A 144,179-nucleotide genomic window follows, 5' to 3' on the forward strand; every position below is an offset into this window, starting at 1 on the left:
CAGGAGCTTGTCATCCGCAAAAAGCAGGGTTGGGATACGGACACCTTCGAAACAGGGGGCGTCGGCTGGTTCTTGTTGAAGATGTTTTACCACCCCGTTCACATATAGTGAGAATAGGGTGGCTGCCAAGACGCAGCCCTGTCTTACGCCCATGGACACTAGTATCTTCTCGGTGAGCTCTCCGTTTTTACCCCAACGGACCTGTGAAAAGGTATGGGCATGAAGGCTTATGAGAAGGGACAAGATGTAAGGGGGTAATCCCAACTCATAAAGCACCCTCCAAAGCTCTTCCCGGGGGACCAGGTCAAAGGCAGTCTTCAGGTCTATAAAGGCCAAGTAAAGACTACCCTTGCCTAGTTCCACCACCTTCCACCCCAATAGTGCCAGCCTAAACACCTGCTCTATTGTCCCCATACCAGCCCGGAAACCTGCCTGAAAGTCTGATAGGATTTTATTCTCCTCCACCCAATGGAGAATCCTTCCAAGGATAGCTTTACCAGCTATCTTTTGGGTGGAGTCTATCAGACTTATGGGGCGATAGTTCCCCGGAGTTTCCCTGCACCCTTTTTTATAAATAGGGGCAACCACCGCCCCTTTCCAGTATTCTGGCACTACCCCTCCCATCATGATATCGTTTAGGAGAGCTGCTATGATCCTTCCCCATTCCGCTGGGTATGCCCTCATGAGGTCCCCCGGAAGGCCGTCTGGGCCTGCTGCCTTGCGAGGCGCTACGCAGCCTATAACCCCCTCAATCTCTAAGGGAGTGAAGAGATCATAGGCATGTGGTTCAATTGCTCGTGTGAGGTCCATCCCCACGATCAGTTCCCCATCTGAGGGGAGGTATAGGGACCCAAAGTGTTTTACCCAGCTTTGAGGCGGGATGTTGCAGGGTCTCATAGATGCGTCGGGTTTATTCCGTGTGCTTATGAGATTCCAAAAGGCCCTTGAATCCCTGATTTTACTAGCCTGGAGCAGGTCTTCCCAGAATTTATCTTCCCACTCCCTCCTAGCAGATTTAAGGGACTTTTTATAGGCCTTCCTTGCTTCCTGTATCACACTTTGGGATTTAAATTTAACCGCCTCAACTAACTTTGCCTTGTGAACCCTACATGTTTGGGTATACCAACCATCAACTGATTTTTTAATTTCTTTATTGCCCGACTTTTTAGGGTACAAGGTAAACACGTTAGTTAAGGCTTCTATCAGGGAGACAAAAAGCCCACTCACTTTACCCACCCCTTCTAGGGAGGTTCCGAGGGTTGTTACCACATGGTTTAAATGGGATTGAATTTCCCCTACCTTTGCCTCGGATAAAACCAGTTTCGCCCATTATATTCGTCTACCACAAGGGGAGACTTCAGACTCATCTGGGGGTGCGGCTGCCAGGTTAATATTGTCCTTCCTTAAGGGCTGCCACCACTGGTCCATACTTAGGGAGAGTGAGTTGTGGTCACTTTCAGTCGAGGGGACCACCTGCATGTCCCTTACATAAGACCATAAGTATACATCTATTAGGATATAATCTAGCCTAGAGGTGTGCCCTGGTCTATTGTAAGTGTGGGCACCCCCCCTATCCAAGGATGTCCTCCCATTGACTGCCCTTAAGTTGAATTCGAGGCTCAGGGAGTATATCTGGAGCGCCACTTCTGTCCACCTTCTAATCGGTGGGATGTCCAGTGCCGGGATCCCCCGCCTAGCATCCTCCTCATCTTGGTCGAGGGAAACGTCCGAGCCCAAAGGCTCGAACGTGCAGTTCATATCACCTGCAACCAAAGTACGTGTCTCATATGGGGTGTTATTTAGCAAGGTCTCGCGGAGAGATATTACAGGAGACTTTTGCCCACCCTTTGTTCCCCGGGCATTCTCATTATAAACATTTAAAACAATTCTTCCCCTTTGGTCTATAAGGGTGATGTTTTGTATGTCCGGGGAACCTGTGGGATACTCCACTACTCTGCAGTCTAAAGAAGCCGCGACCCAGATGAGAAGGCCGCCCGAAGGTCGCCCTCTCCCTGATTCCGAGACTTGCGCAGGGGAGGAATAGGAGGAAAATCCCACCCTATGGACCGGCACCAAGCTCCATGTCTCCTGGAAAAGGCACAAGGAGTGCTCATCAACCCAAGCAGTAAAATCCGGAAGAGCCAGTTTTCTTGCAATCCCTGCGACATTCCAGCTGAAAACCTTAAAGACCAGGTCCGTCACAGCTGGAGTGTCGCTGGGCGCCAGAATACCCCTGTCTATAGAACTCCTCGGAAGTATCTGAGGGGAGCAGGGATCTTGTGGGATGGCTATAGAATCTCCTATCCCGCTTGCAAAGCTTGTTTGGGTGGGTGATACTCCTGCTGGCTCTACCCTGCTCCCTGTTTCCAGTCAGTAGGGGCCTGGTGCCCACAATTGGTTCTCCCTAATGCCCTCCACAACCCCAGCCCAGTTTTGACCAAAATTAGGGGAACTTAAACTTCCTCCAATTGGACTTACAATTTGCCTAGGGTAAAAATAAGATAGATCTACCACTTTAACCCCCGGAGCCCCCATACTTTTGATAGGAGTACAAATCGATGGTACTACTCTTGGATCTTGAAAATTTATGATTACACAATCCCCCTCCTGCGTTTTTTTCCCCTGCCCTACCCAACCCACTCTGCGGACACTTAGAATGATACCATCCACACCCAGCGGGATTGGTTTATTTGCCTTCAGCCAGTGGATACACTTGTTCTTGAGTGATTGATGGTTTTCCAACTGGCCTTCCTTTAAAGGGGGCACATTAACCATGACAGCAACAAAAGGTTGACAGTCTGGTGAGAGGTTAACTGGGGGGATCCGTCGTGCTGGATTACTGGGGACCGGTGGGGAGGTAGATGGGGCAGTAGATTGGGTTACAGGCCTAGAGGCTTTCCCTGTCGTTGACCCGTTGGATTTGCTACTCGCCCCTGGTTTTTGAAAGTCTTCCTTTTTGCCACTAGCTATCTGTGGCTGCTTTTGTGGAAGAGGCCTAGGCTTATTTTTGTCAGGCTCTAAATGTGTTGATGGTCCCTTGTGACTTGGGCCTGCTTTGGGACGGGGAGGAGATTTAGCAGTTGGGTTTGATGGACTATTAGGAACAACTTTGTTTAGAGATGTTGGGGGCTTAGGGTCTCTCTGAGCTGGTTGTTCATTCTCCTTTGCACCCAAGTCCTGATTTTCAGTCACTCTGGTTATTTGTTTAATTGTTGTTTTGAGTGAGTGGATCCCGTCAAGGGTTGATTGCTCTAATTTGTCAATCCTCTCCCCTAGACCCTTGACTTGTGATAGTAACGGTTTCAAGAGGGTATATACCTTCTCCAAAATATTTTCAACTGTTACTAAGTCAAAGGGCTTAGAGGCCTTGGCTGTGTTAGTGTCTGGGTGTAGCCCCTTGGGAGAGATCAGAACATCCCCTTCTATGTCAGTTTCATTCAGCATAGGCGCACCCCTTATAGTTCTCATACTAGATCCAGGAGACTTTCTTACTCTTTGGTAAAGGGCGGCCTGTCTCACTAGCCTACCCTTTTTGCGTTTACGTGGCCTTTTACCTAAGGGCATATACTCCTGCCTAGTATCAGGAGTTTCGGTGTTAGGTGAAGCCCCAACTAACTCCCCTTCTGATATAACTATGGAGGGAGCGAGCGGTTTTGGGGACTCAGGATCACTGATGACTTCGCTTGGGGGAATAAGTGGTATTGATGTGGACAGCTTACTAGGGCCACCGTCTTCCACTGTAACTATAGGGAGAAGAGCGGCCAGATTTTCCAGCCTATCTATATTTTGTTCTATACCAGCCAACTGGGGGGGGGTCTGTGGAAACACCAAGCACACTAGGAGGGGTACCAGATTGAACCCGGACACTGGCTGGTGTAAGCGACTGGGCGGCAGCCCCCAAGGATGAACGTCTTGAGGGGAGGTAAACTTCAGATAGACGCCGCTCAGACATAGCAATCTCCTTTTCAATCACCGCCGCCACCCTGGTGATAAAGCGGTCCATAGTTCCTATGACAGGGCTCGCAGCATTTGACCCCCTTTCTCCTTCGCTCCTAAGAAGCTTTCCAGAACGGGTAGACATGGTTTGGGCAACAGAACGGGGACAGACAACGGGCGTATGTACTCACAGCTGGTAGTGTTGCGTGCTTATCTAGGTTCCTGATCGATACTGTGACCTTATGCCCCTATTCGGCTATAAAGCCATTTATTCCCTATATTGGCATAACCGTTCAAGTGCGATTTTCTGTAAAGTCATCTCTGGCCTCACACGAACAGAGCCACATTCCAGCATGACTCTCTGCTACTTCCTTTGCGACCAATTAGTGCAATGACAGAGCAGCAGTCACTATCTGATATTCCTAGATAACACTCCGAGTTCTTCAACAAGATAAAAACTCAGCAAACCTGGAAATCCCCGCTTGCTATGTTTTGATTAGTAATGGAACTCTAATGAGCAACTGATAACTGCCACTTCCTAGTGACATCTTTAATTGACGTCTTATGTCCAGCAAACTTGCGGCAAACCCGGCACCTGTCAGGTATAAATATTACCAACGTTGCCTTAAGCAAGGAGCGAACCTGTTGCTGATGCCAGCTGCCTGCATGACCCCGTGTTGGTAAAAACTAGCACTCTGTCGCTGCAGCCTGCTATCCTGTGGTGGTGAAGCTGCTGATTACCATTATCGCCGCTACAGCGCGAACTATGGTGCAGTACGCTTAAGGAGCTGAAACAGCCGTCCTCTGCGAAGACATCCAGCCCAGCAGCCCGCGGACGCTGTCACCCCTCCTTCCTCGACGCGCTGAGAGAAGCCGCTGCCTTTCTCGTGCAGAGAAATCCAGTCCCGGCGCTTCCAGTTTACCCTCGCGGGTGACTGGGATATCGAGAGAGACCCCTGAAGGAGATACCAATCCTCCATCATTCTATTCAGAGGTATGGTGTTGACTAAACCCTTAGACGAGAATTCTTGAAACAAACCTTGGCAAAACCAACTTAACTTAAGCTACTTACTTACTCCCCTTCTCACGTGTTAGGCTTAGGTCAGGCACACTGGGGTAGGCTTAGTTAGAAGCACCAGTTGAGTATGTTAGCCTAATGTAGATATGACTATATATATGTTTTATTACTTTTAAACCATTGTATGGCTAAGAAACCATATCAATGCTTTTACAGTTCTATTTCGCTATTCTTATCTTACTGTACGTACTTTTTATAATAACAGTTATTGCAATTGTGGCAATACATTTCTCTTGTACGAGAAGAAAGACTGTTCAATAAATGTTACCCTTTATTGATACACGCCCGTCTCTCTATTCTCTACATCTCGTGAAAGTAAACTGCACTAGACTGACTGAGTGAAATCTGTGTCTATTGTTTCACACGACCCTAGAGATCGACTCTTGATCTGAGGAGCAAAGTTGTCATGTTGCACGGTTGTTGGAAAACTGAATCCCTTCTTGTCTGTGCCAAGGAAGCTGATCACTTCCTATGCAGAGAAGAAAGTTTCCAGTGACCTCTGAGCTAGTTGGTAACACAACCTAATTAAGTTTAGCATAGTCAGTGGAGACCTGGAATATAAGCAGTTCCACGTCGATACTACTGTTTATGTTATTCCAATGCGCAGGGCCTAGTGGGAAACTAGGAACTACACTACATGGCGCCCTAACGTTTGGTAAGGCGATAAACTAACGCAAGACTTGTAGAGTAACTCAGTCGTGCATATTTCACACCCCTTTCTCCCGTAAACACTCCAATAGACGTCTGGAGTGGGTGAAAGGTTAAAATCCGCCCGACCTTAGTAGGAAGAGATTCCTATGTAAAGCTCTGGTTTATTCAAAGTTGAAGGATACAGTGTTCCAAAATATTGTGCACCTAATCTTTGTCTCCTTGGAGACCTACTCTGCAAAAACTGCATTTATAAAATGTCAGACAATGAAGGAGCAGCTAGGCTGGCTTCCATACTAATAGAGGAAGACACGAGTCTCCTACAGGCAGACCCGGATGCTATTATCATCCTGGTCCAGTTAAGAAGATCTATAACTTTAAAACTTATAGAACACGGACTGACACCTCAAGGTGGTACAGTAATTTTCGTGATAGAGGCTCACGAGTATCGGCAGACAGAGGTATTCTATTCATGGATAAACTTTCCAGCGGTAAACGCTAGAACAAAAGAGTTTCACTATTACAAAATAGAGAAACCTCCGGGAGAGTACGCTCCTTTCGAGGAGATTGAAATCCCACTTAAATTTCAAGAGCATCTGCTCTGGTTTAATGGCGCCCTAAAACATAATGATCACATAACCAGGCTCGGTCCACTAGGTAGACCAGGAGCCACGTGGCCGGTTCTAGCCAGCTACACACCACACCCTGACATTGCAAGAATGTCTAAGGAAGAGCTGTTAGAACAGCTAAACACATTAATAAAAATATATAGGCAATTAGTCCAATATGTAATACGGACTGCAAAAGTCCAGCCAGCTGTTAATACACCACAGCTGACCCCTCCTCAGGGGAACACTAATAAAATTACACCACAGAACATACAGTCATGTCTTGGTAAAACACCCGTAAAACGGGAACAAATTCCTTTCTGGTTAGCCCAGAAAATCACTCAAATAGAGGCAGTATTTCCTGATACTACCCCTATTGAGAAACACAGAATCTTGACCATCTGCCTTCCTATGGGAATCGCACCACACGTGGAGGACTGCGACACTTGGGGTACAGTCTTTGCTTCCATTTACACAAAAACACACGGTGTTCCGTCTATGGCGGTAATACCAGAAGTGCTAAAACAGATTCAAAATGAATTCGGTCCAGAGCCCGCTTTAAATCTAGGTATGAAATTACTGAAAGACTTCAAGCAGGTCACGGCTATATTATTAGCCAACATTAAAGGAGAAGCAGCATCTGTGGCGATCCGCCAGAAGTTGAGGGAAACAGATATAAAAGATCCTGTTGAGCTAGCAAAAATCATAGAAAAATGCTATGAAGAATTAGGTAGAGACAGCTTGGGTGGAAAACCAGTAAAGCCCCAACTGCTCGAAAATCCTGAAAAATTATTTATTAAAAATAATTTAAACACTCCTAAAAAGAGCTGGGATGGAAATAAACAATCCACTCCCAAGGAAAAAGTATTCCAGTCCAGAGGAAGGTCTCCTCGACGGAGGGAAAGAACTCCGACTCGAGAACGCCAGTCTCCCCAACGGGAGCCCTCTGAGAAAAAGATATAACCTTAGAAATAGGGATAATCTAAAAAAACCTGATAGATATCAAAGTATTGATACACGTCCCTCTCGATCTTTTCCACAGAATTCGGAAAGAAGAGGACGGTCAGACCCAGGAGAGCACACCAAGTCCAAAGACAAGGAACCTGCTCAAAATAAAAAATCTCAATTTCAGAAAAAGAAGGTAGCCAGTATTAGAGTAATCAACCATGCCGAGAATACTGAGGACACAGTTGAAAAACGGGGAGTGGGCATTGACAATGTTGGACAGTGCAGCAGAGATCAGTATAGCGCGCAAGACCTTGATGAGTCATCTGGAGACAGTGGACACGAATGAATACATTCAAGTTGAAACTGCCGACGCCAGACTTAGCGAGCCCCATAAAATATACGAAATAACATTGCGTATAGAGGGTGATAAGACTAGGAAAATTAAGGGTCTATTTTGGGATAAGCTCTCAAAAGGCTATGATATTCTGTTAGCTGAAAAAGATTGGCCCCCGGAGTTTGTCAGGGAGTGCCCTCGTGGCGAAGAAGTGATTATGCCAGCCTTCTCGAATCACATACCGATTCACAAAAAATATACATATGCAAGGAAATGGGCAGTAGCCCAGGCACCTGCATTGTATAAAAATCACGTAGGATGGGATGAGGATTCACCGCCTCACAAAATCCAATTAAAAAGTGAACCAACTGCCCAACGGCAGTATCCCATAAAGCAAGAAGCTAAAAAACAGGTCAGGGAGATCTTAGATCAACTTGAGTACCAGGGGGTGATTGAAACATGCACCTCTCAAATGAACAATCCTTTGTTTCCTGTCTCCAAGCCAGACAATTCATATCGTCTAGTTTTGGACTACAGACATCTTAATACATGTTGCAAAACTTTTGCAGTACAAAACTCGCATAGTGCAGCCCTAATGAATAATATAGTTAGGATAAAATATAAAACGACATTAGACATTTCTAATGGTTTCTTTTGTCAAAACATTGCACCAGAAAGCAGATATTTGACCGCTTTCTCCGCATTTGGGTCGCAGAAAAAATTCTGTCGACTCCCACAGGGGTTCAAGAACAGCCCAGGACTATTCTCAGCTAGGGTAACAGAGTTACTACAAATCTATGATGATGAAGCATTGTCTTACGTAGATGATATTTATCTCACAGACGACGACTTGGATACTCACTTGAAAAGAGTGAACACCATTATACTTGGGTTCGCAGCATAGGGTTACAAATTCAACTTTAAAAAGTCTCGAATTGCCCATCTGACAGTACTGTTTTTAGGGTACGAATTATCAAGTGAAGGGAAAAGCCTAGCGGACAACTTCTTAGAGAAGTGCGCTGTACTCCAAGCTCCAAAAACGCTGAAGAATTTACAATCAATACTAGGTTTTCTGAATTTCGGAAGAACTTACATCCTAAATTACGCGGAGAGGGTTAAACCTCTCTACGAACTAATTAAACCTGATTTAAAACAAATCAATTGGACTCAAAAACACACAGAAATTTTGAGATCACTGCAAACAGACATGTTAGCAAAAACAAAATTAGATACACGTGACAACACGATCGATCTTGTAATCCGAGTCATCCCAGGAAGATGCGGATTCACGTACCTAACCTCTAATGAGGGAGAAAAGGTACCAATTTCAATTAAATCTCACTTGTACACACAAGCAGAAAAAACATTCAGTCACACAGAAAGAACTGTGAACGCAGTGCAAATCGCATTAGCCAATGAACGAGAACTAGCACACGGCAAAAGGATTAATATCCTCACAGCGGAATCCGCCTTCGAGGCGCTATTCAGCCCAGTAAACCTGCCTACAGTGTCACTGGATCCGAAATGGATACAGTGCATAGATTCTCTAGGAGCGGAAGATGTGAAATACTATTTCGCCCCGCAATACTAAGAACTGAATGACTTAGAATATGAAGAAGAATATCCTCTGCCAATCGAAATCCTGCCTCTCCCACAATACGCATGTATAATCTATACAGATAGCTTTGTACAGCATTTTAATGTAGAGAGTAAATCCTACAATGCAGCATGTGCGATTATTAAAGGTCGTTGGCTGTGCGGTAAATTCAGACCGAAAGTAACAAAAACTGAATCTGTAAGAAACTGTTCGGTTCAGAGAACTGAAATCAGATCTTTAAAGATGGCGCTCGAAAATGCAGAACGCGAATTCCCCACACTTATCGTGTGCGATTCTCATTCTTGCGTCAACTCTTACAACAATAAACTGCAGAGTTGGATCAAAAACGACTACAAAGATGACACAGGTGCCACAATAAAGCATAAAAAGCTCTGGAACGAGGTAGCTCTTTTACACAAAGAACTACAAAAGACTCACGTGATTCACGCACAGAGTCTTCAACGTGATGGCGTTCACGTTGCAGGGAATTCATTGGCTAATACAGCCACCGCGGAAGCAACTAACCCGGCTTCCGTAGCCACAAAAAAGCGTACAGATAAGTATATAGACGGGGAAACCATGCTGGCAGTATAAACGACCGTAAAAGGCGACTGTGCAGCATTACCCGTAAACTATCCACTCAATTATGCATACATAATCGATGCAAACTCCGTTCCTTTTGCTCGAATCCCTGGAGTGGGGGATAGAGTGATTCCAAACATGAACAGGAGAATGTTTTTAATAGCAGACGCACACATGGGTTTGGGTCTTAGGCACAGAAAGATCAAGGAATCACTGACTGAATTACAATCAGTATTCTGGTGGCCGGGAATGAATGTGGAACACCAAATATATGCAAACAACTGTGAAAACTGCAATAGGGATCGCAGTAGCGAACCTTGCTACCGGCTACCAATCAGAAAGAGCGTAACGCTGCCTACACCCCATCCTGCGTCCTATTAATAGTTTAGACGAAATGCACTTAAATAATGAGGCCACCAGCGCTCGGCTGACGCTAGAACGGTTATAAAAGATTATTTTATTTTATTTGGCAATTTTTAAAGCGCGCAAATACCCTTGGGTGTCTCGGCGCTGTAGATGCAGAACTCTCATGGGGGGGGAGGGGTATGGAGGTTTAGGCAGGGAACAACCAGGTCTTTAGTTTCTTTCTGAAATTCAGAAGGGTCGGAGCACACTTGATGTGTAGAGGGAGTGTGTTCCACAAAATGGCTGTTGCCACTGAGAAGCGTTTGTCGCCCCAGTTGGCCCTTCTTGTACGGGGGACCATGAGTAAATGTGCTGAGGATGACCGCAAGGTTCTTGTGTGTTCAAGCGGTCGGAAGGCTCTTCTTAAAAATAGGGGTCCGTGATCATGGATAGCCTTGTATGCTATGCATAGTGCTTTAAATTTGATACGGCTCCTCACCGGTAGCCAGTGCAGCTGTCGGATGTAGGGGGAGACCGATGCAAACCTAGGGATGGATAGCAGTGTCCTGGCTGCTGCATTCTGCACTGTTTGCAGTTTGTTGAGGACCTTTTGTTGTGCATTGAGAAACAGTGCGTTGCAGTAGTCAGTTTTGGAGAATACCAAAGTACTGACCAGGGTTTTGCCTGCATGAGGAGGAAGGTATGGGATTAGTTTTTTATCCTTTTTAGTGTGTGGAAGGAAGAGGAAACCACTGCATTAGCATGTTGCTGAAATGACAGCTTGTTATCGAAGATAACGCCCAGGTTGCGTACCTTCGTTACAGGTTCTGGGGGTTGTCCCATCGGGTGGGGCCACCATTGTGGGGACCAGGTAGGTTGAAGCCTCCCGAATGTCATCACTTCTGTCTTATCAGAATTGAGTTTAAGACAGTTGGATGACATCCAGGAGCTTATTGCCATCATTCCCATTTGGAAGTTGGCTGCCACCGAGATTCCATCATTGTGTATTGACAGCACCAATTGGGTGTCGTCAGCATAAGTAGTCAGGGAGATTCCGCAGGATTTTATGACCCTCGCCAGGTCCGACACATAGATGTTGAATAGTGTCGGACTTAGCGAGGATCCCTATCGGCATATACGCAATTACCACGTTCCATTCTGACCAGGGTCCTGCTTTCAGCTCTCGAGCCTATAAGGAGGCCATGGCCTGCATGGGAATTGGGTTGCGGTATTCTTGTCCGTCATACCCCGGAAGGGAATAGTGTGATAGAAAGAAAAAACCGGGACATAAAGCAATCTATAACAGCGAAGGTATTAGGTTCAGGCGCTGGGTGGGTCAAACATTTAATAAGTGTCCAGACTAGTCTTAACAACATGCCAAGAAATTCTCTAAAAGGTTGCAGCCCATACGAACTATTGTTCCGAATTAGAATGCCCGTTCAGGACCTCGATAGTCAGATGTCAGTGGTACAAGAAGAAACAACACAGTTTGATGTAAAGGATCGTTTGGCTGTTTTACAGGAACTGAATGAAACAAGAAAATCATTAAGCAACATAAAGTTAAAGCAACAGCCAAGTACCACTGACGAGGCACCACCCGCAACAGCCCCAGCAAGGCCTGTCTGGATTCCAAAGATTGGGGATCTAGTCAGAGAAAAGATCGCGGTGAAGAAGGAATTTGGGCCTTCTTACAGAAAAGCAGTACCTGTCTTAGCAGTCACCGGAACAAGATCAGTTGTGCTACCGCCCCTTGCTGGTAAAAAGGAGAACAGAATTGTGTCCATCGATCTGGTTAAACCACAAGCATGTGGCCTATAATCAACAGTAGGCCCAGTGGACTCCCAAGAAACAACAGAATACCCAAACTTGCAACAATCCAAGAGGTTCAAACTGAAAGACTAATCACATTCGATCAGCCTGCAGTGCACAATGAAGGACTATGCAATAATGCCATGGAACTCGTGCCTCTTGAAACACAGATTGAAACAGTTCGTCATGAAACAACACCAGTCTACAATGATGTGGCATCAGAAAGTGCTACCGAGAGACAGATTGAAAGAACAATCCCATCAATTGACAGAACTGCCTCTGGTTATTTCATCAACTTCGACAACTTCTCTGAAGATTTAAACGACCCCGAAGTGATGCCAGAAACAAAAAAGTCTTTTAAAAAAAAAAGCAACGGAACTCTTTCATCAACTGAAGGAAATCTACCTTATTTCCCCTTGGCTAGAGTTCTGGTTCGGTCTAGGTGTATTTTTCCTCCTGCTTTGGCTCATCATGGTACTATGTTTGGGAAAATTCATTGAAGGAAAATATATTACAATGGACACAGCAAGTCAGAACATCAACCTAGTCCTGAAACCACACAGATCATCCAACGTGAAGAAAAGAGAACTGTCAGCAGTAAATGTCACAGCAATTCCAATACCTGGTGGGGTAGTATGGGAGAAAACAGACTATGAGATCTATGGTCCGGTCAAAATCCTGAAGTATCCTCATCAACTAAAGGTTTCCTTAAGTGACTTTGTTACACCTAGTACATTCTCTGATGATTGGGACTTTAACAGTATTAATGACATGATGTCTGATTTAGTAAAGTCAGCTAGATTCACAGATCATGATTATTTACAAGGTTCATCTAGTTATGAGCAGTTATTCTGTTACACCCACTATGGGGATCATTACTTGCATAAATCTGCACAGCCTAGAAATGTTTTTATGTGGGAACATTGTTCTACACCACCTAAAAGCAGTTCTAAAGCATTTTTTGAGAAATTCAAATATTTTTCAGGGTTTAACACCAGTGATGCAGAAACGTTTTATTATAAACTGTTAGATAAAACAGGAATGAAAACGATGCTGACAAATTCTAAATTGATATATTCAGAAGCATTTTATGACAAAATGATGACATTTGGTTTTGATTATTGGAAAAATAATATTGAAACGAAAACAATTTGGGGTACAAAAGATTGGCAGGTGCAAGGCATTGAAGCACTATTCAGAACCTGCATGATACCAGAACAAATGTTATTTTTAAATGACACAGTACACCAAACATCTTGTCTTGGCCTAGCTAAGAACAAAGACCTTAGAACACCGTCTATACCAAAGCCAATACCTGAGAATACAACCACAGATATTGAGTTAGACGTGTCACAAATTTTACATTTCAACAGAACACATCCTGATTGGAAAAAGTGGTTAATCTGGCCTACAGACACAAATAGCTGTCAAGATAGATTCCTGAATAAAACACAGGGTTTAAAAATGACCAGATTAGACCCAAGATACTCCCAGAGACAACATCCAGGGATTATAACAACATACAGTGTAGGGAAACTCTGCCTAGAATGGCTAAAAACATCCACACTGGCTGAAATTAAGCAACACTTGTCTTTACTAAAAGATGGTGCTGATTTGCGCGATTTCATTCTTGGACCACGCAAACAGCGTCAGAAGCGTTTCATAGCGACCAGCATCTATGCTGCTTACAATGAGGCAATGAGGCTTGGAAAGTAAAGCAAATTGAAACTGCTGAAAAAATACGAGAAATTGATCGTATTAATTTGGAGAAATCACTTTCTGTAGTAGACAATGGGTTAATGACTCTGTCTTCCAGAATATATTCGTTGGACAATATTGTATCCTCTGCCTTTGATGTGATAGACAGAGATTTGCTATGTTACAACAGGGCCAGTCTCAATTACGCTCTATTATAGAATTAGGCTGGACGCTGCAAAATCTTCGTTCAGGCTATGTGCCTTGGCGTTTGATAAACACAACGTCATTGTTTTCCAGTTTTAACCTTACTGATAAACAGATCAGTTTGGCACAGAGAGGAGCAGACTATACAATCCTGAGCATCGAAAAACTCGAGCGATTACCATTGACAATGTCAGAGAGTCCTGTCATTGAATGGATAATACACGGAATTATCACAATTCCGATAACAACTTTCCGATTTAAAAAGTGCCTTGAATACATACCTGCTGGCCAGTATGAACAATTGGGTAAAGGATATGTAAAATCTATATGGAAATTACCATACACTCATTCTTGCTATAGTGACAGCGACAAAAATGTATTTCTTAGTGGTGATAACTGTAAACACTCACTAAGCGGTATACCTTTGTGTCAGGGTATTAATTTACACGGAGCATGTGATGGAAATTCAAACAACCTTTCATGCCACCAGCTAGTCACACCTGCAACTCAGATAGAGCCCTTCTTTATGCAACTCGCAAACGGGAGTTACATTCTAAGAACGGATCACAGGTGTTGTGGCCTCGCGCCAGGGACGAGTTATCTAGTACAAGTAACGGCCATGGTCAAATGTTGTATGCAAGCATTGTTCCCGAGCGGGCCTCCAGACATAGTGACTCCCATCTGGCCTCGTCTGAATCTCTATTCTATACGAATTGATACATTAAGCAAAATGAAATCTGTACTTTTACAGACAACCGTGCCTATAACGTCATCTAAAGAGACGTATGATCTTCTAGTCGCAAGGACGGCTACTGAGGTCCATGACCTTTTATCAACAAATTGCCCCGTGGATTTCGTAGAAATGTTCAGCCAACTCCTTAACATGTCTAGTGCAACAAGCATCCCAGGCATATTTAAGACAGTCTTTACGGGACTGCTAACACCCTTCCAGGCAATTTTGGGAATCTTTCCTAATTTTGTGCACTCCATTTTTGGTGGTATACCACCATTTTTGTGACTCATCGCAGGGATTCTATTTTTGATCCTCCTGCTTCGTTATGGCAAGCCTCGCCTCAGACATAGCTCCCATGGGAATGGAAGAGACAATCCTAGCAATGCGCTACAGGGACAGGATAACTAACGTCCTCGGATTGGCCAGGCTGAGAGATCTAAACATGACCTGGTTCCTTTCATTCAGACCGATATGGCAAAATTGCATTTTACCTGTGCTACGATGTATGCTTTGCGGCGATGAATGCGTGTTGGACATCTGTCTTTCACTTCCATCAGCTGTACCAATGGACGTCGATACTTTGCTCAGTCCAATAACGGCTCACGCATTGTGTTGTCCCCAGCGGCGACCAATCCTGATGACGGCATTCGTGGAGACTCCTGTACTACAGCCAAGTGGTAACAGTGGAGCGAGTGACAAAAGCAACATCATCCAGGTACAACGTTCTGTGAGCATTGCTGGTCCTGCCTTCGATGACAGCAATCATTCTCACACCTGCCAAGTTACAGCGCTATCTAATTTGGTTGAACTATCACCTGATTTTGTAGACCAATTCTTTGCGAGCCTGTCTGATACGATGTTCTCACCCACAGAGAAACAATAACTTTTTGAGAAGCTTTCCGACACACAGCGTTCCCATGAACTCTGAATTCGGCCTTCAGTTTTGATCAACAAAAACTGCCAGGAGCTTTGGAAATATATTTTCTTTGAATTGGACAATTTTTTCTAAATATTGACCCTTTTTGGCACGAACAATTCTTTGCTTAACGTAGAAACTATTCTTAGAGAACAGAAGCTTCACACTTCTTTTTCTAAACTCATCTAGAGACATAACAACATAACACCAGCCTCTAGCACACATGTTATTACAATGCATTTTTATGTGATGATTTATCTCGCATTTCTTCTGTCAGAGATACTTCATGTGTAATTCCTTTTGCATAATCGTTCATTGATTTCATATAATAATTTTTTTGAATGATTACTATGCTTTAAAAAACGTACAGTACCTAAATTCCATGTATTACAAGTACGCCTATTTCGAATGCATTTATGTATTTTGGGGTGGGCAATGTTACACATGCATCTAATTGCTTAGTTTTAGTAATTTTGATGGACATTAACCCGTGGAGTGGGTGTTGCGTGCTTATCTAGGTTCCTGCTCGATACTGTGACCTTATGCCCCTATTCGGCTATAAAGCCATTTATTCCCTATATTGGCATAACCGTTCAAGTGCGATTTTCTGTAAAGTCATCTCTGGCCTCACACGAACAGAGCCACATTCCAGCATGACTCTCTGCTACTGCCTTTGCGACCAATTAGTGCAATGACAGAGCAGCAGTCACTATCTGATATTCCTAGATAACACTCCGAGTTCTTCAACAAGATAAAAACTCAGCAAACCTGGAAATCCCCGCTTGCTATGTTTTGATTAGTAATGGAACTCTAATGAGCAACTGATAACTGCCACTTCCTAGTGACATCTTTAATTGACGTCTTATGTCCAGCAAACTTGCGTCAAACCCGGCACCTGTCAGGTATAAATATTACCAACGTTGCCTTAAGCAAGGAGCGAACCTGTTGCTGATGCCAGCTGCCTGCATGACCCCGTGTTGGTAAAAACTAGCACTCTGTCGCTGCAGCCTGCTATCCTGTGGTGGTGAAGCTGCTGATTACCATTATCGCCGCTACAGCGCGAACTATGGTGCAGTACGCTTAAGGAGCTGAAACAGCCGTCCTCTGCGAAGACATCCAGCCCAGCAGCCCGCGGACGCTGTCACCCCTCCTTCCTCGACGCGCTGAGAGAAGCCGCTGCCTTTCTCGTGCAGAGAAATCCAGTCCCGGCGCTTCCAGTTTACCCTCGCGGGTGACTGGGATATCGAGAGAGACCCCTGAAGGAGATACCAATCCTCCATCATTCTATTCAGAGGTATGGTGTTGACTAAACCCTTAGACGAGAATTCTTGAAACAAACCTTGGCAAAACCAACTTAACTTAAGCTACTTACTTACTCCCCTTCTCACGTGTTAGGCTTAGGTCAGGCACACTGGGGTAGGCTTAGTTAGAAGCACCAGTTGAGTATGTTAGCCTAATGTATATATGACTATATATATGTTTTATTACTTTTAAACCATTGTATGGCTAAGAAACCATATCAATGCTTTTACAGTTCTATTTCGCTATTCTTATCTTACTGTACGTACTTTTTATAATAACAGTTATTGCAATTGTGGCAATACATTTCTCTTGTACGAGAAGAAAGACTGTTCAATAAATGTTACCCTTTATTGATACACGCCCGTCTCTCTATTCTCTACATCTCGTGAAAGTAAACTGCACTAGACTGACTGAGTGAAATCTGTGTCTATTGTTTCACACGACCCTAGAGATCGACTCTTGATCTGAGGAGCAAAGTTGTCATGTTGCACGGTTGTTGGAAAACTGAATCCCTTCTTGTCTGTGCCAAGGAAGCTGATCACTTCCTATGCAGAGAAGAAAGTTTCCAGTGACCTCTGAGCTAGTTGGTAACACAACCTAATTAAGTTTAGTATAGTCAGTGGAGACCTGGAATATAAGCAGTTCCACGTCGATACTACTGTTTATGTTATTCCAATGCGCAGGGCCTAGTGGGAAACTAGGAACTACACTACAGTAGAAAGGAAAGGGACGTGGCCCAGCCCAGCCTCCAACAGCCCCTGACTGCCACAGACTGCCCGCCCTTTGCTCGGGCTTCGCTCGGCGTCCCGCTCGCGTCCCGCGGAGCGCTAGACAGGGCGTTAAATCAAGGGCGTTGCAGGCGGGGGGGCGTGGCTGGTGGTGGGCGCGTCCACTCGCGCACCTGTGAGAGCAGGGACTCCTGGATCTTCGAGTCCCTGCTAGCGCCAATGCCAGTTTGTTGTTTCCCCCGGCGCCTCCTGGAGCCCAGCGCCTTGAAGCTGCTTCCACCTTCCTCAATCCGCGAAGCGGCACCCGCGGAGCGGGTGCGGCGAGGGGCAGCGGCAGGAACACAGGAGACAGTCCCCGGATCAGCGGGACGTGCAAAGGCTCCCCAACACACCGCAACTCCACTGCAACTCGCAGGTAGGGTCCCAGGGAGCACAGGGACTCGCGCCTTTTCTGACTGGCCAGGCGGGGGGCGTGGCTGGTGGTGGGCGCGTCCACTTGCGCACCTGTGAGAGCAGGGACTCCTGGATCTTCGAGTCCCTGCTAGCGCCAATGCCAGTTCGTTGTTTCCCCCGGCGCCTCCTGGAGCCCAGCGCCTTGAAGCTGCTTCCACCTTCCTCAATCCGCGAAGCGGCACCCGCGGAGCGGGTGCGGCGAGGGGCAGCGGCAGGAACACAGGAGACAGTCCCCGGATCAGCGGGACGTGCAAAGGCTCCCCAACACACCGCAACTCCACTGCAACTCGCAGGTAGGGTCCCAGGGAGCACAGGGACTCGCGCCTTTTCTGGCTGGCCAGGCGGGGGGCGTGGCTGGTGGTGGGCGCGTCCACTCGCGCACCTGTGAGAGCAGGGACTCCTGGATCTTCGAGTCCTTGCTAGCGCCAATGCCAGTTCGTTGTTTCCCCCGGCGCCTCCTGGAGCCCAGCGCCTTGAAGCTGCTTCCACCTTCCTCAATCCGCGAAGTGGCACCCGCGGAGCGGGTGCGGCGAGGGGCAGCGGCAGGAACACAGGAGACAGTCCCCGGATCAGCGGGACGTGCAAAGGCTCCCCAACACACCGCAACTCCACTGCAACTCGCAGGAAGGCAATAGCGGTAACACGCGAACCAGAAGGTTCAAATTATCATTTAGCAATAACGCTGCAGTCAAATACAAAGCGTGCACAATATTAACAGGAATTAAGGCAAAATAGAAATTAAATAAGGAAAGAGCACTTAACTGGCTGCGGAGCAGCAAAGAAAGAGGAAGTTGGAACCTCTATGACTCATTATATACCTTCTATGCACTCTAAGGTTACCCAGTGCTTATGGGTAGTGTAGTTTTTTGTTTTCTTTACTGTGTTCTTATTGGCTGCTGTGTTCAGTAAAGAAATTGAGAAAAGCATAATCAAAGCCTCCGTCCTGACATAGAATTATTCCTGAAAGTGTCTTTGGAAGAGAATACTTTTAAGTTCTGTTTTGAAAGTCCGGAAAGAGATGGTGGTCCAGAGGATTGGAGGTAGCGAGTTCCAAATTCTAGCTGCATTGCCTGAGAAGGATTGAGCAATAAATCTTTCCTTTTGAAAATAGGCGGTTCGAGTAGTACGTTGTCAGCATTGCATGAAAGTCTAGAGCAGCCTGATATTTTGAGTTTATTCGCCAGATAGCGAGGGGTTGAAGTGTGCAAGTCTTTTTGGGTCTACAGGCAGTCTTGTAAATTGACCTTGCTTTGATGGGAAGCCGGCGAAGAGAAAAAAGTATGGGTGAGATGTCATAATTTCTTTTGGCCCCATAAACGATATGTGCAGCTGAATGGAAGATGAATTTTAGAGGGGAAAGGTGGGTTTTGGGGAGGTCAGCAAGGAGAGAGCTGCAGTAGTCCCATCTGGAGAGAAATAATGATAGGACCAAAGTGTTTAGGTCTTGCTAGGGAAAGAAACACCAAACCCCCCAAAGAAGGTGCAGTTGGTAACATGTATTCTTGGCAAAGGTATTGATATGGCAATGTAGGTTGAGCATTTTGTCTAGGATGACGTCTAGGGATTTGGCGCTGTCAACAATGATAGGATGTTGTTCAGTTTATTCAGATTGTCTATCCATGATTAAACAGGAGGAGGAGAGAGTGAGGTAGAGAGATGAAGGAATTCCGTTTTGGAAGGATTCAGAATTAGTTTATTAGTTGACATCCAGTCTTGGATGGAGTTGAGAGTGGTGTTGAGGATTGAAATGTCATGTACGGAAGACACCTTTAGGTAGATTTGGGTGTCATCAGCATAGAGGGGATAATGGATCCTTTATTTTTTTTAGGAGATTTCCCAGCGGCTACATGTATAGATTAAATAGGGTGAGCGCGAGGATCGAGCCTTGAGGGTCGCCTTGCCCTACAGCCATTAATGCAGAGAGACAGTTTGCTATTTTGATAATCTGAGATCTGCCAAAGAGGAATGATTCAAAACATTTGAGCGCTGTGCCTTCAAATCCCATTCTTTGTTTTAATTTGTTCAGAAGAGTGTTGTAATTAAGAGTGTCAAAGGCAGCGGATAGGTCAAGAAGGATCAGGAGACAAGACTCACCAGAGTCAAGTAATCGCAGGGCATCGTCGATTACTTGTAGCAGGGCTGTTTCAGTTCTGCAGCCTTGAGTGAAACCAGATTGGAATTCGTCAAGAAGATTGTTGTCCTTGATATGTTAGGAAAGTTGCTGTGCTACATAACTTTCAGTAATTTTAGCAAGAAAAGTGAGTTTGGTGATAGGGTGGAAATTGTTGAGGCCATTCTCATCACCAGATGGTTTCTTAAGAAGTGGAGTAACCCGTCCTGTTTTAGGAGCAACAGGAAGGAAGCCTTGGTTGAGGAAGAGGTTTACCAGACTGGTCCAGTAGAAGAGTGCGTAGGTGTAGAAGTCAATGGCAATGTCACTAGGGATGGGATCGGTAAAATGGTTAGTAGGTTTTATTTTTAGAATACTTTTGAGGAGGGCAGGTTGTGTTTATTTGCAGATCTACAGTTGTGAAGCACACAGCTCAACTCTGATATGAATGTTGTGGTGAAGGTCGTGTCAGGGCTTTTACAGGCGATAGGGATAATGTTCCTGAATGTTGGTGCCTGGGTTGAAAATGGCTGATGTTTTGTTCGGGCGAGGGAGATAGTCGGTATAGTTCCATAATTAGTGTTAGCTGGAGAGGAGAAGATGTGGGGGTTAGAGTTAGAAGTATTGTAGCTAGCCATTAATTGCAAATGTCTGTTGTGGACAGATTGTGTGCAGCTTTTTTGGGGCGTGGGAGGAGGTTACTCCTCAGGAGTTTGGGAAAGTGAGTACTCAGCAGGGGGAGGAGGGTGTTGGATAAAGTAGATATTTTAGAACTTCGGTGTGAGATGGTAGCTTCAAGCTTGGAGATACAGGAGAAGAGATATCCTAGTTGATTTTCTAAGGAGAGCACAGCTGGACACAGAATGTTAAGCTGCTCATGGGTTCAGGTTCAAGCTCAACTTGAGAGGGAGAGCAAGGGGGAAAGAAGGTGTGCTGGGGTGTAGGAGTGTAGAGTGGAGGGAGACTTATCAAGTGATGTTGATTGGTAGTGATTGTAGGTGCAGCTGCGGTGGATACGAATAGAAGTATTAAGTTTTACCTGAGGAAGAGTAGGGTGATAGCTGTTTTGGGAGGATGGAATGAGGGAAGGGGTTGGAAGGGAGTCACAAAAAGGCAGACGATCGGGGAGAAGAAAAGAGGAAGGGGTGGAGAAGGCATGAGGGCAGGGTAAAGTGAGTGTATGGGGGCCCGAAACAACCACAATGAGAAAGATTTCCCTGGAGGATAGTTGTAGAACGTTTATGGTTCTTCTAGTCTAGAGCAAGGGGGAGGGGAATGGTAGAGATTGCCATAAGGCAGTGGTCTTCAAACTTTTTAATGCCTGCCCCCCAGTGGGGGAAAAAAATGTACAAGGACCCTGCAATTTTTCACAATTATTCTATTAAACTGGCATTGTTTAAGTATGTATAGACTTATTTAAACATTGCAGTTAAGTTCTATTACCATTTTACAAATGCATTCGAATACATGATTGCCAAACATACTATTCTGGTCAGGCAGGCCTTTCTAACATATTAAAGTATCCACAGTGTGATTATTAGAAATGGGGGTTTTTGGAAAATATATGAAATCCCTTTCCTTTTGACACCTTCTCCCAGCCAGAGTATAAGTGACAAAAGTTGTTAATGATGGCCCATTACAGAGCGGCTTACTGCCTCTCATTTTATTCTGCTGAAAACAAAAGACTGCTATCAGTGTAATGCTTCATTTGGCCAGAGCCTGACCCCCCCCCCCCCTGGGATCACTGAAGCCCCTCTAAGGGTGCCCACCTCGCTGTTTGAAGACCCCTGCCATAGGTTGAGCAGCAGTCATGGATTGATAGGGTATGGGGGGAAGGGTGAAGAGAGATGTAAGTCTAGTCAGAATTTTTTTTGATAATCAATTTTTATTGAAATTTTTGGAACAAACAAATTCATTGGTAGCAAATCACACATCACAGTTAAATTTCCCCTTCTTAACAACAACACAGACATAGTAGGTTTACTCCGAATGTTTACTTTAACTTCTATATAACACATTGACACAGCAAGACTTGGACCTTCAAGATGGTAATAATCCAAACCATTTGCCCCACACTTTACCGAACAGTTCTGGGCAACCACGGGCCTCAAAGAGAGACTCCTCCTGTACCCCACACCAATCCACGCCCCTCCTCTATTTCGGCAGCGTCGGGGCTGCAGCCTGGGACCAACCCGCTGCTATGTCCTGCTTCGCCACCGCCACAGCTGTCCCCAGGAAACGCTTATCAGCCATAGAGCTATCTAGGCCGTCAAACACCCCCAGCAGCAAGTGACTCGGGTCGTGGGGGACCTCCCACCCCAGGGCCCATGTGAGCTCGAGTTTCACCCCCCTCCAGAACGGCTCCAAGGCCGGGCACAACCATACCATGTGGTGGAAGTCCGCTGGAGTACAGGCACAGCGCGAGCATGCCAGGGAGGTTCTCATGCCGGCTTGGAAGAGACGTGCTGAGGTGAGGTACGCCGTGTGCAGGTAGTAAAGCAGGACTAGGCGTAACTTAGATGATGTAGTCAGGGTTTTGGGAGCCATAAGGGCGTCTCGCCAGTCCGCCTCTTCTAAAGGACCCTCCCACCGCTCCCTAAGCCGATCAAGAGATGTAGGGCTATTGTTTACCAGTGCTCGGTATATACGGTACACACCCCCCCACCCCAGGTTCCCCATCATTACCTGGGCTTCCAGAGGGCTAAATTCCGGGAGAGAGGTGGGTGTTGGGAGGTGTGCGTGGAGAGCATGACGGAGTTGTAAGTATTTATAGAACTGGGAGTGGAGAAGGGCATGTCGGTGTTGCAGGTCAGAAAAGGAGCGCATGTGGTCCCCCACCCACACGTCCCCAAGCAGCGAGAGGTTATGGAGAAGTTTACCATTTTTGTCCCACCAGCCGTAGATACGCGCCACCGAGGAGCGCCAGAGCATTTTGGCCGACTCCAGGGAGATCTGCTGAATCTCGTCTCAGACCAATGCCAGTTGCCTAGAGGAGTCGTTAGTACCATTAGTCAGCTGGGAACGTTCCACCTGTACAGCCCAGGACTCCAATTGCACCAGCTGGGCGACTTGGTCCGCGCGTTTGGCATGGACTAGCCCCCTGACCATCCCTCAAACTACCGCCTTACCAGCCTCCCAGAGCGTTCCCTGCAAAGGGACCGAGCCTGTGTTAGTGGAGAAGTAGTGACGCAGTTCCTGGCTGAGGGACTCCGCCAGTGCAGAGTCTTGCAGGAACCAAGCGTTTAGTCGCCAGACCGCCCTAGGGCCTGCAACGGGGGACCCAATGCGGAGAGAGATGGGGGAATGGTCGGAGATTCCCCTGGGCAGAATCTTCGCCCCTGACACCAGTTGGGAATCTGTGGCGGGCATTAGGGCAAGATCTATACGGGAATGGGTATGGTGAGCGGCCGACGTGTGCGTGTATTGTTCCCTACGGGGTTCCACACCCTCCATACGTCGCAGAGACCCACAGCCGAAGCCCATCCTAAGAGGTTCTTCGCGGAGGCCAACCGGTGTGCTGACGGAATACCCGTCACATCCCGCGAGGGCTGCAATACAGCATTAAAGTCCCCCCAACAACAGTAAGGCCCTGGGGAAGGGAGGAGATCCCCTGCGTGAGGCGCTGAAGGGTGGGTGCCAAGAGCGCTGGGGGGACATAGGTGCACAGGAGGTTCATGGGATTTCCCTCAATCATCCCCGACAAAGCCACATACGTCCCCTGCACGTCAGATTCGACGTTAACCAGGGTAAAGGGGAGCCCCCTTCTAAGGAGAATGGCCACCCCCCGGAAACCTCGGGCAAAGCCGGAATGCCAGACTCGGTCAAACCCATAGCGGGCTAAGACATGGCAACACGAGCCCAGAAGGTGCGTTTCCTGGAGAAGCAAAACGTCAGGCATGTGGCAGTGGGCTGCACGAAGCACAGCGGTATGCTTGATGCGGTCCAGAAGCACATTTACATTCCAGGATAGAATGTGGAGGGGTCTGTTAAAGGCGTATGGCATGTAAAAAGATGAGACTTGAGTGAAGCGGGTGCATTCGGAAAGCCATGTTCGGTCGGAGGGGAATCTCCACCCAGATCCGGGGCTCAAAGACAAAGTTAGAGGAGGTAACGGTGTGTTCGCCAGCTGAGGAAGGAAGAAAAAACGTGTGGCTACCAATGGGGAAGAAACACAGCGGCCCATGGGCGGCTAAAAATAACAAACTCCTCGGAGACAGCGGTCTCCTCCCCCTCCCTCGCCCCCCAACTCCCCCCACCCTATACTTCGTAAAGAGAAGCATCTGTCGCCCTAAACAATTCCTATCACTAGCACCTCACAGGGAGGTAAACAGCTAAACTAAAATGGTTAGCAACAGCAAGAATGGGACTTGGCTGAGTCGGACCCCCCTCCATATGTTCGGTTGAACTGCTAACAGCAAAGGCAGTGAAAAAGCAACAGGCATATGTTAACTAGAGTGCTGGAACCCAGGTTTGCATCAAAGGTCATTTCCCTCCAAACCAGTCAAGTGAGCTCAGTAGGAGCTTGTTCGGGGAGTCGGAGGCAGTCACGATGGTGAAAAGCCCAGAGGTGAAGCCCCAGGAATTGGAAGCAGTGTTGCTCATGACCCCGTCTCCACATCAGAGCCACGGATCACAGGGCTCCCCGACAGGTCAGAGTTTGACACAGCACGTCTCAGAGTTTCACTGGGCCCAGGGACGCTGCCCAGGTCGATCAAGGAGGAAGCCAGTGGTGGGGAGGCGGATCCCTGCCCCCAGGTCTGGACCGGCGAGAGTTGGGATCATGCCTCCGGCAACCAGGAACCCCCACCCCGGCGGCCGCCTCTCCTCCGAGACCTGGTCCGGCATTGTGGGGCTTTGGCGCGGGCTGACTCTGCTGTCTCGGGGCCCTCCGGACAGGAGAAAGAGTCGCCCCCGGCAGGAGGGTCTGCTCCTCCGTGAGACAGGTGCACGCGGCCTGGGGGGAATAGAAGAAAAAGTCTAGTCAGAATTAAAGCTTGGATTGTATTTTTTCTCCAAGCTACTGGGATCCATTGGAAATCTTTTTGGAGAATTCGTAATAGTCAGAAACCGGTCCCTAGAACCCCTGTTACTTGTTGTTCTTGTGGAGACAGTATGTTATCAATAAGAAAACCCAAACTTTTCACCACCTTTTTGGGTGTGGGTCCCGGGGGCCAACCTATCTGGCCACCATAGCTCATTCCAAAAATGTTCCGCACCACCAAATAATAAAATTTCAGATTTGTCTGCATTTAGTTTCAGACAGTGAGCATGCAACCACTCTACTACCTTCTGCAGGCCTATAGGCACTCAACCGAATTGTTCCTTACTTCATCGCAATTATCATCAGTAGAGATGATAAGTTGAGTGTCATTGGCATACATGATGACTTAAGACCCTCTTTTTTTCACAATATTATCTAGTGTTGCCAAATAGATATTGAACAGTGTAGGGCTCAAAGAAGAGCCCTGGGGGACTCCATAATGCAGGTCTTTGGGACTTGATTTAAAAGGAGACAACTAAACTGATTAAGATATATTATTTAGAAAGGAATAAAACTAGTGTAGCCTGGCCAATTTAATGCAGCCTTGGAAGATCTCACACTGGCCCTGGGATCAATATATAGGGGTGTATTACCTATCATTGAAGACTCAGACCAAATGTAACACGTCAAACTTATGGTCTCATCCCATAGTGTCAATATCTAGCACCCTAGCATGCCATGAGTTTCCATATGTTGAGTAAGGGTCGAATTGGGATCGCAAATAGGCCCTGACACGCCCAAAGTGGCCCACATTCCAGAATCATTATTTTTTTGTAATTTATATAGTGTGAACTCAGCCCATAGGTATTTGAGCAATTTACACAAACGCCAGTTATATTGCATAGGATTAAACACATTTTTATTTTAGGTAGGGAGATTAAGTGATTTGCCCATAATCATGGGATGTTGAGCTGATGTTGGAACTTGAACCTACTTCCCGAGTTTCAACTTCGGCAGCTCTGACCAGAATGCTAAATCCTATGTATATATTTCTTGTGGGAAAGGTAGCCTCATAGCAAGGCTTTTGTAAAACCTCCACCAAAGCCTAAAAGACAATGGGACCAAGGTGATAACACCTGGTCCCGAGCGAGGCCACTTCACTTACTCACCCCCTTCACAGTCCACTATAGCCTCAGGCGATGACCTATCAAGAAAAGCACACAGCTGCTGCTCCAGGGCCTTAGGTGACTATAGCCTCCCTGTGACAGGCTCCTGTATACTCCTGCCCAACATGGCCTCAAAGTGATGGCCCAGCTGGGGATGACACTGCTGCTGGACTGGGGTTGCTACATGAGGCAGGGGGCAGAGTTGAGAATGCCTAAAGGCCAAAGCAACACCTGGCTTCCAGCCTCAGTTTGACAGCAAGGCAGGTGAGTACCCATGATACTGGCTCCGTATTGAAGTGGTCTGGCAGGGACAGTAAGTCTCTGTGGGGCGGTGTACAGAGGCCCCGGAAAATGGCTCATAGGTGACCCTGAGGCACCGTCCCATCGCCAAATTCCACACTGTCCCCCTTCCCAATCCGACCACTTGGGTTGACATAGCTGTGATAACTATGACCTGTGCTCCTGTATGAGCTATAGAATTTTCCAAGGTGGAATATGTTTATGGGTTTGATAGGGAAACGGACAGCTGGATTGTACCTGTGGATGGGGCAGGTCTAACTTACTTGTTTCACTGGTAACAAGCGCAAGTCTGCCCCAAAATGCCAACAGGATGGCTGACTGGCTTGCCTGGAGTGAAGCCCAGTGATCGGAGGTCGAGTTGATATTCTGGTTGCATACCCGGTGGAGCGTCTGGGACCTGCTTGGGAGTCCTGCTACTGATCTAAAGAACTGCTTCTGTTGCTCTGCCAAATTTACACGTGGCTGCCAAATTCCTCAAACTGGTTACATATTCCTCCACTGTTTCTGTGTCAACGTACTCCCTCATTACAATATGGTATCTTTCCCTTAATGTACTTACACGAGGCAAGTAATGACGATCAAGCTTTTCTATACAAATCTCATTCATTCAAATTCTTTGCATCATCTGCACTCAGTTCTGAAAGTGTCTCCAAATCCACTTGACCCTCTACTCTTAAGCAGTGTAATAATAACAAATATTTTCTTTCTGCACTCTAATTTGTGCTTCATACCCTTGCAAACCCGGTGATAAAATCAAAATAGATGATGTTGACATTAATATACTGTCCGATTCTTGTTCAAGGTTGACCATTATAGATAGTAATATGTTTCAAGAGAAATTTCCTGGAGTCAACCTATGCCACATAGATATTAGACCTGGAGGGGCATGGGGGGGGACAGGATATTAAAATGCAAGGATTTTTTTCTCAGCACTGTTGAATATTGTGGGAGGATTATACGTGCCAAAGTAAATTTAGCATTGAAGGTAAATTACATTTTGGGATGGCCACATAAAAAAAAAACTGGGTGTGTTTCTAGATCCTAATTCACAACCACAGGTGAGAGTCAGGCAAATAACAAATTGTTATGCAGAGTTTGAAAATTAATTTCCTGACGTTTTTACAGGTAATCTAGAGTGTGTCAAAGAATACCAGCACTACATCACACTGAAACTGGTTGCAATATCTGTGTCAGCCGGGGTCAGGAATATACCACACAATGTACAACTAGAATTAGGTAAGGAATTAGAGAGGCTAGAGCGAGAGGAGGTGATAACCAAAGAAGAAGCATCAGAATGGCTATCTACTATAGTAGTGGCAAGAAAATCCTCAGGTGCCATACAGTTATGTGTAGATCTAAGAGGATGGAATAAAGAGGTGACAGTGGGCAAATTTCCATTACCGAACATCTCAGAGATGAAGTCTACAGTATGTGATGCAATTTTTTTTAAACATTAGATCTTGCATCTGCTTACCATCAGATCAAATTACGTCCAGATTTTCTATATCTGACTGCATTTATTACACCCATGGGCTTATTTATAAGGATGCTGTTTAGCCTTGTATCAGTTGCCTCTGTATTTCAAAGGTTAATGGCATCAGTACTTGGAAAGTTGGAAGTGGTGCAGTGTTTCCAGGATGATGTGCTAGTTTATGGAAAAAACTGGGAACTGGAGGGTTTTGTTTGGTCCTTTGTAGATTGAGGGAGGTTTGTTTGACGTTAACTCTGGAAAAGGGCCTGTTTGGAAAATCGTAAATATTATATTTGGAGCATACTATCAGTCCTGAAGGAGTCAAACCAAAATCGGAATTGGTGGATACCATATTTAAAATGTGTCCTCCGACAAACAAAGAGGAATTCGTGTCTTTTCAAGGAATGGCAGAGTTTTACAGCAAATGTGTTTTGTAAAACTGTGGAGATGAGAAGTCTGTCTGAGAAAGGGGTGGAGTTTGTGTGGAGTGAGGGTTGTCAAAAGGAATTTGTTTCCATAAAAGTTGAACTGTGGAAAGCACCTAATGTAAATGTGTTTATAGCTCATAGACTTACGAAAGTGGTCACTGATGTCAGTAATAAAACGTCTGGGGCTGTGCTTCTTCAACAGGAGGGTGTAGAGGACTACACAATTGCTTGGCATCATGTGCTTTGAGAGGGACTGAACACAATCACTCTGTAATTGAAAAAGAGGCAATTGCCGTAAGTTGGTCAATTAAAATATTCAAATATTTTCTTCGGGGAAGGTCTTTCACTGTAGTAAGCAACCATAAGACTCTGAAGGAAAATTTTTTTTAAAAAAGGATTGGACAGTATATCAGCTAGAATTCAAACATGGCTAGTGGAACTTCAAGAATACACAATTAATGTCAAATAAATTCCTGGTGTACAGAATTTTACTGCAGATTTCTTGTCTAGGTTGGTCTCTGAAAGTCCTGATGGTGAGGACACTTTGAAGAACACTGTGTCGGCTGATGAGTGTGTTTGCTTGTTGGTAAATTGGGCTATCAGTGAAGAAGAGTGGAAGACAGAGGTGGAGAAGGATGATACCATGAAAATGATAATTACATGTATGGTAAATGGGTGGCCCATATAGAACACGTTGCATAGTTTGAGGTGTCCATTTTGGATGGTCAGAAATTTACTTTCAGTTCTTGAAGGGGTGTTTCAGTTGGTCCAGCAAGCAATCAGAGTAGGGTCATCAGTATTGCCCGTGAAGGACATTTGGGAATGAGTAAAACTGAGGAAAGGATCAGAGCTGGTATTTAGTGGCTAGTGATAGGGAAATACTGGCACCCTCCCAGCCAGGAGCAAATGAATAAAACTCACCAGACAAAGCAGGTTTGCTCAGAAACAGAGTGACATTTATTTACTGGTACCCAGGGCTTAATTTGAGCCGGAGCTTGCCGGTGCTCAGCATCGGCACTTAATTATGGGGGCCGGGTCTATCACGCGGCATTAAGAGCACCTGTCCTCCTGCCTTAGATTTTGATTTTTTAAAGTCGTGCGTGTCACTGCGCACTGACTGGTGACTCTGGCATGTGTGGCTGTGGCGCTGCTGTGTTACTGCTGTCACAGTCACTGTTGCCAAACTTGTTGACTCTGACCAGGTCGTCATTGTCGATGATGCATGCAGCTGCCCTGCTCTCTCTCTCTCTCTAAGAGTTCCACTCCCCGGCCGCGGCGGCGCGGATCAGGGCCCCAGTGGGCGGGACGTGTTGTTGTGTTACTTGTTGCAGGGGCCAGGGCACTGGGCAGGGCTTTGCTGCGGGGGTTGGGGCTGTGCGCGCCAGAGGAAGTGAAGCATGCGCAGATTGCATACAATTGAATGCATATGCATTGCACGCGCATTTTCTCTGCCCGCCCCAGCATACCCCCACCTCTTCCCTCGCTGAGTATTGCCTAGGAGGTATTCGCCGCCCAAAGTTGCTGGTGGACTCGGAGTTGGGAGCGGCGAGCGCTCAGCAGGTGAGGGCAGTGGGTGAGGGCGAGCGAGGTGCAAGCGAGGCAGGGCAGGGGGCCTGGCAGTGGCGCCCTTATGGTGATTCATTTTCTGGTGGCCAGTCAGGTTTTAAAATCATCCTGATTGCCAGCGCCTGGACAAGATGGCCTGGGGGTAGGCCGGCACCGGCCGAATTTCTGAAATAATCCTCATGAGCTGTGCAGGCAGGTGAGGCGAGGCGAGGCAGGCAGGGCCTGGGGGCGGCGGGAGCCGCAGGCGCAGGATTACGTTTTTTAAAATTAATTAGCATTGTGGTTGGTTATCATTACTTTATTATAACATGAAAGATTGGCCTGGACGGAGGCTGGGAATGATAGGCGGCGTAGGCCTGGCCGGCAGACATCATGAATTAACAAATAAATCTGCGCAGGTGAGGCCTACACGTCACACTGCTTAAATGTTGTTTCTGATGCACGATCAGGTTTGTTGTTGCCAGCAGTGTGCACTCACTGGCTATTTGTTGCGCAGTTGTGGGCTGCCTGGGTGGAATCAGTACAGGATGCAGGCCCAGGGCAGGATTCGGTTTCGTTTTCAGGGCAGGCCGGGCACGATCATAAAATGTGTGGGGGTTCAGGTTGGGGCTGTGCCAGGCAAGCTCCAGCGTGCGCAAATGTTCTGACTTACACTATTAAGGGATGTTTTTTTTTTAAGCAATGGATAATAAATCTGCGCAGGTGAGGCCTACAGATTCACTTTTTTATTTTCGGACGTCACACTGCTTAAATGTTGTTAAATCCTGGCTCATTGCTCAAAGTGGTGTAATTTCTGATATTATTTGTATATCTAATTTGGTTAATGCTCTTGTGAGAAAGTGTCACTCATAGTCGTTAAAATGTCACTCATAATTACACTGAACTTGTGAAAATGTCACACTTAGCAATCTGAAACCTTGGCAGCTATGAACTTAAAGTCAGTCTCAGTCAAGTGTAGCCTGTGGTTCTGGTGTCTCGTCTCACTACGTTCGATTCAGTTTGCTAATATATGGGGCAGCCCGGTCCCTGCTGCAGTCAGGCAGAAGATATGAAGGTAAGATGTGTACAGGGGCAGCAACTCTTTCTGCAACATGTAAGGAATAACTTTTTTTTTTAAATAGTACTTAGTGCATTAGTCGTGGGACTTCATAGTACTTTAAAAACTAACTCGGTGGTGCTCATTTTATTGACTTCAAAATTAAGTCATAGAATGAAAGAATCTCATGTTGTATTCACATCTTTGCTACTAGGCACTAACTAACTGAGCTATATTACTGGCATTCTAGACTGAAATTTAATGCATTGTAGAAGTGCAAGCGTCGTAATTGTTTCTTGTAACAGCATTTTCCTGTTGTCGTTTTTATACTGGGAGTCAGCCTTGCGGTAGCTAGCATTGTCACAGGCACTATTATTATGTGAGAATCTGCTTGGAATGTAATTTATTTTCAAAATAGGGAGAGGAGAGGAATGTGCTTGAAAAAGCATGTTTAATTAAAGAAATGATTCCTCTTGAAATGGGAGGAACAGGCTGGTGTTGTGTATGAAAGTTCACGGGCACTTCAGAGGAATGGAGAGATATTCCAGTTGTGGGAATGTTATTGAAAGGCATATTATTAATGTAATATCACAACATACCTATTTCTTGTACAGGATCAGCAGGCTAGCACTAGCAGCATGTACGAGTATTCACGCTTTTAGCATGTCCCTGTGAGAGGCACCTGTTTAAGCAACAGAGGCTCACTGGCTTGGGCGTGGTGGTGTACAAAGCATAATATAAAGGTTGATAGTGCAACTTGCCTCAAGCGGACATGAGATCTTTTATTCAATCACTACACTTGGTGCATTTCTTCCTTCTCCCTCCTTTTGTTCCTTAATTTTTTTTCCTGGTCCTTTCATACTTTCTTTAATTACTTTCTTTCGTGTCCTTAACACTTCCTTCTGCTTTTCTTCCATTTTCCTTTCTTCTTTCTAGTCCTACATCACACATCGTTAGCTTCCTTTTTCCCTCTATCCTTCAGTCCTTCCACATTCTCCTTTTTTACTCCTTTCATCCATTACTCATTTATTTCCTCACTCCAGACCAGTACTCCCCCCCCCCCTTCCTGCCTGCATTTATTGTGGCCTTCCTTAATGTATTTTTTTCCTTCATCCCTTTCTTTCTTTCTTTCCAGCAGCACAGTACAAGCACATTCTCTTTAAGTTGGGAAGCTGTCTCACGTCCTTCTATTACCTTTCCTAAAGCTGCATTTTGTCCGTTACTCACATTCTGTAATTCAAGTTGACTTATAAGTTGTTGTTATAGACTTTTCATATTATATATTATATTATATTGATTTGCATAGCGCACTAATCACCCAAGAGGGTATCCAGGTGCTTGGGCAATGGTCAGGTGTGTAGGTGTGAGGTACTCGAGGTGTTTGTGTGAAGAGCCAGGTCTTCAGCTTCTTGCTGAACTACAGAAGTGAGGAGGTGGCTCTGATGTGTTGAGGCTTGTGGGTGGGGATAGAGCCAATAAAGGAAGTGGGTGGGGCCATTGGGGAAAGTGGGTGGGGCCAGGGATGTGGGTGTGGCCTCCTAAAAACTGGGAGCACCTGCACTTCATATTTTACAAATTAAGCACTGCTGGTACCAAAAGCATACATCATTGCTAATTAGCAAGGAAGAAGTCAGGCCTCCTGCCTTAGGGGCTCTCAGACAGCTTCTTCCCAGAGTGGCTGGTTTCTGGGTGCTATATAGTTAAGAAAATGCCATATCAGAGGAACTAGAATAAGGCGCCAAACCAAATATGGCTAACATGGATGTGTAACATGCCAATTATAAATGGCTAGATATGGGCAGACCATAAAAGCTGTCTTGGCAATTTGTAAGCAACTTGCACAACCAGATAAGGAAACTCATGATGACGTCAGGACAAGGAAAGTGACTTCCAAGGTTGATTCAAAATAGCTGCTGGAAGCTTGTCTATTCAAGGTCAGATAGGAAGCCTTTGGAGCTCTGGGACTCACGTTAGTGTGAGTGCATACATATGAAATTATATGGAAATATATATATATATATATATATATATATATATGTATATATATATATATATATATATATATATATATATATATATATATATATATATATTTTGCAACAATCCTCTCTTTCGGATGGACCTAACCAACATTAAAGTAAAACCAAAATATATGCATGTACGTATGAAGGAAACATTAGTTACATATCTTTGTATGGCATTACACAGTGTTTGCATAAAATGCATATATTGTCATATTGATACATCCTGATGAGATCGTTATTATATCAGCAGGCTGTTGTGATACCGGCAGCATACTCATAATTAGGTGTCCAACAAATATTGTTTGCTCTATGCAATGCATCAGGCTATATTGTTACTTAGTCACTCAGTTCCCGGGCACTTTCAGCAAGTGTGAGTAATTTAAAGGCACGCAGTGAGCGGTCATCTGCTTCTCCTCCTGGTCCGCAGTCATCTTGTTCATGGGCGGTTTCATGGACCTGCCCAGCATTGTCCTCTTCAGTCTATTTTTCTGCAGGCGCAGAGCATCACCTTTCTTCGAGACTGCGTTGTGTACTTCACTCAAAGCATCAGTTTATGACACGTCCCTCTGACACTTTATGATGGGCCTCCATGGATCGTAGAAATGGTCTGGTCTGTCCTTTTCTTGACTGCTGTGTTGCACAGGTCCTCTGGTGACAGATGGTCATCAATTTCTGGTACCGCCCTTTCAGGTGTTACGGTGCTGCCCTGCATTTGGTCCCCTCAATCCATTCATGGCGTTGGTTCACCGTCTGTGGTCCAGTGCACCTAGAACTAAAACAAACACCTATTATTTTTCTCACCATGTCTCCAAAATTGCTTTAGAAGTCTTTGCCACATTGCAGGCAGTACAAAAGTCAGAGCATCATGACATTTCAGGCCTGTTCCATCAGTTGCCTTTACTAATAATCTATTTTTTTCTTTCTTTTTTTTTTGGAGCTCATTTACTCTTCCTTGCCTCAATGGTGGAGGGTGGTCTGGGGCATGCATGTTATACTTTATTCCCCAAAACAACTTCTTTGGCATAATGTACTCACTAAGTGATCTTCTATCGCTATTTATGCCCTGGTGGACCCCTAGCCTTGGGGAGATGGCTTTTCTGAAGTACTATGCCCCAGTTGCTGCATTATTATTCCCTGTTGGATATACCTCCATTAATTTTTTTTTTTTCAAAACCGTTTTTATTAAGAGTTCAATCAAGGTTCAGGACAGCCCTCCACAGTCAGGAGGAGACTGTCAACAACACACACAGATAATAGCATGGCAGTGAACTCAGAATTTTATGAAAAGCACACCACAAGTCCCTCCCGACCCACCCATCCCCAACATCACCCTCCCAACGCCCCCCCCAACTACCCACCCCTTATCCCACCCTAACCCAGTGCACGTGATCACAGGTCAGCATCGTGAGATGGAAATCAAAGTCAGAGTCGGCTAATAGCCTAGGGCCCGGGATCCACATCAAGGGCCAGTACATCATCAATATCAGCTGGGGGATCGAGGTCCAGACCCCTGTAGTCTGCCCACCGCTTCCAGATCTTATAGTGTTTCCGGGGACACCCCCTGGCCTCAAATACGGGTAATTCTAGACCCATTAGAAAGTCCAATCCTGCCTTCCACGCACTTAGGGGGGGGCACGTTCGCTCTTCCATGCTTGGGCCAAATCACGTTTGGCCACCACTAGCCCCAACAGCAGTAGGTGTCGTTTGTAAGTGTTACCCCCAACATTTTCCAGAATATGAAGGAGACCCAGCCTAGGGGTACGGGGAACGTCCCACCCCAATACTTCCGACAGGCAGTCCCACACCCCCGCCCAGAATCGGATCAGCCTCTCACAGGACCATACAGTATGAAAAAGCGTCCCCCTCTCAGCACCACACCTCAGACATTCAGGGGCAGCTATGAGGCCCGCTCGCCACAGCCGCTCCCTAGTATAATAGGCCCTATGGAGGTATTTGAATTGAATGAACCTAAGACGGACGGCTATAGCTGCGCCACGGGGGGATTCGAGGGCCTCCCGCCAATCATCGTCATCCAAGGGGCCAACATAATTCTCCCAGGAGGCCTTCAAAGTCGAGAGGGAGGGGGAGCAGTGCACGACCAGGGAGCGGTATATCTGAGAGACCTTCTTGTCGCCCAGGTCGCCCATAAACAGTTTAGCCTCAATAGGACTAAAGTCGGGGAGCTGCTCCAACCCCACCAGGCTGGGGCCAAGGGCATGGCGGAACTGAAGGTAGCGAAAGAACTGGGACCTGGACAAACTATATTCGGAGCTAAGGTCCTGAAAGGACTTAAGTGTAGTTCCGTTGAGAACATTACCGAGGGACGAGATCCCTATCGCGTCCCAGTTGCCAAACCCGGACAAGGAGGCCAGCGCCGGTAGTAGGCCGTTATGCCATAGCGGCGTCTCGGCCGTCAGCCTGCCCCACCACCCCATACGGCGCAGAGCCTGCCGCCAGATCGCGAAGATCACCTGAGTGACCCTTGGCAAAGCCCTCCTCCGCCTGGCCGAGTACAGCAGGGTGTGGAGTGTGGCACCTCCCATCAATGAGTGTTCCAGTGCATAGGCCGGATCGCTGCGGTCCCCATACCACCACTCGTTGAGCACTAGAAGATGGGAGGCCTGGTAATACGATAGTAGATCCGCGGACGCCAAGCCGCCACAGTAGGTAGAGAGAAAGCAGGTACGCAGTGCCACCCTAGAAGCACCCCCGGCCCACAGAAATCTGCCCAGCACCGAGTTGACACCACAGAACCATTGCGGGTCAATTTTATACGGGTGATTCTGTAGTTGGTAGAGGAGCCGAGGCAGGGCCACCATTTTGAATATGGCCGACCGGCCATAGATATTAAGGGGCATACGTGTCCAGGTCTTAACGTCAATATGGACTCTGTCCCACACCGGCTGGATGTTTCGATCCCATGCCACGGTAGGCGAGGCCGAGAGGAAAACGCCCAGGTACCTCATGCCATCGACCGCCACCTGAAGGGACGCAGCCCACTGGCAACTCACTGAGGCCCCCCCCAGTACCCACAGGGTTGACTTGCGAGGGTTAAGAAAGAGCCCCGACGCCTGACCGAACTCCCGCATTATGTCCAGAACACGAGGCCCTGTACGGTGTAGATCAGTCATAAAGAAGAGCACGTCGTCCGCATATAGGGCGATGCGGTCCGAATGGCCGGTATCCCACACGAAGCCCCGATAGAGCGCGTCCTGGCGCACTCGGGCGGCCATAGGTTCCATAGCCAGCGCGAAGAGGTACGGGGAGAGGGGGCACCCCTGACGAGTGCCCCTGGCCACAGGAAACCGCGCGGAAATCGCCCCAGAGACGCGCACCGAAGCGGTGATATTGGTATATAGCAGTTTCACATAAGAGACGAAAACAGGACCCAGGTTCAGTAGTGGCAGAAGGGCAAGGAGGTAGGTCCAGCTGACCGAGTCGAAGGCACTATCTATGTCAGCCAATAACAGCGCCGCTTGGTCCCCAGTTGTCCCGATCGCGTCAATCGCCGCCTGCACCCGCCGAATGTTGTGTCGCGTCGCCCGGTGCGGCATAAATCCCGCCTGGTCCGGGTGAACAAGGGCCGAAATGTGGGGAAGCAGGCGATTTGCAAGCGCCTTGGCCAGGAGTTTGGCTTCAAAATTAATAAGGGAGATGGGGCGGTATGACTCGTGGCGCTCGGGGGGTCTGCCCGGCTTTTGAAACACCACGATTTCGGCGTGACGCCAGTCCGGGGGGAGGCTACCCCGCTCCCGAGCCAGTTCCAGCGCCCGCCTGTAATGCGGCCCAAGCTGCAGGTGGAATTTCCGGTAGAATTCACTGGGGAACCCACTGGGCCCAGGTGCTTTACCCGCATTAAGTTGACCCAGTGTGTCACCCAATTCCTCAGCTGTCAGGGGGAGATCCAGGGCATCACGGACCTCATCAGGTACCGCTTGTGGGCGGACCGCCGTGAGGTAAGCCTCAACGCAGTCAGGGGAGAGGCTCTCACGAGAGGCATACTGATGCGCGTAGTAGCGCGCGAAGCTCGCTGCAAGGATTGAGGGGTCCGTAATTACTACCCCCGCATCGTCGACCAGCCCCGGCAGGGTGATCGGCTGAAAAGTCTGCTGACACAACCGGTGGAGCATGGTGCAAGACTTGTCGCCCCATTGGTATACTCTACTACGTGTAGCCAGCCACGCCTGGCGGACCTCATCCAACAAGACCGAGGAGTAAGACTGTTGCGCTTGTAAAAGCAGCCGCAGCGTCACATCATCGGCCGCCTCCCTGTGTCGTGCCTCCCGCCTTTCCACACGCTCCGCCGCAGTAGCAACACTTTCTTGTCGGGTCCGGCGAGCAGAAGCGCACCAGGCAATATCGACAGTCCTCAGAGCAGGTTTCATGGCCTCCCATACTGTCACCGCATCAACCCCCTCTGTTAGATTGTCCCGCCAATAGTGGGCGATCGCACTGCGCAGATGCCGGGAGTAGCCCGGTTGCTGCAGGTGCCATGTAGACATCCGCCATCTGAACGGTTGGCGCGCTTTACAAAGGTCAATCTGAACCGCCACAGGGGAGTGGTCGGATAGCCCGCGAGGCCGGATCACCGCCCCCCTTACTCTGTCAAGGAAGGCCCCCGGTACAAATATACAGTATAAGCGCGAGAGGGAGCCATGCACAGCAGACACATAGGTGTATTCTCGTCTCTCTGCATGAAGATGTCTCCACACATCCACCCATCCAAGACCATCAATCATTGCACTCAGCTTTGTAGGAGAGGCCGCAGCCGCGACCCCCCGCCCCCTCTTCCTGTCTAAAGTCATATCCAACACATCGTTCCAGTCACCACCAATCACCGCCAAAGAACGGGGAAGCTCGGCCCACAGGGCAAACAGTCGCTCCGCAAGGGCCCACTGCAGCGGGGGAGGGGCATACACACTACCAAAGATTACAGGCTCCACACCAATCTTCCCCTGCACAAACACAAACCGGCCCTGCGGATCGAGCCATTGACGCTCATGGGTATAGGCTAATCGATTGTGAACCCAGGACGGCCACCCCCCTCGAGCCCCTAGCAAACCCGGCATGAAACACCTGGTGGAAGCCAAACCTCTGCAGGCTCAGTGCTTTAGTACCCAGCATGTGCGTTTCCTGGAGAAGGAGCACATCAGCCAAGTCCCTTTTTGCCCAACGAAGCACAGCCCCCCGTTTGATCTTGTCCAGGAGCCCCCGGACATTCCAGCTCAATATACGCATAGGAGTACCAGATGGCACAAGTCGTGGAGCGGCAGCCATTGTCACGATGGGTCTGTTCCCGCAATCCCCGCAGCCCAACCCAGACTCCCAGCCCTCCAGCTGCCAACATCATACGAAACACGTGCATCCCAAAGAACACAATCCCAACCCCCGCTACCCCGCTAACCCCAACCCGACCCACCAGCAACCAAACACCCCAGATCCCCCCTCCCCCACCCCAATACCTCAATAAACAATGAAGTATCTGTCGCGGTATACGGTACTTCAGACCCAAAACACAGCGCCTAAAGCCAGTCATACCAACGGATCCCAACTAGGCCCCCCCTAAAACCAACTAGGCACACTCTCAGAACCGCCCCCCAAACCCATCCGGAGGAGGCAGCCCATAAAATGCGCCCGAACCCACTCTAAGAACATAGCAACATCAGAAGTAAGGCACCACGAACAAGGGGGTACCAGACCGCAAGGGTCCACACCCCCGCCAGGGAAGAGGTCAATACTGCACCAGTCAATGTCCGCTCCATCGATCAAAGTTCAGCAGCCACGGGGTATGGTCATCGATGAGAGGCAACCAGTAGGCAGCCCCGGCCGGCGACAATCCCGAGTCCTCACCAGGTTAATCTGTGTCAGGTTGTGTGTCCCCCAGCAGGGGATCACGGGACAGGGACCTCCGTCGGGAGCGGGATTTGCGATGGCGTTTCCCCTTGCTGGCGGGTTGCTCCGGTCCTGCGAGGAGCCACGTGGCGACCCGGAGTGCAGCCCCGGCTGGACGTGCGGGCGAAGCCTGACAGTTTCATCGGTCCAATTGAAGACGGCCTCCGGTGTATCAAAGAAAAGAGTCTTTGAGTTGAAGATCACCCGAAGGCGAGCCGGGTAGAGCAGCGAGTACTGGATCTTGAGGCCACGCAGCTTGGCCTTGGCTGCCAGAAAGGAATGTCTCTGCTGGTGAACCAGTTTGGTATAGTCTGGGAATATCATAATCCTATGATTGTCATAGAGCAGCGCGTCCTTAAGCCGCGCTTCCCGGAGAATAATATCCCTGTCGTGAAAGTTGAGAAGCCTGGCGATGATCGGGCGAGGTCGTTCCCCAGCCGGCGGCTTCTGCGTCAAGGCGCGATGTGCGCGCTCCACCACGAAGCAGCGCGACAGGGCGTTCGGGGGTAGCCAGCCCTCCAGCCACCGAGACAGGAAGACATCCATAGGCCCTTTCTCACAGTCCTCCGGAAAGCCAACAAAGCGCAGGTTGTTCATTCGCGCCCGCCCTTCGGCATCTTCCACCCGCAGCGCCAAGCCTCGTTGAGTCTGTTCCATGTCGGCAATCTTCTTCTTAAGGGCGCCAACATCACCCTCCACTGCCGTGACTCTGGTCTCCGTTTCAGTAATGCGGGCGACTGCGTTGCGAAGGTCCTGGCGCAGAAGCATCACATCGGCTCCCACCGCTCCAATCTTTGCATCTAACATGTCACGGGACTGGGTAATGGCCGTCAGCAGCGCCGCGTTGTCCGGTCCAGCACTCTGGCCCCCACCAGCCGCTCCAGCACCTCCACCAGGGCCGGTAAATTTGTCGATAGGCCCAGTCTTTGTGGCGGCCACGCCCCTGGTCATGGCGGCGGCAAAAACTATCGATTAGTAGCACGCACCTGTAGAGGGTCGCACCGCTTAAAAGTCCTTCACTCAGGCCCCAGCCGGGGCGCCCGGTGCACACCAGTCCACTCAGGATCCCACCGTCGCCGATCCGCCGGTCATAGGGAGGTACCCAGGTAATGCGGCCCGCTAGATCCCAGCGTGTGTAAGCGCCACTCGGGGCACCTCTCCCAAGATGTCCGCCTCCTCCACTCTGTGCCAGTGCAACCAATGAGCCCCAATGTGTTCAGGTCGTCCAGGGCCCGCAGCAGCCTCCCCGGGCACAGCGTCCTGCAACTGCTCCTGCAACGCGGTATAGGGGGAGGGGGGCCACACTCACAGGTCGGTGGCTCCCACAGCGGGCCGGCGCCCGGTCCGCACCGGTCCCCACCGGTCCCACCGGTACTCCTGGCTCGTCACGGGCACTGGCCGCCCCTGTCTCATCCACCTCGGTCCGCGAGGGCGGAGGGTGCAGCGCTCGCCGATGGCAGGGCACAGCGGTCAGCTGCAGTGGAGAATGCCGCGCTCACCGGCAGTAGAAAGCGCCATGTCCCCAAAAGTGGAGGGCGCTGCAGGCACCAACAGCGGAGGGTCCCAGGATCGGCAAAGACAACCACGAGCGGGGGCCGCCAAACTCGAGGCCCCGGCTCCGCCAAGGTCAGGAAGGCCGCAGCTCCACCGAAGCCCCCCACAGGCACGGGCCCCCACCGCTGGCAATATGGGGAGAGATAGGGCACTCCGCGATGGGCCGCTGGCAATGGGTAGCCCTGGAGCGCTGCCAGGGAGCGGCGCCACTGGCCCCGGGTCGAGCCTTCCGGCCCGGGCACGCTGAAATCGAGGCCCCAGCCTGTCCAACGGGCACCAGGCCGCTCGCTGCACCCACTCGCCTCTCCGCGCCAGATGGTCTCCGCGCGTTGTCTCGGGCACCGGACGGCTCCCAGTGTCGTCCGTCCAGGTCACCTCGATCGTGGAACACTCTTCGGGTTCAGGGGCCAGGATAATGCAAGGATAAGCGTCGGGCCGGCGGGAGCTCTTAGCAAGCCACGTCCGCCATGATCGCCCGCTAAGCCACGCCCCCCCACCTCCATTAATTTTGAAAACATATCCACTCACACCAGCAAATATTAAAATCCATTCACTGGGAAGCAACATACATCAGCACATTCATCCTCCCTTGTGCAATATCAGAGGCTCCCTGCTCCAGTCTTGTAAGGGAAATGAACATACTGCGTGGGGACACAAGCATCTCATCCTGGTAGGAACATACTCTCTTCATTATCCGACTCACATCCATCATCAATCCACCCCCTATGTTCATCTGGTGTTGCAGACCATTGTGCTTACTTTACATTAGCTTGCAACGATTGTCTCTGAATGAGCTGTATTTTTGGGAATGCTTTGTTCATTAGTCCCATCTGCACTGGCTGTCACATGATTTCATTTAATGCTGTGTCAGTGATGACATCACCTTTGGCTTACTTAGTATTAGTTCCTGTGTAGGCTTCACATTTTATTACCGCTAAGCTGGGGCAGAATAGTATTGCTTTTAACACGATCCTTACTAAAGGACCATTTTTAATAAGGCGCCCTGCTTCGGTTATGAATCTGTGATATTTCCACAGCTGGCCACAAATCAGAACTGCAAAGCATAATGTGAGATAGTGTAAATGTTAACAGTTTTACCCTTGACTGGTATTCATGCTTTTGTTACAGCATACAGCTCATCTTATTGGGTAGATGTTCCAAGTAGCAGAGCTGCAGTTCAGCTATTTCTATAGCATACCCTGCTCTGTAATTAGTGTCTATCAGTCTGCTGGAGGAACCATCAGTGTACCACTCCTATAGTCTGCCTTTTCTAATGATTTCTAATCTTGGCGTGGTGCCGATTTCTACAATCTCAACGCCAACTTACTTAGGGGTCTCATCTGTTTCTAAGAGAATGGTACTCATCAGAATAACCTATTGCAGGTAAAACATTTGCCAAATTAACAGGTTGGCCTCTTATTCTGACATTACAATTAGACAACATGGTGCCATTATAACCTGTGTTCCTGCCAGCAGAAAATGATGTGTTGATCCAGAAAACAACAACCGTACCAAATGCATCTGCACCAAATGTGGCACCTAGACAATACAAGTATAGTCCAACACAATGAGAGCCGTCCTCTCCACCATCACAGCTGCTGACCCCCAATCACTGCAGAATGCAAAGTCACATAGTTGTGTCTCACAGGCTTTTCTTTTCCAGCTGGGTCAGCATACCATGTGCAACACCACTTCATTTGCAATGTTATTTTGCTCTGAAACAGAGATGGAAAGGGAGTTTGTAGTCAGGCAGTCCCCATGCTGGCGCAGTACACAATGTCTCTTTCAATTGCTTGAAACAGTTTGCAAGTTCATTAGTCATAGCATCTGTATTCATGGACCCATTGATGGCAGCGGTTCATTATCCCCAGGAAGGACATCATTCCTTTCTTGGTGGGCAGAAGCTGAATGCCCAGAAACAATTCTCCTATTAACATGACCAGAGAATATGGATTTCATTAAAGACACGGAGGCTAACATTATGCATAATCTTTTAATGCAGTCACAAGCAACCGCACTACATCATAAAAAATGTTGTTCTAGAATAGAATGAACAGATGGTATAAAAGGCATGCGATCCAAACAGAACAGGGCCGGACTGGCAAGGTCGGGAACCGGGCAATCCCCCGGTAGGCTGCCAGGGGTGGGGGCCGTTTTTTTGGCCAGGGGCCGGTTTTGTTGCTGGGGGCCGATTTGTGGTCTGGCGAAAATCAGAGAAGTTCACTCACAGTAATCACTCATTACTCCTCATGTCTCCTGGTTCTGCGCTCCGTGAAGGCATAAAAGAGCAAAACTATCACCAATCTCTGCGGAGTGGATTCTGTACGTCAATGATCCATATAAATAATGCATTGGAGAACCAACTGTGCAACGTTACGTTTAATAGGGGCATGCGCAGAAGTCTCTGCCACCGTGGCTTGCGCAATAAAAGATGCGCGTGACCCATGAGCCCAGGACAGGTCGAGAGGAGCAATCCAGAACTCAGCCAGGGTCTGTCTAAAATAGCCGAGGTCAGGCAGCACCCCATAATTTAATTATTTCTAGCCTTGGGCTCTCTGCCTGTCCCTGCTGCCGCCCGCCGCAATCAGATTCCTCATGGTAATGTGGACCGGGGCGGGCCGGGATTAAACAAAAGGTATAGCCCCCCCGCAGCGCTGTCCGATTACTCAGACGAGGCTTCTAATACGCTTCTTGTGCCTGTGCAAAGTCGGCCTGTGCATCAGAGCTACACGTGAAAGCGCTTCACATTACCGGTACCATCATTCAGTGCTGTGTGATATCTTTTTGGCATCCCGTGAAGCTGACAAACAGGAAGGAGCAGCAGAGGCACGGAGATGAAATAGCAAACGAGGCCGCTGCATCGAATGCACTTTGACTCTCTCATAAGGTATGACAGTGTCAATTTCAAATGCGTTTGTTATTACAGTGATGAAGATGATTTGAGGAAACGGCCCTGGGGTCAACAGGCACAGGCTGTAAGTAAGAAAAGACAGGGATAGGACGTTATCTCTTTTAACATCAAGTACATTTTAAAACAGTAATTTAACTGCGTAAGAAAATTATACTAATTCCCGGCCCAGGGCCTTGGCCTATACCTTTTTGTTTAACCCCGGCCCGGTTCGGCGCAGACAGCACAGCGCACTTCTAGCGCCCTGGCCCCCTGAGTGTGACTTCACTAATTTCAGAATAAAGCTGAAATCTGCGAGCTCAATCATTTCAGTGCAGCTAGTTCTGCATGATTATTATTTTAGTGAGTTGCCTCTTTCTCCATTTTAAATATTTTGTCATAAATATATTGGGACACGTAATGCTACTGTGCTGATTAAAGACTGTAGTGTTGATAAATATCGCACCGTGGTCACCGCTTGTCTGGGAACTAAAATCAACCCTGGCTAATATGTGTAAATCAATTGCACCAGGCCAGGGAACGCAGAGTTAGCTTGGGCAACATTTTCCGGAAAGTTTGGGTGGGTTCTCCACAATAAAAATGGGCATAGTGATGTTTTACAATAAACTTTGTTGTTCACCTTAAATGGATAAAAATATACAGAATTTGTAGCCAGATCTAGAGAGAACCTATGACGTTTTCCAAAAGTGCAGAGTCCGCTACTTTATTACATGGGAGCTATATTTATCCAAAGCAGGAAGTCTCGTGTGGGTGTACCATTGAGAAAATAAAATTGGCAGGTGAAATTGAACTGAATGCACAGAAGGCAAATATTAATGGCCCAGGAGATGCCATCCCCGTTGGATGCAGTGTTTCCAAATGAAAATATTATTATACAACATCCTACACTGAAAGAAAAAGCACGAGTTTTAAATTGTGTCAGGACACAAGGCCCATCAGTGTGCCTGTGCCTGAAGAGACCATAGTCACCTTTGCGTTAATAATATGATCACAAACATGCCAGCGTTTCAGGGGCTCCCACCTGTCAGGCATGATCACTGACTCGCAAAACGATTAGTGCTGCCCACTGTGCTACAAGAGACAGCTCACATTGCCAGGGTACTGGTCAGAATGCCAGGGTTGTTGTTCACAATTCTAGGGCTGGCCGAGGTTATTCATTATAGAGGCAAACTCTCATATAGTTAGCAATTACGTTAAATGTAGTCACATGATGCAATGATCTACAATTTAACAGTATGGAAAGCAGATATTGCACTGACAGTTTATTACGTTCATGCCAGCAATCACATTGTAGGGGTTGTAAAGCACCATTGACAAGCCATTATCCACATATCCAGCAAATGAACAGTACTAGTGTCATGCCAGACATATTCCATATAAGGACCTGCTTAATTTTGGTTCTCTATGGTCTCCCCTTTCAATCCACAGGCCTTTACAATCCATTGTGGACCGTGGTGGGCCTCGGTTTACCTGGGGGCTCTTTAGCTCCAAGGGGGAAAATAAGGCATGCTTATTATGGCTGATCTGTGAACATGTTCCCTGGACCATCTGTACATTTTGAGGGGCTGGCGCGGACCCCAACCAAGTTGCTACAATGCTGAAACTGATCTGTTGTAACTTTTGTTTGTCCGACTAGACACCCTTCATTGAGGAGATTGCTGTGCCTTTGCCATCCTGGAAACTGACAGCAGCATGTACTTTGGGGAGACCATGACCACAAAGTTGTTATTGTTGCAGGAAATGGCTGGAATATTCATTTAAGGTCTATTTTTCATATTTATTAAATAGCAAATTAGTTAGTAAAATTTGATTTGCAGAAGATATTTAGGTAAAGTAAATTTGAGTAAGTTATGTTTTTCCTGTCTGTAGTTTCTGGAGGCTAATATCCATTAGCCTGCCAGCAACTGCCCAGTAAGTGCATCACCTTAATGAGGTGTGTTAACGTTTCCCAGAGCTGAACAATTGTTTAGGACTAGTGACAGGATAGGCTGAATGTGAGACATTTGTCCATGTAGGACAGTTGGGGTGGACGCAGGAACTTTACTAACTTGCAAGGGATAGAGATTAGGTCTCTACATTCATAGTTTAGTGTATGGAGAGAGAAGGGGAAGACTATATCTTTACGACCCTCACTAACCAGGCTGGCTCTGAATCAGTCGGGAGGGAAGGTGCCCCCCAGAACTGGTTTGGAGTAGATTCTAGGCTGGTGGCTTCTCATTTCCCTCACCGCATCTGTGGGTGGACACAAGAGCTCTGTAAAATGGAGAAAGGGTTACCCCATTTTGGATTTTAGGAGTAAGGGGCACTGTGGGAATGTTTGCAGTAGGGCAAACAGGTACTGCTGGTGGGTAGGTTTGTCCCTGGGAACGTTTTCCCCGTTGGTTAGGGAGCCCAGGATTCACCCCCACCTACTGGCTAGTGTGAATCATAATAGTGGCACCCTAAGCAGCCCTCCTCAGACCATGTTTTGGACCTGTGGAAGATCAGCGGAGGACTGGACCTGCTGTCTGTAATCTGAAAGAAGCCCTGAAGGGCTAGACCTTATCCCGCCTGTAACGAGGTCAAAGAAGCAGATGCCAAAGTGTTATGAGGTTGACTTCTATGTTCTCGGACATTACAAGGTGCAAGAGGCCTTTTTTCAAGGAGTGACCATTTGGCCAGTGCCAACTGGGTATGGACTGGACCTTGTTAGTGGCCTCTGTTGAAGTGATTCCTGGCCCCTAATTGCTGTACTTTAGGTACTCAGAGCCTTAGAGGTGATCTAGAGGAGCTTCTCCAGAAACCCTACAAAGTTGGGTCTCTGAACATTTTTGGACTTCCAAGACCTCTAGATCTGTTGGCGGGTGGGGGGGTCCTCACAGTAAAGATGTCCATTTTATTGCACCTGCCTCTGGTAGGGTTTCAGGCTTGCCCTGCTGGAGGATTTAGAGCTCTATAAAAAGTCAGAAGGTAAAACCTTTGACCTGGATGAAGTTGCTTGGTGTATCTGACCAACGCTCCATCGTGTTCTCCCCAATATCACGTCTAGCTCCAGGTCGACCACTTCTATAAGCTATCATGGGTGCTTTGTACTTTTAGGTACTATTTTTACTTATCCTCTTCGCCGCGGCGGACTTAAAAAATTACGGGTGCGAGGTTTGGACAGCCCCTGGCCGTCCTCCGCACATGCCCACTGTGACGTCAAGTGGCCGGGGGCCGTCTGATGCATCAAAGAGGTTAAACCTTTAGAAATTGGCATCTCCGGATCCACTTGATGAATATTTGTTGTTTTGGTGTAATTTTGATCATTAAAACGTACTAAATTTTTCTAAATTGGTTTCAGTAATTTTATTGTTTCATATTTTAACTTCATTACTGTTTTGATACCGCATAATTACTCCTCTGTACAATAGCCAGCTGGGGGTTAAGATCAGGTGAATTTAATGACTTTAGGGTTCACCCTGACAATTTAGTGTTATTTTTCCTTGAGGTAGAAGACAGTCCACCACAAACAATAATCTAACACTTTCTTACAGTAAATAGGTAGGGATCTGTTAGAAAGGCGATCCTAGGTAGAGGCAAAAGCTGTCCGGCCGACCACCCCGAGACCCACCTTTCCTTCTGGAGTTGGCCGAGCGCCGTCGAGAGGCCTCCTGGCGAGGTTCCTCTCCTAGAATCGTACAGCCGAGCAATCACACCACTACAAATGGACACCACACAAGGATAGATTCTTAGAGTCTTTAACAGCAATCAAGGCAGGTTCTTTCAGCAATATGTACAATCGGATCGAGGGTTCCTTAATGTCTCGGTAACTGGGAGAATAGGGTAGCAGGACAGTCTTAGTACCAGCCTGGTACAGGGATTCCCTACACTCAGCTCTCGGTCCTCGAGCTGGGGGATTCCGCAAGGACGAGCCGCGACGTCGTCAGCAGGGCTCCGAGATGGTTCAGCGGGGTTGGACCGCGGCAGCGCCAGCAGGGCTCCGAAGATGGTTTAGCGAGGTCGGCCGCGGCAGCGCCAGCAGGGCTCCGAAGATGGTTTAGCGAGGTCGGGCCGCGGCAGCGCCAGCAGGGCTCCGAAGATGGTTTAGCGAGGTCGGGCCGTGGCAGCGCCAGCAGGGCTCCGAAGATGGTTCAGCAAGGTCGGGCCGTGGCAGCGCCAGCAGGGCTCCAAAGATGGTTTCAGCGAGGCCGGGCCGCGGCAACGCCAGCAGGGCTCCAAAGACGGTTTCAGGGTTCAAAGTAGTGAGTTCTTCTCAGGGTCTCTCGACTCCAGGATACAACTGCCCACCCAGTCCAGAGCTGCCCCAGATATAGGTCTGGAGTCCTTTGATGTCCGGACCCTCGCGCCTGGGGGTCAGAGGGGCCGGGATAAGAGTGTCCAGACACCCCGCAGGGGGGTGGAGCCAGCGCCCAGGGAGGCCGGAGGGCGATCGAAACAAGGTGTCCGGGGACGGCTGGAGGGCCATCGAAGTCAAGTGGCCGTTTTACCACCTGGTCGGATCTTGGTGCCTCGATGTCGGGGCTTCGCTGGGGCCGCGGCCGAGGTCGGGCCGAGGCCACGGGCCGGATATGGAGGGTCCAAGATGGAGTCGGGGCCTGAGCTGGTGGCCCGGGATAGGGGTCGGACCAGCAGAGTGAGGCGAGTAGGGGTCGCCGTGTTCCGGAGGGGGAGAGACGGGGGTCGCCAGGAGTGGCGGCTCTCGTGAAGGTTGGAGAGGGGTAGCTTCAGGCCGGAGGACAGGGGTCGATGTCGTCCAGGGCCTGCCATGTGGAAGGAGGGGGACCACGCCACGAGGCCGGGTCCAACAGGATCGATTTAGCATTCTTAACTCCACATCTACATACTTTGAAGAAGTATAAGTATGTATTGTCAAGGTACATAAATGTGGAGTTAAATATAAAAATGCGTCCCTATAGATACCTACTTTCGCAAACCTTTGGTTGTCAAAATCAGTATTTTGATATTGGTAGTATAATCTGCTACACTGTATTTACTAGCTTTTAAGGCATGCCCAATTCATTGTAGTAGCTGGCCTATTTAACATACATTGGTGCTGGTACATACCCAAGCTGATGAGAAGGGGACATATCAAACTAGATTAAATTAAACAATAAAATACTTTGAGCTTGCTGCAAAACACTTTGTAAATCAATGTATCTGTGAAGGTGTACTGTAAATTGCACCAGTTGGTTTAATTATATTCTGAATGTTTGTGTTAGCCGTCCATGAAGTAGTGGATGATTTTATTAGTGTCTATCAGAGCTAGAATCTTCAAATGATACTGTAAAATGTATAGTTTAATTCATTGTTTTGCATACTGTCTCATGGATAGACCCACCTCCCTTCAACCTTTTGCCCTTTGTGGCAGTCAGGCTTACCTTCTTCCTTTGTTAACTCAGTGCAGTACGGGCAGGATGTTCATGCGACAGCTGTTTGAATGTTCTCCATTTGCCACCGCTCTATTGACATTTTACTGTTTGTAAGATGTGTTATTCACAATGGCAAAGAGACAGATACCTGTTAGTGCATACACTTCTAAGCTCACTCTCAGTATACCATTGCAGCTGCAGATAACTGTATATTCTCATCAAAGACTGAGGGCCACACATATCAAGGTTTTTTGTGTCGCCCTTTTTTGAGAGTTGTATATAGCACAAACTCAACTTGAAGGTATCAGAGTGCTTTACTTGAACACCAGTTGTGTTGTAGACATACACATTCATTTTGTTAGGGAAGGGGAGATTATGTTATTTGCCCAGAATCACAGAATGCTGAGCAATGGCACAGGCAACACCTTTGGTTCCTCCTCTCATGGCCCATGGGCCAGCGCCCCAGCAGTGCAGCACTGACCTCAAACATGATCTCAGGTCAGATTCTGTATAAATGGGTTTTCTTTTTGTCAGGTGGAGTTTGTGTCTGTGTCCAACTCCGAGCAGGATCAGGCTAGCAGGCAGGATATGTGTGCTGTCCCCTTTGGTGGCGCTGTGCTGCTTGACTCTTGGGGGCTGGACCTGGGGTGAAGGTTGGAGTCAGCAAGTCTGCTTAAAATATATTTTTCAGCACAAGGCTTGGGTGAAAAATATATTTTAAGCAAACAACAGGGCTTTCTAGTGTGTTTTTTGTTTTATTTAACACAACTGAGTCCTTTTGTTTTGCTTGCCACTGGTGTTGTTGCCACTGGCACTTGCCACTTAGGCTAACATGTACATTTCTGGGAGCCCTCAGTGAGTTCCCTTGACACTAGCTCAGTTGGTTCGTGACCTCTATATTTTTTTTTATTGTCTGTATTTCAGTCCGGATTTCACATGAAAGGTGTTTGCGCTGTCAAAATGTGCACACTTTGGTGTTCAGCTGATGGTTCACTTCTAAAAGATGCAATCGGCCACAGTGATGGTACAGTAGCTGCAGTTCCCACTGTGCAGTCTGACAGAAGTTTTTGAAAGAGACTTGCTGTTTCAGAATACCAAATTCTTGTGTGTTCTATGATGTTTCGTTTTCAATATCTAAGGAACAGATTATCCAGCTGAATAGTATTAGTGTTTTTTGGCCTCAGAAAGTTGAAAAGGCTGGGTCTGCTTTGCATCGATTACAATCTGTAACAAATTAGCTGCACAGAGTTCTCTACAGAAGGCGCAGTGTTAGGAAAATGACATCACAATCCTCTGATGACATCACAGAGTTGATCTCTGATCCCAGCTCAAGCCCTTCAACAGCCTCCTATTCCTACTTGCACCTAAGGGCCCAGAGGCAGCAAGGGCAAGATGTGGAAGCTAGAACTGCTACCTCACACGGTGTGTGTGTGTGTGTCTATTGACTCACTTCACATGGTCACCCGGGAAAGAGCTATTCTCATAGTGCTAGGCAAGGTGAGCTGGAAACCCTTGCACAGAGCAGCCTTCCAGCTTGTGTGTGGAGGCTCTGCATTGCTGACGTCCATAAAGTGGGTTGCAAGCAACCTCCTTAGGAAATTAGTGGTAGCCTCTGAAGCTTTTGCTAGAGTTTTTAGGGTAGAGAGAGGTGTGGCTCTCAGGCCACTCACTAGCCATACATCTCCTTCTTTTTGCCCCTTCTCCTCCTCTCTCTTATAGTGAAAAGTTTTTAAAATCTGCAGGTATGGGGCACTTCACACACTAATAGGCCCTTTAAAACATTCCTTAGTTTTTCTTTCTGCTCCTACCTTCTTCATTACGCCTGGTGCAGGGGTAGAAACCAACAAAGGCAGTGCCACACTATGAGTACCCAAGGGCAAGTCAGGGGTGGGAGACAATGGCCACCCCTAACTGAGTTTCATTCTTACCAGCCATTGTCTCTGAGATAAGGTACTTATATTAATTCACCAGAAAACGTATGGTGGAGATCAGCATTTGCTATATAACAAGCAATGACACCATTCAAATCTTTGTGTTTTGTGCTAAAATACCAAGCTCATAACAGCAAATCTCCCAGTGAAAGCCATGCAACAAATGAACTCGAGTTCTGAATAGTGTTTAATTACCAACACTGCATTTAAGATTTAATAATACTGTGCTTTCAAATTGGCATAAATCTTAATTAAGTGACTTTAGTCTTAAGCATATATTCTGCATGCAAATTTCATAAAGTTACTTGGTTGGCTCATATGAAAAAAATGCAATTGAAGATGTGAAAGGAGATGTATTATAATCAACAATTAAGGCTCTCTGTTTACATAAAGGCAGGAAGGAGTGGAATTGCAAGTGAACATTGTCAGAGCCTTTCTCGCACAGCCTTTGGGTACTAAGGCATTGTAGCACGCAGAGCATAAAAGAAAAACAATTGGGAGCCAGACGAGGACCAAATTGTGCTGCAGTGATAAGGCACTGTGACTTAAGAATGATGGGTGGTTCTGGTGGACAATGGCACATGGATATGATTTTTAAAACATGGCACATGGTTTAATAGACTTAATATTCAAACTGAGAATGTTGCCCATTTTGTACATATTCTTTCCAGCTGCCAATTTAAAGTTGTATGGAGAAGGAAGCTTTACATTAACCATCAAAAACACTACTTCTATTATTACAAAGGGGAGTAGGTCAGGTTTCAGTATGGTTCAAGTAAGAGGGAAGAACTGATTATATGCTCAAGGTCTGTTGGGTGCTTTGTTTTTACCCTGACTACTGTATTAACAATGTATAATGATTTAACAAGGATGGCATGAGTAATTTGCATTAGATTTAACACATAGATCCAGAAATATCTGCTTTATAAGGGCGCCTGAGTAGTTCTTCTATGCACCAAAATATATGTTGGACTCGGGCTGCCACTTTCTGGTAAAAAAAAAACCCATAAATTAAGATACTCTGTCATATTTTCTTCATGGACTGAAAAACAATGTAAGTAATTAATCCCATGATTGAACTTGGAAAGGACACTAACTGATGATAAATGCCTCCATTCTAAACTGCATCCTTTTCATCAGGTACCCAAGGAGATGTAGTAGGAAGCTATCTCAGAAAAAGTCCCAGCACCATTAGCACATGTAAAATGTTTTTTAGATACATATTGTTCATACTGGCTGCTGAGACATGGTTAGATAAGTCCTTGTCGGCCTCAGATTCCTCCAAACTAAAATTCGGTTTGATCTGCTTTATTACATCAGAAAAGGCCAGTTTTGTTGGCTCTTAGGGCTCAGTGAACTTTACCACCACTAACCAGCGCTAAAGTGCTTGCGCTTTCCTTTCAAACATGCTAAAATTGGCTTACACCGAATTGGCAGGTTCAACACCCCAAACTTCCCCTAGTAGTGGTTGCTCACTGCACTTGCTTGCTACACACCATGTGGGGGCTAGTCTCACTTTTACTTTGTTCTCTCTGATTCATTAAGTGTGTCTATTTTTGGTGCTCTCTGAAACAATGTCTATGGGTACATATGACTGGGTGGGTAACCTGGTGCTCTTTCAGATCATCTACTATTTACTGTGCTTTGAAAGTTGATACAATTGAATATGTAATGAAAAATGTGCTGTAAAATTCACCATTTTGGTCTGTCGTTTTTCAAAATTTTCTTGGGGGGGGGAACCCCCCCCCAAACCCTCCAAGTAGCGGTCTAGCTCGCTCGCTGCGCTCGCTCGCTACGCGCTGGACGGGGGCTGGTCTGGCAAAATGTGCCAGGGCTGCTTTTAGTTCCCAGTCCGGCCCTGAAACAGACTGCCTCTTTTAAATGTGGACAAATAACGAAAGTTCCAAAAGCTTCAGTATCAACTTGTTCTTGAGAATGAAGAATCCAAAGAATCCAGAAGGGAGTCATGAAGAATCCATTAAGACGAATTGTCTGAAAGGAAGGAGGGAAATGTTAAGGATTGGAGATAGCAGAGCATAGAAATGACAGAGCATGGTAGAAAAAGGCAATAATCAAATAAAACATTCAATAATGAACTATGCAAAGAGTAGACCGTCCGAGGGAGGGATGGGTGGGATAATGTTAGTCTGTGGGTCTTAAATGAAATCCAGATTCTCTGGTTATGTTAATAGGAGAATCGCAATTTCATTACAAGACCGGCGGCCACATTATGCATGTTGGTAGCCATGTGCTTGATAGGTTTGCAATAATGTCGAGCATATGTGGATGCCTTGGACAAATCCGCTGCTTTGAGAATATCATTCAACTTACTACCAGACCAGAAGGATTTACTGGCCATAGCACCTCTGATAGAGTGGATTTGGAATTTAGATAAATCAACGCCAGCTAGGTTCATAGCGGACTTGACCCATCTAGCAATGAAAGCAAAGGAAATGGGTTTGAATGGTTTGACAAAAGAAATAAGCAGTTGATTAGCGTCATGAGGGTGAAGATCATTCATTCTACTATCATATTCCTTCATACAGTCCACAACACAAAGTTTCTTACACAGGTCGAAATTAGGATAAAAATAGAATCTGACGCAGTTTTCGTTCTTCTAAAAATTTCACATTTAACACCAAACATATCATAAGATCTATAAGATATATCAAGACATTTAATATCAGAGACTCTGCGGCAGGAAATTAAGCACAAGAGAGTTGCAAGTTTAATAGAAAGACACTTCCTATTAAGAAAAGAATTATCAGGCCAAGATGAAAAAATATCTAAAATAGCCTTAACGTCTCACATGGATTGATACTTAGGTCTAGGAGGCCTCTTCAGTCTAATACACTTCATAACTCTACAAAAAATAACATATTTACCTACCGTCTTACCATTGATGAGAGAATGACCAGCACAGATAGCTGATATATAACAATTAATAGCTCTATAGGAAAGCCCAAAATCGAATTGTTCAACAAGAAAATTAACTACATGTATGATAGGGGCCTCCACGGGATCCAAGTCCCTCTCCAGGCACCAACGAAACCATTTTCTCCAAATGTTGTACCTATAGTGTGTTCCTGGGGCCCAAGATTCTACGAGAGGAGTTGCAGCTGACGTCGAAAGCCCAGACAGTTCATTGGATTTCCTGACACCTTCCAGGCAAGAAGGATCAAATTCCCAGAAAGAATTAGGTGGTGATCTTCTCCGTCTGCGTTTGTAACCAGACCCTTGACCGCAGGAATGAAGAAAGGAATGTTGCAGGCCAATTCCAAAGTTGTTGGGAACCAGGCCTGAGAAGGCCAAAAGGGGGTTATCAGGACTAGGGAACATTAGTCTTGTCTGACCTTCTGAAGAACTCTCTGAATCATGGCGAAGGGGGGGAAAGGTGAAACCCCAAAAGTCAGACCAGAGCTGGAGAAAGGCGTTCACAGCAAGAGAGCCCGGATCCGGCATCCAGCTGAAGTATTTCTCTATCTGGAAAGTTAACCTGCTCACAAATAGGTCCATATCCAGTGGGCCCCAAACTTGATTTAGAGCCTTGAAGATACTTGTGTCGAGTTTCCCATCGCTGAAGTCCAAGAGGAATCTTGAGTTCCAATCCTCGGAAATATTTGATTTCCCCGGGAGATATTCCGCCCTCAGAGCAATCTTGTGCTTTAGGCAAAACATCCAGAGTCTCTTGGCTAAGTCGGAGAGGTCTGCTGATTTGGTCCCGCCTAGGCGGTTGATATAAGAAACTGCGGAGATGTTGTCCATCTTCAGGATAACATATCTCCCTTGAAGCGAGTGTCTGAAACTCCTTAGAGCGTGTAAGCCTGCCGTAAGCTCTAAATAGTTTATGTGATGTGATGTCTCTGCAAGAGACCATAGACCACAGGTGTTTTGGTTAGGAGGCGAGCACCCCAATCATGGAGACTCACATCTGATTCCAGTATAAACTCTGGAGTCGAACCAAAGATTGCTTTGTCATTCCAGGCATCCAAATTCTCCAGCCACCAAGATAGATCCGACCTGTCTTCCTGGTTTAAGGTTACAAGATCTCCGTACCACAGGCCAGATCTGAGAGCCTTCCCTTTTATTCTCTGAAGAGCTCGGTAGTTGAGAGATCCCAGGAATATGGCTTGAATCGAAGACGAGAGAAAGCCTAAAAGTCTGGCTAACTCTCTTAGGGACAGCGAATCTTGTTTTAAAACAAACCTGATCTATTTGCGAATTTTGGCAATTTTCTTTGGGGGAAGTAAAAGAAGACATTTTGACATGTCCACTGTAAAGCCAAGGAACTCCAGGGACCTGGAGGGGGTAAGGATTGATTTTTCCTGGTTTCTGTATGAGTTCCATTGCAATCCTCAAATCTTTGAGGATCTGTGAGTGGTGTTGGGACATAATGAGAATGTCGTCCAAATAAATAATTAAGCGAATACCTCTTTCCCTCATAAGAGAGGCAATAGTTCTCATAATCTTGGTGAAAGAACCAGGGGGCAGAAGAAAGCCTGAAAGGTAGGACTTGAAATTGAAAAAGACGATAGTTCCAAGCGAACTGAAGAAAGGGCTAGTGTTCCTTGGCCATTGGAATGGTAAAATAGGTGTCTTTTAGATCTTGTTTGACCAACCAGTCTCACTCTAGAAGTAGGTCTCTCAGGAGGTGTATGTCCTCCATTTTGAAATGCATGTAGACCAGATACTTGTTTAATTCTCGTAGATTTATGACTGGTCTCCAACCTTTTTCCTTTTTTTGAACGAGAAAGAGTGTGCTTACAAATCTCTTCAAACTCCAAGGAACTTCTAAGATTGTGCCATTTTGAAGCATGGAGGAAATCACTTCTTCTATAATTTTTTGCTTATCCTCTGAAAGAGTTAGAACTCTCGGGAGAGATGTTTGTGTAGTAGTGTTAATAAAATCTATCCTGAAACCCCGAATAGTCTCCAAAACCCAGGGGTCTTGAGTTATATGTGGTAAAATAATTACAGCCTGCCCCCTACCTTTGGAGGGAAAGAAGAAGGATGAAGAGGAGTACTTACTTTGAGAATTGGAGTTGTTAGGTATGCCGCGGGGCCTGGATCCTCTGTACTGCAAACCTCTCCCTGTTTCGGGGTAGAAGTGAGGGTTGGATTGGAATAACCTTCTGCCAGAGCCTCTGAATCTTGGAAAGGGCTTTTGGTTGCCTCGGCCAGAAGAAAGGCCCCTTCTTCCAGCCCGTCCAAAAAGGTTTGAATTAGCATTACCAAGGAGCACTAAGGCCCTTTGGCCCCAGCCTCTGACAAGGTCAGTATCAAGGAGTGCCTTAAGACTCTTACGGGTGAGTAGTTGCGCTTTAACAAACTCCTGATTGATTGAAGGAGAGTATTGTTAATGTGACACTCTTCTGCTGTTTCAGAATTTCTAGTTAAAGGTCCTAGGATGTCGAGAAGGCAATCCTGGCAGCCCTTGAGGCACTTCTCAATATCCTTTCTGGGGTCCTTACCCAGTTTGAACATAAACTTAATTAAGTCTGGGTCGAGGTTGGGGGTCTGACAGACCTGGTCTTGAATTGATGGTCTAGGGCACTCGGACCTAAGAGTACTACGAGTGTCTCTTTCCAGGGTATTCCTGAACCATGTTTTAATGAACTTTGCCACATGCTCTTAGGGGAACCACTCTGAGATTCTAGGATGAGAGATATTAAGAGGCAAAAACATTTCCTCGCCCAAGGGGTTATGATGACATTCTTAGATGAGGATGGTGACTCATCATTAACTTGGTTATTGAAATCAAGTTCCTCATCGTCCAAATCAAGGATAAATTCATGAGAATGATTAGGGAAACTATCCTCATTTTCAGAATCAGAATCTGCAATGTTATGAGCACTCTGATCAATTGTGCTGCTAGGGACACCCATGTAATTTGTGTCGCGAGGGACACCTGAGTACTTTGTGCCGCTAGGGACACCTGAGTAATTTGTGCCGCTAGGGACACCTTATGAACAAAGTTTGAGGTGTTACGACCTCCCAAGTCTTGTGAGGTGCCAAGACCTCCCATAGTGCTCTTAAGACAAGGTTCAGTATATTTTGGCTCTTTTTCCTTTGTTAATAACTGGCTCATCAGGGTGCTCGTCCTGAAAGGGGAGGGGTCTTTTAGAGGACATATCCTCTTTAAGTGTGTCCAACATGCAAGACCTCATCTCTTTTTCAATAAACTTTTTAAACGATTCGCTATTGAAATTAGGGGAACCAGTTGCAGCATCATCTGATTCACTGTGTGGCAGATTGGGCAATTCAATAAGGAATATACATTTGCAATGCTTGTTAAAGATGAATTGATTTAAATAATTATGAACTCTCCCACTTTTTTTTTTTTCCGGCAAGGGTTTGGGAAAAAAAATCGATCAAAAATTAGAAGGGCTAGGCAGAAGCAAAGTGAATGCACTCTCCGGTAACAGTAACTGACAGAAGCGCACGAGAACAGCTCTCGAGAAGCCCCTTCTGCCTGAGTATTAGAGGAGAGTAGATTGGTAACACGGGTGCGTGGTGTCACTGTTGCCAAGGACCGCTCTTCTTGGACGCGGTCAGAACTTGGTTGATTAGGCATTATTGAAGACGCGCCTCTTCGTTAAAACTGGCATTAGAGAGGGAATCGTGCAAAGCGAAGTAGAGGCGCGCTCTAGCCTGGCTCTGTGAGATAAGAGAAGAAGGCGAGGGTTGCGAGCTCTGTTCAATGACAAAAGACGCTTTTAATTGCGGACCCACCCGCAGGAGTTTGGAGAATGACTACTCCGGTAAGGGGAGGGGCAGGAGGCCTTGATGACCAAAGATTGGAAATCAAGGATAAGAAGGGAGGGGGGAGGAAGACAACGTCTCTGAGTAATCACATTACCTAGAAGAAAGGTAAGTTAATAATTAAGAAACTTAGACTAATAAACCAATACACAGCAAATTTAGTAAAACTAATATTCACATTTAGTACAGAATAAGAATAATAGAAAATAACTTATCTGCTTAAGAGCTGCATTTAAAAGAGACTGTCTGTTTGGTGCACATGCCTTTCATACCATCTGTTCATTCGATTCTAGAACTGTTTTTTTATGATGTAGTGCGGCTGCTTGTGACTGCATTAAAAGAATATGCATAATGTGGCCTCTGGTCTTGTAATTAAATTTTATTCTGTCATGTGGCATGCGCGTGTACCTTGGAATATGACAAAACCCTCTTTTTTGCAGCACTGACATGTTGACAATGAGGCGTTGTCTCCTCTCTTCTGAAGGTAGTTCAGCAGAGCTACAGTGTATTTTTCACAGGCTTTCACAGGCCCCAAGTGATGGAGGTGTCACAAGGAGGACGTCAGCCTACTGCAAGATGATGCTACCACCTGCCAGTCATAGGTGGTCAAAGTCTCTCTGTACTGCCTGCTCATTTAGATTGGAACTCACAGTGAACTAAGTGTACTTGGTATCCCAGCACGACGGCAAAGAGGCTTTCACCCTGTGTATGGACTTTAATGCTAAAACCCACTGAGGAGAGAAAAATACTCTGCCTCTACAGGTATAAATAATAATATAGTACTAGTGTCAAGCACAACAGTCTCTAAGGGAACCACAAATTCATAACATTTGGTAATCACCTTATGGGGACAGCATGTATTTTAAATATCACTTTATGGGGAGGGCATTTTCCAAATCTCTTGGTTCCCTATTTCTAGAACTTTGTTAGTGATCTGTACAGCCATTTCCCTTTCATATTTATGAAACTGCTATCTAACAGCATCATTCATCATTTCTCAACACATTCATAAGTGGGGTCCATGGGGTGCATACAACAGAGAATCCTCACTGAAGCCGAGTGCCCTGTTTTAACCTATCCTTATGTATTTGTGAGTAAATTCAATTTTTTCAACAACAAAAAAATATATATATATATGTACTGCTGCAATAAAATTTAGATTTATTATATTAAAATTGTGAAATGTATCCCTTTATCTCCCAAGTTAGTGAACTCATCTCCACCTTAGTGGAAACATGAGATTCTCCTTGGGCGTGTTTCAGGGAGGGACGTGTTTGATACCTTCATACTGAAACACTGGGCACAATAGCACTGATACCATACTCTTATCTACTCTCTGGTATCTATGCTGTGCCCCTTGATAATGTTATTCAGTAGGATATATCCCACCCTGCATATCTCCTACATTGGTATTATTTCTAAAGAAAACAGTGATATCCCCATCTGCTCCTAACAGAATATGCAATATTTTCTTTAGCTAATGTTACCTAAAACAGATCTGTGGTGTTTAATCTTGTTCCAGGAAGGCTTAATCAAGGTCATAATTTCATTGAAACAACTAAGTAAATTCTTTCAATCTTAAAATGTAGTTAAAATACTAATGATGATATCCTAAATATTACTAACATGAATTGAGAATTCATTTGACCCTAATTTTCCTAGGCACATTATAGCCTCAGACAAAAATAGAGAAAAGTTTACATTACCTTTAGTGTTTTATCCTACAATGTTAGAATCAGGAGATTTAATTAACCTCATCACTGCGGCGAGAATTCCGCCGCAGTGCTGAAGATTATAATCGCGGGCGTGGCCCACCGTGACTCATGATGGTCGGGAGCCGTCATCAGCGTCAAAGAGGTTAATACAAAGGAATTAAGTTGTTAAACTACTCTTCAACATCACAAGCAGGTATTATATCTATGTTTTTCCTATTTAGAACAAGTGGAACTGCAGTGTGCGTTTGCTTAACACGTGTTACTTGCTGTAGACCAAAATTGAATCAAATCTGCTGAAAAGGAATATCTTCCCTGTTCAATCAAATACAACCCTGTTTGTTTATTTATTTGTTTGTATTATTACTACAAGGGCTATAGACTAAATGTACAACTTCCATTTACACAATTATATCTGTACATGTACACATCAGGAAACGCTGTGATGCTTTCATAGTCTAATGTAGGCCCCTAAAAGTGAAAATCCCACACTGTCACAATGGCTAACCTCAGAATAAAAAAATGCCCAAAACTCCCTGCCTGGACATTTGGCTTTCAATAGTGCTGGTCAGTTCTAAATACAGAACTTGTCCTCTAACCCTTAAACCTGTTGTCCCCTGTCTGAGCAAGGCTATCCCCAAGTGGCCATCACAGTTCAAGTAACTCTCGAGAAGCATGACCGAGCAGCTGACTCCGGTGGTGATATTTTAAAGGTAGGATGTAACTTGCTCAAAATGTTAGTTTTCATAATGCCATAATGCGCCCAGAATTCTTGTGCATAAAGGCTTGCAATGTAATTCACATGTCTGTACAGCTACTCGTTGCATAACTTTTAATTGTATTTGAGACTGCAGCCATCAGGCCGTATTGGAATTCATAATTTAAGTTTGTCTCTAAGAGACAGTAATATTGGCGTTGTTAGGTAAACTAATATTTGCCCTTTTTCTTTAGTACATGACATATTTATCCATTTAGACATTGCTAAAGGTTATATATTTTTCACAATAGGATTATTAGACATTATAAAGATCATAAAAATGCAAAAACGGTTTTAGTGCAATGACTTTAAATAATTTTTACATGTAGTAATTTTTTGAATAATAATCACTAACCCTTTTGTTGTTTCTACATATGGAAAGCAAGCCTCATTCCTTTTATTTTGTCTTTAAATGCATTTATTTATAACACTTACAGAACTTCTTTTGAAACTAAGCACATAGGCTTTACTTAAACATAGAAAGTTTGTTTCATCCTATAGAAATAAGTATTTAATCTTTTAGAAAGTAGTAACTATTTACCATCAGATCCACAGATGTGCTACTTAGGAAAGCAACAGGAAAGAAAGTCTTACTTTTATCCTTTCTCTTTTATCCAAAATAATGTAGCTGTATTTCTAACTTTCAAAATTAGACAGCTTTAATGCACATGCTTTTATGCCATTTTGTACTAACTTAAAACCTAGTTGCCACAGTGTTTATTTGTAGCTTTTGCCTGGGTAAGGCCTGTCTTATTTATTTAGCTGTGTTTTATGACTGGCAGGTGTCAGCTTCTACACGTTTCAGGAGAGTAAGCAGCAGCTGGTGCTGGGACTCAGCTCAGTTCATTCTATTAAAACCCAGGCAATACAAGCCAGTCAAAATCTATCATTTGCAGTGTGGTAAAATGGAGGACGCTTTTATTTTAGCATTTTACTCGCACAGCAGCCACCAATTACTCATACAATGTGAATGGTTTTAGTTTCAAATGTATTTTATTGAATACGTCAACAAGCATATAACGAGACATCTCCGTCATAAGTTCAGGCAAGTGGCATACACAGCGGGCGGGACAGACAAGCATGTCTTCCCTATCATGAAGGAAAATGCAATATAAGTATGTCAGGAGAGCAATGTGACATCGCAAGTGCGGTGAAACCGTTAGGCAGCCAAATAACATAAAAAGAACGACAACAACCAGGAACTCCCCGCCCCCTCCCCCAGACCCTTTCCCCCCGCCCGACCAGTGTGCCCCGAAATGGTAGTAGAATCGTCAATGCACCAGGGACGAACCGTGTGGCCGTTCGGTGGTTCACCGAGGGTCCTCAGTGGTGTTAGTGAGGCGTAGGATTCGAAGATACTTAGGGCATGTAATTTCATTGAACTCTTTGGAGAGGAGATTCAATATAGGAAGCCACGTCTTCCGAAAGGCTTCGGTAGAATTAGTGAGTGTAGCATGGATGCGCTCCATCCCAAGAGTGAACCACAGCTTATGCAGCCAGCCTGTGTGCGTGGGTGTATTTGGGGATCCCCACAGTGACAAAATGTGTTGCGTAGCCGCTTGCATGGCGATGCCCATTTGCCGGCCCCGCAACGACCTTAATGGGAAAGTTAATGCATTAGGTAGACCCAGCAGAGCGTATGCAGGAAATCTCGGGACTTCAGTCTCAAATGTAGAGTCAATATCATCCAAGACAACTCTCCAGAAGTCCCCGAGACGCGTGCATTCCCAAAGTATGTGGGTCAGAGTGCCCCGTTCCCCGCACCCTCTCCAGCAAAGCTCGCTACGCGCCGGGTTTCCCTTGTGCAACCGAGCCGGGGTGAGGTGCCAGTACATTGCTAACTTCACTGCTGTTTCCCTTGCTGTGGTGTTGCGAGTGGTGTGTGAGGCTCTGTAATAGATGTGTCCCCATTCCTTGGGTGTCAGGGCTCTACCCAGTTCAGCCTCCCAGCGCCTTTGGCTTGGTGTTTTGACCGGGGTGCGCGGCGGTGTGAGCATTTGGTATAGGTCAGAGATGAGGTGTTTATCCGTATCCTTAGTTAGCAGCCATTTTTCGAAAGTCGACATGGGGCGGCCCACCAGGGCAGCGATATCGGGGTGAGTGAGCCAGTGACGAAGCTGGAGGTACTGGAAAAGATGAGGCTTCTCTATGCCATACCCTTGTCTGATATCCGCGAAGGGGAGAAATCCCTGCAGGTCAAAGAGGTCACCAGCGGCCCGGCACGCCGTGCCACGCCACTGGGGGAATGTGTTCGCGCCGACGCCCGGAGGGAAGTCGGGATTATCAAAAATGGGAGTGAATGGGGAGGGAAAGGAGGTCAGCTCGTGTTTGCGCGCCACCTTATCCCACACCCGTAGAGTCGTGCGCGTGATAGGCGACCGTAGCATGTATTTTGGTCTATGCTGCTTAGCGAGGAACGGAACCCTCCAGAGTGGTGTCTGTGCCATGGCCCTATCCTGGAAGAGCCATCTCTTCTCAGATTCAGGTCGGTACCATTCTACCAGGTATCGAAGTTGAGATGCATAGAAATACCTCATGAGGTTCGGGACACCCAGGCCGCCCTCGTCCAGGCTCCTATACGCCAGTAACTTGTGGATTCGTGCTCGTTTTCCCTCCCAGACAAAGGCATTCAGGGCGTCCTGCAGGGCCGTCAGGACTCCCGCCGGGGGCATTACCGGGATGGTTTGAAACAAGTATAGGATCCGTGGCAGGGCCGACATCTTCACTGCCGCCACCCTCCCGAGCAGGGAGAGAGGTTGCTTGGACCATCTCGCCAAGTCTGCCCGAATCCGGGCGGTGAGGGTGTTATAGTTAGTGGAGACCGTAAGGTCCGTTGAGTGAGTGAGAGTAATCCCCAAGTACGGCACTTGAGTGGCTAGCTGAAGACCAGTCCCCAGGCCCATGGCGGGGGTCTGCAGGCCCACATTGCTGCCCAAGGGCAAAATCAGGGATTTATCTATGTTAATACGGAATCCCGAAACAGTTCCGAATGAGGCAATTTCCTCCATAAAGGCGGGTATAGAGGAGATGGGCTGGTCTAGTGCAGCAATTACGTCGTCTGCGTAGAGACTGATGGTATGGGGCTCGCGGCCAAACTCAATGCCTTTAATCCGAGGGTTATCCCTGACTTTCTGTGCTAGCGGCTCTATATACATAGCGAAGAGGAGGGGGGAGAGAGGATACCCCTGTCGGGTACCTCGCTGAATTTCGAATGGTTGTGAGTGCAGGCCTCCCAGGCGGATCTTAGCCTGTGGGTGATGGTAACAGCCCGCTATGCGGGAGCAGAAGCGGTCGCCAAGGCCGAAGCGACGGAGGACGTGCTGCAGGAAAGTCCAATTGACACGATCAAACGCTTTTTCAGCGTCAACAGCGAGCAGCGCCGAGTCTGAGGCCTGAAAATGCGATTTATCGATGAGATGCAGCACCCGTTTGGTATTATCCCCGCACTGTCTGGTGGGGACAAAGCCCGACTGATCTGGTTCTAAGAGGCCAGGCAGGCATGGGCCAAGACGCGCAGCAAGAATGCCCGTAAAAAGCTTCAGGTCATGGTTTAAAAGTGAGATAGGGCGAAATGCAGAACAATGTGTGGGTTTCTTGCCGGGCTTTGGCAGTACCACTACCTCCGCGGCCAACATGTCCGGGGGTATGGCACCCTCCCCCTCAAAAGAATTAAACAGGCGTGTGAGCACTGGGGCCAGCTGTAGGCTAAAAAGTTTGTAAAAGCCCGCCGAGAACCCATCCGGTCCCGGGGACTTGAGCGGGCGCAGTCGGGATATGGCCGCTAGCACCTCATCTTGGCGAATAGGGGCGTCGAGAGCCTCCGCATCGGCCTTGGAGATCTCGGTCAGAGTTGTCGTGGCCAAATAGGCCTTGATATCCTCGGAAGAGGCTGTTTCCTCCCCATACAGTGAGGCATAGTAGGAGCGAAATGCCTCGGCTACCTGGGTATCAGTGGTTAGTACCGCTCCATCGTCACCTAAGAGGGTATTGATCTTAGCTCGCTGGGTTTTCGCCTTTAGGGCGCTGGCCAGTAATCGGCCTGTCTTGTTGCCCCCGACATAGTACGTATGCCGAAGGCGAAGAGCCGCAAATTCCGCCCGATCCGTGTCCAGACTGGCCAATTGGGCCCGGGCCGCCTTCAACTGTTTCCAGACCCGCGGGGCGCAGGTGCGGCTATGAACCCGTTCTAGTTCAGCGACCCTCGCCGTGAGGTCATCCCGCTTGCTTTTGCGGTCTTTGGCCTCTGCTGCCGCAATGGCTATGAGCTCCCCACGGACGACCGATTTCAGGGCCCCCCACAGGGCCGCAGCGGAGATCCCAGGCGTGTCGTTGACGGACAGGTAATCAGTGATGCATTCACTGATCCTTTTGGTGACGGCAGGTCTCTGCAACAAGGTTTCGCGTAGGCGCCACGGGCCCCGGGGACGGCGGTCTGCACAGAGCGCGAGGGAGATCTCTACCGCATCGTGGTCGGAGATAGCCGCCGGTACTATATCCACCTCCTGCAGGGTTTTGAGAAAATCCGAGGAGCCCACGAAATGGTCTAGGCGGGCATAGGTGTGGTGCACATGTGAATAAAATGTGAATTGCGAGGCGCTCGGGTGGTGGGCCCTCCAGAGGTCTATTAAGTCCCTATCTTTAAGCCACTCTCGGCCATCGGCTGAAAGAGCACCTGTCTCCCCATAGCGGTGTCCCGACCGGTCCGCGTTCGTGTCCATAACAATGTTGAAGTCCCCGCCTATGAGTAGGGGCGTCTGCGGGGTTTGAAGAGCTTCTGAGATAGCACCCTTCAGGAAGGCCTCCTGTCCGGTGTTCGGCGCGTAGAGGGAGCCGATAGTGAGGGTTGTGTTGCCTAATTGGAATGTATGTGCCAAGAGTCGACCCCTGATCTCCCCCACCTTGGTCCCCACAGTCCCCCGGAAGCTCCTAGATACTAAAATGGCAACCCCAGCCGTCTTCGCTGGGAGGGAAGAGAAGAATTGATGTGGAAAGACTCGGGAGCGCATCCTATGCCAATCTTTCTGCAGTAGGTGAGTTTCCTGTATCAGGCAAACATCCGCCCCGGAGTTTTCAAGGTAGGAGATGACAGCCCTCCTTTTGATCGGGTTGTTCAGCCCTTTCACGTTAAGCGTCACTATTTTAAGGGTTGTGTCTGTCATGATGCAGTGTATATGTGGCGCAGCGCAGAATGAGAGCATGCCGTAGTGCAGAGATGTGGTGCATTTCCCCGCCCAGTAGGAATTTTAAGCAGGTGTGCCCCCGGCAGTAGGTAATCGTCCGCCACTAAATGGTCTATGTAGGAAAGAGCGGATCGTCGCTGACGGGGATCAGTCAGCTCTAATACAGGAAGGGTCAACATCCATGAGGCAACAGCAGGCATGGTACATCGGTATACAGTACCCCTCTGGGTGGGGGAACAGAGTCCGCAGATGAGCAGTGGAAACAATGTCGGTCCATCTCGGCAAACACAGTGACCCGCCAACCAAGCAGGTGAGAGACCACCAAGGCGGCGCTGCGTGGACATGGCTCTAGAATCAACAACAGAATCGGATCGGCACACTGGTCCCCACCCCGAAGCCCCCCCTAGCCCAACAATTCCCCCCCAAACAACCCAAAACCCCCATTGGCTACAGCTCTGTTTGTGAAAGCTAAGGTCAAGGCAAGCAAAAGCCCTATTCCCCCCCCCACCTCCCCAACTCCCCCCACCTCGCCCAACATCCCTTGAAACACATAGTCCCAGTCCTGTCAGTCCACACAGGGCCGTGGCAAGAAATAATGAAGGGGTCATCTCCGATGGCGGCACCTCCGGTCTCCCCGCCCGACCCACCCATCGCCCGGGCAGGGCAAGTGCGACAAGGAATCTCTCCCGTTATAGTGTTATCATTCCGGGGATGAGGTCTCTTTGGCTACCTCCGCTAGTGCAGTTTCTCTTTCTCGGAAGATGGCAGAGGCATCCGGTTTGAGGCGGTGTACTGGTGAACGTCTGCGCTGCACAGTTTGCCAACCCCCCCCGGGTGTCCCTTGAGAACTTCTGAACACCGGTGCAGTGTCAGTGTGGTCGAGGCCCAAAAGCGCACATGTGTCCTTGAGAGAGCGCAATTGATGCAGCCGGCCTTCCCACTTGAATATGATCCGAAAGGGGTGGCCCCAGGAATACGGGATCTCCTTCTGTCTTAGGAAGTCCGTCACCTGTTTGAATTCCTTCCTCTTGTGGAGGGTGGTAGCTGCAAGATCCTGGTACAGAGCGATGGGGTGATCCTGATATCGAAGGGGTTGGGATCTTCGAGCCTCCCGGAGGATTCTCTCTTTAAGGGGGAAATCCGGGAGATACGCCAAAATGTCCGGCGGTGGGGCCTGGGCTCTCCGCGGCAGTCCAACTCTGTGGGCTCTGTCGATTCGAATGACAAAGTCCTCCGATTCCCCCAAGATGCTCCTGAAGAGGGACTGTAGGTAGCCCACGACGTCAGTCCCCTCCTCCTTCGAAGGGACCCCCCGGACCCGTATGTTATTTCGGCGGGAACGGTTTTCAAGGTCCTCTGCATGGGCTTGTAGGTCCACCTGCTGGTCAGTGAGGCGCAGGATCTCCTGCTGAAGTTGCTCGATTTCCCCGCTTCGAGCCTGATCGGCCTCCTCGACGGAGGCCACCCTTTCCCCAAGGCCCTCCACATCACGGCGAAGCTCCCGGACCTCTCCGGCCACCTCCTGCTTCAGGGACCGGAAGTCGTCCCGAAGTGAGTTAAATAGACCCTCCAAAAAGGACCTGGTGACGGGCACTTGGTCATCAGCGGGGGTCGGCGACTGTTTAGCCGGTATCGGGGAGGGGGGATCCTTGCTCCCTTTGGGTTGCGATTTAGCTAGCATTTCCGGCAGTGTTTGGGCTCCTTTCCTCCCTCTTTGCGCCATCTTGCGGTCCACTCCTACAGGGCCGCGCCACAGGCGGCCAGGCAGCTCGGGGCGCCCCCAGCAGCACAGGCCGGTGCTAGCGCTGCGGCGAGGTCCTAGCGCAGACTGTTCCTCCCCCTCCTGCGTTGCCGACCTTTATAAGGTTCTACCACGGTTCACCGTGTCGCACAAGTCCACAGTGGGTGCGGTCCGGCCAGCGACCCCGCGGGCGATCCCCAGGCTCGACCAGGCGAGGGCCACAGTTCACAGCACCCCTCTCAGCACCCCAGTACAACACACATGTGCGTCACCAGGCCCCAAAGCGTGGCTCTCCTTGGCCCCTCGCAGCTACCCCCACCGGGGGCTCGATCATGCCCCCCGAGCCTGTCAAAGCTTTCACCTCCGCCCAGGCCCCTCTCACCTCTGTCTGGTCGTCGGGGGTCCGGGGCAGCCCCTCCAAGCAGGCCCGAGCAGGCCCAGGTCGTGAGCGCCGCGGAGTCCGCCTCGGCAGATGGGGCTTGGCAGGATGAGGCCGCAGGTCCGTGTCCGGTCTCGGCAGCCCCGACAGTGCCTCCCCAAGTATGCCGCTGGGTGCTTCTCAGCTGCGGCGGTGTCGTGCTGTCTTCTGGGCGCCCTCAGACCCCTCCGTGCTTTGTGAGCGGCCCGCTCTTCGGTGGTAGGGAACCGGCACCAGGCCCCAAGCCGGGGGCTCGATTTAGGATGCCCCGGCCGGGCTCTGCGCCTCCCGGTCGAAGCTCCTGTGCTGCGCGGCGTCGCCGCGGGCCACCCGCCTCAGCGTCGCTGTCCGGGACGCCCCCTCGCTTCTCCGCACCAAGGCAGCCGCCAGCCAAGCAATCGCCGCTCCGTCTCCAGGCGGGCTTCACTCCCTTAGCTCGGGCGCCATTACCGGCAGTGGCATAGCAGGCGTCAGCAGCTCCCGCCGTTTCAGCCGAGCGGGCTGTCGGCGATATCTCCGGCCCCCCCGCAGCGCTGGGTGCTCCCCTCGGATTTGGGCACCCTGGGGAGAGATATGGGCTGTGGAATCGGCAAAACGGCGAGATCGGGCAGGGAGACTCAGAACCTGCGTCCGATCACGCCGCCATCCTGGACACGCCCCCCAATGTGAATGGTTTTAATATTTAATATCATGTATTTAAGGAGAGTGATGTAACATTTTGCACAGGAGCCTTTTTGAAACTCTAGCCCTCTATGCACATTTTTTGTGAGGCCTACTCTTGTCCTATTTAGTGCCCTTTCCTAGGAAAGGTTAGTTATAACATTACCATGTTACAGTTATTCTTATTTTTAATTTTATATAGGTCTAGCTACACTCAAAGGTTTGAGCGCTTTATTTGTTGTGAGATAACATTTACAAGAGGTACACAAAACATGTGCCATCATTAATACAGCAACAGTTTTTAAACAATTTTCTAGTGGGCTTTGCATGATTTTCTTCTGAGATCCCCTCTCATGAAATGTGTTTTGTTTACTCATATTGTGCACTTACCCTGAAAGATAAATACGAAAGGTTTCCTACAAAGGAAAAGTTGTTAAGTAGTGGATAGAATGTGTTAAAAAGAGGAAAATCAACAGTTATAGACCAGCCAGAGACATCACCTAAAACTCATTTGCTTTTCTAATGCACTAATGCGCTCCATTTTTTATATAAATCAAAGAAACATTTCAAGGAAACATAGAGGTCCAGTACTGAAGATCAGTACCCTATTAAAATGCAGTCATTCATCCATGAAATAATACGCATATTTCAAAATCATTTCCCTGTGTTCCGGTGCAACCCGCAAATCAGAAGCTCCACTCACTATATTCTGGGGTGGTTTCTTTTTCTGGGTAAAATCAATACCCCATCCTAGCATAGGGTCTCCTGCAATATATTTTTATAAAACCCCCAAAGGGTCTAGCCATTTGTCAATATTTACTGACATAAAGTAACTTAGTTACTTAACAGTCACCGGTTTCACTACTTCTTATATGTGTAGGTTCACATAAATTATTCTCTAACCCAGGCTCTCCTGCAGTTTATGACACATATCTATTAGTATATTGATACAGAGAATATTTTAAAACATTCTCTACAGACCCCTGTCTATTTTAAATGCCAGTCAATGCCCCTTTTATTAATACAATGTGCTAAATACGCATTTGAAAGACTGAAAGGTCACTTGCAGCAAGGCAAGTTAGTTATTTAGCTTACATCTCACTTAACAAATGGTGACATCAAAGTCCTCCAATGTCCCACTTTCTGACACCATTTTGATGGGGAAATACTGGCACCCTTCCAGGAGCAAATGAATGAAACTCACCAGACATAGCAGGTTTGCTCAGAAACAGAGTGACATTTATTTATTGGTACCAAAAGCATGCATCATTGCGAATTAGCAAGGAAGAAGTCAGGTTTCCTTCCGTAGGGGCTCTCAGACCACCTCTTCCCTGAGTGGCTGGTTGCTACATAGTTTAGTAATGCCATGTCAGCTGAACTAGAATAAGGCACCAAGCCAAATATGGCTAACATGGATGTGTAACATGCCAATTATAAATGGCTAGATATTGGCAGACCAGAAAGGCTGGCATGGCACTGTGTAAGCAGCTTGCACAACCAGATAAGGAAACTTATGATGACGTCAGGACAAGGAAAGTGACTTCTATGGCTGATTCAGAATAGCTGCTGGAAGCTAGTCCAGGCAAGGTCAGATAGGAAGCCTTTTGTAGCTCTGGGCCTCATGTTAGCCTGAGTGCATACATATGAAATTAAATGGAAATACATAAATATTTTGCAACAGCTAGTCTTAAACATTGAGAGAGAAAGAAAAATCAGAGAATGTGTTGAGTGCGAAGAAAGTGATAAAATACACCAACCTATATGTTTTCCCATGATTTTTAGGATCTTCCAAGAGGTCCGTGGCAAGAGATAGCATTGGATCTGGTGGGGCCCTTAAAGGAGAAGAGAGCTACTCCTTACCTATTAGTAGCTGTAGATATGTTCTAAAGATGGTCATAAGTTGTGTGTGTGTCAGGCATAAGCTCAGGAGCAGTTATCAGGTTTTTAGAAGGTCTTTTAGGAGGGAAGAAGTTCTTAATAGTTTATTAACATAACATAACAATTTTGTTCTAGTGCAGTAGAACATTTTTCAACATTGTATGGTGTGATACATAAGAGATCATCTTTGTATCATCCCGAGACCAATGGGATGGTTGAGAGATTTACCAGGACTCTGAAAGAAGAGTATCAGGTGGCTAAAAGTAATGGGCTTGACTGAAAGAAGGGACTACAGAGTGGCCTAGAATCATATTGTATTTCTCCTCACATGACAACTGGAAAGTTTCCCTTTGAATTATTAAGAGGGAGGAAGCCCAATTCCAAGTTGGTTTCAGAGTGGATGGACTGAAACAAGGGTTGGGTGAATGTTTCTTTGAACAATGACTGCAGGAACAAGGAATATAAGAAAATGCTCAAAAGGAAGAAAGATTGGAAAGGGGCGACCACTCGGTCCCTCCGAACGTATGGTGGAGTACCCCGATCCCCCCGGGAAGCCATCTTGGGCGGGAGGCGAGTCTCGGCTGGTATGCCCGAAGCGGCGTAGCCGGGGGGCGCTTTTTCCCGCCCTAGAGTGGGTTGTCCTAGACACTGAAGCCGCCAGCCACGCCCCCGGTGGCGGGGGAGGCGGGTTTACGCCCGCCCGAAGAAGGATAAAAGGAGCAACAAGCCAAAGAAGCATCCTCTTGTTCCTGTGCTCTGAAGCTGCACCTCCCCGCTGCACGTGAGCTCGAGACGGAACGAAGAGCCATTTTTGAGCGTTGTAATTTTGTCTTTGTTCTTTCAGACATCATCGTTGGAGTATGCCGGGCAAGAAGGTCGGAAAGCGGGTCGGTACCGATCAGATGCTCCGCATGCTCGTAAAAGACATGGCCGAGATGAAGAAGCAGATGGCGGCAATGAACGGTGTAGGGGGCCCTAAGCGAGTCGTCGGACCAGCATTGCCGGGAGTAGTCCCCAGCGGGAGAGGCAAGAGGTCCAAGAGAGGGGCAACTGGGGGAGAGGCCCCGGTTCCTGAGGCGCCGCCGGCGCTTCCTGATACACCGACTGAGGGGCCGATCCCGGTTCCGAAGGAGGGGCAACCAATTCCCGTCGTAATCACTCCTGTGAACGGGGAGGACATGCCTCCTGAGTTGGCTGCACAGCTGGCAGCGTGGTTGGGGAAAGATAGTGAGGGCACCGCGGCAGATGACGCCAGGGCAATAATGAGGCAGTTGCGGCAAGCGAGGGAGGCTGAAAAGGCACCATGTTCTTCTGTTCCCCCACAGGCTCCAGTGGGTGAAACCGCAGCGGGCACGAATTCGGCAGCGACTACGGTTACGGCTCCTAATTTAGGTAAGCGGCTACTGCCGATTGCGGGGGAGGGGTCTGTACCCTCACGAAGGGAGAAAGTGGCTCAGCATATTCCGATTGAAGTCAAGGAAAAGATTTGGGCTGAGAAGTATGTAAACATGTTTTCTTTGCTAACTGATCATTACGAGATTGAGCATGTGAAGGGTTAAAAAGAGTTTCTGCATCCGAGTGTTTGGCGCGCCAAGATGGCCGCCTTTAAGGTCGAAGAGAACATAGGTAACTGGGGCAGAGCGTTTGGCATATTCACTTCCATTATGGGGGAACGAAGGCCTGAACTGTTGGCCGAGTTGCCCGTGTACCAGACACGTATTATGGAGTACTCTCAGTCATATGAGGGCAATCAGTGGTTTTGCTATGATAATGTGTTTCGGAAGGCCAAGGAGTTCGACGCATCTCTGACGTGGGATTGTTACGACTCCATTTCTTGGCAAAAGATGGAGAAATCAGGCATGTTAAAGGCACCATTGTCGGGGGGAAACGGGGTGAGTTTTCCCGCCATTCTTCTGGGGCGCCCTTTCGGGCGGGTGCAAGTAACGAGCACCACTCAAGGTCGAGTGGCAACACAGGTAAAAAAGGGATCTGCTGGAATTTTAACAGGGGGAAATGTACAAGGCCCCAGGGGTCATGCAAGTTTAGACACGACTGTGGGGGGTGTGGGCAGTCCTCTCATCCTGAGTCCATGTGCAGAGCCAAAACGGGTGATGACGGTGGTAGGGGAAGCGCCAAACAGGTCTGAAATAGTCCGAGGGGCGCCTTTACCTACCCCGGTTGATACCATGGCAATGATTCCTTGGCTCAATGAATACCCGGATCATGTCTCCGCTGGGGTGTTGCGAGACGGGTTTTCGTATGGTTTCCGCATCCCAGTGGGGAATTTTCAGGGTATGGCACATTGTAGGAACCAACTGTCGGTCCTGCAGAATACGGCGGTGGTACAGGCAAAAATTAGGAAAGAGGTGACCCGGGGTCGGGTTGCCGGACCTTTCGACATGCCACCAGTTGCTAACTTTGTTTGTTCCCCCTTGGGAGTGGTCCCCAAGAAGGACCCGGGTGAGTTTAGATTAATACATAACTTGTCAGCCCCGAGAGGTCTTTCAGTGAATGATGCGATAGACCCGGAGGTGTGTTCGGTGCGGTACGCATCTTTCGATGAGGCCGTCGCCATGTTGAATCGCCTGGGGCCCGGAGCGCTGATGGCCAAATCAGACATCGAGTCAGCGTTCCGGTTGCTCCCGGTACACCCAGACGATCAGCGTCTCCTGGGTTTTATGTTTCAGGGTCGCTATTATATGGATAAATGTATGCCGATGGGATGCTCCATATCTTGTGCTTATTTTGAGAAATTCAGTTGTTTTCTGCAATGGGTTTTCACAAGAATGACGGGGTTTCAGCATGTTATGCATTATCTTGACGATTTTCTGTTCCTGGGGGCGGCCGGGGATCCTGAATGTGCACAGGCCTTGAAAGAGTTTTGTAGCCTGATGAATCAGTTCGGTGTGCCATTGGCGCCAGGTAAGACTGTGGGGCCATCAACTTCGCTCGAGTTTCTTGGAATAGAGCTCGATTCAGAAGAAGGTTGCTTCCGGTTGCCCAAGGAAAAGGTGGTGAAATTCAGGGCCTCCCTCGAAACATGTATTCGGGAGACCAAGGTGAACTTACATCAATTGCAGCAAACTGTGGGTCAGTTGAATTTTGCCCTTAGAGTTATGCCAATGGCCCGCCCTTTTTCCCGCTCGACTGCACAAGCCATGGTCGGTCTTAAAGAGGGGCACCACCGCACTAGGCTCTCGGCAGAGATTCGCCAGGACATGCGCATTTGGTTGGCATTCCTGGCGGATTTCAATGGTCGGATTGTCTGGAACAAGCCGGCGGTGTCCTCCGAGGAGCTGGGGCTGTGGACAGATTCGGCGGGGAGTATAGGCTTTGGCGCCATATTCGGTAATCAATGGTCGGCTCAAAAGTGGCCGTCATGGTGGCACGAGTGTGGGCTAACGAGTAACATTGCTTTTCTCGAACTTTTCCCTATTCTGGTGGCCCTGAAAACATGGCCTGAGGGGTTCCGGGATCACTCTGTGGTGTTCTGGTCTGATAACATGACCGTGGTTGAGTGTATCAATAGTCAGGCAGCACGATGCAAATGGATTCTGAGATTGATCAAAGAAATTGTGTTACTGTGTATGCAATTGAACGTACTCTTTAGGGCAAGACATGTGCCAGGGGTTCTGAACCAGGCGGCTGACGCGCTTTCTCGTTTCCGTATGCAGGCCTTCTGGGGGTTTCTGCCCACAGCGGACCCGGTGGCGGCACCCTTTCCCGAAGCTCTCTGGTCTCTCGGTGCCCCGAACTACAAAACCTCGTGGGAGAGAGTTTAGCACCCAGGACAAGGAAGGCATATGAAGGGGCGTTTCGTTCCTATTGGTCCTTTTTGGGTTATGCCAGGGGGGAGCTTTGGGGCCAAGAGGAATATGTCTTGAAATTTTTGCTGTCTTTACATCAGGCAGGCAAATCGGTAGCTACGGCCCAGAGGCATCGGGCCGCCATTTCCTTTATGGCAAGGGCTCATGGGATCCAGGACCCGACAGCGTCTTTCGTTGTGCAGAAAGCGCTGCGTGGGTGGCAACGCCTTGAGAGTCGCAGAGTAGATGAAAGGCACCCGATAGGTCTGGAAAGGTTGGCCTTGTTATTGTCCGTATTCCCTGCGACATGTTCATCTCAGTATGAAACAGTGTTATTCCGGGCCGCTTTTGCATTAGCATTCCATGGGGGATGCGGGTAAGCGAACTGGTGGCAAAGAACAAGCAGGATACGGGGGGGGACTGTGCCGAGAGCACATTCAGGTAAAAGGGGAGACGATGATTGTCTCGTTTGCCAGGTCCAAGACCGACCAGGGTGCGATCGGGGACTGCGTAGCCGTACATCGGATTCCCGGATCTCCCATGTGCCCCGTCGTATGCGTGGAGGAATATTTAGCGCAGAGGGCGGCATCATGGGGGGGGACCTTGTTGAGACACGCTGATGCCACCCCACTGACGAGGTTTCAGTTCCAGCGGGTGCTTGCAATGGCAATTTCGGCCGCGGGCTTGAACCCCGGCGAGTTTGGGACCCATTCCTTTCGGATAGGGGCTGCTACAGAGGCTACAGCCAGGGGTCTGAGTGTTGAAAAAGTGAAACAATTGGGGCGTTGGTCCTCGAATTGTTACAAAAGGTATGTGCGGTTGCACATGTTGTGAAGCTGATATCATGTACTCACGCTTCTTGTCTTTGTTTGGTTTACAGTTTCGCAAGCTTACGAGGTGGGGCAGACTGTGCAGTCGACCCGACACCTGGGAACCAGCGGTCAAAGATCACCGGCTGCAGAAAAAGTGGTGTGGGTCGTGGGCCACTCATACGTGAGGCGTGCCGCGGACGTATTCAAAGCAGGTGACATGATTCACATAGCTGGGGAATACGGGTACAGGGTGACCTTCTACGGAAGGGGCGGGCTCTGTATTGACCAGTTTCAATCTTTTTTCGAGGGTTTGTTAGGGCGGACAAGGTCACCGCCAGCTATAATCATAGTGCATCTTGGGGGCAATGATTTGGTGACCACTGGTAGACGACTTCTTCTCGAGGCGATACTATCCACAGTAAGTTGGTTGGCGAGAAGGGTTCCAGGGTGCACGATTGCATGGTCCCATATGATTCCACGAAAAGTGTGGCGGGGGCGAATTCGGTGTCTGCTATAAATCATTCGGTGAAGAAAGTGAACAACAAATTGGGTAGACTGTTCCGTTCAAGTGCATTGCATTCTATTCCTCATGGTTGTATCAGGGGGGACAGTATGTATCTAGAGGATGGGGTCCATTTGTCCCGGGTGGGGAATGCGTTACTCATAGGAGACCTCGTAGCCTGGCTAAAATGTTTACAGCATGACCTTTAGGTAGGAGTTTTGTGGGGGGTCCGGATAGCCGGTCAACTATCCGGCCTGTGGCGGTAAGGTCATGATCGGTGAGCAGTAATTGGAAGATCCCTATGGGGGGGGCGTCACCCATTACAGATGGGAGCGCCCGGGGGGAGGTGGCCATTGGCCCCTCAACGGGGAGGCGGTCCCTTCTAAGGATGGGACGCCGAAAGGAAAGGGAAGGCGGTCAAGGCCCCTCCCTGGATAGGAGGGGCTACGGGCCCCTCCTGGGAATTTCCTGGGGCCAGGACATCTGCGATGGCAGATGTGGTAAGTTGTGTGGGGTGGGGAGGGGGGTCTACGCTACCTTCTAGACACCTCACACGAGTCCTCGGACGACCAAAAATGGCGTCGAGTTAATTGGGGCCCCCGTCAAGACAAGGGAAATTGGTATGTGCACATGAGGTACAGTCCTCTGTGCGGTCGCCCCTCACAAGTGAGCGGGTATTTCTGGTTTAGGGATCTGACACCGGTTACGACCTTGCCGTTGGCCCTTAACATTAGGATGTACAATTTCAAGTTAAAATGTATTTGTAGGATGTTAGTTTCGGCTAGGAGAACCTTTGTATTAGAAATATGTTAAGGTTAGCCAAAACATCGTAATGTGGAAATGAAATTGTACATTGATATGAAACTGTTATTTTAATGTTTTGATTTTGTTTCATATTTTAATAAATACGGCCGGGAGGGTAACTCCCTCCCGCCTTCCAAAAGTTCAGAACTGTTTCCGGTTTCCCATCCTTGGGGATTGTGTTGAGAGGGGGTGGCGGGTATCTCAGCCATATGGAAAGGGGCGACCACTCGGTCCCCCCGAACGTATGGTGGAGTACCCCGATCCCCCCGGGAAGCCATCTTGGGCGGGAGGCGAGTCTCGGCTGGTATGCCCGAAGCGGCGTAGCCGGGGCGCGCTTTTTCCCACCCTAGAGTGGGTTGTCCTAGACACTGAAGCCGCCAGCCACGCCCCCGGTGGTGGGGGAGGCGGGTTTACGCCCGCCCGAAGAAGGATAAAAGGAGCAACAAGCCAAAGAAGCATCCTCTTGTTCCTGTGCTCTGAAGCTGCACCTCCCCGCTGCACGTGAGCTCGAGACGGAACGAAGAGCCATTTTTGACCCACCCACCAGCCCCTGGAGACAGCAAGTGGTGTGAAATAAAGTTTTGATGTGGTAACTCAATTTTCTTACAGGTTGCTGTGATTAAAAGTTGTGATTTATTATGCAATAAAGTGGATAATTCTTTACAGGATATTTTATCGAATAAAGGATTCGCACCAGTGTTGATCAGTGATGTTTCGATAGTTCATACTTTGAGCATCTGTTGTCTTTTAGGAATTAGTCTTTCTAGTTTAATGTCGTATTTAATTTTCGGTCGGGCGGTAAGGTCATGATCGGTGAGCAGTAATTGGAAGATCCCTATGGGGGGGGCGTCACCCATTACGGATGGGAGCGCCCGGGGGGAGGTGGCCATTGGCCCCTCAACGGGGAGGCGGTCCCTTCTAAGGATGGGACGCCGAAAGGAAAGGGAAGGCGGTCAAGGCCCCTCCCTGGATAGGAGGGGCTACGGGCCCCTCCTGGGAATTTCCCGGGGCCAGGACATCTGCGACGGCAGATGTGGTAAGTTGTGTGGGGTGGGGAGGGGGGTCTCCGCTACCTTCTAGACACCTCACACGAGTCCTCGGACGACCAAAAATGGCGTCGAGTTAATTGGGGCCCCCGTCAAGACAAGGGAAATTGGTATGTGCACATGAGGTACAGTCCTCTGTGCGGTCGCCCCTCACAAGTGAGCGGGTATTTCTGGTTTAGGGATCTGACACCGGTTACGACCTTGCCGTTGGCCCTTAACGTTAGGATGTACAATTTCAAGTTAAAATGTATTTGTAGGATGTTAGTTTCGGCTAGGAGAACCTTTGTATTAGAAATATGTTAAGGTTAGCCAAAACATCGTAATGTGGAAATGAAATTGTACATTGATATGAAACTGTTATTTTAATGTTTTGATTTTGTTTCATATTTTAATAAATACGGCCGGGAGGGTAACTCCCTCCCGCCTTCCAAAAGTTCAGAACTGTTTCCGGTTTCCCATCCTTGGGGATTGTGTTGAGAGGGGGTGGCGGGTATCTCAGCCATATTTGATGCAAGACATGTTGTAAAAAGATGGATGTTGTTGTAGGTGATTGAATAAGAATAAAGGTTTCTGTGGGGGTTCAGCCGGTTCAAAATACACAGAGCAAAGAAAGATGGTAAAAATATTCAGAAATGCCATCAAAAGAGAAGATGGTAGTATTTGGAATTTGAGCAGGGTCATTTTATTGAAGGGTTATAATTCTCAATATAAGCGTCCCGACAACCTTCTTATAAATTGTGATGGATCTGCAGGATCCCTGGTAAAATCTTCCATAGGAACAGAAGAGCACCAAGTATTTGTTGGCAAGCACTCCTCAGAAGGAGGAAAACCAAGGGAATATTGTAGAATTCCTCGGTATCTCAGAGACTATGTAAGAAAATACATGTTCTCATATATATGTATGTATATATATATATATATATATATATATATATATATAAATAAAGAAGATGTGTGTTCACTATGACTCGCACTATGACTCACGCTCCTGTATGAGTCATAGAATGTTCCAAAGTGGAATGTGTCTTTGGGTTTGAAAGGGGAATGGCAAAGTCAAGTCAAAGATACTTTATTCGACAAATCAATGCCATAAAAGTGAACATATAAGAGGAAATGTTTCATCGACAAAAAGACATTATTTTACAAACGACAATTAAAATTTAAAGTGTTGTAAACCAGAAAAAAATGATTGGATAGAGCAGAGGGTTTCATATTAAACTCATAGTGCCAAATTCATATTACTATATATAATAAGGAGACAAGTTAAAATTCCTGGCTGGAGCAGATGATAACATATAAAATATTGAATACTGACTGATAGAGTACAAAATTCTACATTCACATTATCATAAACAATTGGACAAATAATAATATTTAAGTAGTTAATTTTAGTACTCACAGTGTAGTAGATTCTCAATTTAAAATTACTAAATAGAACAGGGAGTATCCAGTGACATGCAAAATGCTGTAATATAAAGTGCAACGTGCTAAATTTACAGTTTAAATAACAGTAAACATTCAAATAATCATGTTTACATAAAAAAGGATGATTTGATAGTAATTGTTAAAATGACAGGTTTGTTTTACATCTGAAGGCGCCTGATAAAAAACTGGCAACCCCAAAACAGACCATAAGCGAAGATAGCATTTGGAGGTACAGCAAAGCGAGCTTAACTTGGAAAAAATTACAGTCTTTGAGAAGGGGAAGTATAAATCTTTTACGCAGCTGATCATAAAAATCACAGAAAAAGATAAAATGTAAGGTATCTTGTTCTGAAAAATCGTCACAAGGACAAGGTTTGCGAGTACCTTGTTTCGCAAAACCTTGTGGGACAGCTAAAAACCAAGGGATCAAATGTAATCGAAATCTTGTTAACAAAAAGTAAATATGGTTGAACTTCATTGTTTTATTAGCTCCTTTTCCTCCCTAAGGCCCTGATGCTTCGCCAAAAACTGTGATTTAATGGCTCTAATTTTAGATTTGCTCATCGGTTTTGGCCTGTTATATAAATCAGGGCAACCTAGCCATTTAGTCAGGTCCATTATATACTTCAACCACTGGATATCCAATACTCTATCCAAAGCTATACAATCCATGATTACCAATTGGTTTAATTTTGTGCTGGGGCTAGCCCAAACTCTGAGCCAACTTAGCAAAGGGGCTATCGCTATCTCATCTTCGATATACCCCACCCCAACCTCTTCATATAAAATAAACGCCCAGGTGGTGGAAGGTACCGCCAATAGTTTACGTAAAAACGTATCTTCGGCTCTTTGAATCTCTTTACCTTCCTTATAGCCCCAAATATCACAACCATAGGACGCCATGGGGATACACTTTTCTTTATACATTTTCAACAGGGCAGGTAAAGGCTTACTTCCTAGTTTATTTGCAAAAACTAGGGTAGCCCCCTTTGCTCTGGTCAAGGTATTATTTTTTTTGTATAAATTGTGCTCCCTACGACCCACGGTCACCAAAGAGTACCCCCAAATATGGAAATGTTGGGACTTTTGTTAATTCAAACCCCTTGCAATAAAATTTGAACTTCGGGGGTTTTCGGGAGCCAATGGACATTATATGTGACTTCTTAAAATGTATTGATAGGTCTAAAGTGTCCTTAAAATCTATAAAACCATCTAGTAATCTTTGGAGCCCCACAGCTGTTCTTGCAAGTAAAACCGTATCATCTGCATATCACAATGCAGGTATTTTCTTGTCACCAACCCTAGGGATGTCTTTACAACTGGTTGTTAAAAAATCCCCCGGCTTGTTTATATACAGAGTAAAAAGGAGGGGGGCTAATATACATCCCTGACGTACCCCCCTCTTTACATCTCAAGGGCTTGTCAAGCCACCATTTTATTATATCTAACTGCTGCCATGTTTTTTTCATGAATCTTGAATACAAAAGCCACTAACTGGGGTTCAAGGCCCATATCTCTTAGAATTAGCCATAGTTTGGACCTATTTGTGCAATCAACCGCTTGTGTCAGATCCTGTAGTTCTCCCTTTTTGGCAATCGTATAGTCTCCTATGACTAAATGTATATTAAGGCATTAGTCCAGAGTCCCTTTGCCTGCCCTAAAACCATATTGTAAAGGGGAAATAACGTTTGAAAGGTCTAACCAAGTCGTCAGGCGCTCTAAAATGACTTTTCATATAATTTTAACAGCAGTGTCTAAAAGAGAGATCGGCCTATAAACTTTTTGTTTAAAAATAGGGACAATGACTGCCTTTCCCCAGGATGATGGAAGACTTTGTGAACACGCTGCATTAAAAACATGTGCTCAAATTCTCGACCAAACACTAGCATCAGCCTTAAACAGGTCTGCTGGTACCCCATCGGGGCCCAGAGCCTTTCCACCCGCTGTGGATAAAATTGCGTTATAAACTTCCTCTACGCTAAAAATAAACCTTGTACTAATATGCTCAACCTCCAACCTCCAAGGGCACTGTAATTTCTTCAATACTGACATTATTAAAAAACCCATTGGCCAGCTGGAATTTACACTCTTTATTAAAAATTTTGGAATCAGAGAGGAAAGGGCTATTGACTACTGACCAGAAATTTGCACTATCTTTCAATACGCATGCTTCGCTCAGGGCTTCCCACGCCTGCTCTTTTAACTGATTCTTTCTGTTTTGAAAAGCCGTCCTTTCAGCTCTAATTTCTAATGTATCACTAAGGATACGTTTGATGGCATGTAAAAGCTCCCTGTGAGTTTTCAAACCATCTTTCAGCCTTCGAACAGCTGACCTTGCTCACAACAGTAAGGTCTGTAGAAATGTGTTTTGTTAATATTTCGAAGGCTTCTAGAATGGTATAATTATCCGTGGATGAATCTAGGCAGGGTTGAATTTCCGAGGCACAGGAAGTGTACAGGTTTTCAAGGAAGCTATCTAGGGTAATCCTTTCCCATTTAACCTGCGATTTTGATCTTTGGTTATGATATCTTTATTAATAATTTGGGTACTTTCCCCCTCGAATTCAATCACAGATAGTGAGATTGTAAGTATAAGGGGATTACGGTCACTGTAACATGACCAAGAAACTGTTAAATCCACAATATTTGAGGCTAGTGATGCAGTCAAAAAAATATAGTCAATGGTACTAAACCTTCCGTTCCCTGTATAAATTGGTACTGGGTCCACGCTATTTATTTGCCAAGGACATAGTAAATTATGGGTTGAAAGGGTATTTTCCCAAAAAAAAGTACCAGCTGGTGTATGTTCAAAATGATTTAGCGTAGGGGAAAACTCCCCTTGGTCCAGTTCGATAATACAGTTTAAAGTACACAAATGAATATTAAAATCCCCTAAAATTATCAAATCATAGTGTAAAGATTTACCCTCCTCATAATTTTCCAGAAACTCCTCTAGGATTAGCAAGTGTTCCAACTCGTAATCTTTAGAGAAGGAATTATAAAAATGTACTACTAGCAAAGTAGCACGATTTTTAAATGAGAGTCCTACTGCTAGCAAGTGGTGAGATTTGCATTCCATCATTCGGAATTTACAGGAGAGTTTTAATGAAAACATTAAAAGTAAACCCCCTCATGCTCTACCCATATTGAAGGGAATAGCATATTTACAAAACGATTTGAAACCATCTAAGTAGAAACTGTCATTTACCTCCCACGTTTCCTGAAAGGCAATGATATGATGATCTGCTAGAAAAATGGCCCAATTTAAAAGGCCTCTTTCTGACCTTAAGCCTGCTATATTCCATGACAAAATTTTCTCATGGACGTTCAAAGATGAGGGCGTTGCAATATTGCAATCCACAGGCTCAATATGAGGTAATAGGGGGGTAGAAAAATTTGAAGGACAATGGTTAATCACAGTGTTATCTAATAATTCCGGTGATACCAGTCAATCTTGTTGGTCCAGGTCCGATAGGGGAGAAAACCTATTATGTATTTTAGTAATGAATGGGGCTATAATTTAATATGCTCAGTGGAGGGCTTATAGAAATGACCTACATGCAACAGCCAGATCTTGGCTGTTTTAGCAATGTTTGTTCCACATGATGACAACAGAAAACTCACAATAGTTGAGTGACGGAAGTTAATACCAATGCAGTCACCCTGAATGTCCTTAATGTGAGTCCCACCCCCACCCAACCCTGCGGGCCATAATGATTTCTCCAATCTGTGACACCCGGAGGCCCCTATGTTTTATGAGCCAGTCTGCACATTTATTTTGGAGTTGATCCCAAGATTCTCCCTGGTTACTTCAAAGAGGGGGTACTTGGGCTAGAACTAGCACATATGTGCACACGGCAGGAGGCAAGTTTAATAACTCATTGAAGGGTATTAAGTCATCTAAGGCCTCGGGGGAAGAAGTACCCTCTCTCTGTGGTTCCGCAATCAAATTGGTCGGGCCCTGATGGGTCTGCTGCACTACGTTAGGGTTGGAAAGTAAAGGGGACCTTAGTAGGTAGTCAGAGTGCTATAATTCTGGCGTCGCTGGGAGGATCTCTACTAGGCTGTGTTTCTACTCATGATGATACCACTTCCAATGTAAAACATCCCTTAATTTTGGTGCAGGTAACACATGAATCCTTAGAAATGGAGAAAAATGGCTGTGATTTTGAATTTGTAATAATAATAGGTTCAGAAGTAGTCTCATTGATGCTTCCCTCCACAGTTGTTACCTGTTTGACGGATTTTATTTGAGAACTTATATTATTAGACAAAGTGTCTAATCGGTCTAAGCGTTTCCATAGATTAGTGAAATGTTTATCAATCAGGCCTTTAATACTAGTTGAAACAATGTTCACAATATTACCTATAACATTTTTGTCCAAAGAACCATCCAAGGGCAAAAGAGTAACAGTCAGACTGAGTAGCACTTGACCTGCTTGCAATAGCGACAGAAACGTCTGCAACAGGGTTAACAAAAGAGGTAGAGGTAGAAACGGAAGGAGGGCACTTGAGCCCTGAACTCATTGATGTACAACAATGAATATTGCGTGGTGGTTTTTTCCTTTTAGTGCACACAGGTTTGGCCGACTTCCTTTTCCTTTTAGCGCCCAGGGTAGGAAAAATTATCGTAGAATCAGAAGTGCCCGGTAAATTGACCATGTTATCCTCGTTACCTGAGACACAAGGCAAGTCATTATTAGTGGCGTTGGTGAAGGCGCCTACATGACTCAGAGTAGTAGTTAAACCTTGCAGGGGGCTCATTATATTCATGTGCGAAGTAGAGGTAGAGACAGGTGGGTTGAGTATGGGATCCAATGCAACCACCTCCAACATAGGCCCAACCTGACCAGACGCGGTCCCCATAGATAGGCGCCTCTCCACATGGTCAATTTCATTGGTGACAATGCTTACAGGTCGTTCTATCATACTGTTTATACTTGTGGTGGGACAAGTACACAAGATCCCAATCTTCTTCCCCATTGTTACTACAGTGTAGAACTTTAACTATATAGGACTGTCACGATAAAAACCACGCTCACCTGCCAATAAGGATCCAAATACAGATATCAGGGGTTGGCCGTAGGCAGCAAGTTGGCAGAATAAAGCAGACAGCTAAAGGGTCACTGATGGCTGTCTTCGTTAGTGCTGACTTACTTTGATCCAGCTTTAGCCAGTACTCCAAGATAAACGTTGAGGGGTGGCCCAGCCCGGCCTCTTCAGGGCTCTGATGGGCATTGCTCGGCGCGGACGGACCCACCCTTGCCCCACGCACGTCCCGGGCTGCATGAGGGTTTTACAGGGTCTTCAGAAACCCTGTGATGACGCCCTCCTCAGGCGCCAAGCAATGTCCGCTGGGAGCTGGAGTTCTTTCAAGCCGTTCCCCTCACGGCTGGTTACAGCGACGAAGTATCGTGGAGGCTGAGCCGTTCCCCTCACAGCTGTGTGGCTGTGCAAGGTAAGGTGGATGAATGAATACAGCCATTCCCCTCACGGCGTTACTGGATGTAGCCTAGCGCGTCCCGCGCTGAATGAGGGCCACACTGGTTTTACAGGGTCTTCAGATGCCCTGTGATGATGCCCTCCTCAGGCGCCCAGCAATGCCCGCTGTGAGCTGGAGTTCTTTCAAGCCATTCCCCTCACGGCTGGTCACGGCGACGAAGTAGCGTGGAGGCTGAGCCGTTCCCCTCACGGCTGTGTGGCTGTGCAAGGTAAGGTAGATGAATAAATACAGCTGTTCCCCTCAAGCCGTTACTGGATGTAGCCTAGCTTGTGTTGTAGCTGAGGATGAGGCAGGAATAAACCTACTAAGACACTTCAATTCACCTCTGACTTACTTGTTTTAAAAGCCTCTAACCAATTTAGTACTACAGCACACACAATAAAAAGCCTAATTGTTAATATTAATGCATTGGGCACATCAAACAAGGCACAGTGTGCAAGAATGCATCAAACACAATTTTTTCTGTGTTCCAGAGCAAGAGAATGCTGAGTGTGCTGTTGATATGGTCACTCTGTGCAAAATGAAGTGCAGGAGGAAAAAAACTAGATTGCTGTAAAAATACAAAAAGGAGGTGTTGAATATGTAGAACATGAAATACCACAGGCTATACAACTTAGAACACTTGGGGCTAGATGTAGGTAAATAGTATTTACCGATTCGTAAATACCGAATTTTACCAATTCGGTATTTACGATTCGGTAAATGCTATGTAGCTAAAAATTCGGTACAAATTACCAAATCGTTAAGATTCGGTATTTACCGAATCGATATTTACCGATTTGGCAATTACCGAATCGGTAAATACCGATTCGGTAAAAGGGGGAAAACATTGAAGGGTGGCAGGGTGTCACTTTGACACCCTGTTGCACCCTTCAATTGTTTATGGGTGCACATGTTGCAGAAATACATGCCCTAAGGGCATGTATGTCTGCAACATGGCACTGTAGCAATTTGCATTAAATTGCTTTTCGTTTTTTTTTCGTTATTTACACCAACTTGTAGTTGGTGGTAAATAACAAATCCTAACATGGGATAAGCACTCATTTAAGTGCTCCCTACATTAGGAATTCGTTAATGTACCGAATCGGTATTTAAGAAATCTGTAATTTACCGATTCCTTAAATTACCGATTCAGTAAATTACTGAATCCTTAATTTCGGCCCCCTACATAAGAAAAGCCTATTACCGGTCGGTAACGGCCGAAATTCGTTATTTTCGGCCGTTACCGACCAGTAATGGGCCACCTACATCTGGCCCTAAGTTTAGCATGTCATTACATCTGGGGAAGCAGAAGTCTCCTGAGGGCTGTTCGACATTCAGAAAAGTAGGAGCGACTGAAGGTGCCACAATCTCTGCTAATGATATTTAGTGGGCCGTTTGACTTTCAGTGAGAGGGACAGAGGAGGGAGATGTGAGTGGTTTGTTTTTGCAGTTTTCTGTAGAACAAACTTGGCCTAAGGGCATTAGAGAGCTTCACACAAACACTGGATTACATTACACGATAACAAATTCGTTTTTTAAAATTATTTTTGTAGGCATAGGGAGATTAAGTGACTCACAGGATGTTGAGCTGAAACCTAGACTCGAACCTGGTTTTCAAATTTCAAAGTCTGTTAAGGGTGCATACTCTACTAGTTGACTGCGGTAATTGATATATGGCAGGCAAAGGCTAAATAACAGACACTAACATACGCCCCAGTTCCATGGAGGGGACGTGGACGCAAATAACCTGAGGAGCTCCTGTGCCGGCTCTCATTAGCCCCCCCGCCACCCTAACTCTCTAGTCCTCCTCCCTACCCTAGTTACCTGCAGAGCGAGTGCCAATGGCTTCCTGTTAGAAATGGGGTCTCTGGTTGGCAGTCAGAATACACCCTGTCCAAGTAGGGACTTTCCCTCTAGTCAGGGTAAGGGGATCACACAGTTAAGATAACCCCTGCTCACCCCCTTGGTAGCTTGGCACGAGCAGTCAGGCTTACCTCAGAGGCAATGTGCAAATGTCTGGTAAATTCTGGTGGCAGACCATCAAGGCCAGGTGTCTTATTTTGTGATATATATTTCAGCGCCACCAGTAGTTCTACTTTCGTTCGTTCTGTCTCTAGACGCTGACTGTAATTGTTTATTTGTGAGTCTTGGGAAGGAAACCCTTTCAAATAGTCACAAGGGTTGCATCATATCCTCTCTGAGGGCGTTTATACAATTGATGGATGTAACTATTGTTGCAGAGCTACAATAATGGCAGCCTGGAAGGAGACCCGCGTACCATCACATTAGGCTTTGTAAGTGAAAATATCAGGTGGTGTGGTAAGTCCCTATGAAGCTTCTGTCTATAGTCTTCAACTGTGAACCTATCTAATATGTCCCATTTGTCAATTACTGTTTTCTTGGCAGATATCAATTCAACTCTGGCAGCGGCATCCAGATGCTTCCTACTTTGTAATCTAGACACAATGTTTTCTTGTGTGACTGTTTGCTTTTACGTTGCTGCTCTATTCCAAATACATTGCTAATACATTCACCCCTCACCACACACTTAAAAGTCTCCCATTGGCTCTATTGAGTGTTGTACCGCTGTATTGATATTGCGCTGCTTTTACTTTGACCGCTGGTTACCAAAAAGTGATCCAATCTAATGTAGTTTCCATGGGACAGTGAATAACAGGTGTATTCTCATTTATCTGGTGAAATTTACGTCATATTTCCATACAGATCAACCTAATCATCGCCTCCAGTAGACTTTTTATCATGGATGGTTTTGCTTGTAACCGGGGAGGATGTCTATCCAGCCCCTCATCTAAGGTGTAATGGTTAGAGTGTAATAAACTCCTTAATCACCCAGAAGCTTCGGGCCTATGGTAGAAGGATTTTGGATAGGGAGGTGGCACCTTGCTTATGAACTTCCAGTATGTTTAACAATGTTCACCCCAATATGTGACATAGTACCTGGGCTTCAACATGATTGTGCAGCACATTTGTAGACCACTGCTACCATTTGTAATAGTTCACAGGTTTGTGGTTGTTAGCACACCTTTTCAAGGTCAGTACTCGAACATGGATACATTTAATGACAATATAGATACATTACTCCAGGATCTATTTAATACAAGGGGCACCAGCATATGGAAGCTAAAGAAACATGTCAGTAGCAATGAAGGTTTATAACAGAAATTCATAAAGTTAGAAAACCTACAAAAGCAAGAATTGTCCAGATAATGGCATGCCACAATTCTGCACAAATATATTGGTAATAAAAGAATCCATAGGGGACTCAGGATAGTCATAGCTTCATCTTTTGATGAGTTAGAAGACGATTTACTTAATGAATGGCCTGGACAAAGCCAAACCTCTCTGAAGAGCTATAACAATAGTGAAACACTTGTCAGGAGTTGCTTTTATTCATTCCAAGTTGGCTTGGATGGTATTTTACCCATTCAAAGCTGTACTGATGTGCCTGGAGTGGTAAAAAGCTTTTGTCATTTTAAAGCTTAGCTGGCACTGTGCTAATCCTGTGCTTAAAGCTTTGCTATAGAAATGGCAAAAGACTTTGCCCCTTTCTAACTTAGCATGAATGGCATTGTGCTTTAAGACTTTGTTAGAAAAAATTTATTTACGGTGACCAAATTCAGAGCATCACAAGGTATGTAGGGAGCTACATACCAGAGCTGCTCTCCACCTAAACTTGGGAACTACCCAGAGTTCTCTGCTTCTTTTTTGCCTAATTTATGTGACACTTTAAGCCTGAAAAAGTATTGTGATAAATCATGTCATTTTAGGTGTTAGAATAATGCTATCAATGGTGTCATAAGGCATCTCATGAATGATGTAATATGTGAGGTAATTGGAAGTGGGTGGCGATGGAGCAAGTTATAGCTACTTTAAGGCACGAGCTAAAGTTACTTGAGAAAACTATAACAGGTGGAATTTTAGTTGTTTTGTTAATTTAAAACCACCTGGGACACCCACTACATGATGAATCGTTGAACCCTGTGAGGCCAACCCAAGGCCCCCGCGGCCCCTGAATAATCCCCTGCCAGCCCCCATCCTCTGTGACGGAGAGAGCCAGTGTCATCACTTTGCTCCCACCTGGGTGGGACCAGCTTATTTCTCTCTGCGCTGTGATATATACATACATTAGGAACCTTAATTTTTTCAAAAACTACAGAACGGATTTATACCAAATCACAAAAGGCATGGTTTACGAAGCAGGACTTAGCTTTCTGTCAAAATGGGTAAAATTATGCTCAGCCGTCTTGGTGATTTCGCTCTTCAAATTTCCTATGAAAAAAATTTGTTTTGGGACACCCTTCCTTTTTCTTGCTCCTGCTTGACAGATCACCACACAATTTTCCAGGAAGGAGCTGAGGTGGATCAATTTTGTGATGATTTGTCAAATGGGTCCGGGGTTAGTAGCAAACCAACAAATCCATTTGCTAAGGAAACATGGTCCTAACTATAACTAACCAGTGTGGACCGCCACTGGGTAATGTATAAGGGATAAAGTACCCCCTGCTGTACATTATAAGGATAGCTACACAAGGAGCTACATAATAACCATACAGAGGAACAAGGCCGAAGGCCAAGTTCCTTAATTAGGTTATGGAACTCGGAGTTTACTTGCAATATATTTAGCATGTGCTCTATATACATGGTCACGTCATCACCTTTCCCACAAACCGCTTAAAACAATGGTGTTTAGCTCTTTCATATGAAAGAGTGAGCGTGTATGCAAACATGAAGAATAAAAATAGAACCTCTAGTGCAAAATTAAACACATCAAAAACCTGTTAGATATTTGTTGCAAACAGATATTAGAAACAGTACAATACAAGTCAGTTTAACAAAAAAGATGCAGTAGCTCGGAACATGTAGAAAGATTATAGCTTTTCTCTATTTTAGGAGTGCAACAATAAACATATTCTCTCTCCTTGTCATTGTAAGCTATTCAATTAGAGTAGAGCAGAAGAAAGAAAAGTAGCAACCATTTGTTGCTTTAAGCAGCTGCTTTAATTATGCTCTCTGACCTGACCTACCTTTCACTTCAGCTGTTTGCTCTGGCAGCAGGCATTGTGCCATCAGAACTCGATTGTAATAACCTTAGAATAGACGAGTTCTGTCGTCTTTTCTGTCTAATCGGCGATTTGGTGCATCACAAGTTGCCGATTATAAAGACATTTCTGACTGACGCTCAAGCAGGGATTACAGAATAGCACATATTCTGTAGATATTCACATTGTGCTTAATACCATAGGCAATATGATTTTGTTACTTTTGTTGTTGTTAAATAAATAAGTAAATAGAGAACCACGCCATAAACTGATTCACAGGATCAAGAGGGGATAATCAATTGTATACAAAGGTACACTCTTTACACTGTTTATCTTTTTAAGCAAACAAGTTAAAGCCGTGAGGTTGCACCTCAAAGACAGCATTGTGTTCATTGCCCTCAAGACAAGAGCTCTCTGCCAATGCACTTATTCTGTCTGGTGTTTGCTTTGGCTCCTCCTGGAGAACGTTTTGTTATTTTCCGTTCACCTCAACATCTAATCCCCTTGCATTCTTCATGGAGTAAAAATGTCATTGTTGCAGTGCACGTGCGCTACAGATTCAGTTCTATGTAGGGCATACGTTTGTACTAAAGTGTTATGGTTTGTTATAGGGATCTTGCTTAATGAAGAGGTTGCTTGACCCAAGTTATAGTTCTCCAAATCGGCACATTTCTATTCCAGAAGGCAAGAACTGGAGAGAGCGCCCTATGGATTTACCCTTCTAGAGAGTAGAATTGATGCTCAGCAAATGTTTATTTCGAACGCTGACATGGGAGAGACCTGACGCGCACTTGCGTTTTGGTTATTTGGGACAGCAGATGCTAACAGAGCTGCTTTTTGCGAGGTTTAGCAGCACCCGTCAAAGTATATTTGTTTATACAGAACACATTTTGTAATATAAACATTGTAGATTAATCTTAAATCTGTCGTATAATTTCTTCGTGTGAAATGATGCAATTAAAGTGACAGGGATAATAGGAAACGTGTGAATCAATACATAAACTATCAATCTAGGTTGTAACCATAGACATCATAGGAGACGTGTAAATGACCACAGGAAGTCAAACAGCTCTATAAAACGTATTTTTTCACAAAAACCTCTAACCTTTCAGCTGACGCAACTCAGCAGGCAAAGGGGATTTGAACATGGCCAGCCCCATAGTTGTTACATCTTTCAATCCCTCTCTCTATCTCTCTCTCTCTCCATGTTTCAAACCAATAGTGGTTTTACTTCTACTCGAAAGAAACCTACCGGAGCCCTCCTCGCCAGTTATCACTCAATATCTCAACTTTTCTTCTTCTCAAAAATAGTAAAGAAGCTCCCTGTGCTTATCCTCTGACCCACTACAACCATGAGGATGGCCCCTTTCTTCCCTTGAAACAGGCTTTGACACATGTATGTAATTTCCTTTTTACTGTTCATCACAACTGTCTCTCTGTCCTCATGGGTCTAGACCTTTCTGCGTGCTTCCGTGCTGGTGACAACATCCTACCCTCCATTCACCCAGCAGCCGGGCACACACCTGAAGGACCTTCTCTTCTCTCTCTAACCACACCTATCCCTCAGACATCTTTATCCACTGCTCTCCCAGTGGTTGTCTCACAAGGATCAGTCCACAGGCCTTTTTCTCTCTTTCTGCACTCGCTCTCTTGGTATTATTTTTTTCCTCCTTGGCATCCCATATCGACATTATGCTGACAATATCCATATTTCCTTCTCCTTACTAAAGTTCACGTGTGTATTTATGACTGTCTTACGAATATGCCTCGCTGAATGGGCCTGCATGTTTGATGCTAAATTCTGACAAAACTGAAATGCTATTTTTGTACTGTTTGTCTCCACCCTTAGCCATGGCCGACTTTAAGTCCTCTCCCCTGACTCGCTGAAATGTGCCTAACCAGCTAGAAACCTCTGTGTACCTTCGACCCATTAATGAAAAGGGATGCTCCCATCAGCACCATAGGCACAACAACCCAATTCCAAATCTACAAAAGAAAAGCCACTCGCTGATTGCGTTCAGGACTGCCACATCGCTGGTTTGATGCAAACTGGATTAGTGCAGTAGTCTGCTGGTCTGCCTGCCTAAGTGCTCTTGTGACCCTAGCACTTGTTTTGAGCTCTGCAGCTTGAATATTTACTCCATCACCCAGGCACACCCCACCTCCACCCACCACTTCCAAGAAGCATGGCTAATGACAAAAACAGAAAATTAATACACAAATTCCAGGATATATACTACTATATACAAATCAGTTTACAACCTGGACTCCAGCTATCATGCAGACCCTGTGCCACCCTTTGATCAGCTGATAACAATCTTCTGAATGCATCTAAGTCACCGACTGCCCTTTCAGTGTTCGTCCCCTTCACCTGCTAGGCCCACTCCATTGGATTGTCTTGCCATCTGCTTATGGGTCTCACACTCGCTTGTGGAGTTTAAAACTGCAAGGAAACAACACCTAATTAGTAAAAAGTAAATACCCACCTGCGCAGTTTTACATCTGCATGTAGCATACAACCTAGAACCTAGCGCTGTCAGTCTTTTCTTTATTCTCTTTTTCACATTGCTTTACATGCATGCAGATAGAACAGTTGGCCTGAGCAATACAATTATATCCACTGTCCTTTCAAGGGCAAGGGAATATATTGAGGTAAGAGGTTCGGTTGTTGAACACCCTGTTGTGGTCGTGCAGTGTCGCAGTGGGCCTCAATGCGTTTTCGGTAAGGAGCTATTCTTTAGAATTTTGTGGTTAACTGGGGATTAGAACCTGGAGTGAACGGGTCTGGACGGACTAGAACCGCCCCCGGGGGCGTCTGAAAACAGGGGCGGTTATGTTGATACATGCCTTTATGAGGGGGTGATGGGAAGAGGGAATGGGGGTCTCCAGGCGCGTGGCTCAATCGAGTTTGGGCACTTTACGAAGGGCTCTGTGCTCGAGTGGGCGCTGCAAGGTCATGTATCTTAACGGAGTCTGGAAGTGACTGTGTCTGCATGAGTGTTTGGGGGTCTCGGGCTATGTATCACGACTAAGGCTAAAGTGGTAGTTGAGTGTTGATTGTGTGGTGGCGGAATTGGTGTAGTGTTGTAGCCCATTCTGTAGAGATGTGTTTCCTGCGCACACCCTGTGCCCCTTGCTGCCGGATTGTGTCTTCCTCTGCCGAGCTTCACTTTTCAACTGCTCCCATCCAGGGCGCCAAAGGGGTTCGTCTGGGGTTCTCCAATGCATTGTAATCCCTGTCTTTGCAGGCAGGAGGGCTAGGGAAACGAAATGTGTTTGGACTTTGAGGGTTTTACGTCTACGAAGACCCCTATCCCTCTGGATTCCCAAGTATGAATGTCAGTTAACCCTGGCTAGGGCTAACCCTGTTAGTTCCTGCAGCGCCACATGTATTGTATTCCAATAGAGCATAGTCAAAACGTGTTTAAATGTCGCATCTGGGGATTGCCATCTCAGGCATACTAAGTGTGTGCCTGGGTAAAGGCGTTGGAGCCGCGCCGGAGTGAGGAAGGCGGGATGTGGTATGGAGAACTGCCTATTTTTAAACCGGGTGTTCCTGGACAACTTGTTTGGGTATTCCAGGGCACGCTCCCACTCCTTATCATATAACAGGCGTCCTATCTCATCCTTCCATTTCTGTCGCAAAGGGGTAAGCGTGGTGGCGGTGAGATCTTGTATTGCTTTGTAAAGCCATGTAATTAGGTGTCGCCCCAGGCCCATGTGAAGAATTGTGTGGAGTACTGTGTGTGTTGCTAGTTCCCATCAGTTCTCAGCAGCATCCACGTCTGGGATCTTTCTATTTGTCTGTGTAGTAAGAACTGCTAAGGTGGGAGGCCTCTCTCATCTGAGAGCTGCTCAAGTGGTAGGAATTGACCGTCCGCAAACGGGGATCCCACCTACAGGACTGAGTGACTCGTCAAAACCTGCATTGCCCGAGCAGAGTAAACTCCTTTGCTTCTGGGCAGGCCAGCCAGCGGGAATAAGGGGATATATAGGGGGGTCCTGGCAGAAAAGCGGTGATGTCGTAACATACATACTCGTGCCACCCTCACCTGCACTGAATGTGTCAACATAGGGTGAGCGACTGGGAGGAGAACGCGGCACAGGGCTTGTACTGGCATAGACCATTCTACAAGGCGGTCTCCGCCAGATGACGGCCCGCCATCCACCGGGACAGTCACTGGAGTTGTGCGGCAAGAAAATAGGCCTTAAAGGATGGCGCTCCCATTCCCCCTTGATCTATTGGGAGTTGCAATTTTGTGAGGGCAACTCTCCAGTGCCCGTCGCCCCTTATAAGAGAACTTAATAGGGTGTCTTGTTCTTGAAAGGAGGAGTGTGGGGGAATAACAGGGGCATTGGCAAAGTAGTAGAGGAATTGTGGCACTAAGATTATTTTGGCCAAGGCTACTCTATGAATGGGAGCTAAAGGCAGGGGCTTCCAAAAGTTTACTCGAGTTTTAAACCCCGCCAGAGCTACCTGTTTCGAATGAAAACCACTATACTTTGGGAAATGAAATTGATTATACTGGATCATTCACCTAGGATGCCTCCTTCTAAAATAGGAATATATTTTATGGCCATTAATGTTGCACGATTAGGAAGATCTAGTGTGGCTCCAAAAAGATCCACTGAATCCGAGGACATGGTGGTAGAAGTTCATAATTCTATGTGGCTTAGAAACGTCCATGAAACAAAATTATCCACGTCTTAGTAAACACATAAGAATATAAGCTCCTATAAAAGAATGGATGCAGACATTAATTAAAAAAATGTTTTAGGTTGTATATGGTATGATGAATTTGTATGACATACACTGCACTAAGTAATTTATTCCTGTATTATTGTATTCAACGTTTCCAAATTAAGGGGGCATAGCTACGGACAAGGTGTAATTATTAAAAATGTTTTTACTGTTTGTTAGCATAGGTAACAATCCTTGGTTTGCCTGTTGAACGAAGCACAATTCATGTTGTAGGACTGGAATAAGGAAGACAGTCCAAGAGGTAATGTATCGACTATACTAAGTTTTGCCGACTCGGGAGCTGGGGATATGGGTCTGAGTCTTGGCTTTTGCCCAAAACCCTGTGATTCTAAGCAAATCACTTAATCTCCCCGTACCCATGTACAGCGCCTGGATACCCTCACAGGTGATAAGCCGTGCTATGTAAATCTACAAATGTATTCATATGTACATGTTTAACCGTGTAGTCATTGGTTTAAATACCCATTCAGTTCACTCAGCCTTTTTATTCGCCCAAGGTTGATAAAAAGAATACCACTGAGTTGGGCAACAACAAACATTTTAATTAGAACCATATAACTGCTTTTCTGGTGAAGTGTGATTTAAAAATGGACTGTTGTGTTTTTTTGTCTTTGATTGTTGAGAGACATTTTGTATTTTAGAGGCAACAAAACTGGCAAGTAATTATGCATACCCTTCATCTACTTACTGGCAAAAAATGTACACCTATTTTCAATGGAAACAATGATGTTGGAACTTTACTTTTACTGATTGTCCTTTAGGGCCCTTTTATACTGACTTTTTCTTAACCTCCTTCACTGCCTGGTCTAGCTTGGATTTCAAGCGGTGCTGTGGAAAAAGGGTAGGGCTATGGCCTTTTTCAAGATTTGCCCGGCGCTAACCGCCTTTGTACCATTCAAATTACCAAGCAATGAGGCAGGCGCCGGAGACCAGAAGGCAGGAAACAGAAGTTTTATTCCGACGGAGCAGAACACATCAGATCAGACAACAAGGTATCGTCTCGAGGTGCTCTAACAGCCTCTCGGAGGCCTGGCCTCTTATACACTGGTTTATGGCATGTGACCTTTCTTTATTACAATCAGAACATTGTGAAGTAAGGAAAACGACATCCCCGTAATCCTCGTGTCAATCCCATCCTCATACACTTCCACAATAGAGGTCCTCGACCTGCTGATAAGAGGAGGGGGTCATCACGCAGCTGAGTATTCTGCCGATTCTTAGGATGTGTGCGCCTGATCATATCCCGGGGGGTGGGGAGGTCTTGATCAATAGAGGGTCCTTTGAAGAAGAGTGACTTCATACAATAAGGGGCAGTAAAAGATATCTCCCGGCTTAGGCGATGGCCTCGGACCTGTGTGGACAGCTGGACACGGGGGAAGGGGTCATCAAAGGAGTGGTATTCATGCCGCGTGGACAATCGAGCGCGGAGGGAAGGTTTATCAACAGAGGGGCATTCATGGGAGGAGAGGAGATGCTGGTCAGGCGCAGGCGTGACTCCCAAGGACAGGGTCATGCAGAAGGGTTATGCTCATGAGAGGGAGGGAGGGGGAGCCAGGGTGCGCGGAGGATGCCTGCTGGGTCAGAGGGGCGCGCTGGCAATCGATCGTGGACAGGGAGACCATGATACCTAAAATGGTTGTCGTGCACGTTGTACATGGGTGACAAGCTGGCGCAGATGATGTTTAGCTTGCAAACTAAAATTCCACAGTCCTCCCTTTTAACATGTCTCGCCAACTTGTCAGTTCGGATTTATCCCCATAAGGCCACGTATTTCTACTTCGTAGAGGGGACTCATGTGCTCAGTTCGGAAGTCCAAAGTCTTTGGGCACATACAGTTAGAAACGAAGCTGCACAAGGAGGGTAGACATTGAATACCCAAGCAACACCCACATAATATTACAACAGGTATCAGTACGAAAGAAAATAACTTCCAACCCCAGTCCTTCAAAGTGTCCCAAAACCAGCTTCCAAGCGACCATCCTTCTTGTTCTTGGTGAACCTCTGAGGAAAGTCTGTGGAGGTGTTCAATTGCCTTGTAGACTGAAGGCGAGTTGTCAGGCACGTAGGTGCAGCAGCTGGACCCGATGATGCGGCATGCACCTCCTCGGTCGGCTAGGACCACGTCTAGGACAAGGCGGTTTTGTAGGGTCACAAGGCGGACCGCCTGAAGCTCAGCCGTGTTGTTAGCGAGGATGCCAGCCGTGATGTTGATCGTTGTTTCTACTGCCTGGGTTAGGTGTCGGATAGCGCGGCTATTTGCCATTGGGCCCCACAGAGGAACAAGTCCCTTTGCTGCATCTAGGAACTGTGCTCCAGTGGAGTCGGCTTGTCCAATGTCATCTGCACGCCTCTGCCGGTGGTGGTTGGCAGGGGCTACATATGTGGGTGGAAGAACGAAGGCAATGTAACAGACACCCTTCCAACCTTTCGGGAGCCAGGTGTAAGCTTTGGTGCCACACACAAAGTACATGTTTGGAGAAGCAACAAAGGAAGGGGGGTCGGCTGAGTCCAAGGTTCTGATGATTCGGCAGGAACTGCGACCCACCGGCTGTGTTCCCTGGCCTTCGAGACACACAAGACCTGTAGCATTGATAACAGACAGAGCCACAGTCAGAGTGGCGGTGGTTTGTTTTTGCAGATGAGAGAAGGTGGATCTAGCTGGATTGTGGAGCACCTGTACTTCGACTCGTTCTTTGGCTGGAATGTCTTTAAGGAAGGTGGCGCCTGTGAGCGCAGGACACAGAGGAGCAGAGGTCTTTCCGGTTTTGTTCAGCCAGAACCCAGAGTAGAAGTGCGACACCGTCTGGCTGGAAGTGGCGTTGTCCTTGTGGCTCTCTTGCATGAGGATCAACCAGGCGAGGCAAGAGCCGTGAACTGAGAAAGGAGAAGGGATGAAGGGGATGGAGTGTCCAGTGGCATGCGGGAGCAACCCGCAGATCCAGCAGTTCGTAGCATTTGCAGCAAGGTTGTGTTGGTGCAACAGTTGCACGAAGGAATTGTTCCAGAATTCCCTGCGCCTTTCTCGCAGCTGAGGCGACAGAGAGATTAGGTGATGCTCTTTCAGGGGTGTTGGTTGTGCAGTAGGTAGCAATGCCTCATGAGCCGGTGTGCTTTCCTCCAGAATCCAGAAGGAGGTCATGAGGAGGAGGCAGAAGAGGAAGACAATAAAGAGGGCGATTGTCTTTGATTTGTGCAAGTTGTCAGTCTTTGGGTTTCTATAGTGGGTATTTCCTGTTGCTTCCATCATCTTCTATCTGGCGCTTCCATCATCTTCTTATCTGGCGCTTCCATCATCTTCAAGGGGCTCGGTAGCGGGCAGAACCACGGACTTCGTATAGCTTCTCTCCCGGCAACCCTTGGTTGTGCTTAGGTCACCGTTCTGAGATTCAACTTAGTCCGAGGCCTACTTAGCCGAAGCTCCCTCCTTTCGACGCAGGAAATACCCTTCTCTGGATGGCACAGTGGGATCAGAGAATTTCGCAAGTTCGAGTGCCTCAGTATCGGGATAACAGTTCAATGTCGGTCGGTCTTTGTTCAGGAGCTCTTCTTGGGTGCTGACGCTTTCTGTCGTGGCCAGGTTTGCAGAGACCTTCCGGCAGTGATGTGCGTGCAGCCAGTGCCTCTTCCCCTCTACTCGAAGCGCCGTCCGTGTGGTAATCAGCACTTGCCAGGGGCCCGTCCACCGAGGTTCCAGACTCTTGGTCCGTTGGAAATTTCGTATTAGAACGAAATCTCCCGGTTGGATGTCGTGGCCGGGGCCCCTGGAAGCATCGGGGATGGCCTGCTGCACCTGTTGATGAATGACAGACAACGTTTTAGTTAACTTGCACAAATAATCAGACAGTAGGACGTCCGGGAGGTCATGAATGGAGGTTGGTTTGGGAGCAGTCCAGAGGTTCATCGGTCGCCCGAATACAACCTCGTAGGGGGTCAAATGATGTTTGGTGGGAGTGGAGCGCATCGATAACAATGCCAGTGGGAGGGCATCCGGCCAGTTAAGTCCAGTGGTGGCCACTATTTTTGACAATTTCAGCTTCAGTGTGGCATTATGGCGTTCCACCAGACCGGCGGATTGGGGGTGGAAGACCGCATGAAACCTTTGCTTCACCCCCAACCCCTTTAGGATTAATTGGATAACCTCGGCTATGAAGTGGGGGCCATTGTCGCTCCATAAAATTCGACAAAGGCCATAGCGAGGGAAGAATTCTTTCAGTAATACTTTGGCAGTAGTCATGGCGGTGTTGTCACGGGTTGGATAGGCCTCTACCCATTTGCTGAAGGCACATACGATGACTAGTACATACTTCAAGCTTTGGCATCTCTCTAGTTGGATGTAGTCCATCTGCAGGACCTCAAAGGGGTGATTGGGGGTCCCAAACCCTCCCCGGGGTACCACAGTTCCTTTCCCGGGGTTGTGTTGCAGACAGATAAGGCACTGTTGGACTAGGCGTCTGGCTGAGTCGGGGATTTTGTCGTTGTGCCAGACTTTGGAAATGAGTTCGATCATGGGTGCAGATCCTATGTGTGCGGGGGAATGAGCCATCGTCAGTATGGGGATCAGATATGAGTCAGGTAGCAACCATCTGTTGGCATCCTTTGTTCGCCAGCAGCCCTCATCATCCTTCAAACCCACCCCTGCCCATTTAATCAGTTCGTGAGGGGTGCTGGCCGACTGGATGTCTCTGATCATTTCCCTTGTGTCAGTCCATTTCTCTGCTTGTGACCTGGTCACATACATGCGTGTCACCGTCCTATTCTCAGCTGTGGTTCGTGCAGTGATGTCGGCCAGTGCATTCCCTTGTCCGACTATGTCTGTCACCCTTTTGTGTGCCTGACATTTGATCACCGCTATTCGTTTGGGAGGAGAACTGCATCAATTTGGGCGGAGACTAGATCTCCGTGGAGGATAGGGGTGCCGTGGGATGTCAGGAATCCCCTCTCCCTCCACAGGAGCCCAAAATGGTGAACCACCCCGAAGGCATACTGGCTATCTGTATATACGTTCGCAGTGGTCCTCGTGGCTATGATGCATGCTCATGTGAGGGCTATCAGCTCTGCTGCCTGGGCAGATCGTTGTGTGATGCAGGCTGTCTCAACTACTGTTCGGGCTGTCGTAACTGCATAGGCAGCTGAAGTGGTGCCATCTGGGAGTTTGATGCATGAGCCGTCTACCCATAGCTCTCCATCGGGGTCAGTGAAAGCAGTATCTCGGAGGTCAACTCTACTCCTAGTTTGTTCGTCCGTGAGGGTCACACAGTCGTGTATGGGAGGAACGTCGGGGTCATTTTCAGGCAGGGGCAACAATGTGGCAGGATTCAAAGTCGTGCATCTCTTTAGTGTGATGTGGGGTGCAAGTAGCGTCAGTTCGTACCCTGTCAGTCGTGCGCTAGTCAGGTGTTGAGTCTTGGTTTGGTTCAGGAGGGTGTCGACAGCATGGGGTACTAGCACAGTGAGGGAGTTGGAAAGTACGATTCCCTCGCTCTGACGGATAGAGACAGCAGCGGCAGCTACTGCTCGAAGGCAGGCAGGTAAAGCTCTGGCTACAGGATCAAGAGTGGCGGAGAAGTAGGCACAAGGGCGCTGCTTAGGACCAATTGATTGTGTTAGGACAGACAATGCACACCCCTCCCTTTCGTGGGTGAAGAGGGAGAAGGGTTTGGAGTAATCCGGGGTTCCTAGGACAGGCGCTGAACAGAGGGCATCTCGCAATTCCTTAAAGGATGCTTGACACTCAGGGGTCCAAGGGAGCGGGAAGGAGGCATCTTTGGCCAGCAGGGCAAGTAGGGGCTTTACAATGAGGCTGAAATTAGGTAACCACTGTCTGCAAAAAGAGGTTAGGCCAACCAAAGAGCGGACTTGCTTTTGGGACGGGGGTGTCTAGGATGGTTTGGATCCGGTCGGGTGTGAGTTTCCTCCCTTCTTTGGACAGGAGATGGCCTAGGTAAGTCACTTGTGGCTGGCAGAACTGTAACTTCTTTTTGGAGACTTTATGGCCATTTTCTGCAAGAAAGTGTAGGAGTTGGACGGTGGCTGTCGTTGCAAGTGGGGTGGTGTCGGCCGCCAAAAGGATATCATCGACATATTGGATCAACACCACTCAATCTGGTAGCTGGAAGGCATCCAGCTGTCTTTTGAGGGCCTGGCTGTAAATGCTGGGGCTTTCAGTGTACCCCTGGGGGGCTCTACAAAATCGGTACGAGCGGGATTTTAAAGTGAAGCCGAAGAGATAACGGCTGTCTGGATGGATCGGGATAGAGAAAAACGCATTCTTAAGGTCGATAACAGTGAAGGTGGTGGCAGTGGACGGGATGAGGGTCAGAATGGTGGTGATATCGGAGACTACAGGATACTGGGGTACAACCACTTTGTTAATCTCTCGCAAGTCGATGATGAAGCGGTACGCTTTCTCATCTCCTTCACCTTGCTTCTTAACAATAGGTAGGATTGGGCTGTTGCAGACGTTGCTGACCACCTCTTCAACCACTCCTGCATCTACCAGAGACTGAACGATCGCTACCAGCGCCTTCTCGCCCTCTGGGGATAGCCGATATTGTGGGAGTTTCGGGAGCATAGCGTCCTGTCTCACAGTTATATGAATAGGGTCAATCATCATTCGTCCCACATCAGAGTCATTTTTGGCCCACAGGTACGGAGGCAGGGTGTCAAGCAAGGACAGGTCAGCGTCAGTTATGGAGCACATGTGTCGTGAGGGGCAGGATCTGGGCATGCCTGGGTTGTCGTACAGGATGACTCGGATTCCATCTGGGGAACACCTAATGGTAGCTCGAAAATGTTTCAGTAAGTCAATGCCCATAATGGCGTCAGGGGAGTTGGAGGAGAGCAGAAATGTCGTGTCAGTGGTGTTGCTTTCTAGGTCAAAGGTGATAAGTACGGACAGGGGGTTAGTGGAGGGCGTCCCATCGAAACCTATCGATGTGATGTGTGAGCCAGACAAGGGTGCCCTTGGAATCAGTCGTTTTGATAACACACTACGTGTCGCCCCAGTGTCTACCAAGAATGGAGACTCTGTACCCAGGACCTTAGCGGTGACATAAGGACCTTGCTGGTCAACACAGAGCTCGACTGGATCCCTCCCTTGCCCCTGGCAGTCCTATGCAAAATCAGGGGCATTCTCACCATCGGACAGTTGATATTGGTTCTGTCGGGGGCGGTCAAATGTGTTCAATCTCCCTGATCTGTCATTGTTGGTGTCGTTTGTGTGCCCTCGTCCTTGCCCTCTGTTTCTCTGACCACCTGCCACATCCCTGGGGTCCCTATTTCTATTCATCTCTAGCAGAACCGGACACTCGGATTTCCAGTGGCCGAATCCTTTGCAGAAGGCGCATTGGTCATTGCTAATGTCTCTACGTCCAGTGTGTGGTGTTGGGGAGTGATCTTTAGGAGGTAGATTTCTGGGGGTGGTCGATTGGTAGTTCCCCCTTTGGTGTTCCCGTCCTACCGCTATACCTTGTATCTGGGCTATCATTACCCTTTCCTTTAAATCTTTCTTCTTTTTCTCGGACGCCCTATCATTCTCATTCTTTTGGTGCTCGTAATACTGAGCCATCTGAAGGATAGCTGCGGGTTTGGAGGCCCCCCAACTACTCTCATTCGTCTGCAGTTTTTGGGAGACCTCTTGAGTTAGGCCCTTTACATAATTTTGTACAAACAGGTGCTGTCCGGTTGCGGTGGTCATGTCTTGGCCACTGTAGTCGGAGAACACTGTCTCGAATCGGGAGAAGTATTCTGACACATCCTCCTGGGGTTTCTGTCGACAGGCCGTGACTATCGACCAGTCTACCTTTCTTTCTGGGATCAGCGTCTTTAACTTCTGGACTAGTTTGTCTGGGAGTTCCAGTATGTCCTTTACTGGTTTCCTCCCTGGCTCTCGCTGTCTATCTAGTTTACCGAGTTGGTCCCAGGTATGCCCAAACAGATCCGTGTGGTCAGCCTTCCGGATTTGCTTCCACACGTCAGCTGGCAGGCATAACCCGAAGAACAAGTCAATGTCCGCTAAAGTCATTATCGTCGAACCCAAGGCTGTGCCTAATTCGGTATAGAATGCTGTCGGGTTCTTTCTCAAATCGGGCAGAGTTTGCTTAAAGGTTAGGATATCTTGTCGGTCCCATGGTTGGTAAACCCAATTGTACACAACCCTCCCTTTTGCATCTGCATGATTAATATCATCGCTTGTTCCCTGGCCACGTGTCGGGATCCAGTAAGGGGCCGCCTCTCTGATGGGCATCATAGTATTGGCTACTTCTACTGAGGTCGTTTCAGGGACTGTAACCTTGGCTTCTGGTTTTTGTTCCGTGAGGTGGCGGAGGACCTCAAGCATCTGCATGAAGAGCTCCGTCGCCTCATATTCAGTCCCACCTCCAACGTCAATCTTCCTATACAGCGTTGTCAGTTTAGCGGGGCCCTTACTTTGATACCTATCTTCATATGCGTTCAGGATGTGGTAGCTGAATCGCAAAACGAAATGCCGTCTGTGGCTGTCGGCATGTGAATTATATATGCTCATTGTGTACTCTTCACTCTCCCTTCGTTCTACTAATGTCTTTGCTATTTTGTCGATCCCATCCCGCTCATCTTTGCTCAACCTATTTGGTCTGGCTGGTGGTTGTTTGCTAGCCTCAGGGTCGTCTGACGATGTTGTTAATGTGGCTGGTGCGGAGGCCGTGAGGGCCGGTGCACTAGCACTAAGGTCACTTTCGCTCGCACTCGGGGCTTGCAAGTTTTGTTGGCAGGGGGCATATGGAGGGGGCATGTAGATGATTGGGGGACTTAGCAGTAACTCATCGTTCGCCCGTTGTTTGAAGGGCAATTCAGGGTAGAGCGCAGAGGGGGTCCTAACAGGACATTGACCTGTCGACCCTGATTCTTGGTTTTGTGTAGCTTCCTTTCTTTCTTTTATTTCTTCTTCTAGTTGCTTAGCGGCTAGGTGGGCTGCCTTTCGTAATTCTTTCCCTATTTTTGCTTCTTCTCTTTTCTTTCGTTGTTCCGTTTCTTTGCGCCACATGCCTATACTATCGAGCATAGTGGGCGTGGTCTTATTTTTCTGGAGCGCTATTTCTAATGTTTTTATTTTATTTTCATCGAACGAACCTATCAGTGGCCACTGACTTTCAGGGTTCTTCTTTGTATATTTATGCCATAACTTAGTATAAGCTATAGCGACTAGTCCATGCTTAGTGAACATGTCCTTATTAGGGGTGCCCTCCAGTGGAGCCGGATGGTTCACCTCTAATAAGCGGTCCGGGCTGTACAGGCTACCAATCAGTGGGGAGAAGATAGGCATGACGGGTTACAACGGGGACAAAGGTCTGCACTACCTATCTTATCACGGCGGGCAAAGACTAGACAGAATATTTCTATTCTCCGTTGTTTGCCGGCGGTGAATACCTCAAAAGAACCAATACCGAACAATCAGTGCTCGGTTCAATCAAACAATCAGTGGGGAGAATAAGTGGGTACGAAAAGTTTGCGTTACCCGCTCTTTCTCTACCTGCAAAGAGAGACCTTGTTCTTCCCTGTTTGCAGACAAAGAATCTCCAGACAATAATCCACGAACGACAGTTCGGGACAACAGTGGGGGAGGAAGATAGGCACGACGGATTACAATGGGGACAAAAGTCTGCGTTACCTATCCTTCACTGCTTGCAAAGAGAGAGCCTGTTGTTTTCTCCGTTTGCAGACGGTGAATCTCCAGAGGGTTCAACAAAGCGTAATACTAGTATTATCCAAACCAAACAATCTTTTCTCAGTTCGTCGTGTCTACACGACCTTACCCGGACCGCATGGACGGTTTCCTGTCTTCTGAATCCGGCGCCCGATCGTCCTCTCTTCTTCGTGATGTTCGTGGCACTCCTGATGGTTCCCAGTCAGGACCGTAGATCACTCGAGAGAGGTCTGTTCGGAACTAGTGAAGGTCGGATGATCGGCTGTCAGACGAGGGTCTATCGGACACGAGCTCTCCCGATCGTTGCAGTCGTTCACTCTGTCGTCGGGACCTCTCCCACTGGATCCACGTGTCGCTGATGGGCCCCACGCTTTGGGACGCCAATTGTGGAAAAAGGGTAGGGCTATGACCTTTTTCAAGATTTGCCCGGCGCCAACCGCCTTTGTACCATTCAAATTACCAAGCAATGAGGCAGGCGCCGGAGACCAGAAGGCAGGAAACAGAAGTTTTATTCCGACGGAGCAGAACACATCAGATCAGACAACAAGGTATCGTCTCGAGGTGCTCTAACAGCCTCTCGGAGGCCTGGCCTCTTATACACTGGTTTATGGCATGTGACCTTTCTTTATTACAATCAGAACATTGTGAAGTAAGGAAAAAGACATCCCCGTAATCCTCGTGTCAATCCCATCCTCATACACTTCCACAATAGAGGTCCTCGACCTGCTGATAAGAGGAGGGGGTCATCACGCAGCTGAGTATTCTGCAGATTCTTAGGATGTGTGCGCCTGATCATATCCCGGGGGTGGGGAGGTCTTGATCAATAGAGGGTCCTTTGAAGAAGAGTGACTTCATACAATAAGGGGCAGTAAAAGATATCTCCCGGCTTAGGCGATGGCCTCGGACCTGTGTGGACAGCTGGACACGGGGGAAGGGGTCATCAAAGGAGTGGTATTCATGCCGCGTGGACAATCGAGCACGGAGGGAAGGTTTATCAACAGAGGGGCATTCATGGGAGGAGAGGAGATGCTGGTCAGGCGCAGGCGTGACTCCCAAGGACAGGGCCATGCAGAAGGGTTATGCTCATGAGAGGGAGGGGGAGCCAGGGTGCGCGGAGGATGCCTGCTGGGTCAGAGGGGCGCGCTGGCAATCGATCGTGGACAGGGAGACCATGATACCTAAAATGGTTGTCGTGCACGTTGTACATGGGTGACAAGCTGGCGCAGATGATGTTTAGTTTGCAAACTAAAATTCCACAGTGCAATAGTTGCAACCTGAGTTTTTAATGGAAATATGGATGTGCTGATACTCACTACCCCAGAATACCTGTTTGCTCCTAAGAAGTGCTGGTTCTCGCCCATTAACTGTATTGCAGCAGTGCTGAGAAGTGCAGGTCCTCTCCCTTTTAAATGAAAGAAGTGCAGGTACTCAGTACCGATAATACCTGCCCATTTAAAGCAATGGTTGCAACTCTTTTTCGTATTCTTCCTTGGTTGATAATAACTGGGGCGGTCAGAGTCATGACTGAGGTGGGGTGCCACCACTTGGGGGCGCTGCTATTTCTGGTGAAAACACTTCTGTATTCAGTCTGCTGGCTGAGACTCATAAGGATCCAGGGGAGTACTGCAGATAGCACTAGCTGATCTGGCCTTGTTTAGAAATCCAAGTTTGGTCACATTCCAATCCCCTTTCCACCTGGACGTAACAGCCTTCCTTGTGTGGGATTATGGTGGTTGGTTCAAAGAGAACACCTCCGTGCACAAAAATAATGGCATCCCTAGCTTAAGCCAAGAAATTCATGAAGATGATCTGCTCCTGCCAGCTGTGCCAGCTGGCATGCATGGAAGGTGGTAAGACAAAAATGAAAGTAAATAAAAAAGTTCAAAAAATAATTACACTTACCTTCCTGGCATGACGTCCTGCTCGCTCGGATCAGGCAGTCAGGCTCCAATGCTTGACCCAAGAAAATAGAGTAACTAATCCTTGTGCTGCCATCATGCAGCATGAAAGAATCGCCAGGAATGGAGGGAGCGGCCTCCTTTGGTGCTCCCGAGGAGACTGGAGCCCTTTGCGGTCTCTAATCCAGCTGTCTCAACTGGGTTAGAGAGGTTTAAAATGTGTATGTCACAAGACGGCCGGCCAAACATACATGCGTACTTTCAACTTAAAGTGCCCTGCCCATCGCTGCTTTCTGCTGCTAACTGATTGGCAGCAGCAGAAAACCACCTCCCCTGTCTTGACACTCGGGACAGGGTTTCAAAAAATATAATGGCCATAAATGAACTCTAGTACCATTTTATTTTTCCATATCTGGGGCACTTTAGTTAGTGGGGCGACGCTCCTCCGCCTTAACAGAAGAGCTGACACTGCTTGCCAGTGCTTCTGGAGTTTTGTGGTCGATTGCCATTATGTGTGATTCATGTAGCACAGCAGTTTTGCCCCCCTCTGCTAGATGTACGAGTATATCATATCTCTTGTGTGCAGTGCGCATTCCCCTGATGCTCCAGGTGAAGGAGTTGAGATTAGTCTGTGATGTCATGGCAGTGTATGTCAAAGTGCACCAACTCCTGAGACTTCCCCATCCAGTATGTCAATCATATGTTGCACAATGCCTGCTACTGTGGTGATATCTGTGATAATAGAATCTGGTCACTCTATCATCTCGCGCTTGCATCAGCAGTAATAACTCAAGAGCTGGCTCTTTGATGGAGACACAGCGCCCAGATACCCCCAGGGGTGACAGTGTTGCGCTTTACAAATGCTGTGATTGATTGATTGAATGTTCAACTTTAATATGTGGGGTATGAGGCAAATGGCCTCTCATCTGAACTTCCTATTAGCCAAAAAAAGTAGGTACTGTGGGGAAGTGGGGTGCAGGCCTTTGTCAAGCAGAGCACTACCCGGCACCTCGGGATGTATATTACACATGTGCATTCATTTTAAATCAATAAAGTATGGTGGCAGCGGGCTTACATTAAGCAGAAAGTGCAGGTAAAAATAGTGAATTTTGTGATATAGCTATGGTTTTAAATTAGGCATTTAGTAATTAGCATAAGGAAAGGTAATGATGGGAGTCAGTAGCTAGGAGTAACAGTGGTGGTGAGCGGTTGGCATGTTAGGTGTCATTATGTCAACATAATCATTTCCAGCGTTCATGTGAAGGTAAGTTCATGCAAGGTTTATGTGAGTTAAGTTAAAGAATGTCATCTGAAGTCTGCAGCGTCACAGCTGGAAGGGACTCATACACATCTGGAAGAGGGCGCGGTCTTCATTTGTAGAGCCAGTTTGCTCAGTTTCTGTGGCCCCCGCATTGCCTCTATTGCTCAGGCTGAGCAACTTTAATTCTGAGCCTCGGTAGCTGCTGCAAGGTGGCTGAGCTGCACACCAGCCTTCTTTCTGAAATGCTTACTCCAATGACATCTCAGCTGCATTTCCCATTTCACAGGTTTCTAAGCTTGTCTGTTGTTGTCCTGTTGCTCAGCCCAGTCCTAGCGTCCGCCGGATCAGTGACAAAGTATGACTTTTGTCCGCTGATAACCTAGAGGTTGGCTAGGAACTACAAGGAGTATTGGAATCCCGTTTATCTCAGGTTTTGCTTTACCTCAGTGAAGGAAGGTCTCTGGTATCTGACTCCAGGTTATAGTCTGGGAAAATCAAGAGACTTTGATTGTTCAGTACCAGGTGATCAAAGTACTCACAGGATCTCGTCACAGTTTTTGAAATGGAGTAATTTAGCAACAATTTGCCTCGACAAAGAACCTGGCGGGGGACTTCAAATCAATACCCTGTGAGTTCTCTGGCTGAAGAAGAATCGGGGCAATTTGTGGGAAGCCACAAAGCCTTCAATCCCTTTTTCTAAGACCTCAGACATTTGCTGGTCCTACCATCCCTCCAGCAAACACATCACTCTCAATTTGCTTCTCTGAGCACCGCCTTCAGCGTCTTCATCTTGTGCTGCAACTTGGTTGTTTTAGGTTGTAGGTCTTGCAATGTAAATTCAGACTGGGTCATCCTGTTGGCAAGTTTCTTGTGGGTTATCCGCAATAGGCTCACAGCTATGGCCACTGTGTGGATTTTTGTTTCAAGGAAGGACTGTTAGACCTGACAGCCTTAGGGTGGTCTTACCCCCAATTCTTTGCCTCGTTTTGCTGGTACCAGGAGTCTGTGCACTTCACCACTCCTAACCAGTGCTAAAGTACTTGTGCTTTCCCCCTAAACATGGTAGTATTGGTACACCTGCAATTAGCATATTTAATTTACGGATAAGTCCCTAGTAAAGTGGTATGCCCGTACCCAGGGCCTGTAAATGAAATGCAACTAGTAGGCCTGCAGCACTGATTGTAACACCTATTTAAGTAGCCCTTTAACCATGTCTCAGGCCTGCAACTGTATGTGCATTTCACACTGCCATGTTGACCTGGCAAAATAAACTTTTTGCCAGGCCCAAACCTTCCCTTTTTATACATATAAGCCCCCCTAAGGTAGGTTCTAGACAACCCAGAGGACAGGGTGCAATGTATTTAAAAGGCAGGACATATACTTTTAAATGTTACCTGTCCTGGTACTGAAAAACTCCCAAAGTCATTTTTTCACTACTGCAAGGCCATCTCTCCCGTAGGATAACATTGGGTTACCTTATTCCATTGTATGTGTCATTTCCAATTGGGAAAAGATAAGACTTCCAAAGGCTGCTGTCTCTGGAATCCTGATTTAAAATCCTAACTTTTGGTGAAGTCAGATTTTAAATTACAATTTTTGTGAATGCCACTATTAGAAAGTCAATGAACAATATGCAGCTGTAATGCACTCAGTAATCTAATTTAAATACAATTCAACCTTTATAGGTGCCACAATTACTACAATTGTGTGTGCACCAGGCTAAAGACCCTGCAAGCCTTTGCTTTAAACTAAGAGAAAGGAATCCCAGATCTCTCTCTGGGAATGCCCAATGCACTTCAAGGGTATCACTTAAAACAAGTGTACCAAATATAAACACATCAAAGTTGAAAAATCTGATGACTTCTTAGCAAATTTTTCAATAGTACACAATTAAATTCACAAATGAATCAGCAGAAAAGTAATCCTCCAGTCTTCAAATCATGGATAGCAGTAAGTTGTTCATTCTTGGAAAATTGATGAAGCAGTTCGCAAAATCAAAATGGTGTGCTTACAGTCAGCATCAAACGAATGATTAAAAGTCCCAATGCATTTCGGGCTAACAACAAAGCCCTTCGTCAGGGGAATCTTCAGAACATTAATACATATAATGAGAATCTGACAAGTGTCCTAAATTTCAGGCTGACTCAAAGAAGGAAAAGAGAAAGTACGACGTTCAAAGAAACCATAGCAAAACTGAAAGGTTTAGCCAAATAGGTGAGAGTGATTCAAGTCAGAGACAAACAGGTGCAAAATCGAAACACGGGCAAGAGTGTACAAGTGTGTCACCTAACAGCCATCACCAATCTAAGTACAAGAAACCATCACAAGCATTTACAGAAAAACTGTGACACATACCACGACTTCTGGTGGAGTCTCATCACAGCACGGAAAGAGTGACCATGTGCAATGCCGGGAATCTATAAAAAAAAGTGTGTGCAATAGTGAGCATGTAACTGATGAAAACCTTTCAATCATTCGTTTAATGCTGACAATAAGCACACCATCTTGATTTTGCGAACTGCTTCATCAATTGTCCAAGAATAAACAACTTACTGCTATCCATAATTTGAAGACTGGAGGATTACTTTTCTTCTGATTCATTTGTGAATTTAATTGTGGACTGTTGAAAAATTTGCTAACGAGTCATCAGATTTTTCAACTTTAATGTGTTTATATTTGGTACACTTGTTTTAAGTGATACCCTTGTAGTGCATTGGTCATTCCCAGAGAGAGATCTGGGATTCCTTTTTCTTACTATTAAAAAGTCTGCATTTTCTTACTTTAGCCATTTGGTGCCTGCTCCCTGTCTCTGATCATATGTCCGGGGTGGGTGAAAGTTGGGCTTTGTATATTCCTCCTACACATCCACACACAATGGAAGCTCAGACCAGGGTCCAGACGCTGCTCTGATGTGTGGTACAAGGCTGGTGTTGGTGTACACATCGGGTCCAAGGTGAACCTGGTACATGAGAGCACATACCTCTGAGCACCATGCAGCACTGAAAAGATCCCAGAGAGCAGCTGTGGAGAGGTTCTGTAGAGCACCAGGACCTGACAGGGCCCAGTGTCTTAAATAGCACAGAACATTCAGCGTAGACAGGTAAGATAAACTTCCCAAGGCTGTGAGTTGAGCAGAGCCCCTTACAGGACCCAGGACCCAGTGCCCCTGTGCCACTACACTGCAATTGGTCCTGAAACAATGCCACAGCTTATTTTTACATTATTTGTGACATTTTCTTTCAGGGGCGATAAAAACGTCTCTTGCGCCCCCTACCCCACATGTCGAAAATGTTGCCTCAATATTGTTCTTAAAGAGTTGTGCTCTTGTTTTGGGAGAATAGCAGGATGCCATAGCAGCACTGTTGGGCTCAAAGTCAGAGGGGACTTAGAACTTGTAAATGAAGACACGTTTCCAAATCCAGGTTTACACAAGGGATATTTGCATTACAGGCTGGACTGCGGAGTATGCCTCATCACACTGGTAGAGGACTCCTAGGGAGAGGGGTCTTTGTTCCGACTCCAGGGGGCCTTGCATCATTGACCCATTGCATGGAAGCGAAGTGCAGGGGCTGGTGTTCATTTTTCAGAAGCTACAAGGAAGGGCGGGTATGGCTACTTTTAGTTTTAGGAGCTGCAATAAGGTGAGCTAGGGTCTCGCAGCAATGGCTTGGGGTACGATGCCCTCTCCCATGGGAAACGACTGCAAGGGCACTTCCAATGCTCTCCATCCAGTGTCTGTGCCATCTGTCCTCATGCCTGGGGCCTCACAGCATTGGGATGAGGACCAAAGTTTGGGGCGAATGCCCTTCATTTGTAGACACTTGCAGGGAGTAGGTCAGGGCATTGTAGCCATGGCTCAAGTAACAGCTCCTCCTCCCATGATTTTAAGGCTGCCTTACTAGATTTTGAAACTAGATATTAGACTGGTGGAGAAGAAGATGCCCAGTTCAAAGATGTCAACAGCAATTCCAGGTAGACTAAGAACTTGCAGAATGACAAGAAATAGCACACAGACTTACATTGACTTATTGAATGATATTAGAACATGCAAAATATACTGTTTTTATGTGCACCACAATTAACTTCTGCACTATCTCTCCGTAGCTTTTCAACAAACTCTTACCTCCTTGAGCTTCACAGGCATTGACTCTGCTTTTTTCCCCTTTGGTGCATGAAACTGGTTAAAGATGATAGTGTTATCTATGGGCATCACTGTTCTCCATGTTTGCTTATGCCACTTAGATAACTGCTGGTGATGGGTTGAAACCAAATAGGACCGACTGAGCCTTTAATGTTCCTGAAGGTGGTTATATGAGCAGAGTGGCATTGGCAATGGTAACACCTACTCAGGCCTAGTTTGGCGAAAGCAGTTAAAACCATGTGCAAGTGGACTTCGGGTGGGGTTCAACAACTGATGTACTAATGGCAGTGGCCAGCATTCAGGACTGGAAAGGCAGATGCAAAACGTCACACATTTGCCTTAAGCAGTCTGTTCTAATATACTGATTAGTATAATGCATTCTCTCTATTGATGTTCTCTTCCCTGCTGCTCAGCCACAGTGTGAGGTCATTAGAATGCTGAGAGTGTTTCTGATTGGATGTGGTCAGTTGGAGGAATGGGCTGAGCAGCAAGAATGCTGTTTCCCGTGGGGGGTTACCTGTGACCTGTAACTAAGCTAAATAAACCTATGAGTATCCATCTTCATTGTAACACTGGCTATGATTGAAGAAAGAATCTACACGTGGCAGGTGAACGTTAGAAGAGGATTTACGGGGAGAAATAGAGGAAGGAAATTGCCGCTCGTAGTCGCGTGTTGCCAGCAGCCTTCTAGCGCCTTGGGATCTTGTTCCTCAACTGACATTGCCCTCTGACCTGGGAGCCCGTGTACTCGGTCAAAACTGCTCGTGAGAGGAGACCACGCCCTACCTACAGGGAGCGGGACTGCGAGGACCAGAGGTGCTTGCGCTGCAACATCTCGCGCACCTGGTGCCTCTTCTCGCCCCCTTCTCTCTGGGAAGCTTAAAACGACTCGCGGCCCCGCTTCGCGGGTGCCGCTCGTAGTCGCGTGTTGCCAGCAGCCTTCTAGCGCCTTGGAATCTTGTTCCTCAACTGACATTGCCCTCTGACCTGGGAGCCCGTGTGCTCGGTCAAAACTGCTTGTGAGAGGAGACCACGCCCTACCTACAGGGAGCGGGACTGCGAGGACCAGAGGTGCTTGCGCTGCAACATCTCGCGCACCTGGTGCCTCTTCCCGCCCCCTTCTCTCTGGGAAGCTTACAACGACTCGCGGCCCCGCTTCGCGGGTGCCGCTCGTAGTCGCGTGTTGCCAGCAGCCTTCTAGTACCTTGGGATCTTGTTCCTCAACTGACATTGCCCTCTGACCTGGGAGCCCGTGTGCTTGGTCAAAACTGCTCGTGAGAGGAGACCACGCCCTACCTACAGGGACCGGGACTGCGAGGACCAGAGGTGCTTGCGCTGCAACATCTCGCGCACCTGGTGCCCCTTCTCTCTGGGAAGCTTAAAACGACTCGCGGCCCCTGCTTCGCGGGAGCCGCTCGTAGTCGCGTGTTGCCAGCAGCCTTCTAGCGCCTTGGGATCTTGTTCCTCAACTGACATTGCCCTCTGACCTGGGAGCCCGTGTGCTCGGTCAAAACTGCTTGTGAGAGGAGACCACGCCCTACCTACAGGGAGCGGGACTGCGAGGACCAGAGGTGCCTGCGCTGCAACATCTCGCGCACCTGGTGCCTCTTCCCGCCCCCTTCTCTCTGGGAAGCTTAAAACGACTCGCGGCCCCGCTTCGCGGGTGCCGCTCGTAGTCGCGTGTTGCCAGCAGCCTTCTAGCGTCTTGGGATCTTGTTCCTCAACTGACATTGCCCTCTGACCTGGGAGCCCGTGTGCTCGGTCAAAACTGCTTGTGAGAGGAGACCACGCCCTACCTACAGGGAGCGGGACTGCAAGGACCAGAGGTGCTTGCGCTGCAACATCTCGCGCACCTGGTGCCTCTTCCCGCCCCCTTCTCTCTGGGAAGCTTAAAACGACTCGCGGCCCCGCTTCGCGGGTGTCGCTCGTAGTCGCGTGTTGCCAGCAGCCTTCTAGCACCTTGGGATCTTGTTCCTCAACTGACATTGCCCTCTGACCTGGGAGCCCGTGTGCTTGGTCAAAACTGCTCGTGAGAGGAGACCACGCCCTACCTACAGGGAGCGGGACTGCAAGGACCAGAGGTGCTTGCGCTGCAACATCTCGCGCACCTGGTGCCTCTTCCCGCCCCCTTCTCTCTGGGAAGCTTAAAACGACTCGGTGCCCCCGCTTCGCGGGAGCCGCTCGTAGTCGCGTGTTGCCAGCAGCCTTCTAGCGCCTTGGGATCTTGTTCCTCAACTGACATTGCCCTCTGACCTGGGAGCCCGTGTGCTCGGTCAAAACTGCTTGTGGGAGGAGACCACGCCCTACCTACAGGGAGCGGGACTGCGAGGACCAGAGGTGCCTGCGCTGCAACATCTCGCGCACCTGGTGCCTCTTCCCGCCCCCTTCTCTCTGGGAAGCTTAAAACGACTCGCGGCCCGCTTCGCGGGTGCCGCTCGTAGTCGCGTGTTGCCAGCAGCCTTCTAGCGCCTTGGGATCTTTTTCCTCAACTGACATTGCCCTCTGACCTGGGAGCCCGTGTGCTCGGTCAAAACTGCTCGTGAGAGGAGACCACGCCCTACCTACAGGGAGCGGGACTGCGAGGACCAGAGGTGCTTGCGCTGCAACATCTTGCGTACCTGGTGCCTCTTCCCGCCCCCTTCTCTCTGGGAAGCTTAAAACTACTCGCGGCCCCCGCTTTGCGGGAGCCGCTCGTAGTCGCGTGTTGCCAGCAGCCTTCAAGCACCTTGGGATCTTGTTCCTCAACTGACATTGCCCTCTGACCTGGGAGCCCGTGTGCTTGGTCAAAACTGCTCGTGAGAGGAGACCACGCCCTACCTACAGGGAGCGGGACTGCGAGGACCAGAGGTGCTTGCGCTGCAACATCTCGCGCACCTGGTGCCTCTTCCCGCCCCCTTCTCTCTGGGAAGCTTAAAACGACTCGCGGCCCCCGCTTCGCGGGAGCCGCTCGTAGTCGCGTGTTGCCAGCAGCCTTCTAGCGCCTTGGGATCTTGTTCCTCAACTGACATTGCCCTCTGACCTGGGAGCCCGTGTGCTCGGTTAAAACTGCTTGTGAGAGGAGACCACGCCCTACCTACAGGGAGCGGGACTGCGAGGACCAGAGGTGCCTGCGCTGCAACATCTCGCGCACCTGGGGCCTCTTCCCGCCCCTTCTCTCTGGGAAGCTTAAAACGACTCGCGGCCCCGCTTCGCGGGTGCCGCTCGTAGTCGCGTGTTGCCAGCAGCCTTCTAGCGCCTTGGGATCTTTTTCCTCAACTGACATTGCTCTCTGACCTAGGAGCCCGTGTGCTCGGTCAAAACTGCTTGTGAGAGGAGACCGCGCCCTACCTACAGGGAGCGGGACTGCAAGGACCAGAGGTGCTTGCGCTGCAACATCTCGCGCACCTGGTGCCTCTTCCCGCCCCCTTCTCTCTGGGAAGCTTAAAACGACTCGCGGCCCCGCTTCGCGGGTGCCGCTCGTAGTCGCGTGTTGCCAGCAGCCTTCTAGCACCTTGGGATCTTGTTCCTCAACTGACATTGCCCTCTGACCTGGGAGCCCGTGTGCTCGGTCAAAACTGCTCGTGAGAGGAGACCACGCCCTACCTACAGGGAGCGGGACTGCGAGGACCAGAGGTGCTTGCGCTGCAACATCTCGCGTACCTGGTGCCTCTTCCCGCCCCCTTCTCTCTGGGAAGCTTAAAACTACTCGCGGCCCCCGCTTTGCGGGAGCCGCTCGTAGTCGCGTGTTGCCAGCAGCCTTCTAGCGCCTTGGGATCTTGTTCCTCAACTGACATTGCCCTCTGACCTAGGAGCCCGTGTGCTCGGTCAAAACTGCTTGTGAGAGGAGACCACGCCCTACCTACAGGGAGCGGGACTGCGAGGACCAGAGGTGCTTGCGCTGCAACATCTCGCACACCTGGTGCCTCTTCCCGCCCCTTTCTCTCTGGGAAGCTTAAAACGACTCGCGGCCCCCGCTTCGCGGGGGGCGCTCGTAGTCGTGTCTTGCCAGCAGCCTTCTAGCGCCTTGGGATCTTGTTCCTCAACTGACATTGCCCTCTGACCTAGGAGCCCGTGTGCTCGGTCAAAACTGCTCGTGAGAGGAGACCACGCCCTACCTACAGGGAGCGGGACTGCGAGGACCAGAGGTGCTTGCGCTGCAACATCTCGTGCACCTGGTGCCTCTTCCCGCCCCCTCCTATAAAGCCCAGCCTCCTAACGCGAACGCGGGACGCGCGCAGGCGAAGACCGGGCAAAGAGCGGGCCGTTTTAGGCCGTTAGAGGCCGATTAGGGCCGGGCCGGGCCACCCCCCTAAATCCTGGGCTAAAAAAAATAAACTTCATAACATCTTTTAACTTGCTAGCATGTCTCCTAGAGGAACCAGAAGTAAGACTGCGGCTAAAAAAAGGCAACTTACTGGCCCCATAGACAGTTTTATAACAAGAGCAAACTCCTTTATAGACCAGAGCATTTCACTTATTGAACGTAGGGTTTCCCAAGACCTATTAGAGGCTAGAAGATCCTCTATGGGTCACCTGGCAAATGTAAGAACGCCGGTCCCTCATAAGGATCAAAGACAGAGTGAGGGTGGGAACAAAAGACAGAGCCTTCCAGGGTCAGGGTAGAAAAACAATACAGGGTGACTGTATCTTAATCACCTTTGAAGACCCTAGAATAGTGGAGTACATATGCTCAGGGGAGGATCTAAGCTTAAATGGGGGTATTGGCACAAAGCGCCTCTCTTTTTTCTATCCACCAAGATTCCCGGACGGTCCCTCCCAAAGTGATGGACCTTGGTACACAGTGGGCCCTCGTTACCGGGGAAGAGAAAGGGAAGAGTGGAGGGGGCAAGAACAGCGGAGAAATTACAGAGAACCACTTTGATGGGAGGGTTGGAATGGAATACCATTAACTAATATGTATAGTGGCTTAGAGTCTGTGGACTGACCATCACAGCCAGAAGACCAGGACCCCCTAACTCCAGATAACCCGTCAACTCCAGATGACCCTGATATTCTTTATAATTCCCAAACCGATAATATCCCTAAGAGTGAACCTCCACTTCTGACCATGGTCTCCTGGAATATCGCGGGATTACGGCCAAAAGTTGAGGATGGGAGTATCATGCACCTTGTACGTAGACACCAAATAGTCTGCCTACAGGAGACATGGTCGCCAATAGAACTTCACCTACTGGGGTACAAGACGTACTTTTCTCCTGCGTTGGTGGGCCCAAAGGGTAGGCCAAAGGGAGGACTAAACATCTATATAGCCAATACTATCCAGCAAATAAAAATAAACACCATTGAACTGGATCATAATTTCCAGATCATTTGTCTCTCCCTACCCAAAAATGAGTTTGTTGTCCTCCTTAATTTTTATAATAACCTCGAGGAATCACGGCTCCAGAGAGTGCTGGTATATCTATATGAGAAACTAACTACCCTAAGGCAGAAAAGAGGAGCAAAGGGGCCAGTATTTATAATATGGGCAGGGGACTTCAATTTACATTATTGTAACTACCCAGAGAAAAAATGTGCAGGTATGGTCACAGACGAAGGTAATCCCCTCACTCATTTTTGTCATAACAATATCGGTGGAATAATGAATGACCTTCTATCAGATCTGGACCTCCAAATAGTGAACACCCCAGATGATAGAACCAAATCCCTAGAACCGACCTATGTGGGAAGGGGGCTTAATACAACGGTTGACTATATTCTAATATCGGCTAGTTTGCAAACTAGAGTTAACCATTTTGAAGTCATACCAAACACCCTAAGTGATCATTCAGCCCTCAAACTGGAAATGAATTTAATCCACCAACAATCCCTACCCTTGACAATAGCTAAGCCAGAATAATATAAATCTGGGCCAATTAAATGGGTATACAATAAAGTGGGGGAAGATAAACCCCGGGGAACTTACCGAAGAGCTGATAAAATCGGCATATCCCCAAATTAAGAAATGTCTAGACATAATGACAGAAGACGAGGAACTCCTTAGCAACTTCTCAAAAATTATGGAAAAAATTAAATCCCTACTCACAGCAAAACCAAAAACTGGCCCTCATCGAAATAAAGGCTGGTTCAATCACGAATGCACTCAGGCTCACTCCAAGCTCAAGATAGCATTAAATAAAGATGAAAGAGATCCCCATATAATATCTACATTAAGAAAGGAATACTTTGCTATCCGGAAAAAGAGAAAGGCGGAGTTAAAGCAAGCTCTGTGGGATGAACTCCACTCTAGCACCCAAGAAAAAAATAGTGAAGCATTCTGGAGAGTAGTGAGAGCTCCATTTTTGGTTGATGAAAAAACTCCAAAAATTGAAGTTGCCATAGATGAGTCAGAATGGGTATCGCATTTCTCAAAAATATTCCAAAATCAAACAATAGATCAGGAAACTGAAGGTAGAAACTTAACAGCCCCATCTTACCCCATCCAAATAGACTTTTTTTAAGCACAACACAGATCTCTGGGCCCCTATCATTACCAGGGTATGCACGGCAGCTGCAAAAAAAGGAATTCTGGAGTCCTGGACGAGGTCCGTGATGGTTCCGATTTTTAAGAAGGGCAATCGCCAGGACCCCGCCTGCTACCGTCCAATATCCTTGTTGGATTCGTTGGGAAAGATAGCAGGCAGGGTGATCCTGGAGCGACTCCAGCAGTGGGTGGAGGAGAGAGGCATTCTGTCCGAGTTGCAATTTGGCTTCCGGGAGGGCTTCGGAACAGTGGAACAGGCCCTAAACCTTTCCATTATCATGGGAAAGTATATACATGCAAAGCAGGACAAACTCTATATGGTTTACGTGGACTTGTCCGCAGCGCTTGATTGTGTCTCTCACACCAAACTATGGTCTCTGCTGTCACAAATGGGGGTAGACTTGCCACTTCTGAACTTTCTGAGGGAACTGTACTCCAAACCTTCTGCTAGAGTCCGTTTTGGCACAAAGGGCGAGCTGTCAACGTCTTTTAGAGTGGAGCGTGGAGTCAGACAAGGATGTGTCCTGGCGCCTTTCCTTTTCTCCCTCTATACTAACAACTTGGAGATCAAGCTTTTGAAGGGCGCCCAGGACCTTCCACAGGCAAAACAACGCCCGATTCCCGCTCTACTCTACGCGGACGACGCCGTCCTGCTGGCACGGACCCCTCGTGAACTCCAGAGGGTACTTAGCAGATATTCTGCGTTTATGGGCACTCTAGACCTCCACATAAATGTGACGAAGACTTTTGTGATGACGGCAGGCACAGGGAGGAAACACCCTAAAGACCTAATCCTTAAAAACCAAAAAATAGAGTTCACATCTGAATATTGTTACCTGGGCATCACAATAGATGACAAATTGTCCTGGAAAATGGCAGTTGAAGCAAGGAAACACTGCTTTAAGAGAGCGATAGCAGCCCTGGTGTCTTTTTCGCAAAAACTGGGAAAACGACCACCCCTGGAATTACTAGCAATCTATAGAGCCAAATGCAAATCAACAGCTCTATATGGGGCTGGTGTATGGGGTCACATGAATGTCTCCGCCCTACAAGTTGCAGAAAACGCTTTTTTGAAGTTCCTCCTGATGGCCCCAAAGCGATCCTCAACGTACGCATGCCATGCTGAACTAGGCTTCCCTTACGTTGAAGATCTGGTAAGAATACAACCGCTACTCTTATGGCGCCACATCTGGACCTCGGAAAAAAACGCACTCACCAAGATGATAGTGGCAGATGCTATGACACTAGATCATGCTCTAAAAATAAAATGGCTAGCTTACATTAGGAACTTTTTTATTGACCTAGGATTAGAAAAATATTACTCCACCCCTGAAAAGATCTGCGAACTCTCGAAAAAGCAGCTAAAAGTACTAGCCCTGGGACATTTGGAAAATCTAAGGCTATTATCTGAAGCAAGCAAACCGTCAGTCCAACAAGCTGTAATGGTTCAATCCACTTTTTCTATTCAGCCCTATCTAAATCTTGAAATCAGCATCTTTGATCGTTTCTTTCTGACAAGATTTAGAGTAAATCTATTTCACAGATTAATAGCATTCCCAGTAACAAATGCATGGGATCCGATTTTACCCCCCTGTCCCTGTGACGAAAAGTCAGCACAATCCACTCTACATGCAGTTATGTTCTGTAAATTTTATAATGAACATCGTAAACTCTGGTTATTGACTCTACTAAAATTCTGGGGCATCAGGCAGTGCCGTCCTGCCATGTTGTGTTTACAGCTTCTAGACACAGAAATCACCTGCTATCATGTTCTTAACTTTTTGAAATGCATATTTAGACACAGGAAAAACCTGTAAAGTAATTTCCCTAAATCAAAGTACTGTAAACAATCTGTGAAACCTATTACTGTATGCGAAATTGTACTGCATTTCAAATTTTATGTTCTCAAATTTTTTAAAGATTGTCTTACTATGTATTAACACTGCTTTTATGGATTTCTAATACTGAAATTCCGAATAAAGAAATTTATATATAACTGGCTATGATTGAAGAAAGAATCTACACGTGGCAGGTGAACGTTAGAAGATGATTTACGGGGAGAAATAGAGGAAGGAAATTCAAGAGTAACCTACTTAGCAATGAAGAGTACAAGAATCTGTAGCTTGAAATGAAGAGGAATGCCTGACAGCCTGCAGGCAACACTGGTCTGAAAGGCGTTTTGAATCTGTTTAACTTAAGATTGTGTAACTAGTGCCAATGAGATTGGAGTTTACAGCTGGCAGCAAGTGAACTGGCATTGTGAAAGAGAAACACCCTGGAGCCCCCACCAATGTTTGAGGTGAGCGAGCCGGCAGATTTGGAATTAGCCTCTTGATGGCTGAGGAGCATTTTTGTTGGATTACTTGAGGTACCAGCTTGTAGCTGACAAGGAGCAGTTCGGGGATTTCACATGTGAGTAACTTTGATTGTCAGCTAGCGTCATGGGTATTTTGGGTTTTACTTGATTGCATGTTGGAGAAGTGCTGGGTTTAATGGATTAATTGGTGGCAAATGGTCAATTGGCTGGTGTTTGTAGGAAAGGAAGATGCACAGTCCACTGTGTAGGTAAGATTCTTTATTGTAAGTTCCTTCCAAGATAATAAGTACAAGAGTAGACCCCACCAGGAGCCAGCTGTTAACAGCTCAGCCTGAGATGACCAACTGCCACAGTAAGTTAGAGAGAGGCACTGTGAGCCAAACGGACACCCAAGCATTCTATGATATCACAGATATCATAGTACAGTCTATCCAGAGAAGAACAGTGGAGAAGACATTTACCACACATCCTCTTCCCTTATGGAGTAAGAACAGAAAAGAGAAACCAATGGCAAAATACCATAGAAGCAACAAGTATTGCATGAGATATCATTAGCATGAGCAGAAACACAAAAACATGCTAAATTTTAAAAGAACAAAAAACAACAAAATGCTACTATATACCACATCCCCTTCCCTTAGGGTAAAAACATGGTTTAGATGAAAGAGAACCAAAGTAGCAAAGAAAGGTGGTCACGCTCACAAATGATAAAACTCCTCACAAAGTCCCACCGACATGAAACCCTTGGCCACGAATCTCAGGCAGGTAGACTTTGGCAGAAGCAGAGTGTCAAGAAGAAACGATGTTTAAGAATCTCCACCAAAAAAAGGGAACAACACAGGGTACAAACCCTTTAAAAAGACAACCTTCCCTAAGTAGGGTACACCACAGGATAGTCAACCTGGGAACAGAAACGGGGCATTGCCTAGCCACAAAAAAAAACAACCTCTCCTAAGGAGGGTACACCACAGGATAGTAAACCTGGGAACCGAAATGGGGCACTGACTACCCACAAATACACCACACCACCTCCCCTAAGTAGGGTACACCGCAGGATAGTAAACCTGGGAACTGAAATGGGGCATTGACTACCCACAAATACACCACCTCCCCTAAGTAGGGTACACCGCAGGATAGTAAACCTGGGAACTGAAATGGGGCATTGATTACCCACAAATACACAACCTCACCCAATAAGAGAAAAAGTTAGGATACTCACCCATGAAACTCAAGACATCAACATCCCCTAGATAGGGTACACCATAAGGTTCTACATAACCCTAGGACACAAACATGGGCATTGACTACCCACATGCAGACAACCTACCCAAAATAGGGTACACCAGGACAACAATGACCTAAGAGTACTGACCCTTAAAACAACACCTCGTCTAAAGACAAATTCAGAGTATTGTTACACTAACAACCCTCAAAAGTGTCAACAACAAACACTGTGTGCACCCATCCCTAACTCACAAACGAAGGGAAAGCAGGCATTGTAATAACAATGAAATAGTAAGGCTCCTCTCAAACTTTCACTCAATGGGTGCCCCCACGCCTTACACACAAAATGAAATGAAAGTAGGCATTGCACACAGAAATAAACTCGGTTCAACACGAACCAATGCATCAGCACACTCCAAACATACAGCAAAGTGTTGACTAACACAAAACATGCAGCGAGAAATGAACTACAACAGTAGAATCCCATCCTCGTCGCCAAAATGTAGTAAAGGAAGATGCACAGTCCACTGTGTAGGTAAGATTCTTTATTGTAAGTTCCTTCCAAGATAATGAGTAGACCCCACCAGGAGCCAGCTGTTAGCAGCTCAGCCTGAGATGACCAACTGCCACAGTAAGTTAGAGAGAGGCACTGTGAGCCAGAGGGACACCCAGGCATTCTATGATGTCACAGATATCATAGTACAGTCTATCCAGAGAAGAACAGTGGAGAAGACATTTACCACAGTGTTATTATTCAAAGATATACATTGCTGCTTGTGAGTCATGTGGGCTGCTGTGTGCTGCTCCTTAGGCACATGTTAAGTGCAGTGCGTCAGAAGATCAGCTTGAGCAGCTGAGTGACGTCTTCCTGTCATGTTCTATGTTGGAAAGCGGAGCATTTGGCAGAAGACTGGAATGCATACCTCTCTCTATATTGTGGCATCTCCGCTACGACTACACCACAGATTCCCGACCCCAACCACCTGCAATGCATCCTTCTCAACACCCGATCGGTGCACAGGCACGCCATTGACCTATGGAACCTACTAGACACCTTCTCTCCAGACGTCGCCTTCCTTACGGAAACATGGATGAATGCTTCCTCCGCACCAGACATCACCATTGCCATCCCTGAAGACTATAAGATCACTCGCAAAGACCGTACCAGCCACACAGGAGGAGGAATCGCTATCGTCCATAAGAAATCTATCCGCATCTCAACCAGCTCTGACACCAACCTCGCCAACTCCGAACACCTTCACTTCCAGATCCACATCGACCCCAAAACCACACTCAGAGGCACTCTCCTCTACAGACCACCAGGACCCCGCGCAAAATTCAGTGAAGACATCACAGACTTCATCTCTCCACACGCGCTCCCCTCCAAAGACTATATTCTTCTGGGAGACCTCAACTTTCACCTTGAAAAGATAAACGACCACAACACCGCCACCCTCGTGGACAACCTCGCCAACCTCGGACTTAAACAACTAGTCACTTCCCCCACCCACATCGCAGGTCACACACTCGACCCCATCTTCACCTCCAGCAATCATGTCTCCTTCAGCCACACTACGGATCTCCTATGGACCGACCACAGCTGCGTTCACTTCACCTACAACAAGCCGAAACCCATCAACCACTCCCAACCCACCCTGCAAAGAAACTGGAACAAAATCACCACGGACCAAATCTCCGCATCGCTCCTTCGAAACTCCCCAGCCCTCTCTTCTAACGCCAACGAAGCCGCCGCCAACCTCACCCTATGGTTATCCAACACCGCCGACACCTTAGCACCACTGAAAAAACTTCAAAGCAAACCTGGCAGCAAGAAGGCCTCATGGTTCAACGATGATCTTAAGAAATCCAAGAAACTCTGCCGCTCCCTTGAAAAGGCCTGGAAAAAAGACCCAACCACCAGCACCAAGGACGCCTTCAAAAGCGCCACCCGCACTCACCACCAACTGATCCGAAAAGCCAAGAAAACAGCATTCAAGGATCGACTTGACAACAACGCCCACAACAGCAAGGAACTTTTCAACATCGTCAAGGAATTTTCCAACCCCTCGGCCAACTCCAACGACATCACCCCCTCTCAAACCCTCTGCGACTCCCTAGCCTCTTTCTTCCACAACAAGATTGCAGACATCCACAACAGCTTTGACAACCAACTCAGAAACCAACCCACCCTACCATCTGCTGACCATCTTCCCAGCGTAAACACCCTTAACGCCTGGAACCCAATCTCCAATGAGGAAACATCCGCCTGATGAATTCTATCCACTCTGGATCCCCCATGCCCTCACCACATCTTCAACAAAGCAGACTCCGTCATAGCACCGCACCTCCGAGACGTCATCAACTGCTCCTTCAACTCCGCTACCTTCCCAGAAGACTGGAAACACGCTGAACTCACAGCCCTTCTGAAAAAACCAACAGCGGACCCCACCGAACTCAAAAATTACCGCCCCATCTCGCTTCTTCCATTCCCGGCCAAAGTCATCGAGAAAGCCGTCAACAACCAGCTCGCCGCCTTCCTCGAAGCCAACAAATCCCTCGACCCCTCACAATCTGGCTTCCGAGCAAAACACAGCACTGAGACCGCCCTCATCGCAGCAACAGACGACATTCGAACTCTACTGGACAATGGAGACACAGTCGCCCTCATCCTCCTCGACCTCTCTGCAGCATTCGACACAGTCTGCCACAGCACCCTTCTACAACGCCTCAATAACATTGGAATCCAAGGAAAAGCACTTGAATGGATCACCTCGTTCCTCACCGGAAGAACCCAGAGAGTCCGCCTTCCTCCATTCAAGTCCGAGGCCTCTGAAGTCATCTGCCGCGTACCTCAAGGATCCTCACTCAGTCCCACCCTCTTCAACGTATACATGAGCCCCCTCGCGGCCATCGCCCGCCAACACAACCTCAACATCATCTCTTACGCGGATGACACTCAACTGATCCTTTCTCTCACCAAGGACCCCAGCACCGCCAAAACTAACCTACACGAAGGAATGAAAGAAGTCGCAGAATGGATGAAACAAAGCCGTCTGAAACTGAACTCAGACAAAACAGAATTCCTCATCTTAGGTACATTCCCCTCTGCTTGGGACGACTCCTGGTGGCCGGAAGCCCTCGGAAAAGCACCCATCCCGACAGACCACGCACAGAACCTTGGCGTCATCCTGGATTCTTCACTCTCAATGAACAGACAAGTCAGCGCCGTATCCTCTTCCTGCTTCAACATTCTTCGCATGCTCAGAAAAACATTTCGCTGGATCCCCTCCGAAACAAGGAAAACAGTCACCCACGCTCTGGTCACGAGCCGACTGGACTACGGAAACACCCTCTACGCAGGTACCACCGCTAAACTCCAGAAGAAACTCCAACGAATCCAAAACGCCTCAGCCAGGCTCATATTAGACATCCCACGCAACGAACACATCTCTGGTCACCTTAAAGACCTCCACTGGCTACCCGTCAATAAGAGGATCACTTTCCGACTGCTTACCCACGCACACAAAGCACTCTACGACATCGGACCAGATTGCCTCAACTCTCGACTGTCCTTCTACACCCCCTCCCGCCAACTACGTTCTTCTAGCCAAGCCTTCGCCACTGTACCTCGCATCAACAAGACCACCATGGGAGGCAGATCCTTTTCATATCTGGCTGCTAAAACATGGAACTCACTCCCCGCTTACCTTCGCCTCACCCAGAACCACCTAGCGTTCAGAAAGCAGCTTAAAACGTGGATATTTGACAAATAATCCTCCTCCCCTTCCTAAGCGCCTTGAAACCCTCTGGGTATGTAGTGCGCTATACAAATTTTATGACTTGACTTGACTTGGCACATTTTGTCAGGAGCTCCATCAGTATCGTGCAGAACCAGGATGTGTGCACATTTCCTTTGGAGCCTAAACAACACTAGAACGTATTTGTCAATATGCCCAACCTACGTGAGTGGAATGTTGGAATGCGCAGGTAGTAGGGAACTGATTACAGAAAGCATTTGATGTAAGTGCACGACTGTAGCAGACAAAATTTCAGGCGCAACTGCGTGGGGGAAGCATTTGGCAGTAGTGGAAAAATAATGTGAAAAAGAATGTGAAATGCCTTACTTTGTGCAGAAGTAAAAAAGGCCCCAAACTTCCCTTGGAAAGCCATTGTGCCTAAACTAATTGTTGGAATACGTTTGGCTTTTAGCACTGCAACTATGAGGCGCCAAAGTTGGGGTTTGGAAATTACGGTGTTAGGATTGAAAAGCTGCAATTAAGTAGGCTGTCTTTGGCTTTAATGAGTTTAGATGCAAACGCGAAGACAGCAAATTCTGCAGCCAGATACCGAGGTAGCCATGTTTTTTCAGTGACATTACTGTCTGTATTGCCAATTGGATCTCCATGCAGTTGGTTAATTCAAGACCAAATAAGTTAACCATTATTATTTTTTGCAAGCTTGCACGATGTCTATCCAATCCTGTTCGGTTTGGGATCTTTTTGCTGACCCGCCTTCCTTGCACACAAACACAGTACAGGGTGAGCTACTCATAAACGGACAGATGAACCTTGAAAGCGCTGCATGGTTTTCCAGAGGAGCCTCTAGAAAAGATTTTCTCCATCTGGAAAGAGGGTTTTTCATACATGTTCACTCAGTGAAACCCCTATGGTTGTTTTTTATTTCGGTATTCCGGATAATGTGGAACTACATTCAGTAAGGAGGGTGAACCTAACCTTAACCTCTACTCGTTTTTTTATTGGATCTGTGAGATGTGGAAGACTCAAGGGCCTCTCATCACACTCTGCGGGGGCATCATTTCACTTTACACCACTGATTGACACCTGCTTCTAGCTTCTGTGCTGCACTCCCAGTATCCGGACCCCAGTCCTCCACTGCTTAAGGAACTGGAATCCAGGGGGGCATGCACCCAGTTAGAAGTGCACAAAGTTTTAATTACGCCACAGTCAAAGACAAAGTTCATTAAAATTGCCTTAAGAGTACTAGATTTAAAATATATATATATATACAAGGTTTTGAAGGTAGCAGCTTCTCCCACATCATGCTCCGCTGTTTGTTTCCCCACACACCATTCAACTATGCCTGCTGTCCGGGTAACAAGTTGTCATGTTTATTTTGTCCTTGGGACAAGTAGGCCCAACCCCCTGCAGCACAAACTGCTTGGCTGCTGGATTACAATACCACATCAGGGAGGGGCACTGTCTGCAGTTGAGGTAATGTTTATGTCCATAGGTTAATACTGTTCGAACTCGTATATGGTTCATTAATACAAAGTCTTTCAGCCTGATTCATCAAAGACCCGTTTTGCGAGTCTTTAATAGCGATTCATAAGGAATCGCTATTACAGACTCGAAAAACGGGATTCATGTAGGAAACACAAAATAAAATGCGATTCCTACATATTCCTTATTTGCGATTAGCAAATTGCTAATCGCAAATCAGGAATAACTCCCCATTCATTCCTATGGGCCATAAGGCCCATAGGAATGAATGGGGAGTATTCCTTATTTGCGATTAGCAATTAGCTAATCGCAAATAAGATAGCGATTTAAAGGGTGCCAGGGGTGTCCAAAGGACACCCTGTAGCACCCCTTAAATGCAAATTTGAACAGGTGTTGCGCACACACATGTCCAAAGGACATGTGTGTGTGCAACATGCAACTTAGAAAAATGCTTTTAAAAGCATTTTTCTAAGTTTTCGCTATTTACCACGAGGTTTGACCTCGCGGTAAATAGCGGGCCGAAATTGCGAATTCGCAATTTTAAAATGGATGATGAATTGCATTTAAGGAATCTCAAATAGAGATTCCTTAAATGTAATTCCTCGCAAAATAGCAAAATCGCTATTACCAATTTTTGCATTTGGGAGGATGAATCCCAAATGCAAAAATCGCACTCGCAAAGGGCCAGATTCTCAGAATCTGGCCCTTTGCAAGCGCAATTCAGCTTGATGAATCAGGCTGTAAATTACTACGGTGAGCACTGTAAGGAAATGTTCTAAGTTCAGGCTGCACTACAGACACTTGCAGTATAAAAATGTGTACACACGTTTGCAAGGTTTAATATGAAGCTACATATAATGCTTCCAGGATGTTCTCTGATTAGATGCAAATATATGCGAAAGCAAGTGATGATTAGTTGCTTTCAAAATAAAATGGTCGGAAAACAAATGTAACATTTTGCTAAACTACTGCAATTTGGAGGTACCATTTCTTTGAAACATCAGTTAGTTAAATGCATTGATGCATGCTAGTATTTCCAAAACATATACATAATGGAAAATAAGTATAACCAGTTTCAACAAAATTATAGGAAACCTGAAAATAAATAAGCATTGCAAAGCCAAAAGGTATAACATTGGTGGTCAGCCTTTTGGTTTTGTCAATCAGTGTCTTGTTTTGACATGGTTTTTGTAAAGCTTTACTCTTGTGGGAACTGCTTGGCCGTCATCATTAAAACAAGCAAAAGCAAAACTATTTTTGGTCTAAAAAACCACACATTGTCACAGTAGTTCCATGCACCAAACAAAAGTACTTCGCGAGCCAATATGCTCCTTGCGAAAGAGATGAATGCTGTTATTCACAGGGAAGCCAGCCGGTAGGTAGAGAGAGATAGATAGAATTTTAATTAAAACAAAAAGCCTTGGTTAATGCCAGACCTAAATAGAGGTTCATTTCTTAAAGACATTCACAAAAGTGCACCCATAGTATATGTGCTTGTATTGGTGCAGATTTATGGCTTTCATAAATTCACAAGAATTTACAGAATTAGAATATTAGAAAATATTTGCGAATTGCATTTTAGCACGAGCAAATATACATGTGTAGATTTGCTCATGTGAAAATCTGTTGAGCGGTAACAAGTTTACATTCCCACCAACCACTTTTTCCCCAGTCCTGGAAGAATTTTTACTTTTGCCCTTGCCAGGAGTAAATTACCAACTTTTCTCTGTATGGGAAAATATTAGTAACGAGCTGATGAAAATCCATAAAATATGCAAAGTAGTAGGTTTGTACATTATCAAAGGGGCAATCCACTATGGGGAACTATTGTTTACTGCTACCTCCAGCCCCAGTACATTGATTTGCCGAAAGGTGGCAAAATCAGGAATCGCTAGTATTCAAACCCTACTGTGGTATGAACTCTGGCATAATCAGTGAGGCTATTATCAGAGCTCTTATGTAATGAGTTTGATGACAATTTGTTGCTACCCTTTAGGGCACCAAATAAGCAAGTGAATTCTAAGTAGATTTATGAAGCAGCATGTCCCATAGACAAGTTGATATTTTAATAAATTCTACACCCCTGGGAGATGAAGTCTACAGTAGAATCGGTCCGCTATTCAGTCCAGTCAGGAGCCTGACATTTCCACCTTGTGGCTTAGTTATCAGAGTAGAAGGGGTGAGATATCAGTTATAAGCCACTGCTAGGCACTAAAAGCCTGATTACGATGCCAGTTGGGGTTGCCTCAGACTGACACCGTTTCTGTGAGGGAACCGCCTAACCATAGTTCGGCGGTTCTGTACACTTAATTACGATCCAACCGCACATGGTAAATGGATTTTTACAAACTCCCATTTCTCTATGGCCGCTTGTGCAGCGGGCATAAACCGCCAACAGCACAAGCTCCCATTGAGAAATGGTAGTTTGTAAAAATCCTCGCACCATGTGTGCAGGCACCTCACAGTACCTCTCACGTGGTGCAGGGATTTTCAGGGGGGCACCATAAATAGCCCCCAGGCTCCTAAGCAGAGGGCCAAGGGGCCCTGCTAGGTGCCCCAAAGTCGCTTTCCGACAGCCTTTCCAAGTCAGAAAGGCCGACATGGAATGGCTGTCGGAAACCGACGTCATAATGTCGACAGCGGAAACGCCGACCATAAGGGATAAGGAGGCCATTCCTACTGGCTGACGGGCTATTTGATCCCTTCGGAACCATGTCAGATCCCCCGACCGGTGTAAACTCCGACTGACGTATTTGTAATACGGCGGTCAGACTTCAAACCTACCATGTCGGTCGGAGGCTTTCCGACAGACATCGTAATCAGGCCCATAATGAATACAGCATTTTGAACACTCACTTTCACTGTTTTTCTGTAACAGGGCATACATTGCCAGAGCAGAGTGGTTTTACCTTGATAAATTACACATTTAGCCAGTAAATTGGATCCATGTTTTTCTTATTTTTTGGTGGAGTGATATTTGACTTGAAACCTCAAAAGGTTATAAAGTCTGTAAGCTCCAGATAGAGAGATTGTCAAGAGGAATGGTCAAGTTTGTGTTTTTCATGAGTATGTACTCACAAACCAGGGGGTTAATCTGTAATCGCAACCTACCTGGGTTGGACATTGTAGTAGTAAAATAGATTTTAATTGTTTCAGAATTCTTCTTGGAATTCTACCTGTTAATTCTTTCCTAGAATGTTCCCTGTAATGCATCATGTACTTGCCTTGTATGTCTTTGAATTTGTTTATTCCGTATTCTGAAGATCAGCTAGTTTCAGTTACATTGCTGATCTTCAGAAGGTGGATGCTCCATTAAACACCTCCAACTTATCCTGGATTGCTTCTGGATTTATTTATATTATTTACATCTTATTACATATATGTGTTCAGAATAATAGATAGCAGAGGCATAGGTGCTGCAGTCCTGCAAGACCCAAGTGCAGCTTTTAATACCATTGACCATATACTTGTACTGACATGACTAGAAGTCGTAAATATCAAAGGGCCAAAATTGCAATGGCCATCTTTAAGCAGTTCAAATCGAAGAATTCAGATAAAGCTTTTGTATCATTAAACGGGGAGCACCACAGAAGACTCCCTTTGGCATCTTTCTTATTTACTTTACATTTCAACCTAAGGAAGTGGCTATGGACTAGGATGTTTACCTGGTGAGCTTCTAGCGAGCTTACTCAGATCCATCCAATGGTCATAACATCCCTGCGGCCAAATACAGACTTCTGGCCCCAAAGCACTTGCTGGAGTGTGGATTTGATTGGCATTGTGCCACAGTACTGATCCATACATCTGATGGAGATTGTCAGAATGCAAGATGGCGGCGTTTCAGCGACAGTAAGCAGATGCAGTCTTATGCCAAGGGCTGGTGACGAGCTCCTGACTCTGCTCTGCATGGAACATGGCTTACAGCTGCAACTGTGACCGATGGAGGCCATTGGTGAAAGCATTCTAAGTAGAGGGGGGCAGAAAAAGCCGGAGTAAAATTGGCGGCCCAAGTAAGAACTGACAGGTGAGCACAGAGGACATTTAAGGGAAGGTTTATAAAAAGAGGGCTCCCCATGTTTAACCCCCCCCAACCTTCGACCCAGAATAGGACAGTATAACTTGGCTGCCAGTGGGATGGTATTCCACAAGTAATTGCAAGGTCAAAGGGGCTAGGTTGTGTAGCAAGAGGCCTTCAATGAGGACGAGGTCCAAACTACAGTCAAAACGAAGTACTGTCCACACCCCCGGTTCAAAAGGTGTCCTGAATTTCCACCCTGGCCTGCGGTCTCTGAAATTACTTTGTTGCCCAGAAAAATCATCTGTTGCTTTGCCCGCTGCCTCTGGCACGTGCGCATGCTGTTCTGAGTGCGCTTTTAAGTACAAAAAACAATATACACAAGGAACTCTTTTAGCAAGAAAAAGATACGTTCTGCAAGACGATATAGTTTGCTAGATTTAATCAAAACATAAAGGATAAATAAATGGAAAGATCTTAGAATAGATAATTTAGACAATATTAAATAGGTATAGAAGCCCATAGGACAATGGATCTTAATCGTGATCACTTCAGCCGAAGTTAGTGTGAATATATTTTGCAATTAAGGCAGTATTAGGTACCACAATTAGTTAGAAGAAAATGTCAAATATATACATTATATGCAATCTGAACGTGATTTTGTGAACCCCAGTGGAGTGACCATAACCTAACAGCGGTGCAACAATTGTAATATAACATAAGTGAAGGCAGTGGTTATTGGAAGCATAAGGGAAGAGGAGCCTTTAGAGTTTCTGATACAATGGATTGTATTGGTGTTTTTTAGGTTCGCTCTTTATCCAGTCTGAGTGCACTGGTTTTGAGTTCTAAGGGGTCATAGGGTGACTGGGTGTCACTCCTGGGCCTATTGAGCATCAGTGACAATTGGGCTCATAGAGTGGTTCAATAAGGAGTTTGTTAGTATTTACGGAGGAATCTCCGGTGGTGGAGTTCAGGTTTGCTCCTTCACCACAGAAATCCTGAGGGCAGTGTTCAGTGCATTATGAATCTTTCAGCCTCGACGTTTGCCTGGGGCCATTGCGGAGTGACACAGCAGTGGTGTTGCCCTAGGTCTTTGAAATCCAACTCTTGAAAAGGTGGTCTGTTATCAGTTTCAATCGGATTGGTGTCACTACAACGCATGCTTTTACATCGCATGCCTTTACAACGCGGTTTTTACCACGCAGTCCATTACAACGCATAATGCTTTTAGGCGCTGGACAGTGAATTATTTAATTTACTATTCCAACTCCAGACCCCGTGGATAGCAGGGAAGGTGTTGGATAGTAAATTAAATATATTCCCTATCCTAGAGCGCCCCCCAGCGCAATGCGTTGTAATGGTATGCGTTGTAATGGTTGCGATGTAATGGTAGTGCGTTGTAAAAAATGCGTTGTAAGTGATGTTCCCCGTTTCAATCTCATCTGGCAGACCAAACATTGCGAAAACCTTTTCCAGCACTGGTGAAACACTAGTGAAGGCTGTTAAGTCGATCACATTGGATAAGGTATTTGGACTAGGACCAACATGACTTTTCCATCCGGAAAACTGCCAAAGTCTAAGCTTACTTTGGACCACTGGACTGTGCAGAGTTCTTCTGTGATGATGGGCACTGGGGGGTCCTGAGAGCCTGTGAGGTGGCACAAGAGACATTATCGCACCGTCTCATCCACTGCAGCTTCAAGGTCAGGAAACCACACTTTTACCCATGCTGGACTTCATCTTCACAGTCCCTTGGTGCCTTCCGTAGGCCAACAATGTCACATAGTATTGTAGGCTCACTACCATCATGATAGGATGCCATCCTGAGTGGCGCACAATTTGTCGCACACTCTCCACATTTTGATCAGCCTTTCTTTGCCTTGGTCGCTGGCATCTTGCAGAAAGTTCTGCCAGGAGCCGCTCTGCATGGCATCTTTCAACCTCATAAGTACTGCATGATCTTTCTTGCCTTTTTTGATTTTGTTGAGGCAAAGTGATTTTGGTTGGGCATTTGTTAAATCATGTTGACATAATGCTCAACAACATCAGTAATACTGGATCCTCGTTCAGCCACTTTTGGTGGGTGGCGTGAGAGGAAATCCGCAGGGTTTTTGGAGCCAGGTCAGTAGACTACTTCCATGCAGTTTTGCCCCAGCTGGATGGCCCATCTTTCGATTCACAGTGGAGGATGGGGAGCTGGGCCTAGGAAAAGGGGGACAAGTGGTTGACGGTCCGTGACCACTCTGAATGACCTTCAGCACAGATATAGATGGAAATGTCTGCACGCCCACTTGATTGCCAAGGCCTCTCTCGCAATTTGTGCATAGCACATCTCAGTTTGAGTTAGTGCCTTATTGGCGAATACCAGCGGTGCCCACCTCCCGGGTTCTACCTACTGAGTAAGTACGGCTCCCAGGCCTATTGGACTCACGTCTACAAGCAGCTCCGTCTGCTTCTTGGGGTCAAACTAGGCCATGGTGGATTTGTTCAGGAGGGCCTCTTTCACTTTCTGGAGGGCGGCGTCTTCTTTCTGGCCCCATGTCCAGCCGGCATAAACTTTGGTCAGGGCTCTCAGCGGCTCAGCAATGGTCACCAGATTCGGAATGAATCTGCCACAGTAAGTGACCATGCCCAGGAAACTGTGCACTTTAGAGACAGTGTTCGGTGCTGGGGCTTGTTTGAGAGCATGCAACTTATGGGGGTCGACTTGTACCCCCGCCTTGTTAACTATTTTATGCAGCATCTGTACGTTCCATTGTCTGCATCATTTGCTAGAATACAAGTGCAACACGCTGTTCCAATGTTCTTGCATACCACTCCATACATGGCTGTCATAACATCAAGTATATAATGATGTTGCAGTACCCACATTATTATGGCACATACTTCTACCTGTAAACTGTCTTTGTAGTGTTAATGACTTTAAGCAGATCCCACCGTGTAACTTGCAGCCATCGAGCTGTTGCTTTAGCCTGAACAAATTGCAAAATGCCCCCATAGATGAATTAAGCATCAATGAACAGGTGGTACTCTTGTGGATTATTCTAAGTGCTTGTACCATAGGACTCTCCAGTTCTCTTCCTTTCACCTATGGTGTAGCAAGGTCGTTGGGCAGCTCATGGGGTGCTCATGCAAGCGGATATATTGATTCCAGAAATGATGAAAATCGCAGTGTGCAAGGTCACAATGGACCAGATTCCGCCTCAGTTTGGTGGTAACTGGGCAAACAGCAGTTCTCCGCACTGGCAGTTAAAATTCAAGAGACTGGAGGTGCCTTCCTGCATGTCAGCGTTGTGAATTGTGGTCCTACAGCCAATATTCTGGCCTACATTACCAGTGCCATTTCCTCTGAAACATAAAGAAACAGAAGTTAGTCTCACGACAGTCTGAGGACTTATTGTGATATCTATCCAAGTGTAACGTGAAATGTTTTCATCCCAGATGTGTACATTTCCCTATTGCATCCTAACTGAAATTAGTGCCATTCCTTAAAGACATATCCCTAGAGTGAAATTCAATATTGGGATACCATTGATCAGGGGCAAAGACTGACCCGGTGACTTTAAATCCTGGCCTACAAACACAATCTGGAGGTAAGGGGTTTAAAAATAGTTCTTACACTCGTTTGGCGAGTGTTACTCCTAAAAATCCTAAATCTAGGACCTTCTGGGTTCAATCTGCAGTGGTGGGATGACCTTTGTTCCTCACATGTGATAGTTCATCCCGGATGTCCTGTCTGTGAGAATGCATAATACTTCTGCTAATGAGTCATATTTTGTGGCGTTAACTAAGAAACGTACTACTTTGAAATGTGTCAATTGCATTTGTGCCTTAAACCTACACAAGCAGAGATGCAATAAAGATTGAGCTGTACTTGGGGGCACTTCTTTCCTGGAGTGATGTCTATCTGTGTAAATTGGGGACAAACCAGTCTAGTTGTATTTGCATAGATAAATAATCTCTTGAGGCATATGCTGGTAAATGTAGCTGATCAAGAGCTATTGTAAGCACATCCTGGTGCCTCACTGGTCGACCAGTAGGGGGGCGTGGCCAAGAGGCAGATTTGCGTTGTAATGGAATCGTTGTAAAGGTACTGCGTTGTAACAGTTGCGTTGTAATGGATGTTTCCCGATCCTGTAGAGGGGCTGTACGAGACACCCCCCAGTGACTGCTGGAGAGTGGCGGAGGTGCCTGGAAGCTCCGGCACTGAAAATTTGGCGGCTGCAGGACGCCGCAATGGGGAGATCGGCGGTGGGCTGCCCAGGCCGCGGAATGGATCCTAGATGGCGGCGTGAGGGCTTTAAGCTCCAGCTGGTTGTGGGAGCTTTGCAGCCCGTGAAGCATCGCGGGGAGCTTAGCGATGCGGGGCTCGCCTAGTGCTGACGAGGATCGTGCCTACCAGCAGGAGTTTGGAGGCGGTGAGGCGAGAAGGACCCAGGGTCCTGACGGCTCTGGCGACCGCCTACAACTAAAATGGTTGCGGCACCGACTGGATTAAAGTTCGTAGCGGCGAGGACCTGAGGCGGACAGAGGGGCTGGAGGACTCACCTACCGCTGCAGCTCCCAGGCGGCTGGCAGGAGACCTGCGTGGGCAGAGCGGTTGAGGAAGTGAGAGGAGCTCAGCAGCGGGCGGGCCCCCTTCCTATACATACTGAGAACGGCAGCGGAGGTGCTGTGAGAGCCCGGCAGGAGGGTGCGACCGGGTGCTGCTGGTGCACACAAGGGGGCAGGGATCTGCGCAGATCAAGTCGCGGATCCCCCCCAGGACGCTACCGTCCTCTCTTCCTGAGGGCCCCCCGCAATGCAGGCAGCGTCCTGGTGGGGCCTGCGGCAGTGTTGGATAGCTGCGGGCATTGTGGAGGCCTCCTGCTCGCGGGGACACGGAGCAGCCAGGAGAAGGCAGAGCGTTGGAGGCAGCTGAGCTGGAGCTGGGAGCGCATGGTGCCACCCCTGTAGAGTTGGAAGTCTGGGAAGGTGCACAACTGCGGAGTCAACAGGGCACTTAGACCGCGCAAGCAGGACCCGGGTGCGGACATGGTGCTAGGACTCAAGAGTGGCGCCGACTCTGTAGAGGCTGTGGGGGGACCAATGGGGCGCAGGTGATGAAGCCTGCTCACTGGACAGTGACTAGAGGGCAGCTCAGCCACAGCGGAAATTTTGAGGAATGCAGTGACTGTAGTGCTGGGTGAAGTTGGCTGCTACTGCTGAAATGTGCCTGTGCCCTCCCCATCTTGGAGCCCTCCCAGACAGCGGCATTGAGCAGGGCGAGAGGAGGGCAAGTCGGCGGAGCACTGCAGAAAGGCACGGCGGTCTTGTAGCCTGGAGAAGGCGAGAGGGAGGCCATCTGGGAGGGACCTTGACGGGGAGTGAACCAGACGGCGCCGCAGAAGTGAACGGGGGCTGAAGCAGGCAGTGAGAGGAACAGCCTGGCGGGTCACACAGGTGCGGGGTGACGCAGCATCTCGGGCAAGTGGGTACAACGCAGGATGGAAGAGCCCGACCATCGTTGGTTTATGGGGCGGAGCCTCGCAGGACCCCACCACGCAGGGGACACAGTGGCCATTGACAGCAGGCCTTGAGTGTGCTGCACGTCTTAGGAAGTCCGGCAGGAAACCGGCCTGAACTGAGAGCTGGACTGGGGGCAGTGACGAAGACCAGCAGAGAGCAGTGTGTGACTGACTGGGGTGCCCCTGGAAGGGGGCGCTGAGCGTCGAGGGAAAGGCGGACTGCAGCGCTTGCCCTGGCTGCGGAGTGGGACCCGCTGAAAGGTCGTGACTTGTAGTGGACCCCCCTGGGGACGTGCGGGATTAACGACCCGTGGGAACATGGGTAAGCCAAGAGGGAAGCAGGTGGGAGCACCAACGGAACAAGAAGAGGAGACAACACCTGGAGAGGCTTCCAAGGGAATGCAAGTGCAATCGGAGGGGATGCTCCAGCAGCAGGTCGATCAAATACTAAAGGCTATAACGGATATCAGGGAGGCACTGCAATTGGACATTGCGCATGTGAGACAAGGATTGGGGCTGTGCCAGGCAGACCATGCCAAACTGGCAGATAGGGTAAAACAAACGGAAGTGGCCGTGGAAAACCTAGGGCCTGCTCAGAAGTCGATGGAGGCACAGATGACGGACCATCAGACCCGGCTGCAGACGCTGGAGATGCGGGCAGAGGATGCAGAAGGACGGAACAGAAGAAACAATATTCGTGTGGTGGGGCTGTCTGAAGGAGCAGAGGGAACCAACATGGTGGAATTCCTAGAGGATGGCTAAGGAAAACTGTTGCGCCGGAGGGTCTGTTATCTTTCTATACATTGGAGAGGGCTCACAGAGTGCCGGCCAAGTACTTGTCCCCTGGTGGCCAGACTGTTCCATTATAAGATCTCTGGATCTCCTTCTGAACAGAGCAAGTACCGTGGGCCACTATACAGTGGACAAAAGCAAGGGGACACTGTTCCCCGACTACACGCTCGTAGTTCAGCGCCGGAGGGTGTCGTTTGTGGCAGTTCAGAGAGCATTGCGGTATGAAGGTATTCAATACTCTCTGATGTACCCGGCCTGTTTGAAGATCATGGTGGATGGCAAGATGTCCTTTCATGATAGCCCGGAGGGGGCCTGGGACTGGCTGGAGTTGTATAAGGCGGGTATCAGAGAGCCAAAAAGAGGCGTGGGAGAGGGGACAGAAGGACCTCGTCCTCGCAGACTGCAGCGCAACCGGAGACGTCAGTCAGCAACCCAGAGGCCAAAAGAGACACAAACGGAGAGAGAGATGGCGGCGCTGCAGGCTGTCACGGCCATCTCACAGATGGAGGGGGGTACCCACCCGGCAAGGTCGGAGGGTCTCAGGAAGAGGACGATGAGCATTCGGAGGATTGGAGCCTGACGTTGCCACAAGTGACTGCTGGAACAGCAGATGAGATTGTAGATGGGTGATGTAGACTCTGGTTGGACATGGGAAGGATTCCGGCTGGGGAGGAGGGGCAAGGAGGGGGCCAGTAGGGGAAGAGGTTGGTTCAGACTGAATTGTTGGGGTCTGGAGCACGTTGGCGGTGGTGGAAAATATGCTGTAAACGACTAAATGATGTGAGGTCCTGGAGGGGGCCGGCGTATTGTACTGGGGGTTGAGCACGGGCTGCAGGTCTGAAGCTGAGGGTTCACCTCCCGTAAGTTTGGGTGGGAGTGGCTCCCTGAGAGTATCGGGGGAGTGTTTTGAATGGTAGTTTGGATGGGTTCTAATGTTGTAGCCTCTGTTCTGGGGGAGGGAATTGGGTGGGGCAGGGTTAGGTTTGGGGGAAGTTAGGGATACCGGTGTGCTCTTCGACAGAAAGCGGGGATGGTCTGCATGACTCATGGGTACATTGCATGATCTGAAATGTATAACTTGGAATGTACGGGGGCTTCACTCCATGCAGAAGCGCCATATGGTGCATGCCTACCTAGTAAGGCAGGGAGTGCAGGTGGCACTCCTCCAAGAAACACATATCAACCGTTCCGAGGGGGCAGCACTGAGGAAGAGATGGAGAGGGCAGGTATTTTGTACGACCTATTCGGCATACGCTAGGGGCATTCTAGTGTGGATTAGAGAAGGGATTCCTTTTCAACCAATGCAGCAACTGATTGACCCAGAGGGGAGGTTTGTAGCGGTGATGGGGAGGCTAAATGGAGGGGATTTAACATTGTGCAGCGTGTATGCTCCGAATGTTGACCAGCCATCCTTTTTTGAGACTTTATACGGGGAGTTTGACCCCCTACTTAACCGGGGCGAATATACTGGGGGGGATTTTAACTCCATAGCAGATGTGGACAAAGACAGGTCCCACCCTCCGTTTTCAGGTGCTCCGGTACATCGGAACTCCAAGGCGAGGAGGACGTGGCAAACTAATTGGGGATTCATCAACACTTGGCGGGCGCAGCACTTGGAGGAGAGGGACTACTCTTAATATTCTAGCATCAACGATCTGCATGTGCGACTGGACGCCATATTGTGCACCCCTGATGTCCATGCCAAGGTGACAGATAGTGAGTACTTCGTGAGAACAATTTCTGACCATAATCCGCTGTTAGTGCGGCTACGATGGAGCCGAGAGCGGTCACTTATACCAACTTGGCAGCTCCGCTCAGAGGCGTCTGAAGATCCGGTCTTCAGTGAAGAGTTGGGGGCGGGCATTGCCTAATACTATGAGGAGAATGAGGAGACGGCGACATCAGCGGCGATGGGATGCATTTAAGGTCGTGGTCAGGGGCATTTGCATTAGCAAGGTGACGGGGGTAAGGAAAACGTTGCTAGTGGATCTGGAAACAGCAGAGGGTAGACCCGGGGCAGCCACTGCGGTGCTGGAAGCCAAGGAAGCGGTTGCAGTGCAGATGGAGAGATTGAGCTCATTCGACTAAGAATTATACACGGATACACGCGGAGGGGGACAAATCGGACACACTGTTGGCGTGGCTGGCCAACCCGCTACCAAGAGGCGAACTGATCTTAGGCTTGAGGGCGGCCGCAGGGGAATTGATACATACTCAGATAGGGATTAATAGGCAGTTCTTAGAGTACTATGCAGATCTATACCGCACACAGCTGGCTGTGGTTGCAGGGGACATAGAGGATTATCTGGAAGGGTTTGGAATGCCGACCTTGAGGAAGGAGATTCACTTGCCGGTGAGATCAGGGTGGGTGAGATTAGATGCGCGATTAAGCACATGGCCCGCAACAAGACACCTGGGGAGGATGGCCTACCTATTGAATTTTATTCCAAGTACACAGACTTTCTCGCTCCGTGACTGCAACTAGTCTATAAGGAAAAGAAGGGGTCCCAGTACTCAAGGATCAAATTTACAAGACAAACAATAAAAATAAATCAATCAAGAAACAAATCTGTCCACATTGTTTTAATCACAATGTGAATGTTTATAATAAATATATAAATTATCTCAACACGTAAACACAGTTTGCGTAGTGCCCCAGATATAGTGGAAGGAGGAGGGGAGTGATCCTGTGAGGAAGTGGTGGAGGAAAGGAGGAAGTTTTGTAGTGACAATTAAATCAGTAAATATACAGCATTTGTACATGCTACACAGTGTGTGTAGGAATGTTAGACCACAAGGTTCAATGTATTATTCACACATAACAGCATACTCCACAGAATTCAAATAATGAAGGCGTTTAGGGCGTGGAGTTGAGTTCTACGGGTAGTTGTCGACGTTTCGACCCACTAATATGCAGGTAGAATTGCTATCCTTGCGGTGGGGTCTTCATCAGGACAGGGGTGGGGACACACCTGTTTAATATAAATATATAAATTATATGAATTAATATTGGGGAATGAATCCCTCTATTATTCCAAATGGAAAGCACATCATTACTAACCTATGATGGTAGGGAACACACTCACTAATGTGCCATACACTTAGGGCAGTATATAGTCATGCATCACAAAAGTCTAGTTGACTAAATGGATCGAAAAATATAAACTAAGAATGAAGCTGTACTGCTCCAGTTGATTAGATCTAACGATTTGTAAGGAAAAAATGGAAAAATTGGGAGTAAAACCGGTCCGAAGAAAGCAGCAAACGGACAGTACTGTATCCACTGACTATGGACAAGGGGCAAGACATAGTAGTTGCTCAGTGTCAGTAAATCAAAGGAAACTCACCACGAAACAGTAAAAACTGGACCGTGGAACCGACTAGCGGCTTGGCCCGAAGCAATCGTCAAGGCTGATAGAACTGTTAATATACAAAAATGCGGGCGATTTAGATAGACCAGAGTCTCCATCAGTAAGAAGCAAAATCCGGAAATGCGAATAGGGAACTTACCACGAAGTGATATCACGGCGACCCCAATTTAATTAGATGACATGGTCCGAGGTAACAGCAATTTAAATAAATCAATGCTGGGGAGTGTGAATAAGAGACCAGAGTTTAGCACAGGATAGGTGAACTATGCCGCAACAGAAATGACGAGTTGAACATGGGTTTACACTCACCACAAATGCGTGATCATATTAACATCATTAAGGGGTCTGGTCCAATCACAGGGGTGCCTCGTAGATTATTCTGAAGGTATAGGAGGGTTATGGGATTAGCGTGGGAGAGGTTAGCTCAGAACCACCAGAAAGAGACGGTTTGGTGAGTTAACTCACCATAAAGGCGCGATCAGAGTCCGATAATGTGGGCTCCGCCTCGGTCGGAAGGAAGGCTTCTTGGTAGAAACTGCGAATGAAGACGGGAAACATTGATGTAGAGCGCCCATCATAGGGTAATAATTACAAAAAGCATCCGTTTGTTAGAAAAGATGCTTACCGGCAACAGAATGAATCTCGTCCCGCCGGCAGCCGAGTTCGCAATGGCGATTCTCGGTTCCGGGTTTAGAGCTATCCCCATGGTAACGGGATCACGTGGTGCGAGGCACCCGTGTAAGCATAGAGAAAAGACTGCAGTTGCGGTCAGAGTGCGGTAATATCCTTAGTTAACCAATAATTAAAGATCTTTTGCTGGCACAAAAAATTAATTATGTTAAATCTTTCAAAGATAACCATAATAATTTCGGAAGCATAATACCACAGTACAGAGGGTCATAATTGAATACGTGTGTTATCCATTGCTATCTACCGGTTCATGGACTTAATGAAATCTTCTTATCCAAGTAAGGATCCACTTGCTCTTCAGCACTGGGATCATTCAGAAACAACACATAAGGAGGCAGCATATAACATTTTGAGTGGATTATTTCACAATTAGATCATTCAAGAGCAACACGAAAGGAGAAGTATCTTAAAGCATTTTGAGAGGATGGTACACTAGTAGATGCGATTAAATTCGACAATTATACCAGACGTGGCGTACCTCTCTCATGAGGGTAAAGGCCACATGTCATTAGTTCGATAGTTATAGCGGCATGACCAGACGTGGCGTACCTCTCTCAAGAGGGTAAAGGCCACAAGTCATATAGTTACCACCTGGAATGACATCAAACATATATATGTAAAGTAAAAGCGTCCATACTGTAAATAGATTGACGATGTTCCTCTCACAGAGGGGTAAGGGCCATCCAGAATCTTATTACAAGTTGATAGTTACTCAAATCAGAGTCGCATACTACTACACACATGGTAAGAGCCACAGATAAGTTATATATGTCTTGCAGAGCTACATTACATTAAAATCAGAGTGGCGTACTACTGAACACAGGGTAAGAGCCACAGAGAAGTTATATGTGTCTTGCAGAGCTACATTGCATTAAATTCAGGTGGTTGATAGGGTAGCTAATTGTGAGAAGGAGCTATCTTGCTCATTAAGCCCGTTCTCAATTGAATCAAACCTTAGCATCCATTTTAGCTCCCGAATATTCAGAATATCCGCGATATTCCCACCCCGGGGCCCCAAGGTGGCTTTCTCAAGGATTACCCATTTCAGACTATCCGGTGTATGACCGGCTGTGGAAAAATGTTCAACCAAAGGTGCACCTGGTGTTCGGCACCTAATTCTACTCATATGCTGAAGGATCCTGGCCTTCGCTTTCTGTTGCGTTTGACCAATGTATATCATCGGGCAAGGACACAAGATGGCGTATATAATGTTTGATGAGTTGCAGTTGGTGTGTGTTCTCAGTGGAATTTTATGATCATGGTAAGTGAATTCCTTCGTTTGGATAACACTGTCGCATGCCTTGCACTGACCGCATCTGAAGTGGCCCACAATAGCGGGCAAGTTCCAAAGAGTCGTGACCGTGGGATCATCTCTGGTCTTTAAGAAGGAACGAACCACATGGTCTTTTACACTACGCGCCTTCCTGAAGGCATGTAAAGGTGGATTAGGTTGCCTGATGTCATCTGATATCAAATTCCAGTGGCGATTGACAATACGTTTAATTTTGTTACTCTGGGTGTTGAAAGTGGTAACACATACAATCCTTTCTTGCTGATCGACTTTGTCAATTCTGGGGGTGAGCAACTCCTCTCGAGGGTAGAAGGGTATTGAAGATCCGAATAATATATTTATTTCATCTGACATCCCCTCTATTGATTTTATCCATGAACCGGTAGATAGCAATGGATAACACACGTATTCAATTATGACCCTCTGTACTGTGGTATTATGCTTCCGAAATTATTATGGTTATCTTTGAAAGATTTAACATAATTAATTTTTTGTGCCAGCAAAAGATCTTTAATTATTGGTTAACTAAGGATATTACCGCACTCTGACCGCAACTGCAGTCTTTTCTCTATGCTTACACGGGTGCCTCGCACCACGTGATCCCGTTACCATGGGGATAGCTCTAAACCCGGAACCGAGAATCGCCATTGCGAACTCGGCTGCCGGCGGGACGAGATTCATTCCGTTGCCGGTAAGCATCTTTTCTAACAAACGGATGCTTTTTGTAATTATTACCCTATGATGGGCGCTCTACATCAATGTTTCCCGTCTTCATTCGCAGTTTCTACCAAGAAGCCTTCCGTCCGACCAAGGCGGAGCCCACATTATCGGACTCTGATCGCGCCTTTATGGTGAGTTAACTCACCAAACCGTCTCTTTCTGGTGGTTCTGAGCTAACCTCTCCCACGCTAATCCCATAACCCTCCTTTACCTTCAGAATAATCTACGAGGCACCCCTGTGATTGGACCAGACCCCTTAATGATGTTAATATGATCACGCATTTGTGGTGAGTGTAAACCCATGTTCAACTCGTCATTTCTGTTGCGGCATAGTTCACCTATCCTGTGCTAAACTCTGGTCTCTTATTCACACTCCCCAGCATTGATTTAAATTGCTGTTACCTCGGACCATGTCATCTAATTAAATTGGGGTCGCCGTGATATCACTTCGTGGTAAGTTCCCTATTCCCATTTCCGGATTTTGCTTCTTACTGATGGAGACTCTGGTCTATCTAAATCGCCCGCATTTTTGTATATTAACAGTTCTATCAGCCTTGACGATTGCTTCGGGCCAAGCCGCTAGTCGGTTCCACGGTCCAGTTTTTACTGTTTCGTGGTGAGTTTCCTTTGATTTACTGACACTGAGCAACTACTATGTCTTGCCCCTTGTCCATAGTCAGTGGATACAGTACTGCTTTCTTCGGACCGGTTTTACTCCCAATTTTTCCATTTTTTCCTTACAAATCGTTAGATCTAATCAACTGGAGCAGTACAGCTTCATTCTTTGTTTATATTTTTCGATCCATTTAGTCAACTAGACTTTTGTGATGCATGACTATATACTGCCCTAAGTGTATGGCACATTAGTGAGTGTGTTCCCTACCATCATAGGTTAGTAATGATGTGCTTTCCATTTGGAATAATAGAGGGATTCATTCCCCAATATTAATTCATATAATTTATATATTTATATTAAACAGGTGTGTCCCCACCCCTGTCCTGATGAAGACCCCACCGCAAGGATAGCAATTCTACCTGCATATTAGTGGGTCGAAACGTCGACAACTACCCGTAGAACTCAACTCCACGCCCTAAACGCCTTCATTATTTGAATTCTGTGGAGTATGCTGTTATGTGTGAATAATACATTGAACCTTGTGGTCTAACATTCCTATACACACTGTGTAGCATGTACAAATGCTGTATATTTACTGATTTAATTGTCACTACAAAACTTCCTCCTTTCCTCCACCACTTCCTCACAGGATCACTCCCCTCCTCCTTCCACTATATCTGGGGCACTACGCAAACTGTGTTTACGTGTTGAGATAATTTATATATTTATTATAAACATTCACATTGTGATTAAAACAATGTGGACAGATTTGTTTCTTGATTGATTTATTTTTATTGTTTGTCTTGTAAATTTTATCCTTGAGTACTGGGACCCCTTCTTTTCATTACATTGATCACCCAGGTCCCAGGGACACTATTTGGGTACAACCCCTTATCAATACCCTAGTCTATAAGGAGACATACTCAGAGGGGAGGCTACCTGGGACAACAAGGGAGGCTATTATCATTCCCCTCCTGAAGCCGATTAGGGAAGCATCGGATTTAAAGGCCTACCACCCACTGTCAATGTTGGCGACAGATTACAAAATCCTGAGTAGGATCCTGACCACACGCCTACTCCCGCACATGACGCAGTTAGTGCACCGGGACCATTCGGGTTTCATCCCTAAACACAGCACAGCTATTAATATTAGGCGCTTATTGCAAATCCTGGGAGACTGCCGGGAGCAGACACTGAAAGCCTTGATCTGATCGGTGGATATAGAGAAGGCATTTGATAGCCTGGAATGGCCGTATCTTTTTCAGGTAATGCGCAAAGTAGGGTTGGGAGAAACGTTCGTGAGGTGGACCCGCATATTGTATGACTCAGCGACGGCCCGTGGGGGACGGTGTGGGGGCCCTGTTCAGTGGGACGCGGGGAGTGACAGGGCTGCCTGCTACCCCCGCTCCTGTTTGCATTGGCAATTGAACCACTGGCGATGCAGGCCAGATCAGGGAAGCACTATGCTGGGATAGAGGTCCATGGGGAAGTACACTATATATCG

The sequence above is a fragment of the Lissotriton vulgaris genome, chromosome 2_2 (genome assembly GCF_964263255.1).
Source record: "Lissotriton vulgaris chromosome 2_2, aLisVul1.2, whole genome shotgun sequence".
NCBI lineage: Eukaryota > Metazoa > Chordata > Amphibia > Caudata > Salamandridae > Lissotriton > Lissotriton vulgaris.